The sequence below is a fragment of the Callithrix jacchus genome, chromosome 21 (assembly GCF_049354715.1).
Source record: "Callithrix jacchus isolate 240 chromosome 21, calJac240_pri, whole genome shotgun sequence".
In the NCBI taxonomy this organism is placed as follows: Eukaryota; Metazoa; Chordata; class Mammalia; order Primates; family Cebidae; genus Callithrix; species Callithrix jacchus.
Window position 1 is genome coordinate 4,773,471 of NC_133522.1, and position 144,179 is coordinate 4,917,649.

General features: G+C 39.1%; 2 long non-coding RNA genes across 2 annotated transcripts; both read right to left on the reverse strand.

Moving 5' to 3' along the window:
- Positions 1-7,233: 7,233 nt before the first annotated feature.
- LOC128930342 (uncharacterized) lies at positions 7,234-12,731 on the reverse strand. The gene is made up of 3 exons (XR_008478301.2): positions 12,620-12,731; positions 11,382-11,547; positions 7,234-10,359 (listed from the first exon to the last, which is right to left on the reverse strand). It is a non-coding gene; the product is annotated as an uncharacterized LOC128930342 (long non-coding RNA).
- Positions 12,732-29,467: 16,736 nt separating this feature from the next.
- LOC144580691 (uncharacterized) lies at positions 29,468-84,938 on the reverse strand. Its single transcript, XR_013530686.1, has 2 exons — positions 84,754-84,938; positions 29,468-30,433 (listed from the first exon to the last, which is right to left on the reverse strand). It is a non-coding gene; the product is annotated as an uncharacterized LOC144580691 (long non-coding RNA).
- Between the last annotated feature and the right edge of the window lie 59,241 nt (positions 84,939-144,179).

Sequence of the window (144,179 nt, forward strand, 5' to 3'; positions counted from 1 at the left end):
TCTCTGAGTGGGCGTTGTTTTTGTTGAGGCTGAAGTTATTTCTTCCTGTTTTTAAGTTTTCTTACTAACCATCAGGTCCCTATGCTGTAGGCCTGCTTGAGATCCACTCCAGACCCTGCTTGCCTGGGAATCATCCGTGGGGCTGCAGAACAGTAAGAGTTGCTGCCAGTTTCTTCTTCTGTTGTCTTTGTCCCAGAAGGGTGCCCGCCAGTTGTCAGTCTAAGCTTTCCTTTACAAGGTGTCTCTTTAGATATACAGGGGTCAGAGAGCTGCTTGAGGAGACAGTCTGTCACTTATAGGAGCTCAAGTGCTGAGCTGGGGACTCCATTTTTCCATTCAGAATTTCTGGGCAGGTATGTTTAAGTCTGCTGCAGTGAAACTCAAAAAAGCCATTTTCCCCAGGAGCTCTGTCCTGGAAAGGTGGGGCTTTATTCATAAGTTCCTGATGTTCTGCTGCCTTTTTTCAGTGATGCCTTGCCCAGCAAGGTGGTAGTCTAGCCGCAGTCTGCCAGCAGAGGCATTACTGAGCTGCTGTGCGCTCTGCCCAGCTGCTGTGTGAACCTCCTGTTAGCGCTCTCTCAGTAATGGTGGTCTGTCTTGGAAATGGCAAACTGCCTTGGTAATGGTGGACTGCCTCGGTAGTGATGGAGTGCCTTGGTAATGGCTGACGCCCTTCCCCCAACCAGGCTGGACTGTCCTGGGTCCAGCTGTGTTTGCTGCAAAGCTCTCAGCTCAGAACATTACAGATTGCTGGTCTTTGTTGGGGGTGGGACCTGCTGAGCCAGATCACCTGGTTCCCTGTTTCAGGCCCCTTTTTTCAATAGAATGGGTGGCTCTGTATCCTAGGCTTCAACCTGTTGAAACAGTGGCCTGAATTTGTGCGAGATTTCGTGTGGAGATCCACAGCACAAGCTGAAATAGCCATGCTGGAAACTTGTGGCGCTTTTCAGCCCGGGACTCTCCCGGTCTGTGGGCAGTAAAAACTCGACTGGAAAAGTGGTGGTCACTCACCCTCTGTGTTCTTCTTGCTGGAAACTGCACTCCAGAGCTGTTCCTATCTGGCTATCTTGGATCTCTCTGACATTTAAGTATTTTAGTTTATCTTTAGTTGATTTTTGTGTATGGTGTTGGGAAGGGGTTCCGTTTTAATCTTCTGCATATGGCTAGCCAGTTTTCCTAGCACCATTTATTGAATAAGGGATTCCTTTTCCCATTTTTTGTTTTTGTCAGGTTCCAAAAGATCAGATAGTTGTAGGTGTGCAGTCTTATTTTGGGGTTCTCTTTTCTGTCCCATTTGTCTATATGTCTGTTTGTATACAGTACCATGTGGTTTTGGTCACTGTAGCTTTGTAATATAGTTTGAGGTTAGGTGGCATGATGCCTCCAACTTTGTTCTTTTTGTTTCGGAATTCCTTGGCTATTAGGGCTTGTTTTTGGTTACATATAAATTTTCAAATAGATTTTTCTAGTTCTTTGAAGAATCTCAATGGTAGTTTTAATAGAAGTAGAATTAAATCTATAAAGTGCTTTGGGCAGTATGGCCATTTTTACAACATTGATTCTTCTTATCTATGATCTTGGAATGCTTTTCCATTTGTTTGTGTCGTTTCTGATTTCTTTTAGCAGTATTTTATAGTTATCTTTGTGGAGATCTTTCACTGCCCTAGTTAGCTGTATTCTCAGATATTTTATTCTTTTTGTGGCAATTGTGAATGAGAGTATATTTCTAATTTGGCTCCTGGCTTGCCCCGTTGTTGGTATATAGGAAAGCTAGTGATTTTTTGCACATTGGTTTCCTATCTGAGACTTTGCTGAAGTTGGATATCAGCTTAAGAAGGTTTTGAGCTGAGACTATGGGGTATTTCTAGATATAGGATCATGTCATCTTAAAACAGAATTGGTTTGAGTTTCTCTCTTTCTAAATAGAAGCTCTTATTTCTTTATCTTGCTTGATTGCCCTGGCCAGGATTTCCAGTATTGTGTTACATAGGAGCAGTGAGAGAGGGCATCCTTGTCTTGTGCCAGTTTTCAAGGGGAATGCTTCCAACTTTTGCTCAGTCAGTATAATACTGGCTGTGGATTCGTCATAGATGTTTCTTAGTATATTGAGGTATGTTCTTTCAAAATCTAGTTTATTGAGGTTTTTAACATGAATAGATATTGAATTTCTCTGCATCTACTGAGATGATCATGTGGTTTTTGTCGTTTTCTCTGTTTATGTGATGAATCACATTTATTAATTTGGGTATGTTGAACCAATCTTGCAACCCAGGAATAGAGCCTACTTGATCGTGCTAGTTAAGCTTTTTGATGTGCTGCTTGATTCAGTTTAACAGTATTTTGTTGAGAATATTTGCATTGATGTTCATCAAATATATTGGCCTAAGGGTTTTTTTGTTTGTTTTTCTTTTTCCTTTGTTGTATTTCTGCCAGGTTTTGGTTTCAGGATGAATCTGGCCAAATAGAATGAGTTAGGAAGGAGTCTCATCCTTAAATTTTTTTTGAATAGTTTCAGTAGGAATGACCCCAGCTCTTCTTTGTACGTCTGGTAGTATTCATCTGTGAATCAGTCTAGTCTTGGCCTATTTTTGTTTTTGCTGGTAGGCTATTTATTATTGCCTCAATTTAAGAACTCATTATTGGTTTGTTCAGAGATTCGATTTCTTCCAGGTTCAGTCTTGAGAAGGTGTATGTGCCCTGGCATTCATTTATTTCTTTTTGATCTTCTAGTTTATGCACATAGTGGTAATCATAATATTCTCTGATGGTTGTTTACATTTCTGTGGGGTCTGTGGTAATATCCTTCTTGTTGTTTCTGATTCTGTTTATTTCAATCCTCTCTCTTTTCTTCTTTGTTAGTCTATCTAGTGATCTATCTATGTTATCAATTTTTTCAAAACACTGGACCCTGGATTTGTTGAGCTTTTGAATTGTTTCATGTGTCTCTATCTCCTTCAATTAAGCCATGATTTGGGTTATTTCTTGTTCTTCTGCCAGCCTTGGAGTTTATTTGCATTTGGTTCTCTAGTTCTTTTAATTGTGATGTTAGGTTGCTAATTTGAGATCTTTCTATTTTTAATGTGGGCATTTTTAATGTGTTTTCTTAGCACACTCCCATGTGCTCCCAGGGAAAGTAAAGCAAAACCTGCTTATGCAGACATAGTGGATAAGTTTTATTTAACACTGACTTAACTGTGTCCCAGAGACTCTGCTGAGTTGAAGCTTTTTCTCATTCGTTTCCAAGAATTCTGCCTTAATTTACTTATTTATCCAAAAGTCATTCACGAGCATGTTATTTAATTTCCATGTAATTGTAGTACTTTGAGTGAATCTTTTAGTCTAGAATTCTAGTTTCATTGTTCTGTGTTTCCAATGGCTGTTTGCTATGATTTCAATTCTTTTGTATTTCCCGGGGAGTGTTTTACTTTTGATTATATGATCTATTTTAGAGTATGTGCTATGTGGTGATGAGACCGTACATTCTGTTGTTTGTGGGTGGAGAATTCTGTAGATATCTATGAGATCAATTTCATCCAGTGCTCAATTAAGGTCCTGAATATCTTTGTAATTTTTGTCTCAGTAACCTGTCTAATATTGTCAGTGGGGTGCTAAAATCTCCCACTAATTTTGAAGGTCTATATGAACCTGCTATATGAATCTAAATGCTCCTGTTTGGGTGCATATATATTTAGGATGATTAGATCTTCTTGTTGAATTGAATCATTTATGATTACATAATGCCCTTCTTTGCCATTTATCATTTTTGTTGGTTTAAAGTCGTTTTGTCAGAAACTAGGATAGCAACCTCTGATTTTTTTGTTTTCCATATTCTTAGTAGATTTTTCTCCATCTTTTTATTTTAAGTGTATGTGCATTGCATGTGAGACAGGTCTCTTGAAGACAGCCTACCAATGGATCTTTGTTCTTTATCCAGTTGCCACTCTGTATATTTTAACTGGGGCATCTAGCCCATTTACATTTAAGCTAAGTGTTGATATGTGTGGATTTGATCCTGTCATCATATTAGCTGGTTAATGTGAAGACTTGTTTATGTGGTTGGTTTATAGGTCACTGGTCTGTGTACTTCATTGTGTTTCTGTAGTGACTGGTAATGGTCTTTTGTTTCCATAGTTAGTGCTTCCTTCAGGAGTTCTTGTAAAGTAGATCTCCTTACAAGGTAAGATCTTGTAAGGTAGATATGAATTCCCTCAACATTTGTTTGTCTAAAAAGGATTTTATTTCTCATTTACTTATGAAGTTTAGTGTGTCTAGGTATGAAATACTGGTATGGAATTTCTTTTCTTTGAGAACGTTGAATACTGGCTCCCACTCTCTTCTGGCTTCCGGGGTTTTGGCCAGGAAGTTCACTGTTCGTCTGAAGGGTTTCCTCATGGAGGTGACCTGACCTTTCTCTCTAACTACTCATAACATTTTTTCTTTCATTTCGACCTTGGAGAATCTGATGATTATGTGTTTGGGGGATGATCTTCATAAAGAATCTGACCACGTTCTCTCCATTTCCTGAATTTAAATGTTGGCCTCTCTAGCTAGGTCATAGAAGTTCTCATGAATGATATTCTAAAATATTCTTTCCAAATTGGTTCCATTCTCCCTATCTCTTTCACATACACCAATCAGTCATAAATTGAATCTCCACATCATCTCATACTTCAGAGAGGTTTTATTCCTTCTTTTCCATTCTTTTTCTCTATCCTTGTCTGCCATTTTTATTTCAGAAAGTTTTAAAGCTTTGCAATTCTTTCCTCTGCTTGATCTACTGTGCTGATACCTCTGTTTGCTTTGTGAAAATCTTGTAGTATGTTTTTCGGCTCTATCAGGTCAGTTCCATTCTTCTCTATTCTTCAGCTCTATCAGGTCAGTTCCATTCTTCTCTATTCTCCAGCTCTATCAGGTCAGTTCCATTCTTCTCTATTCTTCAGCTCTATCAGGTCAGTTCCATTCTTCTCTATTCTCCAGCTCTATCAGGTCAGTTCCATTCTTCTCTATTCTCCAGCTCTATCAGGTCAGTTCCATTCTTCTCTATTCTCCAGCTCTATCAGGTCAGTTCCTTCTTCTCTATACTGGCTACTTTGTTTGTCAGGTTCTGCATTGTTTTGTTAATATCATGATTTTACTTTTCTTCCATTGGGTTCCAACATACCCCTGTCACTCAGTGATCTTTATTTTTGTCCATAATCTGAAATCTCCTCTGTCATTTTAGCCATCTCAGCTTCAGCCTGCTCTGAACCCTTGCTGGGGAGGTGGTGAGGTTATCTGGAGAAAAGAAGGCACTCAGGCTTTTTGAGCTTCCAGTGTTTTCATCTGACTCTTTCTCATCTTTGTGGGCTTATCCATTTTTAATCTTAGAGGCTGCTAACCTTTAGATGGGTGTCTTTTCCTTTCATCCCATTTGATGACCTTGAGGGTTTCATTGTGGTATGACATGAATTCAGCCAGCTGGTTTTGTTTCTGGGAGATTTTAGAGGGCCAACACTCAGTTCCCAATTCCTGGACTTTGTGCTCTAACTCTGGGATATTTGTACCAGGCCCTGACTTCGTTCTCTGGCTCTCAGAGGTTTAGGGTTCCCTGTGCTGGGGGAGCTGTTGTGTGGCAGCCTCAACAGCACACTAGCATATTCAGGGCTGTCTGCCTTCTTGCAGGCATTCACCAAAGTGGGAGTGCCAAGGCAGCTGGGGGTGGTGAGCATGGGGACCCTGCTGAAGACTATGTGTGTTGTTGCACTGGAGTGGTCTTGGCTTTGGGTGGGGTGCTGGCTGGTACAGGTCTGAGTGCCTTCTCTGTGCTCTGCAAGCTGAGGTGATACCTCAGAGAGTGGGAGGATCCCCTGTTCTCTGCACAGTGTTAGCTGGTGGAGAGAGGCTTGCTGGTTTTGTGCCTGCCAAGGCTCCATCAGGAATGGCCTTTGGTTGGGTGGGGGCAGCACACTCCCATGTGCTCCCAGGGCAAGTAAAGCAAAACCCACTTATGCAGACATGAGCCGGTAAAGTGATGTGGAGAGCTGTTGTGGGCTCTGAGGAAGCTGCAGTATGGGGAAGAACATGCAGGCTGGTGCACAGCGCTAGGGGCCACCTCACTAGAGATATCCGCCTGCCAGCCACTGTCCACTGGCACAGAAGCTATAATGTAGGCCCCCGGGGCACCAGAGACTGCCCTGTAAGCAAGCAGGGTCAGGCCGTGCCCCAGAAGAGCCCAGCAGACCAAGGAATGCTCAGGCTGGACCAGCCCTGTCTGATGTACAAGACCACCCTGCAGAGATCAGGTCCAGCAGTTCCCTAAGGCTAAAGTCTCTTATGAGAGCAAGTTGAGCCTAAGAGCATGGCTGTCCCTAGCCATGATTCAGTGCAGATACTCGTGCACCCCTCTGGGCTCCACATTGGCAGCTTGCTGCCCCACCACTTCTCCAAGCAGCAGTCCTTGCCACCTCAAGTGTCTATGGTGGTAGAGGTGTTCACCCCTGCTGGGAATCCAGACTCCCTGGTGAGAGCAGGTTGTTCCTTATCAGTTCAACTAACCCCTTACTCTAGAGCTATTGTGGTTCAAAAATGAGTCCCAGTGCACTGTATCCCTTTTGGGATTCCAGGCTTCCTGTTCAGCCCAGCTCTGAAGCCCTCCTCCCACTCTCCTGCCTTCCCTCTGAAGATCTGTAAAAAGCAGCCAGTTGTCTCATTCCCTCCGTGGGAGCTGTTTCACTTGCCTGCATCTAGTTGGCCATCATGCCATCCCTTCCCAAAAGATCATTCTTTGCTGGCTTTTTAAAGTTTAGAGAGGCAGGAGAAGACCGCAATTTCTGTCAGTTCTTTCTAGGCGTTTAGCAGGTCCTGGTGTCTTAGCCATTGATCCACCAATACCTGCTAGTCACAGGGCCAGGGAGGCTGGGTTTTAGGATAAGAGGACACAGAGAAGTCACTGAAGAAATGTCGACTGGAAAATTTCACCCACCTTTCCTTCAGATCAGTTTTTTCCTACAATCTGAAATAATACACATAAATTACTGGAGTCTTTCACTGCTTTTGGAAATGCCAAGTACAGATGTGTTAGTGATAGCAACACTTCAAACTCAGGTAGGTCAAAGCCTTCCAAAGTGTAACAACTCTGAAAGAGCTTCGGACTAGGTGTTAAGAGAAGTGACATTGTAAAGAGAAAGAAAAATGGCTTATAGTTAGCATAAGACACCTAAAGACAGAGACAGCCTTTAAGAAAGTTCAACGTGAGAGTGGGTAGGAAAGGGAATTTAATAAAATTTTTAAGTACAGATCAAATAACCACTGTGCTTGGGAACTGCGTAAGAAATTAGCATATGGAAAGAAAGTAATTTGTGATATTACAGAGGGCTTTATAGTCTGGTAGGAAAAGACAGCAAAGGAAAGAATAAATTACGTTTTTAAAATAGGATAGCTAATTTCAGCTAGTTCCAATCCCTGTACCTACTTACATTTAATGTTTGGCTGTGAACGTGGGAGAGAAAACTTTACAATGCATGGAGTCAAAGAGCAGCAAGTTAGAAGGGGAATGCGAGAACACACTGCTTTCATTGCCAGCCACGCGCTATTTTCAATAAAGATGATGTATGACTAACCTGGAATCAATACGAATACAGATAAAACCTATTCTTTTCACTTGGTAATTCTATGCCTGATTCATCCTTGCTGAATATTTATCATTTGAATGCAGAATACTGTTTTTGCCAGCGCTCAGTGTCCAAACAGTAAACACAGACATTGTCTCCCTCACTATTTCTCTCCTATTCTTGCTGTTCCTTTTCCAGACTACAATAAATGAATCACAAAAACCCACCTCACAGTTCACGAAACATGGAAAAGGAAGCATAAATCCCCAAGATACCATTGCTAACAATCTCTAAAAGAAGCAAATGGCCCATGGATCCTTTAAATGTTTCGAGTACTGCAGCTGAATGAATATGAGTCACACACTAAATGGGATCATTTGGAAGGATGAATGAGTTTTAAGGTGAAAGGGGTTTCTTGTCCAAGGTTGGCAGACAGAGGTACGCAAATATCCTTGCATTCTACGTTTTGCAATATTAAGATAGTTGTGAATGTGTCACAGTTCATTTCAGCATGAGCCCCCAGTGAATTACAAAATGAAATCCTCCAAATCAACCCTCTCCTCGAGGATCATGAAGCAAATTGACTGTACTGGTGTTCTCAGTAGAGCCAGAGGGTTTTTTTTTTTAATACTTATTTTAGTAGCAGAGTTGGAGGCAAGAGAGATATAATACTGAAGTAGTAAATACCGTAAATACCATAGGTCAATATTATGCACTGTAAATTATTTTTCTTGGACAAGGATAGAGCCAGATCTTCTGCTGTCCCTGATAATTCTCTCTTTATAGCTAATGTGTAAACAATCTCCAGGTCCTGTATCTATTGCACCTCCAGATTGTCTTTGAAACACATCTGCTTACCTCCTTCACTGTTGTCACAACTGTGCTTCATTGGACCAGCCTCTGGGTCTTGAAATATTATATCAGACACATAATTGAATTTCTTATCTCAAGACCTGCTCCTTCTTAAATCTTTCCCCCACATATCAGCATAACAACACATTTGCTCTCTGATTATGTCATTCCACAGTTCAAAACTCTTTCAGGGTTTCCTATTGTTTTGTAGAAACTCCACACTCCTAAACATGACATTTAAAAAGCCCCTCATGACTACGAACTACTCTATTATTGTAGCAGAGGACAACGATGGAAATAGATAGAATATTTAAGGAGATCACCTATCCAGGAGCATACTATACTGAAGCGAGAGGAAAATCAACCCTCAAATCACGCCACACACACTTTGCAATGCACGACATAATTTGGATCATAGGTGGGTTTCCCTTTTGTATTCTTCGGTTCATGGCTGGAAAAGGAGTCCAGGGGCAGTGTTGGGACTTGGGATGTCTGTGTTATGTGACACACGAAGATAAGTGACGGTCTTGAAGTCCTAACTTCCACTATATTAGAAACTATAGTGGAAACTTGTGTGCAAAGATTTGAAACTTAAAAAGAAATACCAAGTTCCCAAAATTCAATAAAATCTATGTATTAATTTAAAATAAACAAAGAAACAAATAAAAGCCCTTCACATCTGAATCTGACTTACTCTTCAAACCCATGTCCACGATGTCACCCATCTTGCACTGTATGCTACTCACTCCCAAATAACTACCGCTTCTTAATTTATTCCTCCCATCCTTCTACCTTTGACCAGCCCTATTTTGCCCTATTCCATACCAATCTTTCAAAATGTTCCGATGTAGAATGTATTTAGTCTGAAAGATTTCTCAGAGTATGCAAGGCTTGGTAAGGTAACTCTACTATATGACTTGAAGGCACCAGGTACTTCCCTCACCGTAGCGTTTATTAGGCCACGTTGTTACTGTATGGAGATCTTCTACAGAGCAAGGTCGACATCCGTCTTGTTCCCCGTGACATGCCCTTTTAGCACTGAGTGCCTGGATTCAGACATTTTGTTGAATTGAGTGGGTGAGGCAAACTGCAATGGAAAAACTCTGAATCCTTGGCCTTTAAGGCAGACTTGCAGAGAAGAAAAACAGAAGGCAGTAATGGTAATATCTAATACCCCTGTCTGAAGCATTGACTCCTACCCGTATTTGAAGCCTGTAGACACAGTTCAAAATATTCACCTGTGACGTCTTCTTTGACACTGAAACTCAAGGTAATATTTTCTTCCTCTGAAGCATGATTATTCAGTTTCTCTAGGATCATCTCAAGTCATGTCAGGCCATTCATGAAAAATCTATTTGGTCAATCAATAAAAAATGAAAGTCATCTTAATTAAGTTACATGCCTTTGTTTTTATCTGAGCCTTAACTAACAAGTCTGTGTCTCTCTGATTGGTCTCCTGCCCTCTCACAAAAATGCAATGTATTTCGTGAAAAATGTAAATTTATTGTAGAAGTCAGTTGGTGGTTTTCAATCATAACCACACGTTTGAATTAGGTAGGAATCTCTAAGCACTGTCCCAAACCAAGTAAATTTAAATTCTTGTATTAGTCCATTTTTACACTGCTATAAAGAACTAGCTGAGGCCAGGAGCAGTGGTTAATGCCTGTAATCCCAGAACTTTGGGAGGCCGAGGCAGGCGGACCACGAGGTCAGGAGATCGAGACCATCCTGATGAACATGATGAAACCCCGTCTCTATTAAAATACAAAAAAATTAACTGGGCATGGTGGTGCATGCCTGTAGTCTCAGCTACTTGGGAGGCTGAGGCAGGAGAATTGCTTGATCCTGGGAGGCGGAGACTGCAGTGAGCCGAGATTGTGCCATTGCACTCCAGCCTGGCAACAGAGTGAGACTTCATCTAAAAAATAAAAATAAAAATGAAAGAACTACCTGAGACTGGGTAATTTATAAAGAAAAGAGGTTTAATTGGCTCACAGCTCCACATGGCTACAGAGGCCTCAGGAAACTTACCATTAAGGCAGAAGGTGAAGGGATAGCAGAGCTCATCTTACTTGGCAGCAGGAAAGAGAGAGGGCAAGCGAGGAACTGTCACACACTTTTAAATCAACAGATTTAAGCACCAGGGGGATGGTGCTAAATCATTAGAAACTGTCTCCATCATCCAATCACCTTTCACCAGGCCCCACCTTCAGCATGTGAGAACTACAATTTGACATGAGATTTGGGTGGAGACATGGAGCCAAATCACAACCATCCTTGAGTACAGGGTCCACACTTGTGCATGTTTTCAAAAGCTTTCCAAGAGTTTTATAAAGGCTTCAAACCATTGCTTTAGGTGAGGGTTCAGTACACTTTTTCTATAAAGGGTCAAGTAGTAAATATTTCAGCCTTTATAGGTCATATGGTGTCTCTCACAACAACTGAACTCCACTGTTAAAACCTGGGTATGTGTAGACACTAGATAAATAAATGGTAGCAGTTGTGACCAATAAAATGTTACTTGTAACAACATGCCAGGGACAGATTGGACACACAAGTCATAGCTTGTCAACCTCTGAACCGGATAATTCTATAACCTCTTCTGAGCCAAATGACTTTATTCGCATTGTTTTATTTTCCATTTTATTGTGAAAGAACACATGATTATTTCACCAAAACAGTTGATTTGCCAAAAACAAGACTTACTGGAATTTGACAAAAAGCTTTCAGAATGTGATTCAGAATTTTCATAACATCTTTCTCTCAAAGCAACCAAACACTCTATTTAGTTACAACAAGTATGGACTGGGAAGTAACATTAAAAGGAATACCCATGCTCTCCCCTTTATTTATGTATTCCAAAGGACAACAGCAAAACACAGCTGTTGCTGAGATGGAGATGGCAATGAAATCTCAAGCAGAACTGAAACAGCCCATTACCTGCAAAATCATGTCCACAAAGGCGTCTCAGAAGACTGATTGCAGCAAAGCCAATGGACTGTAAGCTACATTGTTGCATTCCAGCACAGGTTCATAAAGTTTTATAATGCAGGTGAAGAAAAACATGAAAAATGCTGAAGATGAGAGATACAGAAATTCCATTCCCCTAAAAGTTAAAAAGGAATTTGAGACGGATTTCTACGACTGAGATTTAAATGATTTAAACAGCTAAAGATTTGCACAGGTATCAAAAAGGTTAATCCAAGTCAACCATGATGTGAAATAACCACTTTGTATGATTATTTTGATAATAACTGGTTTTCAATTTAAAAGTTTACAGTAACACACAATGAGAGCAGATTTTCTCTGATTTCTTTCTGCAAGGATGAAAGCAAAAATTACTCCACTATCATTAATCAGGACTGGAAACCATTAACATTTTGATATGAACGTTTTGTGAAAGCAAGTGACTGCTAAGCTTTAAGAGAAGCAACCTTAAGACAATGTATAGCCAAGAGTGGACTACGACAACTGGGTTACTTCAGAACACGTATCTCTGCACTTGACCCCAGTTCTGGGAGATTGTCTAATGATTTCCAGTGATTATTCTACATCAGAATTTTAGTTTCACTGCTTTAGAGACGTCATGCTACTGTGCAAAGAAATTCATCAGCCCAAAAACTTGAATTCGAAGTCATTCTCTGCTATTAACTGCCTGACGGAACTTGGACAAGTCACTTAAATTTCTAGGTCCCTTAACAACTCTAAAGCTCAAATAATTCTATCCTACAATTGCATGAGAAATAAATAGACCTGTATTTATACCAGAGACAAATTGTTTTTGCTAAGATCTATGAGTGACAAGCGGGAGAATGAAAAAGACAGTTAACTTGTCTTTGGTTAACACTACTATTTTGTTTTTCATTTGAAGAGGTTAACAAAGGAATTTTGCTTACCCTGTTTTTTCTCTCAAGCCACAGAATATAGGTAAACTGGTAAGTGTAATCTTACAAAATACATAGGCTAGTATTTGCAAAGGCATACCACCTAAAGTTAAACTCCTTTGTGGCTCAATCACAGCATAAAGTTCCAATGAGGAAATTTCAATTAAAAAAGCTAACAATAATTTAAAAGCAGTTTGAATATGTGTTGGTCTCAGAAAGTAAATGAATACATGTAGTGTTTCATGAAATCCTTATTCTTCTATTTATATCAAATCTATGTTAAGTGATACTTACCACCTGCTATGCCTATGCTCTCAACTGCAAGGTCTCTTCTCACCAATTACCTGATTCTTTATTCAAAACAGTTGCTGCCGCAGATACAACAAGAAATGAATACTTCTTCCTTAAAAGAAGGGAGGATGTGAGAAGAAATATTAAAAATTTGATATCTTCTTGATCCAAGGACAGTATCATAATTTAGTTCTTACAGTGGATGATTGCTGACTATTAAATCAGGTTTGAAGTAGATTACATTTGTAATTTTAAGGCATACTCAACCCATTATTTCTTTAATTACTAGACTAAGATATTATTCATTTATCATTCCCTAGTTTAGAAAGTGAGTACATAGGAATTACTCAACTTTCTTCTCACAACTTACTGTTTTTTTTATTATTTCCACATTATCGATGTTTATAAATGTGCATTCAGTTCTTTAACCATAATTTTCATTTTTACTTGGCATCATTGCTGAACTCCTATGATTGAGCTCTGGATTTCATTGCCAAAGACATCGGGTATATTCTTTCGATCAATATAGATCTTTCTTAAATTGTACAACCCTGGTGATATAAAACAACAGGAGTGAAACCTAAAGACACTTTATAGAACTACAAAAAGTGCTCCATAAATATATAATTATCATTTGTCAGTTAAAAATAAAATATATTTATTAAAATTTCTGAAGAGAGCCAACGGCAGGTAATAAATGCGCATCTAACCAGAAAGTTCCCTGCCTTTCTACCCCGGAAACTGCTACCAATGTAAAGGAGGTGGGGAGGAGGTAAGAGAAGGCCAGTGAGTGCAGTAACTCAGTGGGTTATAGGGAAGATCACAAATTTGTAAACGTGGAGGGAAAAAAAGTGACACAATGAATTAAATAAAATTGAGGATGACGTTGGATCACTTAAGAGTAATGTTGGAGGTTAGTAGGAAGTTAGGACACGCATCCAAAATTGTGGAGAAAATGATTTTCAATTTAGAATATTCCCTCTAGTCAAACTATAAATCAAGAATTTAAGGAAAATAAAAACATTTTCACATAAACAAAGAGTATTGAGTCACGGCCAAATGCTACAGTAACATATAAGTCAGGAAAGCATTAGTCAGACTCTTGAACGCTGACATGACCCCTTCTACCAAGCTAATGGAATAAAAAGCAGCAAGCACACGGTTGTAGTGTTGAGGACCTTGAGGTGTATGTACTATGTCCAGGCTGCATTGACCACAAAACTCTGAGCAGAATCTGGGCTGTAAACACTTACACATATATACCTCATATATAAATCCCATATATTTTCTAATATTGTTCTCTAGTTTGGTATAAATCCAAGTAAAGTAATTTGAGCTAAATCCAAGTGATCTTTCTCTCTAACTTTCAACCTAGATGAACCCCATAAACTGACTTAGTTCAAAGGTTCTCAAAATGTTGATCTTTTTAAGAAAGCTAAAAACGTGCGCCAGAAAAATAAAAAAAGTAAACCAGAAACTGGAAGAAATGATTCACAAAAAAAGAATATCTAACAGAGGAGAGAAGCTAAGGAAAATGCCAGGATAATATTTGTGCACTAGTCCTAGAGATTAAACACTGCAGATTAGAGCGAATGGATAGAGATGTGGAAGAGGAGATTTCTCTTTTTTTTTTTGTTTTATTTTTTTAGCTTCAGGCAATTCTCCTGCCTCAACCTCCTGAGTAGCTTGGATTACAGGCACGCGCCACTGTGCCCAGCTAATTTTTTCTATTTTTAGTAGAGACTGGGTTTCACCATGTTGACCAGGATGGTCTCGATCTCTTGACCTCGTGATCCACCCGCCTCGGCCTCCTAAAGTGCTGGGATTACAGGCTTGAGCCACCGCACCCAGCCAAGATTTCTAGGAAAATAAAATAAAACTGAAATATTATTTACTATTACGCTGTTTTGGAATAGGATTATTGGTATTCAGTAGATTGTGCTAGAAAATTTTGGGGAAGTTGATTATAGGTCTGTATAAAAAGCAAATTAAAAAATGAAGCAATTATTAATCAAAAGATAAACAAACAGGTGAACGGAACCAGCCTAATCACTGCAGAGGTAATGAGCTCTCAACTATCTATAAAGTAGAAAGAGATACTCCCTAAACTTGATATTTTTGGGAATTCCATACACATATAAAACAAATACTTAAGTAAATGGAAGTTACTGCTGAAATGTTGAAAATAGTACCTTTGGGTATTGAATTGGCAGAGCAGGGAGGCAGAAAGGCAGGAGATTGCTGTTTTTCCACGTAAGAACTTGAAACAATTTAATGGTTCAACTATGTTCACGATATTTTTATTTAAATATCTTAATTTTAAACGATGTATGTAAGATAATGTTTGTGGAAGTGTTTCTTAAACTTCAAAACGCTTGTCTTGGCCAAGATTCTCCGGAAAGCAGAGCCTGAAGCCAAGGTAAAAGAGAAAACGCTCGATTTGGGGGCGTGGAAGCAAGAACAGGGGGTGAAAAGGAGTTGAAGCAACAAAATACGTGGCTGATGTGATGTAACCCACCGTTCATCAGGAGCCACAAGCAGGCGGAAGGGGACCTGCGCTCAGAACCTGGAATATCCAAATGACCGCAAGGAGAAAATCTGAAAGTAAAAGCTTGTCCTGCCTTTTCCTCCTTCCCTCCCTGTTTCATTCACCATATCTCTTGCTCCTAGTGCCGAACTTCACACTTTCAACTAGACTGCTTGGACTCCAGCTGCTGTTTCATGCCCTGTTTTCTGGGGCTAATAATCTCACCAAAATATGGAAAGGAAAGAAAGAAAAATAAAGAATAGCTCATCAAATATACAAGCTACAGTTCAAGCCAGAGGTTATAGAAGTGGTCCAGCAAAATGGGAGTTACTGGTGCCAAGGCTTTGTTGAGAGACAAGTTTCTATGAACATCCTAAATTCCTGCATATTCTAGGCCTTTGAGCAAAGGATATGTTTGACTATGGAAGCTAGCGATGGTGTATTCCTCTAGAAAGATTTAGAGACATTCCACAATAGAAAAGATGACAGCCTTTCCTACCCCACTGCCACCCAGAGACATTTGCCTCACATTCCAGAGGACTAAATCTAGAAATACCGTCCTCTGCTATGCTAGAGATTCACTTATATTCTAAGATAATCTCTCTACAGACAACCCCAGTGAGAGTTTGGGGTTCTTCTGTGATGCGACACGTTGCACAGGTGGATAAATCTCTGGCATTCATCATCTCACCCCATGAGAACTGGAACGTGAGAGGCTGTGGCAAGTTACTGCTCTGGCTGCTGCTTTTTGCCGTAAGCAAAAACTGATTTCTCTGACCTAGAAATCTTAAAATATTATGTTCTTGAGTGCTGTGTGAGAGTGTGTGTGTGTGTGTGTGTGTGTGTGAGAGAGAGAGAGAGAGAGAGAGAGACTGCAGACTCACTTGTTACTTTGCAAACAGAGTAAAATAACAGACCCTTTACACCCTTTTTCTTACTTTTAAGTGGGCCTTGCCCCTCCCATTTAACAGAAACGTTTCTATTCCGACCCCTTTTCCTCATGTAGAAACCCTACTTAACTAAAAGCTAACTATAGGTCTTACTGTTGCTGACAGCTGATCAATATTTTCACAAGAAGTAGACATCTCTAAGACTCTGATAATTGAACAAACAGTGATGTCCCCAGAGAGATGTAATGGAACCAACATAGGCTTTTTAAGTTAGGTGTTCATAGATTTGAAATGTATCTCCAGCGTGCAATAGCTGTGTAACCCTGAATGCTTTACTTAACTTTTCTGAGCTTCAACGACCTAAAGAGTAAAAACATATTATAGAATGATGAAAAAGATTTAAGGATATAAATGTGGAACCACTGGCAGAGTACCAGGCAATCAGTCTTTAAAAATGTTAATTCCTGACCAGGCGTGGTGGCTCACGCCTGTAATCCTAGCAATTTGGGAGGCCGAGGTGGGTGGATCACCTGAGGTCAGGAGTTCAAAACCAGCCTGGCCATCATGGCGAACCCCCATCTTTTAATATGAAAAGAATTTTTATTTAAAATAAAAATAAAATAAAATGTTAATTCCTTTTTCTTCAAAGATTACTGTCGAGTTTTAAAGAAACAATTTTTGTAGTCCCTAAATACTTTAGTATTTTAAGTTCATACTCACATATACATTAGAACACAAAGCTTCAAGGTGATTCATTTAGTAAATACATTCTTAGTCTTAAGACTGTCATTTATGATCATTTAAATAAATATAGAGTTTATTTGACAGTTGTTTTATGTTTGTGGTTTTTTGGGGAGTTTTGGAATTTCGGTTTTTGTTCTCTTTTGCAAACAGGGTAACCCAGATTTAAAAGAAGCATAATGCTTTGGGAGAGGAAGATATATATTAATGTAGATGGCTTTTCTAATATTATTTATTTAAAATATAGAAAATTCTTCATGATAACATAATCAGAATTTAAGGTAGTATTCACAGAAACAACTTTCTATGTACCATAAATTCAACCCCCTTCTGCTTTCTGATTCTATCCCACCTGTTTCTTAGAGGAGGAAAAATCATCAGTTAAAAATATGCAAATTAAAAATAGAAAATGCTTTCAAAACTGTGTGTATGAATGTTTTAATATGGCATAGCATTGATAGATTTTTCAATTTATAAATGCATTATTTTATATACTATAAATGAAAAGTGTATAATAACCATCAACTCATACTCTTTTTCACCTTAAGTACATATTATTTTAATTCCTTTAAAATTACATTATTTTCAAGGAATAATAGTATAGATGGAAATTTTCCATGGTACCCTAGGAAAGATGGATGAGCAAACCTTTTCAAAAACTATCAAGCAATCAGAATTACAGTAAATAAAATTCTTGGAAATATTTAGTTTCTGAATTAAAGCTCCAAATAAGAATTTCTTTAAATAAATTCTTTATTATTATTCTCTGATTCTTTATTATTACTGTATAATAATTTGGGAACGTATTAATAACTGTGATTTTTGTTATTATGTTTGTTAAAGAAACAATTACCCAATATAAACTCAAGAGAGTTCCCAGCATTGTCTTGACATCATTATAGATTGGGAAAAAAATAAAATAATTCTTTATTTCCAGAAAACAATAAAGCTTTCTCATCAATTCAAACCTATCAATGATGTAATTCTGTAAAGAATTTTTTCACTAAAATTTATTATCTGGAGGGAAAGTAATGATGTTTATGAACCACATTGGCTACGGAAACGTATGTTTCATTAGAAATCAATTTTCTCTTCTTTTTTTTTTTTTTTTTTTTTGAGACGGAGTTTCACGCTTGTTACCCAGGCTGGAGTGCAATGGCGCGATCTCGGCTCACGGCAACCTCCGCCTCCTGGGTTCAGGCAATTCTCCTGCCTCAGACTCCTGAGTAGCTGGAATTACAGGCACGCGCCACTATGCCCAGCTAATTTTTGGTATATTTTTTAGTAGAGACAGGGTTTCACCATGTTGACCAGGATGGTCTCGATCTCTTGACCTTGTGATCCACCCGCCTCGGCCTCCCAAAGTGCTGGGATTACAGGCTTGAGCCACCGCGCCCGGCCAATTTTCTCTTCTTTAGTATCTGTGGTTATAGATCAGCAAAACAAGTGTCAGCAAATTGGAAGCCACTCTGCAAAGCATGTTCTGTACCTCAGCATTACACCTGCTTCCTCACTGTTCAAGGATCTTCTGTCATGGGGAAGCAAACTTCTAGGATAACTTCAAAAAATGTGTTTGACACTTTATAGATCTTTGGGGAAAATTATAAAGTACCTTTATGTGACTTTCTGGTAGAAATCTTTCATTATAACTAGAAATAATGACAGTCTTTTCTTCAATCTAATGATGTTACATTTTATGAGATTTCAAGTCAATGGAATTATCTTTGATGCCAGATGTTACTTATGAAGCAATGAGTGATCTGTCTTAATCACAGATTAGTCATCTATGAAAGTGTGATGTCTTTCCAATGATGTTCTCTATAATGAGAACTAAGACCCAAAAATAAATGTAATCTATGACAAATAGCCCTCCTGGATCAGAAACTACTTCCACTAATACTTGAAAGAAAAGGGAGAGAGAACCACAGCAGGAATACATGGGTTGTAATGCATCTGACTCTTATCTGAGGCAGAAAGCAGGTATATCACACCCTCCCTGACAGATGGATTCCTGAACACTTGTGTTTAAAGTAAGTAAAACCTTTAATTCCACAATTTTACACAAAATCAAGCAACTCGTATTAAAAGTTTTTTGTCTCCTTCAAAGTGCTAAATTCTCTCCCATTTACTAAATTTAATTTAAATATTTTTAACCCAAAATATTGAAGGGGCAAAAAAGTAGCAGAGTCGCAGAATGACAAGCAGCCCCCTATTTAAGAGGAATTGGGATCTAAACCTATTGTGCATCAATGATTTGGATTCATTAATATGTTTCTTTAATCACATTCCGAGCTGGCTCACAAAAGGTTAATTGCCAAGTCAGGCATTGCCTTTTGCTTATCTTTTGGCAGGGCCTGGGAAGCGGGGGAGTGGGAGATTATTTTATCACCTACATTTCTAAAACATATTCATTTCACTACTTTTAGAATACTTTTCCCACGTTGGCTTCTCTCCTTCTATAATAAAATATTTTATGTCGGGTAACAATTGAAAAATACTTTTGATCCAGAAAAATTGCCAGTTAGTTACACAGAAGGTGAACACAAGATCACATTAGAGAAGATCTTTTTGATTCTTAAACACATAATTAGCCCCTGTGTTAAGCAGTCAATTATACAAGCTGCTACTTCCCCAGAGGAAGTTAAAACAAGAGGCCGCGCGGCCTGGCAAAGTCTGCATCTTGGACAATCGTGGTTCAGATTAGGTGTGTGAGGGGAGAGTGGGTAAATTCACATGGGTGTCAAGGAGACGTTAATGAAAACAGGGCTTACATCTCTAACCCCAACTTCCAATTTAATAGGTGTCGATATATTGAGATGGTCTCAAGGAGAACTGCTACAGGAAGAAAAGACTAGGAAAGAGACAAATGAAAAGCAACCGAAGTAAAGGGCGAATCGGGACCAGAAATCCAGGCTCAGGGCTAAGACCGAGCAAGGTCGCTTCCATCCCGCAGATAAACTGAAGACCGAGCAAGGTCGCTTCCACCCCGCGGATAAACTGAAGACCGAGCAAGGTCGCTTCCACCCCGCGGATAAACGGAAGACAGAGCAAGGTCGCTTCCATCCCGCGGATAAACTGAAGACCGAGCAAGGTCGCTTCCACCCCGCGGATAAACTGAAGACTGACCGAGCAAGGTCGCTTCCACCCCGCGGATAAACTGAAGACCGAGCAAGGTCGCTTCCACCCCGCGGATAAACGGAAGACAGAGCAAGGTCGCTTCCACCCCGCGGATAAACTGAAGACCGAGCAAGGTCGCTTCCACCCCGCGGATAAACTGAAGACCGAGCAAGGTCGCTTCCACCCCGCGGATAAACGGAAGACAGAGCAAGGTCGCTTCCATCCCGCGGATAAACTGAAGACCGAGCAAGGTCGCTTCCACCCCGCGGATAAACTGAAGACTGACCGAGCAAGGTCGCTTCCACCCCGCGGATAAACTGAAGACCGAGCAAGGTCGCTTCCACCCCGCGGATAAACGGAAGACAGAGCAAGGTCGCTTCCACCCCGCGGATAAACTGAAGACCGAGCAAGGTCGCTTCCACCCCGCGGATAAACTGAAGACCGAGCAAGGTCGCTTCCATCCCGCGGACAAACTGAAGACCGAGCAAGGTCGCTTCCACCCCGCGGATAAACGGAAGACAGAGCAAGGTCGCTTCCACCCCGCGGATAAACTGAAGACAGAGCAAGGTCGCTTCCACCCCGCGGATAAACGGAAGACAGAGCAAGGTCGCTTCCACCCCGCGGATAAACTGAAGACAGAGCAAGGTCGCTTCCACCCCGCGGATAAACGGAAGACAGAGCAAGGTCGCTTCCACCCCGCGGATAAACTGAAGACAGAGCAAGGTCGCTTCCACCCCGCGGATAAACGGAAGACAGAGCAAGGTCGCTTCCACCCCGCGGATAAACTGAAGACAGAGCAAGGTCGCTTCCATCCTGCAGATAAACTGAAGACTGACCGAGCAAGGTCGCTTCCATCCCGCGGATAAACTGAAGACAGACCGAGCAAGGTCGCTTCCATCCCGCGGATAAACTGAAGACAGAGCAAGGTCGCTTCCATCCTGCAGATAAACTGAAGACTGACCAAGCAAGGTCGCTTCCATCCCGCGGATAAACTGAAGACAGACCGAGCAAGGTCGCTTCCATCCCACGGATAAACTGAAGACAGAGCAAGGTCGCTTCCATCCTGGAGATAAACTGAAGACTGACCGAGCAAGGTCGCTTCCATCCCGCGGATAAACTGAAGACAGAGCAAGGTCGCTTCCATCCTGCAGATAAACTGAAGACTGACCGAGCAAGGTCGCTTCCATCCCGCGGATAAACTGAAGACAGACCGAGCAAGGTCGCTTCCATCCCGCGGATAAACTGAAGACTGACCGAGCAAGGTCGCTTCCATCCCGCGGATAAACTGAAGACTGACCGAGCAAGGTCGCTTCCATCCCGCGGATAAACTGAAGACAGAGCAAGGTCGCTTCCATCCCGCGGATAAACTGGTCAGTTTTTAAAAACAGTATATGAGTTCAAGGTATTAATAAAAGTGCATAATTTTCAACAGTGTGGCCCTACGGGGGCCTCTGCAGAGATTTGAACCGGCAAGTTTTTCATCCCAGCATGCACAAAGTTGTGTTTATCAATGATGCTTAAGTTTCAATTATGTAAAAAGCAAAGGGCTACTACTTGGCACTTGAAAGCAAAGGGCCACTCGGCTTTTGGGAAAATATCTCCATTAATGTATAAAAAGAAAGAATATGCAAAAACAACATAATAGAAATATGAGGTATGGCTTAAAAGCTCTGACATCTGTGCAATTAGAACACAAAGAGCTATATTTCAAAGATTAGACTAAATCTTTTCAAAAATTACAAAAGATACTAAGCTTTAGATTTAAATAATTAACATTAAATCCATTTTTGACACAAAATATTTTACATTTTCAAGACAAAATTATTTTTAAAACTGTGTTTCTGTAGTAATAAAATCATTAATCTCTCTTGTATGTACATTGCATATATTAACTCAATGATCACAATAACTCAAAAAATAGGTATTCTTCATATTCTGATTTTAAGTTGGAAAACTGTGGCTCAGAGAACTTAATATTCTGCAGTCCCAAATCCAGTATATGGCAAAATCAAGATTCAAACACTGGTGTCTAAGTCTAGAGTCCAGCTTCTAACCACTATGCCACCATAACAAGAATTGCAGAGAAGGCATTTGACAAAATTCAACAGCCCTTTATGCTAAAAACCCTCAATAAACTCGGTATCGATGGAACGTATCTCAAAGTAATAAAAGCTATTTATGACAAACCAACAGCCAATATCATACTGAATGGGCAAAAACTGGAAGCATTCCCTTTGAAATCTGGCACTAGACAAGGATGCCCTCTCTTACCACTCCTATTCAATATAGTACTGGAAGTTCTAGCCAGAGCAATCAGGCAAGAAAAAGAAATAAAGGGTATTCAAATAGGAAAGGTGGAAGCCAAATTGTCTCTATTTGCAGACGACATGATAGTATACCTAGAAGACCCCATTGCCTCAGCCCAAAAACTCCTGAAACTGATAAGCAACTTCAGCAAAGTCTCAGGATATAAAATCAATGTGCAAAAATCACAAGCATTCGTCTACACCAATAACAGACTTAAAGAAAGCCAAATCAAGAGCGAACTGCCATTCACAATTGCTACAAAAAGAATAAAATACCTTGGAATACAACTCACAAGGAACGTAAGGGACCTCTTCAAGGAGAACTACAAACCACTGCTCAACGAAATCAGAGAGGACACAAACAGATGGAGAAACATTCCATGTTCATGGTTGGGAAGAATTAATATCGTGAAAATGGCTATACTGCCCAAAGTAATTTACAGAATCAACGCTATCCCCATCAAGCTACCATCGACTTTCTTCACAGAACTGGAAAAAACCACCATGAACTTCATATGGAACCAAAAGAGAGGCCGCATAGCCAAGTCAATTCTAAGCAAAAAGAACACAGCGGGGGGCATCACACTACCGGATCTCAAACTATACTACAAGGCTACAGTTATCAAAACAGCATGGTACTGGTACCAAAACAGAGATATAGACCAATGGAGCAAAACAGAGGCACCGGAGGCAACACAACATACATACAACTATACAATCTTTGATAAACCTGACAAAAGCAAGCAATGGGGCAAGGATTCCATGTTTAACAAATGGTGTTGGGAAAACTGGCTAGCCATGTGCAGAAAGCAGAAACTGGACCCCTTCCTGACACCTTACACTAAAATTAACTCCAGATGGATTAAAGACTTAAACATAAGACCCGGCACCATAAAAACCCTAGAAGGAAATCTAGGCAAAACTATCCAGGACATAGGAGTAGGCAAGGACTTCATGAACAAAACACCAAAAGCATTGGCAACAAAAGCCAAAATAGACAAATGGGACCTAATGAAACTCCACAGCTTCTGCACGGCAAAAAAAAACAGTCACTAGAGTGGCTCGGCAACCAACAGAATGGGAAAAAATTTTCGCAGTTTACCCATCTGACAAAGGGCTGATATCCAGAATTTACAAAGAACTCAAACAGATTTACAGGAAAAAAACAAACAAGCCCATTCAAAAGTGGGCAAAGGATATGAACAGACACTTTAAGAAAGAAGACATATATGAGGCCAACAATCATATGAAAAAATGCTCATCGTCACTGGTCATCAGAGAGATGCAAACCAAAACCACATTGAGATACCATCTCACGCCAGTTAGAATGGCGATCATTAAAAAATCTGGAGACAACAGATGCTGGAGAGGATGTGGAGAAAAAGGAACACTTTTACACTGTTGGTGGGAGTGTAAATTAGTTCAACCATTGTGGAAGACAGTGTGGCGATTCCTCAAGGCCTTAGAAATAGAAATTCCATTTGACCCAGCAATCCCATTACTGGGTATATATCCAAAAGTCTGTAAATCGTTCTACTATAAGGACACATGTACACGAATGTTCATTGCAGCACAGTTTACAATAGCAAAGACCTGGAATCAACCCAAATGCCCATTGATAATAGACTGGATTGGAAAAATGTGGCACATATACACCATGGAATATTATGCAGCAATCAGAAATGATGAGTTTGTGTCATTTGTAGGGACATGGATGAATCTGGAGAACATCATCCTCAACAAACTGACACAAGAACAGAAAATGAAGCACCGCATATTCTCACTCATAGGTGGGTGATGAAAAATGAGAACACATGGACACAGAAAGGGGAGTACTAAACAGTGGGGTCTATTGGGGGGAAAAGGGGAGGGCCAGTGGGAGGGGGAGGTAGGGAGGGATAGCCTGGGGAGAAATGCCAAATGTGGATGAAGGGGAGAAGAAAAGCAAAGCACACTACCATGTGTGTACCTACGCAACTGTCTTGCATGCTCTGCTCATGTACCCCAAAACCTAAAATCCAATAAAAATTAAAAAAAAAAAAGAAAAAAAAGAAAATGTTAAGCCAAGGAATTTAAAGTCTGAAGCAAATCTACACAAGTACCTCTACCTTAAAATATTATGGTAAAATGCTCAAAAGATTAAATACAGAAAACGGTAATTTCTTGAAAAAAAATTCTACACTGCAGGCGCCAAGAAGCACAAACACCCACAAACTGAGTGGTCAGCTTTGCCTGACACCGTCAGCTGCCACAGCATCTTTTAAACAAAATCTTTCTTATTACGTAAGCCAGTTTGAGTTGATCTACCTCTCTCAAAAGTGAAAATACATAGAATAGAGAGAAACTTTCTCTTTTTTTTTTTCTTAGCAGAGTCCAGAAGTAAGCTTTAATGTTCAAGTGGACTCATATAGATATTTAGTATATGACAAAGGAAAACTTTTCAAATTAGAGAGGAAAACTCCAATAATTTAAACAAATGAGTTTGGAACAACTGACTAAACATATTGGAAACAAAATAAGGCCATACCACTCCTTTCTTTAGATAGCTCAATGATTTGATACATTTGTTTTAAGAGTCAAGTTTAAGCACTAGAGAAAAGAAACTTTCTCTTTTTTAAAAAAAATACGTTTATTATCGCTTCAGGGATACATGTACAGATTTGTTATACAGGTAAATGGATTGTCACAGAGATTGGGTATACAGATTATTTTGTTTCCCAGGTGCAATAAGTATAGTGCCTGATAGGTAGCTTTTTGATTGTTTTTCTCCTCCCACCCTCCCACCTTCAAGGAATTCCCAGAATCTATCGTTCCCTTCTTTGTGCCCATGGGTACTCAATGTTTAGCCCACACTTATAAATGAGAATATGCAGCACCTGGTTTTCTATTTCTAAGTTTGCTTAGGATAATGGCCTCCAGATCCACCCACGTTGTTACAAAAAAAACATGATCTCATTCTTTCTTATAGCTAGGTAGTATTTCATGTTGGGTATGTACCCCATTTCCTTTATCCTGTCTACCATGGGTGAGAATTTAGGTTGATTCCATGTCTTTGCCATTGTGAATAGTGCGGCAATGAACATACAAGTGCATGTATTTTTCTAATGGGATGATTGATATTCCTTTGTATGTATACCAAAAAATGGGACTGCTGGGTCGAACAGTTGTTCTGTTTTAAGTTCTTTGAGAAATTACTTAACTGCTTTGCACAGTGGCCGAACTAATTTACATATCCACCAGCAGTGTGTAAGTGTTCCCTTCTCTCCGCAGCCTTGCCAGCATCTGTTGATTTTTCATTTTCTAATAATGGATGTTCTGACTTAGATGAGATGGTATCTCACTGTGGTTTTGATTTGCATTTCTCTAATGATTAGTGATGTTGAGTTTTTTAAATTATTATCATTATGCTTGGCTGCATGTATGACTTCTTTAGAAAAATGTCCGATCATGTTCTTTGCTACTTTTTAATGAGGTTGTTTGCTGTTTGCTTGCTGATTTGTTTAAGTTTCTTACAGATTCTGGATATTAGACCTTTGTTGAATACACAGCTTGCAAAATTTCTCTCCTTCTGTAGGTTGTTTACTTTGTTGATAGTTTTCTTTGCTGTGCAAAAACTCTTTAGTTTAATTGGGTCCCGTTTGTCAACTTTGTTTATATTGCAATCAATTTCTGCATCTTTGCCATAATATCTTTGCCAGGGCTTATGTCCAGAATGGTATTTCCTAGGTTTCTTTTGGGGTTTTATAGTTTTAAATCTTAGACTTAAGTCTTTCATTCACCTTGAATTGATTTTTGTACGTGATGAAAGGAAAGAGTCCAGTTTCAATCTTCTGCATACGGCTAACCAGTTATCCAAGCACCATTTATTGAATAAGGAATCTTTCTCTGTTATTTATTTTTGTCAACCTTGTTGAAGATCAGATGGTTGTAGGTGTGTGGCTTTATTTCTGAGTTCTCTAACCTGTTCTGTTAGTCCATCTGTCTGCTTTTGTACTAGTAGCATGCTGTGTGGGTTACTGCTGTCAGCCTGATGGTTCCCTTTGTACATAGCTTGCTCCTAATTGTAGCTGGGAGGTGTGCTGTCAGCCTGATGGTTCCCTCTGTACATAGCTTGCTCCTAATTTTAGCCGCTTTTTATATACTTTTTTCTTTCACATTGAACGTGGGGAATCTAATGACTACGTGTCTTAATAATGGTCATCTTGTGTAGTATCTTGACGGGTTTCTCTGCATTTCTTAAATTTGTATGTTGGCCTCTCTAGGTAAGTTGGGAAAGTTTTCATGAACAATATCCTCCAATGTTTTCCAAGTTACTTTCTTCCTCTCTCTCTCTCTTTCAGAGAGGCCAATGAGTCACAGATTTCGTCTCTTTACATAATTTCATATTTCTTTGAAATTTTGTTCATTCTTTGTCTTCTTTTATCTTTACTTTTGTCTGATTCAGTTGATTCAAAGTACCAGTCTTTGAACTCTGAAATTCTTTCCTCAGGCTGATCTATTCTGCTGTCAATTCTACCAACTCTATTATCAAATGATGTAGTGAGTTGTGAGCTCTATCAGTTCAGTTGGTGCTTTCTTACAATGCATATTTTGTTTTACATTTTTTACATTATTTTACTGGATTCCTTAGACTCCTTAGGTTGGGTTTCAATTCTCTCTTGAGTCTCAATGATCTTAATTTCTGTCTGGATTCTGAATCATATGTATGTTATTTCAGCCATTTCAACCTTGTAAATAGCCATTGCTGGTTACCTAGAACGGTTTTTGGAGGTGAGAAGGTGCTGTGGCTCTTTGAGTTGCCAGAGTTCTTGCACTTGTGCTGTCTTATCTGTGCGGGCTGATTATCCTTCAATCTTTGAAGTTGCTGTCTTTTGGATAAGATTTGGGTTTGTTTTTGGCTTTTATTTTGGATTCCCTCGAGAGTTTAACTGTGGTGTAAGGTGGATTCAATCCACTGGATTTATCCTGGAAGATCTCGGTGGGAGAAAGAAGGATCATCACTTCTAAACTGTGTTCTCTAGCCCTGAGGGGCTGGTACTGGTTTCCTGGCTTTTTTCTTTAGCCCCTTGGGGTTAGACACCCACAGTACTGGATGCAGACCAGTGTTTCCCATCCCTTGGCAACAACCCTCTAAAGTGGGGTACCAGCCACAGACGTTCTTGAGGATGATGGCAGCAGGACCTCCATCTGCACACACATCAATAAGAGTGATGGTGCAGTTGGGTGCCCACACATTGGCAGGGCCAGGGCACCAGTGGGGGCAGTAGCTGGCCTTCATGCATTGTCAGAAAAGAAGCAGCAGTGTCCATGTCTGCACACATTGCCCAGCAGCAATGGGGCAGCAGGGTGCATGTGCACATGACAGGAGATGAGGGGAGAGGAAGTCTGCTCATGCACATGTGCCAGCAATGTGGTTCATGGGGAGGAGCTGGGCTCATGAACAAAGGAGTGGGATGAGGTTCAGTCATGGGAAGCTGCAAGTGGGTGGTTGCACATCGGTGGAACTCTACAATGGTTGGCTATGGTCTGCTAGGTATGGTCTTCCAGTGAAGGAGCTATAATCACGGGCCCCAGGAAGCACCCTAGCTGGGCAACCAAGGCAGAGCTGTAAGTGGAGGTGGAAAGGCTGGGGCCCTAGGAGAGACCAGCAGACAGGGGGATGCTCAGATCAGACTGCTCCCATCCCTCAGGCAAGACTGCCCTTCTCTGTCAAGGTCTGCCAGTCACCAAAGTCCAAGGGCACCTAGAAAGCATGGCTAGCCTTGGTGAATAGGCATTCCTGGCCATGCTCCACTGCAGCCCTCCCAATGTAAAACCTTCTGATCTCCTCACAAGCTACAGTCCTGCCCCTGCTGCCTCTCCAAACTTCTCTCCCTGCCATCCCAAGTGTCGTAGGGCTTGTGGCGTCTCTTGCAGCTAGGATTCTAGAAGTCCCTTGTGAAAGCAGGCCACTCCTGGCCTGTTAACTCCTCCATTCCCCAGGTGCCACATTGAGGGGGGTGCCAAGGACAAGTCCTGGTTCTCAGCATCCCCATACATAGTCCCAACTTCCACCCTGTTTATCCCAGGTGGATATCTGTGTCCTTTTTCTGTCCGCTCTCAATGCCTTTCCTCTGAATATTTTCTCAGAGTGTGCCAGTTTTCTCCATGGCCTGGACTCTTGGTGGGAGATTTTCTTCCTGTCTGCCTCTAGTCAGCCATCTTGTTTCCAAATCCTGGAGGAAGAACTTTGAAGAAACCTCTTTAAATCTTTGGATCATTTTTTCTTCACCACTAAATTGAAGAATATATAACAGCAATAATAATAACAGAATAATAATAGTCTCCAATTACCAGAGACTTACAACATGTTACAACATGCCAATCAATTTACAAACATTACTTTGTTTAATGCAGAAAACATATTCAAACCAGAAATCAGCTGAGGGAACCATGATCACTGGCTAGAGTGAGTTTTCTGACTGGTGATGTATCTAGTGGACAGGTCTAGAGTCAGGCTAATGTAACCCAACTTAGAGTGGTTAAAGCAACAGAACTTCATTAAATTAATCTCTATTCACACAAAAAATAATTTGATAATTCCAAAGCACCAAAATGTCAAATTCAATAGTAATAGTTGAACTCTGTTAGGTATTTACTTGTAACACTGGAAACTTTGCTAAAGCACTTCACATATTTCCTCTCATTTAATCCTTGCAACAACTGTGTAAGGTGGGTGTTTTCATCCATATTTTATAGATTCAAAAGCTGAAGCTCAGAAATATTAAGCAGTTTCTCTAGTAACTGTAGATAGAGATACAACCAGATTTATCACCATAGATGTAATCTTTTTCTAATTTAGGAGATTAGATTATATTAGAGCTCAACTTAGCTTCTATAACACAGATAAATAAATAAAACTGATTAACAAGATCAAAGTTTATTTCTTACTCACATATAATCCAAGGCTAGAAGGAGGCCTCTACCCTCCTCAGCTCACCATTTTATCTTTAGGTCCACGAAGTCCGTTCTTAGTCTCAACATTTCCCAGACAAAGAGAAGGGAGTGCCTTCTTTTAAGGCACAACTCGGAATTTGCACATACATATACATAACACATTAACGTGGAAGAGCAATTACTAAAACATGATGAGCATATTTCATTTTTCAGTAGACAAGACCATGCATATCCAAGCATATGAATAAGCTTTCTGCTCTGTGGAGTGGAAGGAGGAAGTGCATGATGTCTTTCTGCATGGTTTATTACTGAAAAATGTGCTACGGGGGTAATATTTTTCTTTTGTAGTGTACACTGGAAAACATGTACTGAAATTAATCTTAACAGAACAGCACTTCTGTGTCTAATAAGGAAAAACACCAACCACTCTATGATGAAAACAAGTAAATAAAACAAATAAAAACAGGTTACACCTGAATGCCAATCCTGCAAATCGTCATCTCCAGAGTCTAGCTGGTAGTCAGTAATACGCATCTATATTATTGATTTGGTATTGAAGAACACTGTGAAATCTTTCAGTGAAATCATGTTTCATCTAGTGAATATATACATCTCTCAGCGTGCTGGTGAAAAAATTGGCAATAAATGGGTGCCTAGTTTTCCCCCGTGAAGTATGCTGTCAGTAAAAGGGGAAGGTGTTCACCAATTTAAAATAGGGAGTGAGATGAAAAATATTACTTCATGACACCGATATTGCCAGGAAAGATCACGTGAATGATCACATGCAGCTTGTTTCAGGAGAACGTCTCGGGAATACATTTAGGATCTTGCAAGCCTAAGGCTATCATTTCAGCATCAAAATATTGTAACTTTTATCATTGAAGACAAAAGTATAACCAAAGTATTAATATGCAGTTACTGAGAGTTTTTGCTAGCATTTGAATGTTTTCTCATTTTTGGAGAAAAAATAGGTTTAAAAATATTTATCACTGGACAGATTTACAAACAGCATCAAAATGCTGCAATAGAACAGACATTTCAGAGTTGAAAGTAAGTACAGAGTGAATTAGGAGTTAATGAATCTGGAGTCTGGAAGAAACTGCCTCATTGACTTAGAAGGAAGCTTGATTCGGATATCCACAGTGATATACAATGAAAGCCATGTCCAAAGTCTTATTGTGAAAGATTTTCTACTTTAGTTAAAAACAGATTGAAAATCTTGGCTGTGGAAGACCGAGGCAGGAGGATCACTTGAAGCCAGGAGTACTAGACCAGTCTGGTCAACGTTGCAAGACTTCACCTATACAAAAAAAAAAAAAAAATTAATTAGCTGAGCACAGTGGCACGTGTCTATAGTACCAGCTACTCGGTGCACTGAGGCAGAATACCCTAAGCCTAGGTGTTTAAAGTTGCAGGGATCTGTGACTGTACCTTTGCACTCCTGTCTGGTCAAAATGAGACCAAGACCTTGTCTCTCCAAAAAAAAAAAAAAAAAAAAAAGGAAGAAAAAATTTGGCTGGATGAGGATTATAATTTATGATTCAAGGTATCAAGTTTAATATTGATAAATTGGTGAAAGATTACAAATGACATTCTTCTCCTCACAAATATGGAGCTGGTATAATTGCTGATTTAAAATATTATTGCAAACATTTTTAAACATAGTTTGAAATTGACGGTTTACATGTATGTTGAACGTCACTAAGAGTTGCACAGATTCTAAAAGTTGCTGAAAACTATTTCATATTTTATAGCAACTATTCCCAGAACAATGTTTGGCAAGACTTACAGGATGAAGGAAACTTCTGTTAATATTTAGTATTTACCTCAACATCTAAACAAGCAGAAATTACAGAAGAGCAAAAAGAGAAAAGCCAGACAATGAATTTCAGAACAGTACAAATTTGAATGTAATTTTAATTGATTCCTGAATCGTCAACTCAATAGACAGAAGCATCCGTTTTAATCAGGCGTATTTGAATAGTACACCACTCTAATATCAGTTTTTGAATTTGAGATTCCTCGTTATATGAACTATCTTATTTTCTCTATTGACATTTACACTATTTTTATTGATCTTTTTATTGATTCTCTAGCCTGTTATATATCCTCTCAATAGTGAATTAAGACAGTAATAATTGAACTGCGCTCATTTTAATATGCATAAGTTTTCCTTTATTATCATACCCAGAACCATGTCATACAGATAATTAAACTAGTTTAGCAGAATGTATTTCATATAAAACTAGGATATATTCTACTGTTTGGTTTTTTTTGTTTGTTTTTTGTTTTTGTTTTTGTTTTTAGAGACGGAGTTTCGCTCTTGTTACCCAGGCTGGAGTGCAATGGCACGATCTCGGCTCACCACAATCTCCGCCTCCTATGTTCAGGCAATTCTCCTGCCTCAGCCTCCTGAGTAGCTGGGATTACAGGCACACACCACCATGCCCAGCTAATTTTTTTTTTTTTTTTTTTTTTTTTTGTATTTTTAGTAGAGACGGGGTTTCACCATGTTGACCAGGATGGTCTCGATCTCTTGACCTCGTGATCCACCCTCCTCGGCCTCCCAAAGTGCTGGGATTACAGGCTTGAGCCACCGTGCCCGGCTTCTACTGTTTTGAAAAAAAATTTACTATTTTTTTCATTTATGTGATAATGCTGATAACATTTGTTCATTTTCATATTCATAGTATTTTTTTTAATACTTTCTGGACCCACTTAACAATCAGAAAAATAGCAAAAGAATCCGCATCCTCTTTGACTTCCTCTACCGGATGTTCCCTATTTTAAAAACAGACATGTAGCAGAAATCTAAGGCTGCAAAACAAGATGAATTGAGCAGAAGAAGATCATTAGAAAGAACAATGTGGCACTCATCATTTTGTGCTGTCACAACACCATCTGTGTTGCACCAGACCAGAGTAACTTTGACATGACAAATAAACCTCTTAGGGGAAATGGGGATTCTATTAATTGTTCCACTGTCTGGCCGAACACTAGTGATATACTCTCCCCTAATGCAGCCCCATACACAATTGTGATTATTGAATTAACAATAGCAATGAGTTATGATTTTCAAAATCACATTTATTTCCCCTGGATGAAAAATAAGACTTAAAGTATTGTAGTCTCACCAGGGTGGTATAAATATATTTATGCAGTCATGTAATTATATTTATACCTCACCTGGGGGACTGACTCCAGAAATAAATACTGTTTTCTTCCCCTTGCTAATAAATATTGTTCAATAAAACTATATCATGTGTCCTCATGGCAGTCATTTTCCTCAACTGCAAAAAAATGGTGAGGAGGGTATTCGTTCAAATAATTGTTGACCTACCAACTGATCTTTTCCTGACAGCTAACGTTTATTGCAAGTTTATACATTCTAGCTGCCATGTTAACTGCCTATGTGTGTCATCTTATTTAAGCCTCACAACAATCCTATGAGACTTTTATTTAGCCAAATTTCTAGATCAGCAGTTAGCAAACATTTTGGGGAAAGAGCCAAATAACAGATACTTCAGGCTTTGCTAGCCAAACAGTCAGTCTCTGCCGCAGCTACTCAAGTGCTAGTATAGCTCCAAAGCTTCATATGCAATCCATAACCGAGTCAGTGTGACTGTATTACAGTAAAATTTGTTTAAAAGATAGCATACTTGATTTTGCCCGTGGGCCACTGTTTGCTTACTGCTCTTCTGGATTATGAAATTGAGGTTTAGTAAGGTTAGATGACTTGCCCAAGTCACGAAGTAGTGAGGCAAAAATTTAAAAACAAACTAACTACAGGTCTGAGCTACTAACCACGATATTGTACCTCCTTTAGTCTTCTTTAATCTTTCGCAGCAGAAAGATTGAGAAAATGTAAAACTTTTAATGTCTTAACAGCTAGCACTGGGATTTCTCTTAGAGAGAAAATGTGTTTTCTGTAAAGACATCTTGCTAATTCACCTGCGGAACGTTGAGAATGTAAAAGCAGTTATCAGCAGGCCTCAGGATAAAAGGAAAGATGTGAACAGAAATTTCCAGGTGCAGGAAGACAGAGTAGAGAGAAGAGAAAATCGCCGCATGTGTGATGGGTGATGATAGCCTGAGTTACAGACAAAAGTCAACAGACACAAATGATTTTTTTAATAAAAGGAGAAGGTTGGGAGTTTCTAACATTCTGTTACTTAGCCTACAAGTAATAAAAAGCTTACAAAATGTAGAAAGATGTTTCTCACACGATCTAAATCAAAAGTAGGATAATCACCGGGTGTGCGGTAGTCACGGTTCCAGCTCCGCCCCTCTGATCTTGCCTCAGCTCTCCCCTTCTCTGTGTTGACTGGAAAAGACTTTCTCCACGGCAGCAAGATGACAGCTACTGAAGCAGCAGCCTGCTTGTCCATGTACAGTGAAGAAGAGGAGAAAACCATCCTGTTTCCTAACAATGGGGATATTTCTGCTTATTAATAATTAGTCCCCCCAAGTCCCAAGTGCCTGGAGTTTAACTATGAATTCCTAAACCATTCTCTGGAAAGGAGGATGGATTTCCCAACACTGACCTAAACTACACAGGCCCTGTCCCTACAAATGTGGGCATTTCGTTTGAGTCATGTGGGCTGTGGGCAGGGGCATGGCAATCTGAACAAAAATGGGATGATTTTGGGAACACAGAGGAAAGACTATAGATAAGCAAACTATTCATCTTTAATTCACATGATGAAATCTTTACATAGCTCTGGAGTAAGACCGACTTTTAAAAAAATGAACGAACAAAACAATGACCTGGGTTTGCATTAGCATGGAGAGCATGGAGTTTACCTCTGTTGCAGAAACTATCACGTTAAATCATCACATAAAACATGCATGTTTCAACATATGTCAGGCAATGTGACAGATCCAGGGTCGAAATAAAAATTTTTAGTCACTTGCAGGAGACAGAACACAGACATTTTGAAACAATCTAGTAGCAGATTAATAGTGACATGTCTGGGATGCAATGGATATACTCAAGACTGGAGGGATCAGAGAAACCTTACAGAATCCATGGTTTTGCTTTCTTTTGTTGTTTTTATGAGTAGAAATTAAGCCTATAGGACATATAATCACAATATGTATACAAATATACTCAACAACAAAATATGTTTCTTTCAAAAATACAGACATGGCTAAGTATATTTCTCAATACTGCCTGAAAGGCATTATGTTAGGCGCCAGTAAAATCTAGAAGCAATACGTTCATGAACTCCACATAAATATACAGACACACATATGTAATCACCTCTAACATTTAGCACTCTAGAGAGCTCGTGTACTTACATTCATTGACATTCCCTTGCAGATCCAGAAATCAAGCTTAGATATTAGAGGTGAAACTATATGGGGAACGTAGAAACAGAATTTTGATTTGTGCCAAGGAAACACTTTTTAAGAATTGGGCAATATCCCTTCAATGTGTAATTTATTTTGAAATGGGAACATATTTTATCTACAGGGTATTCATTTTCTTAATAATGAATCTGCCGTAACTGGCTAAGAAGACAGCTTGTGCTTGCACTTAAGAGAAAGCACTCGTGGTTATAGGTAGGTGAACACAGTGGAAGGAAAATCACTTAACCTACTCAGTGAAGAGCTTTAGAAGGAATACATTAATGTGTAAAAGAAAGAAGACCCAAAGCATAAATTCTTCTAACTTATCTTTTCCCTAGATAAAAATTATAGTTCCATGACTTTCAAGCATACATTAAAAATTCAACAATATGGTTTTGTTCTTGGAATAATTTTAAGATGAGGTTTAACAGGTACAGCACTACTGATATTTCAGAGTGGAAATAATTCTTTGTTTTGGGCTGCCCTATGTATTGTAGAATATTAAACAGCATCCCTACCTTCTACCCGCTAGACGCCAGTAGCACTTTCTAGTCATGACAATAAAAAAAAAGTCTCCTAACACTGCCAAACATCCCCTATGGGGCAAAATTTCTCCTGGTCGAGAACTATTTTTTTAAAGAATAATTTTAATATTAGTCTACAGCATATAACAATTAAATTTCTATTATTAGTTTTCAATATATAATCATTTGTGAAAATAACGAGCAAGCTGCTTCTGAAGGAAAATTATGAATTATGTTTAAAATCAGTAGAAATTACTGCAACAGCTGAAGGGTCATAAGAATCAAGGTCAAGAGAGATGAAAATCATTTCACAATGATTTCAAAATTGATCATAGCATATAAAGATATCACTTCCGGCCTTGAACTTATGATCCACGCCAAAAAAGAAAGGGGGCTTGAGTCATCCAATAAATGGAAAATAAATGGTTAAAGAAACAGTTTCAACCAGGAAAAAACAAGGCAAAGTTTAGGATTTCGCAGCAATTGAAAAGTGGAAGTTACTGGAGGATTCGAAAGGCAGAGGTCGAAGAACAGTGATTCTTAGGAATTGAAAGCTCAGTAACTGCCAGAGCCATTCTCTTTCTACCCGTTTCTTAATCCTCTTGGGGACCCAGATAATAAAGAAAAACAGAAACCAGCCTGGCTTTAAGAATCCTAGAAGAAGCCAGGCGTGGTGGCTCATGCCTGTAATCCCAGCACTTTAGGAAGCGGAGGCAATGGATCACGAAGTCAAGAGATCGAGACCATCCTGGTCAACATGGTGAAACCCCGTCTCTACTAAAAATACAAAAATTAGCTGGGCATGGTGGCGCGTGCCTGTAATCCCAGCTACTCAGGAGGCTGAGGCAGGAGAATTGCGTGAACCCAGGAGGCGGAGGTTGCGGTGAGCCAAGATCGCGCCATTGCACTCCAGCCTGGGTAACAGGAGCGAAACTCCGTCTCAAAAAAAAAAAAAAAAAAAAAAGAATCCTAGAAGATTTTTAAACTATCTTGTAAGGAAATATTAGATAGTGTCTTATTTCTTCCTCAGCATCAATCAAATATTTTTCACATACGAATTAATGCATACATATTTTCATGCTTATTAACATATTATCTTTCAGTCTGGCTTCCCATTTAAGATGCCTAAGATGTTGTCTGCCACATAGTAGGCACAGATGGATTTTTAAAATAAAGGACTGAATATTGGATAAATGATTTCTATTTCTTCTATCACTGTAACAACCAACATTCCTTAAGAACAACTTTTATCAAGGAAGTCCTTCTTTCAACCTTGCTATCTTTTTTGACATTCCATGACGTTTCATACTTCCCAAAACTGATCCAGATTCCAAAACCTTCAACTTTTCATGACTTAGTATCTGCAATCTCACTTTTACTGCCCTGGTATTCACAAAACAACCAACAGCATAAGTTAGAGAAGAAAAAGATAGTCTTATCTGGAGAAGCCAATATCAATATAGTAGAGAGAAAAATACAAGATATGACATATAGTATTGTAAAGCACTTACCTAAGAAATAAAAGAATGGTGGTACATTTATTCAAAATAATCCAGCCTTGAGTAATTAAGTCTCCATATACTCTTCTGGCTTGGTTACAGAGAAAGCCCAAAACAGCTTTCATGTTTTAAGTGCTAGACAACAATGGAATTCTTTTTTTTGTTTGTTTTCTGAGACGGAGTTTCGCTCTTGTTACCCAGGCTGGAGTGCAATGGCGCGATCTCGGCTCACCGCAACCTCCGCCTTCTGGGTTCAGGCAATTCTCCTGCCTCAGCCTCCCGAGCAGCTGGGATTACAGGCACTCGCCTGTAATTCACCATGTTGACCAAGATGGTCTCAATCTGTTGGCCTCGTGATCCACCCGCCTCGGCCTCCCAAAGTGCTGGGATTACAGGCTTGAGCCACGCTCCCGGCCAACAATGGAATTCTTTACCACCCTCTTCATATTTTAGAGCTCAACATGCTTAAATGTTAGGATTATCTGGCATCAGGTCTCTAAACAAAATAGTAACTAATATTTAGAACCTATGGATCTCACAGATCCTGACGTGAAGTTACAGCAGGAAGTCAAAGCCAAATATACCATCAAAGGGGCGGAAATACAAATTCATTTTCATGTTCCTATATGACATAAAGAGCAACCAGTAGTTTCCAATCCTGCCTCCATGTTATAATCAGCCGTCGAGCTTAATAAAGCACTGTCCAGATGCTATTCTGTGAAATATAGATTTAATTGCTCTGCATTGGGGTCAGAGATTCAATACTTTTTAAAAGCCCACAATTATTAGCTTGTTAGTTTTTGGCAAAAACCACAATTACTTTTGCATCAACCTAATAATTCCAATATGTAAACATTGAAATAGAGGCATAATTAAAAGCCAAGCAATAAGGCTGGGCACAGTGGTTAGCACTTTGGGAGGCTGAGGCAGGTGGACTGCTTGAGACCTGGAGTTCAACACCTGCCTGAACAACATGGAAAAACCCCATCTCTAAAAAATATATATATACAAAAATTAGCCAGGAGTGGTGCTGTGTGCCTGTAGTAGTCCCAGCTACTCGGGAGCCTAATGGGGAGGATCATCTGAGTCCAGGGAGGTTGAGACTACAGTGAGCCGTGTCTCAAAAGAAAAAAAAACCCTAAGCAGTGAGAGAGAAATAGAAGTTAGTGATTAATGTCATCGCCTTATATTTTTAGTATTTGTTAGTGTAGTTAATTAGGTATATTTTATTCAGAAAATATGAAGTGACCTCTGCCAGTATACATCAGCGTCTGACAGTGCAGGCTCGTGGGTTCAAAGTTTCCTTACTGCATACCAACATGAATGAAAATATGTTCTCTTTCCTCTCACTAAAATCTTTGTCAGCACTGTCAAAATTTTGACACATTTTCCAATATTTAAAGATAAAACATCTTATTGCGTGAAGTAACACAGTCCTTTCGGTGATAAGATTCTCCACCTCTGAAGTTCGTAGCACAAAAAAAAAGTGGAGAAGAAAGTGGCCAATCCCATTATAAAGCAGTAGTCTAGGCATTCACATCACTACAAAGCGATGATGACATGAAATTATCAATAGATTTCTCAAGACAACTGAGAACTTACAAGGAAATAATTGTCTTCTGTGTGAATTTGCTCATATCAGTATATCTGAAAAACACATCGTTTTTGATTCCAAGAACAACACTGATTGAGTATCTAACCAAGTGGGATTTCATCAAAGCAACTGCATAAAATTGCGAAGGGCGACTGTCGGGGTCCGGCACGTCTGCCGGGGGCGGCTACCGACCTGCGGGAGTCCCCGAGACCACCAACGTAGACGTCTCCTTCAACCTGAGGGAGAGAGTGCACGGAAGTGAAAGAAAAATAGAAAAGTGGAGTCTGGAGGTCTGCGTAAATTATGGTTAAAACGCAGCAAATTTATTCTTGTGGGTTACAGCTTTTATACCTTTTTTCTTGTTTACATTTACTTTATCTCAGCAGAAAAGGGGTAGACAGAAAGGAAATAGAAACTCCATAAAAAACGGTTATCAGGGGCTTGTGATAACCGCTCACAGAGTAGTTTAAGGGGGCTTGTGATAGTAGTTTACAAAGCAGTGTGTTTTTTAAAGACATACAGTGCAAACAAACACTGGCGCCTTTAAGGTGGCTGGTTAAACCTGTTTTCCATCAGGAGATAGATCAAAGGCTTAGCTCCAGGGAAAATATGGGCAGGGGTCTCTTGTCCCTGTTTGGCATCTCAATTGCAGCAAGTTTATTGCTTACACAGAGACTGATAGGGACATGAAAGCAGACAGCACAATGTCTTCATAAACCGCAGACCTTTGCTTTGCATTCTGTTTATGCTTTCAGTGACTCAGCCCCTGGCCTTTGTCTCAGCTCAACAGCCCTCGGGATGGGGGTTGCAGATAGGTCCAGCAGCCAACATGGGGCGAGTCACGCTGCTGTCTCAGGCCATTGGCGCAAACACCGCACTGGCGACATCAGGTGCAGGTGTTTTGAAGAGCAATAGTCAAAGGAAGCTTCCCGTAAAGTACACCTACAGGAAACATACAGATGAGATACCAGTTTACACATGTGCAAGAAATGCAGTAAATCTCCAAATGTGCAATAAAGTGACAGGAAGCTGCTTTTTTTAAGTTAAATTGAAAGCATCATGCTCAAGGACAAAGAGAATGAGACAACAGTGGCACCGTGTTGGGAGCTGCTAAGCAGTTTGAGAGTCCTGCAAGCTAAATCTACGATGAGTTGGGGCGTCAAGTTTGAGGCACTGGAGGCACTGGTTACCTGTGAGCTGCTGGAAGAGATAAAAGCAGGTTATTGCTCCTCCTCAACCCCAGTAACGGACAGAAGTTTTACTCTTTAGAGAGATTGTTACAGAGAGACCCAAACACGACCACCGATAGCACACTATCTTCACATCCCAATGTGCTTAATGCAGGAATGCCTCCCTCCAAGATTTTCTTGATAGAACAACCGGATAAAAACTACCCTTTCTTCAAGTTGAGAAATTGAAAGGATGTAACCCAGGAAATGTTAGGAACTGTGTATTCTGCCAGATAAAGAAATCTAAGCATGTGAATTGATTAACCAATAAAGAAGCCACAGTAAGAATTGGAAACAGATAATCTCATCAGCATGACTTAAGTGTTAGGAAATCAGGAAGTGACTGTTTTGCTCCACATTGATCTCAGAGTTTGGTACATACTCCAGCAAGTCCTCAACAGAAGTTTCGTAAATGAACACATCAAGTCTCTGATTTCAATTGTTAAGATCCTAGATTCCCTGCTTCCTATAGCTCTCCCAGGAGAAAAATGTATATATATTTATTTTTTTAGAACAAAAATATACTATTTTATATAGATTTTAAATATATATATTTTTATACTCTTAGAACAAAATATATATATATTTAAAATATATATATATCATACTCTTAGAACAAAATATATGTATATTTAAAATATATATATATTATACTCTTCGAACAAAACATATATATATTTGTCAGCAAATATATATATTTATATTTATATTTTATAGAACAAAAATATACTCTTTTTAATATATTTTTTAAAATTTATATATTTTATACTCAGAACAAAATAGATATATATATTTGTCAGCAAAAAATATATATGCTATACATAAAATTATAAATATATATATATGAAAGTATAAAAAGCATACTTTTTATACTTTCATATATATATATTTATAACTTATGTATGGTGTATATATATCTATATTTTTGTTGACATTAGTTTAAATTTTGTCTTAATTTAAACTAATGTCAATTCATTTTAGTTGGCATTTAGAAATAATTTAATAAATACAAAAACAACACCAAAAGAGGAAGGAAAAAGTTATAAGCCTTCAAATGTGGAAGTAGCTTGTTCAAGTTGGACTAGAAGACGGTGAAGACCCTTCTATCCAATGCTGGACAAATAATTGTTTGAAGCCAGGGAAGCAGTTTATTAAGCAATTGATAGTCTTTAATACGTGCCGGCCTAAACTCAGTCTTCAATGGGAGAAAAATATTAGAGCACTGGAATGCTGCCTTTGTTTCCCAGGATTAGGTAAGTTTCTATAGGAAAGATACGAGCTTTAATACAGGTTTGTCCCTCTGAAAAGAGAAAGGCTACTACAAACACAAAAGCTTTGTAAAAGACACATTTTCTACCTATGGCCCTTAAGCAGTGATCTTCTAAACACTGTATTTAATGCATAAAAGAGAATTGCAGAAGTTCTCTACCTTACATGGACATCTGTGTTTGCAAAGGTCAGAAAGAAGCACTTCACTAGCTAAGACTGGGACCCCAAAAGAACCGATACAACGGGGTAGTCTGCTGGATCAGGCTGCTCTTGAACATTTCTTTTGTTGTTGTTCTGAACTCCCTGTCTGGCAAAGGTGTTAACTTTTCTCTAAAAGTATCATCATAGAAAACGCAGGCTCCAGGCTTTGAGCATTTACGAAGCTCTGCCTTACCACTCTGGCTGTTGCTTTATTCTGATTTGGACAGTGGCTTAAACCAGAGGCACTGAACTGAGGCCTGATACACTGAGGGGATGTGGGACCTGTTGCTAAGAAACAGAAACTGCAGCGATTCATAAACAAAGATCCCAACTTCACAATTTTTAATTTCATTTATTACTAAAGGATTCCCATCAAATGAAACTTAGACACAAAACTCAAGAAAGTGAGAGGAAGAAAAAGACAATGAGAGAAGAACTAGAAGGAAGAGGAGGAAGATGACAGAAAAAAGGAAGGAGGGAAGGAAGAAAGGGAGGGAGGGAGGAAGGGAGGGAGGGAGGGAGGGAGGGAGGGAGGGAGGGAGGGAGGGAGGGAGGGAAGAAAGATGTATTGAAAAAGAAATCTGAGGCATGGTAAACAATGGTGCATTATTATTTAACTGCAGAGGCAATCTGCACGGTGATGACAGAATTTTCCTCCAGAGATAGACCATCTTGCAGTTGGTGAAACCTCATAAATACCCCTGCAGATATGTCTATAAAGAACCTTCGGAAATTGAATTTTTTCAAAATTCTATTTGGGCATAACCAGGACACAAAAATTTCTGCCCAAATAAATCATACCACTTTCAGGAAGGTGAGTAAATATGTGGGTACTCCTCATTGTCCCAGCCTACCTTGAGAATAATGAAATGCAAATCAAAACCACATTGTGATACCGTCTCACGCCAGTTAGAATGGCAATCATTAAAAAATCTGGAGACAACAGATGCTGGAGACCATGTGGAGAAATAGCAACACTTTTACACTGTTGGTGGGAGTGTAAATTAGTTCAGTCATTTGGAAAACAGTGTGACGATTCCTCAAGGACCTAGAAAAAGAAATTCCATTTGACCCAGCAATCCCATTACTGGGTATATACCCAAAGGATTATAAATTGTTCTGTTATAAGGACACATGCACACATATGTTCATTGCAGCACTGTTTACAATAGCAAAGACCTGGAACCAACCCAAATGCCCATCCATGATAGACTGGACAAGGAATATGTGGCACATATATGTCATGGAATACTATGCAGCCATAAAAAAAATTAGTTCTTGTCCTTTGTAGGGACATGGATGAATCTAGAAACCATCATTCTCAGCAAACTGACACAAGAAGAGAAAATCAAACACGGCATGTTCTCACTCATAGGGAGATGTTGAACAATGAGAGCACATGGACACAGGGAGGGGAACATCACACACTGGGGTCTGTTTGGGGGATAGGGGAGGGCCAGCAGGGGGTGGGGAGGTTGGGGAGGGATAACATGGGGAGAAATGCCAGATATAGGTGACGGGGGGATGGAGGCAGCAAACCACATTGCCATGTATGTACCTATTCAACAATCCTGCATGATCTGCACTTGTAACCCAGAACCTAAAGTACATTAAAAAAAAAGAGAAAAAAAAAGAAATCAATGTGTTAAAAAGATACCTGCACTTCCATTTTTATTACAGCATTATTCGCAATAATCAAGATACAGAACTGATTAAAATGTTCATTAGTAGAAGAATGGATAGTGCATCTATACACAATGGAATACTATCCAGCCTTAAAAAGAGGGATATCTTATCATTTATGATGACATGAATGAACCTGGGTGACATGATGCTAATTGAAATATACCAGGCACAGAAAGACACATGCAACATAACTTCACTTACAGGTAAAATCTAAAAAAGTCCAACTCATAGAAGTAGAGAGTACAGGCCGGGTGCGGTGGCTCAAGCCTGTAATCCCAGCACTTTGGGAGGCCGAGGCGGGTGGATCATGAGGTCAAGAGATCGAGACCATCCTGGTCAACATGGTGAAACCCCGTCTCTACTAAAAATACAAAAATTAGCTGGGCATGGTGGCGCGTGCCTGTAATCCCAGCTACTCAGGAGGCTGAGGTGGGAGAATTGCCTGTACCCAGGAGGCGGAGATTGTGGTGAGCCGAGATCGCGCCATTGCACTCCAGCCTGGGTAACAAGAGCAAAACTCCGTCTCAAAAAAAAAAAAAAAAAGTTAAAAAAAAAGTAGAGAGTACAATAATGGCTACCAGAGGCTGGGTAGGCCAGAAGGAAAAGAATGTGGAGTTGCTGATTATGATTAAACTGTACAAAGTTTTAGGTAAACAAGAGGAATTGATTTTAAGATCTATTGTTCAGCAGGGTGACTACAGTAACTGATAGTGTATTATGTATTTCAGAATAACTAAAAGAGAGTATTTCAAATGTCTCATCTTAAAAATGATGGGTAAGCAAGCTGATGGTTATGTTAGTCGATTTAATCAATCGACATTGCATACATATATCAAAACATCTAGTTATATCCCATAAATATGAGCAATATATCAATCAAAAATAATATGAATAAAAATAGCAATTTATTAGAATTAATTTAGAACAATAACAAAAAATTATACACATGAAAAAATAGATGTAGGTGCTTCACATTCACATAGTGTAGTTTTGCAAACATTTCACATTTGTGCTACCTATAACCACCTCCCTCCCCTCAGCGACTAGAACTTTATCTTTCTCATTTAACTGCCAAATATCGTGGCCTATCTTTCTGGCTACAGACACAAATACCTAATCCACACATGACTGATCTCGGCACCTCGTCCTTCTAGTCCAGAGATTATTCCTAATGCTCACATGGCTGTAACTAGTCCAATAAGAGACTTTCCTCAGTATTTTTCTATGTAAAGATTTTGGGGAAAATTCATTTTTTCTGTTGTTCTTTGGAGCAATGTTTCCATATAGAAGAATCTAAAAGACTGGAGTTATGACAACTAAGATTGCAAGAAATGATCTTGCCAACACTGAGTCTCACAGTTCCAGTGCCCAAGAGCTGCCAAGCAGCCCTCCCTTCCTTTGTAAGTTACATTGTTTTTCTTTCAAGTAATTGTTTCTTTCCTTGAGTTAGATTTCTGTCCATTATTACTCAAAGTATCTTGATGATTACAACATCTCATGGTTATGGCTTTCTACAGAACACTAATTGAACAATTTCAATGTAAATGTTTTCAAATTTTTCCCAGGTGTAAATATCCTATAATTCCAGTGGATCTAAAATTCTATAATTGTAGTAGTCTCATCTTTGAGCAGCATCAAGCAGAATTAGCAAAGCGTTTAAAGGAAACCAGACAATATTTATATATTCTGGATGCTGTCATGCAACATGCCCCACCAATTCAGTTTTCTACAAACTCTGAAGCTGTAATCGCCGGGCTCCTGTCATTATAATTGAGCTCATAGAATAAAGTTCATAGGGGTGAACATAACATCGTGGCTCAGACCAACTTCTGCTTCCCAGATCGGCCTATGTACAGTATAAGTAAAATTGAATTAAGCAATAAAATAAAAAACTTAAATAAAATGCAGCATCCCCTCTAAAACTACATGCTCTTGTGTTGCCATTTAATTTCCTGAAAAACCACCAAACTACAGTGAAAGGAGAAGCAATAGAAACTCTCCTCTGGTCTCGAACACATACAACCAAGAAGTATATCCTCGCATTTCTGTTTCAAAAACTGTAATTCTGACAGCCTTGCAAACACACCGTACCTCAGTGGTTAATCAAAAGGTAGAAATAGGGAGGAGGTTATACAAACTACAGGTGAAAAGATTGATGTATGTCAGAGAACTATGAAATCTCATGATCAGCTACCATCATCCTCCTATTCACAAAGACAGAAGAAAATCAACTCACATGCTATTCAGTTTCAAATAGCAATCTTCCACTATTATTTAAAATTTGCTTGGAAATGGCCTGAAAGTAAGTACCTAGCTATTTCTACATGTTCCTTTTTATGTGTGTGCAAGAGAAGGAGACAAAAGGGAACATTTAAAAGCCAGTGATTAGCTACGATTCAGGGAAGTATGTCTACGTCAGATGCTTCATGGAGAGACATGTGAGGAATGGGAAATAAAAAACCATGATTAGCAAGGCAAGTGGAAGAAAAAAAATAAAAAGAGAAAGGAGGAAAAAGAAATAGAACAAATTAAATATATTCCAATGTTGAAGAAAGAGAAACTTCCTTTTATAACCCCATGCCCTGCTACTTTTGTCATGGGTGACAACAAAATACATGTGCTTTTATAAAAATACATATCTCATGTGTAAAACAAACAATATTAGATTAGAAATAACCTTGCTACCTGAATAGTCTGAGAATGATAGTAAGTTATCTGCAAGATCTATAGGTAAAATTATAATTCAACAAAGCACATTCAGAAGAAAATATGAAAATAAAGCCACATATGAATCAACATTGCTATTTCTTCTAAATTTATCCAACAAATTACTTCAAGAAATAACATGGTTTCAACTCTTCCTGAAATGCGAATTACAATACTTTAATATAATGCTGGTAAGCATCTTTACCAGATATGGCTCTGGAGTTCAATATGAGCTGAAATGTTCAAGATGTATTTCTTTTAAACTAATAATATATGTTTTATGAATCATAACAGAACAAAGTTGCCCAGGGAATTTTTTAGAATACAAAGTTAAACCCCTTGTAGCCACAATGTTCTTTTAATTTAAGAATAAAAGTGAAGATTACAGAGATAATTAAAAATAATATAGTGAAGTCACTGTGTAATGCCTTATAATTTTTCTGAATCATTCACATAAAATTGAATTTGCATTAAATTATATAATCTTTTAATTAATCAATAAATGTTGCTAAATAGCTGGGAATATAAAATTCACAGCTACTCAGTTCTTCTCCTTTGAATCAACCATATTCAAGTAAAGTTCAAACAGACTATGAGATAGGTTTTATTTAATCAAACACTGGTTTAGGCAAGCTTATTTTTGGCTTGTGCGTTGTTGTTTTGGGGAAATATTGTGAAGGAATGTAACTGAAGCAAAATCTGTAGGCCACCCTAAAGAGAATTTTTATTGGTATTCTTAAATCTGAAAGCATGAAACATATTGTACATACATTGAATGAATTAAAATTCTTTGATTAATTAAAATGTCTTCACGCTGCAACTATTAGACTGGAAGAGACCTTGTGGTTCTAAAACTAGTCTTCAAGGTGAAGGATACAAAGATAATTACGGTGGTTACTATACAGCAGCTTCCCAATGGATATTCTTCACCTTTCTTGTAATCTCAGTGTTGTTCCATGTTATGGACTGAACCGTGTGCCATCAAAATGTGCATGTTGAAGCCCTAACCCACAATGTGACTATTTGAACACAGGACTTTTAAGAAAGTGATTATTATTAAATGATGCCTTTGGGTGGGGCCCTAATCTGAGAGGACTGGTATCCTTAGAACAAGAGGAAAAGACCTAGCGACTGGTCTCCTTCCACGTGCACACAGAGGGAAGACCACATTAGGGCAAAGCAACATGGCATTTGCCTGCAACCAGAAAGAGGGGCCTCACTGAAACCGACGCCGATGGCACCTAGATCTTGGATTTTTGGCATCCAGAACTGTGAGAAAATACATTTTTGTCGTTTAAGCCACCCAGTCTGTGGCATTGTGTTATGGCAGCCTGAGAAAACTAATACACTCTTCGTCTTCCATTTCTGGCTTACTTAGTCAACATTAAGCATATTTTGACACTTATTATTCTTATGTATCTGTCATCCTGTTTATCTGACAAATCATTATCTATTTCCACTGCATGCTAGGAATTGTTTTGGTTCCAAAGTTGTTATCCAAAAGATTCTGAAATCAGATGCTCTTTCTCCAAGAACATAGATATTAGTCCCAGCCTGCCTTCTTTCAATTGCTTTCCCTTCAGCTCTTTCACCACCAAAGTTAAGGGCTTATCAATGGCCACCCTGCATCCAAATGAGACATAAGTGTTACCTTTCCCCACTCCTGGTCCTCTGTTAAGAAGGAAAAGACAACAACATTTTTGCAAGTGCTATACTAGGTGTTATACATATTTTATTTTATGTAGCAATATAGAGAGGATAAATCTTCAAGAATTGTAGTTGCAGATTATTCTATAGGATTATAATTCAAATACCAGTAATAAAAAAGTTTTAAATTTGGAACTTTGGCTTCAAAAGATAAATTTATAGCATCTCAGCAATAATGGTTTCCACCTCTGTAACCTCCACAAGGACTGTCATGTTTCTTTTTATTCCATCTTGTCTGAGCTGCAACTTGACTTGTCCAATGTGTAACATAAAATTGAGATATTAACAGAACCCGGTAGCACAACCTATATAGAACAGAGATGTATATCGAAATATAGCAGTGCCTCAAGTAACTACATAGAGCATTTAGACACACTTATCCTCTACACAATGAAAAAATAACTTTTTAGTAGCCTTCCTGCATTTTAACTTTTATGACCTGCCGTTTTCTCCCGAATCAGTAAATGATTACTGATTCGGGTAGCATAGTGGCAACCTTGAAATCTATCACATAAGTAAATTTTGATTTTCTATGTTTAATTTTATAAAAACTTGGGTACACTGAATCCCATGGGCATATGACCATGATTTTTTTAATATATAGCAAATATAAATCTTTCATCTGCATAACTCAGTAACCTGAATAGGTTATACATGAGACAAATCTTCAGTTTGTAGGACAGTATTTATAGCAAGAAATAGAAATATCACCAAGTTAGCACATTCTCAGTATATATCTATCAACAAGTTTAATTTGGACTCCCAAAATACTCATCCCAGGGTATAAATGCCAAGCAATACTTTAGGTTTTGCCAAATTTCTAGAACTCTCAAAATTTCACAGCAAGCTCTGAATTCCACTGAGTGATATTTTTCTTCCTCTTAAGTTGTTTGGTTTGCAAAGGAAATGACATTCTCCAACATATTTCAACTTAAATTAGTGTTTTCTGCTATGAAAACATAATTTCACATCTTGGAGAAACTCAACATGGCTGACTCTGAATGGCTGTTATGGAAGCAGTAGCCATTCGTGAGGCCCTTTGCAAGGATGTGCTTGGACCAGAGGGCAAAACTGAAAGAAATCTGTGGGAGCCTAATAGAATTCACATGACATGATCAGCCCTTAAATAATTAAATCTACTTAAACTTGTAAGATTTTTTTCAGTTGGTCTACCAAAAGATTGGGCTGGTAGAAAGAATACCATGCATTAATTTTTAATAGTTCGCATGTGATATTTGTTTGACTTCCCCAAAATATTTTTATATTAAAAAGAGAAAAACAACAGTTCTATTTTTTAAGACCTGGAGGCATGTAATTCTTTTCAAAAAGTGTTTGTTTGTTGATTGATCATGCCATGCCTTTGTTGTAAATAGTAGCTATATTAGTTAGCTCTGTATGATGTTAAAAAAGAAACTACCATAGACTGGGTGGCTGGCCAAAACCATAGATCCTTGTTTTTCATAGTTCTGGAAGCTAGAGCCCAAGATCAAAGTCTGGCAGGACTCTCTTCCCGGTTTGTAGACGTCCACAGAGGGTGGACATCTGTACACTGTCTGTATCTTCACATGGTGAAGACAGAAAGTGAACTCTCTGGTATGTCCTCTTTAAAATAAATAAATATATACACACACACACACATATATATTTGTATAAATGTATGTGATACAAGTATATATATGTACACACAAACACACATATATTTGTATAAATGTATGTAGTACGAGTGTAATTTTGTTACATGCACAGACTGTATTGTGGGGAAGTCAGGGTTTTGAGAGTATCAATCACCCAGATAATGGACATTGCACCCGTTAAGTAATTTCTAATTATCCATCCCTATCCCACTCCCTCCCTCATTCTTCTGAGTGTTCATTGTCTGCTGTCCCACACTCCACATCCATGTGTACACATTATTAAGCTCCCATACGTAAGTGAGAAGATGAAGTGTTTTTTTCTCTATGTTTGAATTGTTTCATTTAAGACCATGGACTCCAGTTCCATCCATCTTGCTACAAAAAAAAAAAAAAAAAAACCACACTATTTTATTCCTTTTTATGACTAAATAGTTTTCTCTTCTTATAAAGACGCTAATTCTATTGGATCAGGGCCCACCTTATGAACTCATTTAACCTTAATTACCTCACCATTGTCTTCAAATACAGTCATATTGAGAGTTGAGCTTTCGGTATGTGAATCTGGGGGCATGCAAGCCTTCAGTCCGTAACAGCCATGTTCCACCCAGAAAGCCCAAGGTCTCTGCGATAGTGGGTTTAATATGGCTAAGCTGACAGCTGGCAAGTTACCTCACAGACAATGGCCCAACTAGAAAGTTCTCGTACTTTCCCAATAAGTCAAAGAAGCACACACTACTAGCTAATAGTTAAAATTATAGAAAATTTTGTGCTCTGCTTTGCAGCGATAGGAAAACCATGCAGCACAGCATCAAGAAAAATCCTTTACAGAAAAACCTATAAACAAATGACACGTTGAACATTTCAGTATATTAATTTTTTCAGGCTATTCATGTTCCATACTGGATTATCTTAGATAGGTTCACAAAAATTATCTACAAAAGAAGCAAATCAAAAAGCGAATATGTTCTGAGCCTCTGTTGTGTGAAACCATTACCAGCCATTTAAAGAGGGCTCTTCCACAAGATCTATATGGCTATTTCTAATAGTTTTAGCATCAATAAACACCGTACATCCAAAGCGCTGTGTAACGACCATGCTGTTGCACATGAGGCTTTCCCACAGAGCCCTTTATTGCTGATATAAAATGAAAGGGATGTTGCCGCCAGTGAGGAGATGGACCCACAAGCAGCAATGCACACTACACACAAAAGCAACGCAATTCTCTTCCTAAACATTCGCTTAAAACTGTAATCATTCATCTCCTCTGCTTCTTTTTTGCCAAAGTGAAAAGGAGCAAAAGGAAAGAAGCAATGTTTGTTTCTATATGCTATTACCCACAGCTAGCTCCATGAGAAAAAAAGCATGGTTGGACTTTACCTGTGCTCAGGTGAAGTTTCTCTGCAGCACAGAAAGGACACCTGTTTCTTCAGTCCCGGACCTACTATCAGCTAACGATATGACCTTGGGTTAGTCATTTGGCAGTTCCCTCTCCAGTGAACTCTGAGTGAAAAAAACGTCACCCACCTCTTTCAGTTGTGGTATGCTTTGGTTTTTTAAATGTGTTTTCAGCCCACATAAGGTGCAATGATATCAGCTGATAGAATTGACTACCCTGCCATATGACCAGATACATTGTAACAATGAGTCAAAAAGTTTAGTATATGCTTGTAACTGTTGACTTACAGTTCTCTTAAGAGGGAAAATAGAAAGAGTGTCCAATAAGGGATAAAATTATTTTTCTCTGGGTTTATGTGAATAAGAATGTAGGTACTCAGTCTGCCAGGTTCTCAATGTGCTGACTATCGCAAGGGATTGCCTGGGCATTTTGTTGCCTCGGGTACACAAAGCCTGCTCAGCTCGTGTTGTCAGAAAGTGCCACCCAAATGTTTTGGAGACCCCAGGGTTTTCTTACACAAGCACAGTAGAAGTACACGCTCCAAGACTGAGTTTATGTCCAAGATCCTATTTTCTCTCCTTTATAACCCAGCTCTAAGAATGAGCTTTTATAAATGTTTATTTGTCCCTTTTTGAAACAGCTAAAAACTGGAAGGTTGGTACTATATGAAAATTATATTCCATGAAACAAAATGTTTTTCCCTAAGCCCCCAGATTTCTCACACGCCACATTTTTCAAACTTATTATTCTCGATATTTGCTTTTCACTTTCTAAATGTATCCTCTGGTAAGATGTGGCATTTTGTCCTTGAGAAGTGAGTGCAAGTTACTATATTTTCCTTCTTGGCCACCTCATGAGACAGGCAGTGAAATGCCAAGAGTAATGTAAACTGTACAGGAAAACACCATGACGTACTACACCTAGAAATATCTCGGCTTAATAGGTGTTGTGCCATTAACGGTGAATTTTATGGAGGGAAGGAGATGTAAATCTGTCATGTAGACAAAGATTTACGGTAATACCCACTTCAGTGCATGATTTTCATCACAGTTAGGACCGTCAGGCAACTTGTGTGTTTTCTTGAGTCTCTTAAGTTATGAAGGCCTTCTCCTATTAATCCAAGGTTGGGCTCTTGACCTTCCTGGGGTTGATGCTGTTGATGTGGTTTGCAACTCTTCCCTTCTGTTACCACGGATGTGATTTCCATCAGTGAGGCGGAGTTTTAATTAAGTAGCATTTGTTGAAAACACTAGTTGGAGCAATTCAATGTAATACTAGTTTTCTACAAACAATGCATTTTGGGTGGTTGTAGAGTGTTGTATATTTGGAAGCAGTTCTAGATAGAAAGATACACAAAGAATATTATTGTGAGAAATAATTTAAACTGTATTTTTATATCTTTATTTCACAGGTGTGACAAAACTTCGAATAACAATTTTGTTAGCTATTGTGAAGTCACTGGGATGCAAATCATCTTTACAATGAGCTCCTCATGGACTTGGGGAATACCACCGTACTAGGAAAATCACAGCTAAAACAAATGACCTCTTTTTATTTTTAATAAAGCACAAAACACTTTAACAGGAAAGGTACATATACTCTTTAGCTTTTGCTGTTTTGGTTATAAATTGTTAACTGAACATGCTAGAGAAGAAAATAATTTTTAATCTCATACGCCACCCCTATCTTTCCATGTATTTGGACACTAGAAAATGTACACAAAAATAATTTGGGATATGATCACAGCATATAATTATATAATATGCATTAAATACATATGCTAAAATAGCTTTAAGTGGGACTTCCAGGCCATTGTCTACACTGAAGTCCTAACTTTGTGACCTTACAAAGGCCATTCATTAGACAATTTTATTTTGAAATTTAAGGTAAAATTCTAGGACGTATTTGATGTGCATGTGTGTATTCCAGATTAGACATGAGGCAGTAATGAAATGTCAAACTGACAGCCACAGTCAGAGCTGCCGGACCTGGGATTAGGTGCTTTCCAGAGGACATAAGCTTCACCAGGGTCAGGGCTCTGAAGATTACTCATTAACTGATACTCTTCCAGTAGCAAAAACATTACTGACTTTCTTCCTAGCAAAAATCCATAGACAGAATCATGAACTGAAATTAAGCCAAAAAAGTGATTTTGCAGAGGTAAATGGCCCCAGATTATTTTCATTTTCTCTGCATCAAAGCTACAATACCTACCATGTTTGTAATGTACAGTATTCTAGTAAATAAGGAAGGCACGCAAGCTGCAGCAGTGTACAGAATAGCACCCGCGAGTCGCAAAAGAGCGCGATTCACAAAGACCAAAGGAGGGTTGATGGGACTTTGAGCAAGGAGACAGTTACAGAAGGGTGCAAACAGAAAGACATCCCTACCCTTCAGCTCAGACACAGAGACATGAGGGTGGAAAGTGTCAACCAGTCACTACTCAAGTGCTTTATTTTTGCTTTTAAAATTTATTTATTATTTACATGATGTAATATTATGACCATAAAACATCGTCCTCTGTGCAAGATTCTAGATAAACAGTCTCAGCGGTGGAAAGTTGGTTGAAATGTTCTAAACACTAATACACACAGTACCGTATAAACCAATTAAAATATTCCAAAGGCCACCATTTAGTCCCTGCAGAAGTCAGCATAAAGGTCACAGTGTTTTCAGAGTTGAGCAACGTGCACGAAAATATTTTATCTCATTTAATTTTAACTGTTGAGTTGTATTAAACCTTACAATTATTTCACAAATAATAGATGACACACACATTACAACTGAAGAAGATATAGTATTAACAGGGAAATTTAGCATCTCAATCTTCAGTTTTCACTATTCAATCCAATGAAGGACAACATGTTGTTCACATTTACCTGTAGGTTTTAACTCCAAACTTTGGAATTTGGCACGAAGCATTTTGGTCCCAGTATCTGTCACATACAAATTTGTTTAAGGACTTTTATGATGAACAGCAAAGAGCAGGGACAAGATGAAAACATTTGCTTATTGCAGTAGCCATTCTGATCATTTAGATCCATAATAAAAGTTAATCATTCTTCTTTTACTCTGTGTATATAGTTTCTGTTTTAACTACCAGTTATTTAAATTACTATACATTCAATGAAAAGAAAAAAATATGTGTTTATGGCTTACTTATGTATTAAATTTAATTCACACTTAAATGGAAATAAAAGTAGTACAAAGAGACATAAATGTGTTCTAAATCTATAGTTCAACAAGAAGCACCAAGAGAAAAAGATGTCATGTTTAAATTGCTAGAAAACGCAATTTGCTACACGGTCTTTTAGAAATATAATATATTTGCATTTTAGACTTTTTGAAAAGTTATGCTGTGAGGAAACCTATTTCATGCAGTCTAACTGGCAATTCATTTAACCATAAAACTCCAACCCTTGTAAAAATCTATCATCAAGACATTTTGTGTGTGTGTGTTTATAACTTCCTCAGGGTCTGTTCACCCTCCTAACCAAAGTGATCTGTGTTTTGTATCACTCTGTACTTGCCCGAATTATTAAACTCTATTTTTACTACTCATGTAATTACTTAGACTAGGGGTCAGCAAACTACAACCATCAGGCCAATCCAGTCCATGGCCAGTTGTGTAAATAAAGTTTTCTTGGAACACCATCATGTTTATTTATTTACATATTGTCTATCACAGCTTCCACCCTACAATGGCAGAGATAAGCAGTTGCAACAGAGAACTGATGGCCAGCAGAGCTTAAAATATTTACTCTCTAGCCCTTCAACAAAATCTTTGCTGACTCCTGAAGACAGTTATAGAAAGTTTCTTGACTGTCCATACCTACAAGCAAAATCTTTCTTTTTCTTCCAACTTTTGTTTTAGATTAAGAGCGTACTTGTGCAGATTTGTTACATGGGTAAAATATGTGTCACTGAGGTTTGGTGTACAAAGTATTTCATCATCCAAGTAGTCAGCATAGATCCAACAGGTGGTTTTTAAATCATCACCCTCCTCCCACCCACCTATCAAATAAGCCCTGGTTGCTATTGTTTCTTCTTTTGTGTTCATGTGTACTTAACATTTAGGTCCCACTTATAAGAAAGAACACACAGTATTTGGTTTTGTGTTCCTGCATTAATTCACTTAGGATAACCGCCTCCAGTTGCATCCACCTTGCTGCAAAGCACATGATTTCATTCTTTTTGTGGTTGCACAGTATTCCATGATGTATATGTAACAAATATTATTGATCTAGTCCACCACTGGTTGGCATCTGGGTTGATTCCATGTCTTTGCTATTTTTTAAAGAAGTACTACAATGAACATATGTGCATATTTATCTCTCTAGTGGAACAATTCGTATTTCTTTCAGTGTGTACCCAAAAGTGAGATTGCTGAGTTGAATGGTAGCTCTGTTTCAAGTTTTTTGAGTAATCTCCAGATTGCTTTCTACACTGGCTGAACTAGTTTACAACCCCAGAAACAGTGTATAAGTGTTCCCTTTTCTCCACAGCATTGCCAGGCATCTGTTGTTTTCTTACTTTTTAATAATGGACATTCTGACTCATCTGAGATGGCATCTCATTGGTTTTAATTTGCATTTCTCTAATGATTACAGATGTTGAGCATTTTTAATATGCTTGTTGGCTGCATGTATGCCTTCTTTTGAGAAGTGTCTGCTCATGCCCTTTGCACATTTTTCAATGGGGTTGCTAGGTTTTCACTTGTTGATTAAGTTCTTTATAGATTCTGGATATGAGACCTTTAGTGGCTACATAGTTTGCAAAAATTTCTCCCATTCTGAACGTTGTTTTCTCTACTCCTAGTTTCTTTTGCTGTGCAGAAGCTCTTTTGTCTAATCAGATTCCACCTGTCAATTTTTGTTTTCATTACAATTGCTTTTGGAGTCTTCATGAAATCTTTGCCAAGGTCTATGCCCTGAATGGTATTTTCTAGGTTTTCCTGTAGGATTTTTAAAGTTATAGGTTTTACATTTCAGTCTTTAATCTGTCTTAATTTGTTATATGGTGAAAGGAAGGGGTCTGGTTTCAATGTTCTGCACATGGCTAGCCAGTTATCCCAGCACCATTTGTTGAATAGAAGGCCTTATTATCGTCAACTTTGTTGAAGAACAGATGGTTGTCTGTGTGTAGCTTAATTTCTAGGTTCTCCAACCCATTCCATTGGTCCATGTATCTATTTTTGTACCAGTACCAGGCTGTTTTTGTTACTGTAGCCTTTTAGTATAGTTTGAAGTCAGGCAATGTGATGACTCTGGCATTGTTCTTTTTGCTAACTAAGGATTGCTTCAGCTATTTGGGCTCTTTTTTGGTTCCATATGGATTTTAGAATACTTTCTCTAATCCTGTGAAAAAAGAAATTAGTATTTTGATAGGAATAGCGTTGATTCTATAAATTTCTTTGGGGAGTATGATCATTTTAACAATTTTAATTCTTCCTATCCATGAGCATGGAATGTTTTTCCGTTTGTTGGTATTGTCTCTGATCTCTTTCAGTGGCGTTTTTTAATCCTTATTGCGGAGATCTTTCACCTCCTGGTTAGCTGTATTCCTAGGTATTTTACTCTTCTCATAGCTACTGTGAATGGGATTGCATTCTTGATTTGGCTCTCAGCTTGAACGTTCTTTTTTTTTTGAGATAGAGTTTCACTCTTTTACCCAGGCTGAAGTGAAGTGGCACAATCTGGGCTCACTGCAACCTCTGCCCTCCAGGTTCAAGCAATTCTCCTTCCTCAGCCTCCCAAGTAGCTGGAATTATAGGTGCCTGCCACCAGGCCTGGCTAATTTTTGTACTTTTAGTACAGATGGGGTTTCACCATGTTGGCCATGCTGGTCTTGAACTCCCAACCTCAGTTGATCCACTTGCCTCAGCCTTCCAAAGTGCTAGGATTACAGGCGTGAGCCATTGTTCCCAACCAGGACATTCTTAGTGTATAAAAATGCTACTGATTTTTGTACATGAATTTTGTACCCTAAAACTTTATTGAAATTGTTTATTAGTTCTAGGAGCCTTAGGGTAGAGACTATGGGGTTTTCCAGGTGTGGAATTTTATCATCTGTGAAGCGAGATAATTTGACTTTTTCTGTTCCTGTTTAAATGCTTTTTATTTCTCTCTCTTACATGATTCCTCCGACTAAGACTTTCAGTACTATGCTGAACAGGAGTAGTGAGAGTGGGCATCCTTGTCTTGTTCTGGTTCTCAGGAAGAATGCTTCCAAATACTTTTGCTCATTGAGTGTGATGTTGGCTGTGGATTTGTTATAGATGACTTATTATTTTGAGGTTCTTTTGATTCCTAGTTTTTTGAGAATTCTTAGCTGAAGGAATCTTGAATTTTGTCAAAAGCCGTTACTTCACCGCTTTGGTTTTTAGTTCTGTTTATGTGACAAATCACATTTATTGATTTTTGTATGTTGAACAAACCTTGCATCGCAGGAATAAAGCCTACTTGATCATGGTAAATTAGCTTTTTGATGTGCTGCTAGATTTGATTTTCTCTTGTTTTGTTGAGCATTGTTTTGTCTATATTTTTCAGCGACATTGGCCTGATGTTTTCCTTTTTTGTTGTGTCTCTACCAAGTTTTGGTGTCTGAATAATGCTGATTTTACAGGATGAGTTGTAGAGGACTTTTTTTGAAATACGTTCAGTATTTCAGGACTGTGTAGGGAGACAGCCCCCATATCACCCATGGGTACCACGAGTTTGGTGGCAACAGAGGAATAAGGAAAAGACAGATTAAGAATGCAAAATGTGGGACCGGGGGAGCATCACTTGTACTGGAGGTAGTGAAGGACCTGAGCTCTGGTTTCTACAGTATGTATTGGTTACAATCACTTCGATCTATAGGGTAGGAATGGAGTGATGGTGGGGAGAGGGTGACATGATGGTGGGGTGAACCAGTGAGCCAGAACAAAAGCAGTGAGCTAGAACTGGTGTGTCATTCTAAAGATTGATCACAGTGGCAGTTTGGGAGTTTCACAAAACAAGAACATGTGGTGTCTGTAGCCTATTATCTATGTGCAGCTGCTGGAACGCAGGTCTTACAAGGCGCCTACAAGTCTGGTTATGTCTTAGTGCTACGAAGGGGTTTTACATCCTTGAGCACAATGTTTATGGTAAGAGAGCCGAGGTCACCTGCACGGGAACATGAGTCACGGAGAAGTTTGCCTCCCCAGAGGCCTCCTGCAGTTTGTCATGGTTTGCTGTTTCTAGTTTATAGGCTACTCATAACCAATTGATGTAGGCACTCTGTAAGTCCTTTCTCCTTTGCTGCTTCCCCCAACAGATTGGTAGCAACTCTTATTTACATGTCTTCTAAAATTTGGCTGTAAATCTGTGTGATCCAGGGCTTTTACTGGTTGGTAAGCTTTTTTTTTATTACTGCTTCAATTTCAGAACTCCTTGTTACTATGTTTGGTTATTTAATTGCTTTCTGGTTCAATCTTGAGAGGTTGTATGTTTCTAGGAATTTATTTCTTGTAGGTTTTCTAGCTTGTGTGCATAGAAGTGTCCGTAATAGTTTCAGTGAGTTTCTTGCATTTTTGTAGGGTTGGTATGATATTTTCTTTGTAATTTTTCATTGTGTTTATTTGAATATTTTCTCTTTTTTTCTTTTTCTTTTCTTGTTTGGAGAGGGTTTCATTCCCATCACCCATGCTGGAGTGCAATGGTACGATCTTGGCTCACTGCAACCTCCGACTCTTGGGATTAAGCAACTCTGCCTCATCCTCCCAAGTAGCTGGGACTACAAGCACATACCATCAAACCCAGCTAATTTTTGTACTTTTTGTAGAGACAGCATTTCACCATGTTGCTCAGGCTGGTCTAGAACTCCTGAGCTCAAGTAATCCACCCACCTTGCCCCCAGAGTGCTGGGATCACAGGTGTGAGTCACCGACCCAGCCTCTTTTTTTCTTTGTTAGTCTACCAATCTTATTTATTCTTTCAAAAAACACATTTCTCATATTGTTAGTATTTTGTACAGTTTTTGTGTCTCAATTTCCATCAATTCACCTCTGATTTTGATTATTTTTTGTCTTCTGCTAGCTTTAGGGTTGGTTTGTCTTTATTTTTTAGTTCCTTTAGCTGTGATGTTACATTGTTAATTTGAGATCTTTCTAACTTTTTGATGTGAGTGTTTAGCATTATAAACTTTCCTCTTAACACTACTTTAGCTGTATCCCAGAGACTCTGGCATGTTGTATCTCTGTCCTCATTCATTTCAAAGAATTTCTTGATTTCTGCCTTAATTTCATTATTTGCCCAGAAGTCATTCAAGAACAAGTTATTTAATTCAAGAGCAAGTCATCAGGAGAATCTGATGACGGTGTGTCTTGGATATGTTCATCTTGTATATTATCACACTTGTAGTTGTATGGTTTTTAGAAATCTTCTTAGTATTGATTTCTATTTCCATTGCACTGTGATCCAAGAGAAGTTGGTATGATTTGAGTTTTTTTTAATTTGTTATGAATTGCTTTATCACTAAGCATGTGGTTCATCTTAGAATATGTGCATGTGCAGATGAGGAGAATTTATATTTTGTTGCTGGATAGAGTGTTCTGTAGATGTCTGTTAGGTCCACTTGGTCAAGCGTTGAGTTTAGATTCTGAATATCTTTGTGGGTTTTCTGCCTTAATGATCTCTCTAACACTGTCCATGTGGTGTTGCAATCTTCCAGGTGTGCTTATCTATGACTACTGGTAGTAATGTTGTGTGGATTTCTAAGTTTCTTCATAGGTCTCTGAGAATTTGTTTTATGAATTTGGGTGCTTCAGTATTGACTGCATATGCATTTAACATACTTAAGTCTTCTTGTTGAATTGAACCCTTTATTATTGTGTAATGCCCTTCTTTGTCCTTTTTAATTATTGTAGGTTTAGTTTGTTTTATCTGAAATTGGAATAGCAACCCTGGCTCTTTCTTCTCTGTTTGCCTGATAGATCTTTTTTATTCCTTAACTCTGAGCCTATGGACCTCGTGAAGACAGCCTACAGATGGGTCTTGCTTCTTTATCCAACTTGCCACTCTGTGCCTTTTAATTGGAGCATTATCTAATTTACATTCCAGGTTAATGTTGGTATGTGAGGATTTTATCATGACACTGTGTTGTCAGCTGGTTGTAATGAAGACTTGATTGTATAGTTTATTGTGTCAGTAGGCTATGTACTTAAGTGTGCTTTTGTGGTGTCTGGTAATAATTCCTGTTTTCATGTTTAGCACTCCCTTAAGAACCTCTTGTAAGGCAGGGCTGCTGGCAATAATTTGCATTAGCATTTTCTTATCTGAAAAAGATCTTTATTTCTCCTTTGTATATGAAGCTTAACCTGGCTGAATATGAAATTCTTGGTTAGAATTTCTTTTCTTTTAAGATGCTCACCATAGGTCCCTGGGCTGTAAGGTTTCTGCTGAGAAGTCCACTGTTAGTCTGATGGGATTCCTTTTGTACATGACCTGCACCTTCTCTCAAGTTGTCTTTATTACTTTTCCTTTCATTTTGACCTTGAAGAATCTGATGACTGTATATCTTGCTTGTGTTCATCTGTTATATTTTCTTAATAGGATTCTTTGAATTTCCTGAACTTTCATGTCAACCTCTCCAGCAAGTTTGGGGAAATTTTCATGGACAATATACTCAAATAGGTTTACCAAGTTGCTTACTTTCTCTCTTTCTGGGACCCAAATGCATTGTAGGTTTAGTCTCTTTATATAATACCATAATTCTTGGAGGTTTTGATCCTTTTTTACTTCTTTTTTCTTTATTTTTGTCTGATTGAGTTGATTCAATAAACCAGTCTTCAAGCTCTGAGATTCCTTTCTCAACTTGACCTATGCTGCTGTTGATGCTTCTGATTGTATTATGAAATTCTTGTAGTGAGTTTTTCAGCTTTAGAAGATCAGTTCGGCTCTTTTTAAAGTGCTTTTTTTTATGTCTTTCAGTTCTTATGTAATTTTACTGGTTTTCTTAGATTCCCTAGATTGGGTTGGGTTTCTCCTGAATCTTGATGATCTTTGTTGTCGTCCAGATTCTGAATTCTATTTCTGTCATTTCAGCCATTTCAAGCTGGTTAAGAGCAATTGCTGGGGAACTATTGCAGTTATTTGGTGGTAAGAAGACATTCTAGCTTTTAGAGTTGAAGAGTTCTTGTGTTTGTTTCTGTGTGAGCTATGTTCTTCTGATATATAAAATAAAAAAGCTATGTTTTAAATTGCTGTCGTTTGGGTGGGGCTTTTTGATTTTATATTCTTAAATTCAAATTGTCCCTATTTGCAGATGACATGATCGCATATATAGAAGACCCCATCATCTCAGTCCAAAACCTCCTTAAGCTGATAGGCAACTTCAGCAAAGTGTCAGGATGGAAAATCAATGTGCCAGTCTTGATGATCTGGTCCGTCCACGGGAGAAGCTCTTCCTTTCCATGTCTAGCCAGCCATCTTGCCTCCAAATCTGAATGGTATTTTTCAGTGTTTGCATATTTAACCCCTTGAATAGCATTTCTTTATGCCTAATCTTTTTGATTTTTTGAGACAGAGTCTAGCTGTGTCACCCAGACTGGAGTACAGTGGCATAATGGCAGCTCACTGCAACTCATGTCCCCGGTTCAAGTGATTCATTTGCCTCATCCCTCCAAGAGGCTGGTATTACAGGCGCCCAGCACCATGCCTGGCTAATTTTTGTCTTTTTAGTAGAGATGGAGTTTCACCACGTTGGCCAGGCTGGTCTGGAACTCTTGACCTCAAGTGATCTGCCCACTTCAGCCTTCCAAAGTGCTGGGATTACAGGCGTGAGCTGCTGCGCCCAGCCTGTGCTAATCACTTTTAAGAATATATGTGATATTTTAATACTTGCATATAATGTGTAATGATTAAATCAGGTAGTTAGAGTATCTGTCACCTCAACCATTTATTTATTTCTTTGTGTTGGGAGAATCCCAAATCCTCTTTTCTTGCTATTTGAAATCTACAATAAATTATTGTTAACTGTGTCACCTTGCTGTGCTATGGAGCACTAGAAATGATTCCTTTCACGTAGCTGTATTTTTGTACCCATTAATCAACCTCTCTTCATCCACTTCTCCCTCCTTCCTTTTCCATCCTCTGGTAACCACACTGTTCTGCTTTCCACCTTCATGTGATCAATGGCTTTAGCTCCCACATATAAGTGAGAACATTATGCTATTCCTTTTCCTGCAATTGTGGGATGCCCCTAATGGTTTATGTATCTTTATTATCCCCACACGTTTTCAGGAAGGCCCAACTGAAATACAGTATCTTAAACTCCTTCTTAAATTGGTCCTCTTCTTTCTCTAATACATATATAAGATTGTACCTGTCTGGCTATCCTTTTTCCTTTTACTTCCACTTTGATTTCTGGTCCAGACCAGATATCTGGTCTACAAGCAGACCTAAACATCTATTGTTTGAATAAAGCCTATTCATGTTCACTTTCTTCAGTCTAACAGTGGTTAACAGCGTGGACCTGGAAGCCAGACCCCTCATCCTGCAGCTCTACAATTTACTATCCACATTGCCTTGAACCAATTGCTTAACTTCCCTGCGCCTCAACTTATGCAGCTATAAAATACAAACAATAATACCCTGTCTGTCATGTACAGTTACTGTAAAGGTGAAATGACTTAATGAGTCTAGAATGCTTAGAACAAGACCTGACGCAGAGTAGGCACTCCATTAGGATTGGCTATATTTATTGTAATCTTAGGTGGAGGTGTTCTATCAGAATAACTCCTTACCCAGTCAATATAGTCCCACCACGCCCGTTCCATATATCTCATCTTTACTGTACCTTCCCTTGGAACGTTTGTTCTCAAAGTGTGTTATCTGAAACAGCAGCATCAGCTTCACCTGGAACTTAATACAAATGTCAATCTTGGGACTCATCCCAGACCTACTAATTATAAACGCTGGGGCTGGGACCAACCAAACTGTTTTAACCAACCCTCCACATAACTCTGTGCATAGTCAAGTTTTCAAACCACTGCCTTGGATTCCTAATTCAGTAAATCTCTGGACTATGTGAGCAAGCAGCAGCCCTGGCTGTAGCAATTTTATCACCTTGAAAAATAGGCATTTTTAATCTTATGTTTCTTTTCCTGGTCCTTCATTTTCAAGTCTGTTCAGATTCTCTGAAACCACTTGGTTGACTTTATATGCTTCTCTGAGGCAGCTTCCCAATTACACATTCACACTTGGATCCCACTTTGGAAATCAACGTTTGATTGGTCTAGGTGTGCCTTGACCATCACAATTTTTTAAATGCAAGTAAGGTTGAGAGAACTGATCTATATATTCTTGTTCAGGCACTAGTGATTCTAAATTTCTTTTTCTAGATCTTAATATGAGAACAGTATTTCCCAACCTCCCTTGATGATTTTAATTGTTTAGGTCCTTGAAAAAAAATACAAATTCCAAGGCCTCATTTCAATTCCAGTAACTCAGAATCTTCAGAGAAAGCCCCAGGAAGTGGTATTTTTAACAAGTACCTTAGGTGATTCTTTTCATTATGGAAATTTAGAGAAGAGTAATACATAAAATATAAATAAATATGTGTGATTCTTGTCACTTTTTATTAAGGGACAAGAATATTATCTAGATTAGTGCACTGAACCCAGAATTACACCTCTTAGTTTTCCATTATTTTTATATTTTTCTCATTAATTGTAATGTCATAAATCAAAATATTATTGTATTTAGAGTTTCAAGGGACCAAAGTGTGTGACACAGACTTATGTTTTAAAATGACAAGGCAACATCAGGGCAATTTTCAGAAAGAACGAAACCTAGATTCTTTGCTGATTTTGAAAGATGATTACTTTCTTGCTCACAGTGTAAACCAAGTTTACCGTTTCATGTGAAAAACTGTCACTGATATTAATCCGAAAAACAATTTACATTAAAATGAGCATTTATTTTAAACAAAATAAAACTTCATATAGAGATTATAATTTTATTGGTTATATGATAATTAAATACCAATTAATTATTACAAAGCTAGCATTTGTGAAGTTACATAATTATTTGGCAAGGAAGATTATGAAATCTAAATTAAAACACTAAGAAATTTAATTTGTCAAAATTACCATAAAACTTGCGCAATGTCTCTTTGGAATTAATGAGACAGAACTCTGTGTGGTAGTCCCATTACAGAGTAACTTTATGTATTTCTAATGTAATAAACATGCTTTTGTCAATTAAATACACAGCTTTTAGTATTTAGCTGGTAACAGTTATCTTGCTAAGTGACAAGAAATATATTCATTAGGTTATGTGATTTATTATCATAAAACTTATTCTGCATGGTAAATGTTCAAAATAGCTGAACTTATTTCACCACATTTAGGACTCATTCAGAGAATAGAGCTCCTATGTTTCGCTTGAAACTTTAATCTTAATTGAGATCATTTGGCTTAGGAAAAATGCATCTGTAGCCAAGCTTAAAGATCACGGCTACCTAAGGAATATCAGATATTCTCCTTTTGAATTATTCAATAACTATGACTGTTTCAATCTGTACACATTTTCAACACAGGGAGGGTTTTAAACCGTCGATCTGTTCTAGCAGTCAACTACTAAAGCACAATAAATAGCCCATAATAGTAATTTATGAAAACTGCTTCATGTGGAATCCAAAGCATAAATGAGTTACATAAATATATTGTTATGTGCTTTAACTTTACTGATGTATAATAGTTTAAATATCTGGGAGATACATGTAATATTTAATAAATATCTATGCACACGTAATGGTCAAATCAGGGTAACTGGGCTATCACCTCAAACATTTATCTTTTTTTATTGGAAATATTCAATTATATTTTTGTAGCTATTTTGAAAATGCATTAAATTATTATTAACTGTATTCTTTCTACTGTTTTATCAAATACTAGGACTTTAAATAGAATATTTGTTTATGTTTTTGTTTTCGTCGTTGTTGTTTGAGACACAGTTTCTCTCCCACTATCCAAGGTTGTGCAGTGGTGTGATCTCAACTCACTGCAACCTCCACCTTCTGGGCTCAAGTGATTCTCTTGCCTCAGCCTCCCCAGTAGCTGCGACCACGGGCTCAAGCCACTATGTCCAGCTATTTTTGTGTGTGTATTTTTTTTTTTTTATAGAAACAGCTGGGATTTGCTATGTTACCCAGGCTGGTCACGAACTCCTGAGCTCAAGCGATCCACCTGCTTCGGCCTCCAAAGTGCTGAAATTACAGCTGTCAGCCACATTTTGCATAAATAAAATAGTTTTAAACTAAAGAGAAAAAACACAGGATAGCACTTGTTAATACAGCGTGGAAGGGCCCGTGTAATCACTGGGAAATCCGCCTCGCGTGGCTTCCTAGTTCTGTTCCCATATTGTTTCCACCAAACTGCTTCAAACCTTCCCCCACCGTCTTCCAAACCAATGCTTGCCTTCCCACCCAAACTCACTCTTCTACACCCTACTCTCCTTCTCTATTCAATGTAACAGCTAATCTCACTGACGACACAGCAGGAACTAAGGCCTGTGTGTTTGCTGAAGTGGAGCTTCTCACATTCTCATGTGCTTAGGAACCACCCGCCGATCTTGTCAAAATGCAAATTCTGATTCTATAGATGAGTGAATCTGTAATTTTGCAGTTCTATTATGCTCCTGAAAGACTCTAGAATTCTGCTTGCCCACAGTTTACACTGGGAATGCAAAGAGGCTGCTATAGTTTGATTTGTTTGACCCCTCAAATCTCATGTTGAAATTTGATCCCCAGTGTCGGAGGTGGTACAAAGGGGAGGTGTTTGGGTCCTGAAGGTGAACCCATCATGAATGCTTGGTGCTGTTCTCATGGTAATCAGTGAGTCCGCACTGTAGCTCTATTAGTTCCTCCGTCCCTTTGAGATCTGGCTGTTAAAAAGAGCCTGACATTTCCCCCAAGCGAAATGGGGAATGCTTCCCCTCTTGCTCTCTTGCCATGAGATCTCTACACACACCAACTCCCCTTCACCATTCACTGTCTGTGGAAACAGACTAAAAGCCGGAACAAAAGCAGATGCTGGCACCGTGCCTCTTGTACAACCTAAAGAACTGTGAGACAAATAAACCTCTTTTCCTATAAGCTACTCTGTCTCAAGTATTCCTTTATAACAACACAAATGGACTAAGGCAGAGGCTAAAAAATAGCTTTTTTCAAATTAGAGTGATCTCTTTCCCATCTGGTCCAAGGTCTCAGTGCTTCAGAAAAATGAAGATTGCTCAGCTTAATTCTAAACCCACTGAATTTGAATCTCTGCAGGCTGATTCCAGGAATCTGTCACTTTAATGGTCCCTACAGGTGATTCCTGTATACCCCAAAAGCTAAATTACAGGTTCATCTTCAACCCCATTCCCAGGTCTTTCATCTCATAGCTATGTGTTTTGAGAGTTATCTTCTACAGATAATATTCTAATCCAAAGGAACAAACCAAATGGTGGAGGCAGTAAAATAAAATGACAAGTTAGGTAAGAAATCGTTCTGGAAGAGTATGGCATTCAATCAATGATGCCATGTGTCCTTTTTCCAAACAAAAAAAAGCAGCCCCTTTATTTTCTTTGATGTAGGGGACTTCAAAGATTACAGAAGGATTTCTGGTAAATAAAGTTCTCTGTGCTACTAGCAATGGTGAGAGTGTTTTCCAGAGCACGTGAGTCTGAGCTATCTCACTGTTTCCAACTTGCCAATCTTCTCTTTCTGACATTGCCTCCATTACCATTACTTGGCACTACATGGCGGATGCTAAGTCATTGCTGGCAATTACATGCTTCAGTAGAAACGTAGATCCAGCATGCTCAGGAGTGCATGAACGCTGTCATGAAAATTTAAAAATAGAATCTCAAGCCTGTGGCCTCTCAAAAGCTCTCCGTGTAGCTTTCAACATCAGTGTTTCAAAAGAAGTGAACATACCCAAACTGAGCAGCATTCTTCTGAAAATGTGAAAATTAAATGTAACCAGGTGATTTTGTGCAAAATCACCAAAAAATCCATAAATGAAACAACTCCCTGAAAGAATAGCCACTGAAATGCTTCCAAACATATATAGACTTCATACGGAGTTTACCCTGCCCAAGTACTTCCAAACATATATAGACTTTATACGGAGTTTACCCTGCCCAAATACTTCCAAACATATATAGACTTTATACGGAGTTTACCCTGCCCAAGTACTTCCAAACATATATAGACTTTATACGGAGTTTACCCTGCCCAAGTACTTCCAAACATACATAGACTTTATACGGAGTTTACCCTGCCCAAGTACTTCCAAACATATATAGACTTTATACGGAGTTTACCCTGCCCATGTGCTTCCAAACATACATAGACTTTATACGGAGTTTACTCTGCCCAAATACTTCCAAACATATATAGACTTTATACAGAATTTACCCTGCCCTTACACTGCCACCCTTCTTCCCACAGGGAAGTCACTGCTAATACCAATGTTGTTCACTTCCACAGCTTAGAAGTTTGCTGTTTTATAGATAGGTATGTTGAATATATTCAGATATTTCTGAGGAAGTGATATTCTGAGTAGTATTTTTTGACATTACTTTGTGTTCTGCAGATGAACTCAATTTTTAGTATGGTATGTTTTGTTGCTCAAAGCAGAATCCAACAGTAAGTCAAGATTTTATAAATTCTACACACAATTTAAAACTTTGACATTTGTAGAAATGTGTTAAGGATTCATGTCAAATTTGGTTTATTCTAAATCACTCTGCCTAACCCTAGAGAAAAATCACATAGAGAAAGAAATCTTTGATATCAGGGAGTAGAAATAGTCACACTGTGTCAATATAAATACATAGACAGAAAAAATGAAAGAACGTAAGGAAGAAAAGATTTAAAAAAGAAAAAGAATCTAAAATAGAACTCTGGTACGTTAAAAACTAGAACAACAAATTTTCTTAATATATTTGATCATATAAATACCTCTTTGACTTCTACTTATCTCAACTATATGCTTCCTTTTATAAGTGAAATGCTTTCTTATTGTCTGTCAAAAAATAAAAATTCAATTTAGTTTTCAAATACATAGGAAAAACTAGTAAAAAGCATTGTAAGATGCAAAATTAGGCAATGTGGAGAATGAAATTATACAGAAGAAAATTTATTCTTGAGATGATACAGTGTCAGGATAGGACAAGATTGTTAATAAGATAACCCTACAAATATGTATATTAATGATCAGGATGTAAGTGATATAGGAGGATTCAGAGGTGTGACTTCACATAGGTAGGGGAGATCAAGGACTGCTTCCTGAAGTAAATGCTTTTTGAACAGGACCCTGATGCTTGATGAATGAGACTCTGATGCTTGATTAATAGGACCCTGATATTTGCATAAGATTTTGAAAGAATGAATTTGAAAATGAAAACCAAGCAGAAACCACAATAAAAAGGCAAAGGTTGGAGAGGAGAGGATGTGTTTGGCTGTATTGTGGATTTGAGTTTCTTTTGGGTTCCTGGAAAGAGGAAGTTGACATGTTGCTAATGACATGGTAGGAAGCCATATTGCAGAAGCACTTGAGTAAGCAGAAGACCCTTTTTATACATCAGTGGAAAATATTATAATGCTTTGAACAATTTAAAGATAAATGCACAATTAATCTTTAAATGTGGGGCATTTAATTGAAGAGAAGACTTGTTACGATATTGGAATGAAGGGCTGTCTTGGAGAAAAAGACAAAGACAAAGAAAAGAAAGAATGAGAAGTATAGACACTGAGGAGAAAGAAACCATAGAACTTCATAACGGGTTATATGGAAAGTTTAGCAGAGAGATAAGCATGAGATGCAGTAGAGGAACCTCAAAACTAACTCTAGGGATTACAGTTTAATTAAAAATATAATGTTTCTCCAAACCGACACAAAATTCAAAAGTAATATATATACATAAATATTTTTCATTTCAATTCAAATATAAAACATTTTGCCTCACATGATCACTTGCTCTGCTTTGCTCATCGAAATAATGGTTTTAATTATCTATTTCTTTAGCTAACATATATGTCGTCTTTTTAAGTTAATATAGATGAATTGAATTATATTGTAAAGCACACACATAAACTGAACATGAAGATAGCTTCTGCACTGGCAGATCGCGCCTGACTGATGGAGCGCCCCAGTGAGGTGGCCCCAGTGGTGAGGTGGTCTCTCCTGGTGTGCACCAGATCACCCGTTGCCTCCCAGCACACATCGCTCTGCTGCTGATTGTCTGAACAGGTGGGTTTTGCTTACCTAGCCCAACAGTGCACACAAGTGAAGTCCAGCCATACCTCCACTGCTGTGACCATCACTGCAGACTGAGTCTTGATAGGCACAGAGCCAGCAAATTCTGACTTTCCTAGCGACCTGCCCTTGCACTAACACTGCATGGAGAATAGCAGACCCTCTCCCTCTTTGAACAATCACTCCTGCTTGCAGGGAACAGAGAAGACCCAAGTCAGCCAGCACCTGAGCCAATACCACCTCTAGCATGACTATGCACAGTCTCCAGAAGGTGCTCCCTCATCATGCCTGTACAGCTTCCTCACCTCTGCCTTCCAGTGGGCAGAATACCCATGCTTCTCATCACCACATGTCACATACTCTAAAACTGATCACGTAATAGAAAGTAAAACACTCCCCAGAAAATCCAAAATAACTAAAATTATAACAAACAATCGCTCGGAGCACAGCACAATCAAATTAGGAATCAAGACTAAGAAAGTCACTAAAAATTATACAATTACATGAAAATTGAATAACCTGCTCCTGAATGACTTTGGGGTAAATAATTAAAATGCAGGCAGAAATCGAGAAGTTATTTAAACTACTAAGGACAATGATACAACATACGATAATCTCTGGGACACATCTAAGGCAGTATTAAGAACAAAATTTGGCCTAGGTAGGCAGATCATCTGAGGTCAGGAGTTCGAGACCAGCCTGGCCAACATTGTGAAAACCTGTCTCTACTAAAAATACAAAGATTAGCTGGGCATGGTGGCACATGACTGTAATTTCAACTACTCAGAAGGCTGAGGCAGGAGAACTGCTTGCACCCAGGAGGCGGAGGTTGCAGTGAGCCGAGATCACGCCACTGCACTCCAGCCTGGTACCTGGCAACAGAGCAATACTATGTCTAAAAAAAAAAAAAGAACAAAATTTATAGCACTAAATGCCCACATTAAAAAGTTAGAACGACCTCAAGTTGACAACCTAACCACACCACTAAAATAACTAGAGAAATAAGAGCAAACAAAACTAAAGACAAAAACCGCCTGATTCCTCAACAGATGCAGATAAAAGTTTTCAATAAGAAACAGATCCCTGCCTAGCAGAAGACAAGAAATAACCAAAATCAGAGCTAAACTGAAGGAAATCAAGACACAGAAAAACTATTCAAGAGATCAGTGTATTCAGGAACTGCTTTTGTTGAAAAAATTAATAAAATAGACTAATAGCTAGACTAATAAATAGCAAGAAACACAATCAGAAAAGACAAGGGGAATATTACCACTGACTGCACATGAATGCAAACTACCATCACAGAGTATTGTGAACACCTCTCTGCTCACAAACTAGAAAATCTAGGAAAAGTGGACAATAAGCACCCTCCCAAGACTAAGCCAGGAAGAAACTGAATTCCTGAACAGACCGGTAACAAGCTCTAACATTGAATCAGTAATAAACAGCATATCAACCAAAACACCCCAAGACCAGACGGATTCACAGCTGAATTCTACCAGATGTACAATTAAGAATTGACCATTCCTGCTTAAACTACTTGAAAAAAAATTGAGTGAGAATTATTCTAACTCATTCTATGAGTCCAGAATCATCCTAATACCAAAACCTGGCAGAGATACAACAAAACAAGAAAACCTCAGGCCAATATCCTTGATGAACTTTCATGCAAAAATCCCAAACAAAATACCAGCAAACTGAATTCAGGTGCACATCAAAGAGCTTCTCTAAAATCAAGTACACTTTATTTCTGGGATGCAAGGTCCAGCATATTTCTGGTCCAACATATGCAAATCAATCAATGTGATTCAGCGCATAAACAGAACTAAAGCAAAAACCACCTGATTACTCAATAGATTACTCAATAGATGCAGATAAAAGCTTTCAATAATATTTAACATCCTTTCATGCTAAAAACTCTCAATAAACTAGGTATTGAAGAGACATGTCTCAAAATACTGAGAGCCATCTGTGATAAATCACAGTCAACATCATACTGAATCGACAAAAGCTGGAAGAATTCCCCTTGAAAACACGTGAAGGAGAAAGATGAACTCTTTTCCCCTTCCTATTTAACATGGCTTTGAAACTCCTGGCCAGGGCAATCAGGCAAGAACAATAATAAAGGGCATTGAAATAGAAAAAGAGAAAGCAAAACTATCCGTAGAAAGGTGACATGAACCTATATCTAGAAAATCCCATAGTCTCAGCCCAAAAGCTTCTTAAGCTGAAAAGCAACTTCAGCAAAGTCTCAGGATACAAAACCAATGAAAAAGTCACAAGCATTTCTATACACCAACAAAAGACAAAAAGAGCCAAATCATGAATAAACTCTCATTCACAATTACTCCGAAGAGAACAAAATACCTAGGAAGACAGCAAGAACCTCTACAAGGGGAACTACAAACCATTGCTCAAGGAAATTGGAGAAGACACAAACAAATAGAAAAATATTTCATACTCGTGGAGAGGAAGAATCGACATCATGAGAATGGCCACGTTGCTCACAGTAATGTATAGATTCATTGCTATTTCCATTAAACTGCCATGGAAATTCTCCACAGAATTAGAAAAAACTTTAAAATTCATATGGTACAAAAAAGAAGCCCTAATAGCCAAGGCAATCCTAAGCAAAAAGAACAAAGCTGGAGGCATCACCCTGCCGGACATGAAACCATACACCAGGCTACAGTAACCAAAACCACGTGATTCTGGTACAAACAGACACACAGACCAATCAGACAGAATAAATAACCCAGAAGGAAGGCCACACACCCCCACATATCTGATCTCTGACAATTCTAATAAAAACAAGCAATGGGGAAAATACTCCCCATTTAATAAATGCTGCTGGAAAAACTGGCTAGCCATATGCAGAAAACTGAAACTGGACCCCTTTTTAACACTTAACACAAAAATTACCTCAGGATGGATTAAAGACAAATGTAAAACCCGAAGCTATAAAAACCCCAGAAGAAAATGCAGGTGATATCATTTAGGACGCAGGCATGGGCAGAGATTCTATGACGCAACTGCCAAACGCAATTGCAACAAAAGCAAAAAATGACAAATGGGATCTAATTAAACTAAAGAGCTTTGGCACAGCAAAAGAAACTACCATCAGAATGAACAGACAACCTACAGAATGAGAGAGCATTTTTTTAATCTAGCCTTCTGACACAGGTCTAATATCCAGAATCTGCAAAGGAATTTCAATACATTTAGAGGAAAAAAACAATTTCATTAAAATGTGGGCAAAGGGCATTAACATATACTTCTCAAAAGAAGACATTTATGTAGCCAACAAACATATTTAAAAAAACAAGCTCAACATCACTGATTAGAGAAATGCAAATCAACATCACAATGGGATACCATCCCATGCCAGTCAGAATGACAATTATTAAAAAGTAAAGACACAACAGACACAGGCAGGACTGTGGAGAAATAGGAACACTTTTACATTGTTGGTGAGAATATAAATTACTTCAACCATTGTGGAAGACAGTGTGGCGATTCCTGAAGGACTGAGAACCAGCAATGTCATTTGACCCAGCAATCTCATTACTGGGTATATACCCAAAGGAGTATAAATCATTGTATTATAAAGATACATGCGCCAGTATGTTCACTGCAGCACTATTCACAAAAGCAAAGACCTGGGATCAATCCAAATGCTCATCAACGATAGACTAATAAAGAAAATATGGTACATATACACCATGGAGCACTATGCAGCCATATAAAGGAACGAGATCATGTCCTTTGCTGAGACGTGGATGGAGCTGGAAGCCATTATCCTCAGCAAACTAATGCAGGAACAGAAAACCAAACAGCACATGTTCTCTCTTATAAGTGGGAGCTGAAAATGAGAACACCATGGACACAGCGAGCGGGAAAACACACACCAGGGCCTTTTGGGTTTGGGGGTGGAGGAGGAAGAGCATCAGGATAAACAGCTAATGCATTCAGGGCCTAGGTGAGGGGTTGATAGGTGCAGCAAACCACCGTGGCATATGTTTACCTATGTAACAAACCTATATGCCCTGTGCCTGTATCCCCAAATTTAAAATAAAATACAACGTTTATATTGGCAGGGGGAAGAACCTTTTCTACGTGACTATCTTTTCTTCGTGTGTTCTTAAAGGTCATTTGTAATAAAGATTCTGATTCCATTTTAAATAAATAAATAATTTAATTGATAAAACACCTCTAAGTAAAATAATTGGCTTTAAGAAATACAAGAAGGCCAGGCGCAGTGGCTCACGCCTGTAATCTCAGCACTTAAGGAGGCCGAGGCGAGCAGATCTCAGGGTCAGGAGCTGGAGACCATCCTGGCTAAGGCAGTGAAACCCTGTCTCTACTGAAAATACAAAAAATTAGCTGGGCATAGTGGAACGCACCTGTAGTCCCAGCTACTCAGGAGGCTGAAGCAGGAGAATCGTTTGAACCCAAAAGGCGGGGGTTGCAGTGAGCCGAGATCGCACCACTGCACTGCAGCCTGGGTGACCGAGTGAGACTCCATCTCAAAAAAAAAAAACAAGAAAAACAAGTACTGTTTTTCTTTATGGAAGAAAAAAAATAAGGGATTTGATTTTTTTCTTAGCCAAGAGTGTTTGTTTTCCATGCTGTATAACAAATCATTACGAAGAGGTTCAGAATTACGCAAATGTGTTATGGCACAGATTTGATGAATCTGGACACTGGTTAATTGTATCATTGTCTCAGGGTCTAAGGGAGTGAAAGCAAAGTGCTGCCCGGGACTATGCTCTCGGCTGAGACTCAGGGTCATCTTTCAAGCTCACTGGTTATTGGCCAGATTTTTTCCTTCCACCTATAAAACTATATTTATAAAGACATTTAAACAATATTTATAAAGATATTTAAAACGATATTTATAGAGCAGCATCTATAAAGATTGCTGCTCTATTGCTGGCTGTCAGCCATGTGTCGTTCTAGCTTCTAAAAGCCACCTCCTGTTCCTTCTGCAGTGCCCTCTTCACACAATGGCAGAAGAAGAGAACAATTCTTCTTAACAGTTCTTAAGGCCAAGAAGAGACCATCACTGCTGCTTCAAGTCTCTCCGTCGTCAGGAAGACCTCAGGCTCTTCTGATGGCTTGACAGTTAAGGTCAAGCCTACCCAGGATAGTTTCCATGTCACCTTGTTTGCAGTGTTAACTCTACCAGCAACATAGCAATATTCCCTCACCTTTGTCATCTCATGGAACCTAAACACGGGAGTGACATTCATTCTATTACCACGGGAGGAGAGTGGCTAGTACAGGACATGTACTCCAGGGTATGGGAAATTTCGAGGATCGTATCAGAATTCTGCCTACCACATCGATAAAGAGATTGCCCTGAATTTAATGCCTTGCCTTTCAATCCTAAAGGGAGATTTCTTCGCTAGTCACTCAGTATGTGGGTTCTCTCAAATGAAGAATAACAGAAGGCCGGGCTCAGTGGCTCACACCTGTAATCCCAGCACTTTGGGAGGCCGAGGCGGGTGGATCACAAGGTCAAGAGATCGAGACCATCCTGGTCAACATGGTGAAATCCCGGATAAATCATTCAATGAATAGGTCTTTTCTTGTATGCAATGTGTACTGGAAATTATAATACTTGCAAAAAAAAAATATTACAGTATCTTCCTTAGCAAATTTATAAGATAATTAGATTCAAAAACTATCTAAACATGGTAGAATACAGCACCATAATCAATTAACTGTGTCTTCTATGGGCATAGAAAAAGATGGTCATGGACGTGCAAACAAAATTAAGAAATATTTGCCATACATATTCAGGAAAAACAAGTATTAGGATAAATTGGATTCAAGAGAAGAGTGGCAACTACCAGTTACTGAATTCTCAAGTCATCACAGCCCGTACAGTGGATGTTCTACGTAGATTATTATGGATCTTCTCACCTTCCTTGCAAGGTAAGTATCTATATCACTTTTTTAGAATCTTATAATAGGAAGAGACAGAAAGGTTAATAAACTTACCCAGGGACACAGAAGTGTGTGAATGAGCTGCAGTGTGTCCTCAGATTTAGCTGACCTCAAAGCCAGGTCATTTTCTCATATGTCATATTGTCCCTAGCAGAAAGCTGTGTCAGGAAGGAATCTAATGCCATGTGTCTCCACAGCACTGGGGAGCACACGCCAAAGCCTGGTGGCTCAAAAACACTTCCTGTTTTTGTTTTTTTTTCAGTTTCACAAAAACAGAAATAGTAATGCCCAGTATCCAGCATGTGATGAGATAATGTGCTTTAAACTAGTTTATTCTCATAACAATTCTTAGTAATAGATCTTTTAGATCTTATCAATAAAAATTTTTCCAGCAAAAATCTCATGGCCGATTTAATTCTTGGATTTGGTCATTTCTTCTAGTTAAAAACAAAAGACCCCAGCTAATAATGCTCTACATACAGACTGTGCAGCTCCTTAGTTTCTCAGGCTGCTTCCTGGTTTCAACTTGTACAAATCTGAACCAGTCTTCCCAAAAAAATAAATCATTGTTCCAGTGGGAAAGAGTCAGACTACTTCGGTAGCATGCGGATGAGTATGGGGAACCATTCTACAGCTTTTGTGTTATTATATATTGATCTAATTGCTGTTTCCTCTAGTGTTTCTCTCCTTCCCCATTGAGAAGCTAAAGTGAGAGACTTGTGCTTGCATGTCCAGAGCCAGAAACATATTACGATCACAGCCCTACGAGGCAGCGCTGGGAACCAAACTGTGAAATTGTGTTTCCTCCAGTGGAGTGTGAACAGCACTATGTTCTTCTAGTTTCAAATGGATGAAACCACACAGTCGCAGCAAATAGTTAGAAAATCCTGAACGTTGATTTTGTGTGTCTGCATTTATTTTAGCAGCGTTCAAGAGAAAACTAATCAGAGAGGAAAGTTTATTAAAATAAACATTTCCTTGGTTAAACAATGTTTGAGCTAACATTTGCTTTACATTGGTGTTTGACGTGTATTTTAACCAGTCTTTTAATTTTTTATTTCCTGAAGAATGCGTTTTGACAGAGAATATGAGGAAAGGAAGATCAGCAGAATGATATAATAATGATTTTATAATAGCTAGGAAACAGATTTAGACACATTCTGTAGCAAATTTTACATTCCAAAGACCATATCTATATTGTAGAGAAAGCTTATGCAAATTAGTATTTAAAATAATACTAACACCAGAAAAGAGTATGTGAATAATCAGAATTAAAGTTAGTAAAATAATGTTTATACATATTTGTATATTTATAAATGTTCAGTTCTGCCAGTTATCAAAAGAACACATTGAAATAAGAGTAATGTGGCTTTGTAATTCCATAAAAATAAGAATATTTGATAATCAAGCAGACACTGTCATATCAAACTAATAAAAGTGATGAAAAATAATCACTAATAAAACAAACTGACAAAATCGGAAGGTGCCTATTGGAAAAATATTTTTTTCTTGTGTTTCAAGATGTGTAAAATGATAATAACCTTGATCCCAATTACCCTACTTTTGCTAGAAAGATAGAGAAAATCATCCTAAACGAGGGAAAGTTAATATGCATGGAAACGTTTACTGCAGCATATCTAAAGCCCTTAAAATTGTGAGGATTATATAACAACCTGGAGTACTGTTTATAAACAAAGAGAAAAAGTAACAATTATATCTGACTGCTAATTGTAACAACACAAAAATCAGACCTAGATAAGAATTCTATGGTGGAAAAACTATGAAAGCTTTTTAATTTGTTATGTGTTAGACTGTGGATCATTTTAATATATTTTATTTTGATTTCAGTAAATGTTACAATTTGTCTAGCAAAAATAATTTCTTTAAAGCAAACATTTTTAGCAAGAAAACTAACAAAAGCACTAGTAGTGCTCCAGTATCCGGTCCGTCATTCTTCCATTTCAGTTGGGCATAGGGCCACCAGAAGGAAGATGACAGTAGTAAACCTCCTGGGCAGCCAGGTATGGGCCTGTGACTAAATCCTGGCCAATGTGCGTGAGTCTCAGCGCAATGCAGCAGCTCTCTAGACACCTCCCTCAAGAGGTGGCTGTCACAGGGCCATCTCCCTACTTGTGTGTTCCTTCCTGTTACCTAGGCTGTAGAAGCCAACTTGGACATGGGCAACTTCCTGGAATTGGCAAAGCAGTGTGAACTGAAAGCAGTCTGGGACCCTTCCAGACAGCACTGAGCAGAGTCATACTCCCAGAGTGAGCGACAAACTCGAACTTGCAGCCGTATCTCAGCCTCCTAAAGGCAGAAGGGTGACCCCAAATGCCAGTGTGTTGCAATCTTTAAACCAGAATAAGATTTTGTTTTAGTAGCTGAGATCAAGGAAGGGAAAACAATGTGAGGTCACTCTGGCACAAAAAAGTTGCCAAAATTGACCCTAGGGGAATGAAATTAGTTGACAAGATCTAGGCATGCTAGTGCTACGACGTCAAGCATTCTCAGCGGGGGTCATGTTGCCACAAACACATAACAGTTGCTTGTTAGAGGATGAAAAATCTGTGGCTATTACAGAGGTTTATACCTCTTCAACAGGACACCATAGGTAAAGGGACATTCAATATATCTAGGGCATTGACATTTTATTGGGAACAAGTGCTAGTGTTTATAAAGAGGCTCTGAAATGTTTCCTTAGGGGCGTAATAATTAAAAAAGAAAAAGAAAAAGAAAGAAACACTGCTTTTTCTCTCAGAAACCCTACTCAGTTTGAAACGTCCTCTCCCGGCTGTTCTACCAAACATGTCCTACGTATTCTTTTAGACTCTGTAGTTTCCCTATTAACCACTACTTGTCACATTGTTTTATTAGTGATGATTTATTTTTATGTCTCTCCCACTAGATTTTTAGCTGATTATAGGAAAAAGATTATGACTTTCAGTTCTGAATTCATAACACATTGCTTGGAATATATTAACAGCACAAGAAATGCGAATGGCTGAATGCGAACCCCAGGGGCGTTTTTTCACTGAAGTCTACACCTCTGGCAATTCCCACATCTTAGCAATGGACACAATTGTCCCTCTGCTTGAGTGGCAGCAAACTGGGACAGCACGTGTGGCTCTCACCTCATTGAGAACACATGGCCTTCTTCAAACAGTAAGTGGAACAAATCGGTAAAATAATCCCGTCCAGCTGCAGTAACATCCTCCTACTCCTTATTTTTATCAGGTTAGGTTTCTTGGGGAAAAAAAGTAAAAGATTTAACCTTGTTTATTTGCATTGATACTTAGCATTTTCCCTTTTAGTTTCAAACGCTAAGTTGACTTGACATCCGAAATAGTTTTCACAATAGAGCAGAGTTTGATATTTGGAATTTACGCAAAAAGCCACTGCTAAAGAGAATCTAAGCTTTTCCAGTGTCCAGGAAGTTTCACAAACATCAATTATGAACTGAAATCTGTTTGCTAGGTTTATCAGTGTGGCTCAACCATGCAGAATAATTTAAACAAGTTACTAAGCACCACCTACTGCATGTGACGTATTATGCAAGATCTATGGGGGATACGGAGTGAAGTATAGTTCTTTTCCTCAAAACTTTTACATTCTATTTGAGAAACTATCATGGCAGGTAATATAGTTTAAGTGCTATAAAGAATGTATGTCAAATTCCATTTGACCCAGCTATCCCATTACTGGGTATATATCTGAAGGATTATAAATTGTTCTATTATAAAGACACATGCACAGGTATGTTCATTGCGGCACTGTTTACAATAGCAAAGACCTGGAACCAACCTAAATGCCCATCCATGATAGACTGGACAAGGAAAATGTGGCACATATACACCATGGAATACTGTACAGCCATAAAAAATGATGAGTTTGTGTCCTTTATAGGGACATGGATGAATCTGGAAACCATCATTCTCAGCAAACTGACACAAGAACAGAAAAATCAAACACCGCATGTTCTCAGTCACAGGCAGGTGTTGAACAACGAGAACACATGGACACAGGGATGGGAGCATCACACACTGGGGTCTGTTGGGAGGGACTAGGGGAGGGACAGTGTGGGGGGTAGAGAGTTACAGAGAGATAACATGGGGAGAAATGCCAGATACAGGTGACAGGGATGGAGGCAGCAAACCACATTGTCATGTATGTACCTATGCAACAATCCGACGTGTTCTGCACATGCACCCCAGAACCTAAAGTTCAATACAATATATTTTTTTTTAAACTGAATATATGTATGGATGTTTGGGAATTTGGAAAATATAAAATTCATATACATGAGATGTTATGGATAGGCTGACTGTGAGATGCCTTTGGTTTATAATGAATGGAGATGTATTGTATGAAAACTGCAAGGTACTGCAGACAGGGAACAGCACAGAATGGAAGGACAGTGACTGACCTGCATTTGATTTGTATGCACTTTAAGTATGAGAAGCACTTGGGTAGAGTACTTGTTGAAACGTGAAAGAAAAAGCAATGGCAATGCAGTGTGAAGCCATCTCCCAGAAAAAACTACGTTTTGGTGAAAACTGTTGTAAATCAGTAGGGACCACGGGAAGCCTTTGAGCCTGTGATCTGAGGCTATGTTTTCAGCAGATTAACATCACATGTGATTACAGGGCAATTTGCTAAGACTTTCCAAAGTAGGGAAACTAACAGGTAACTCTTTTGGAGGTCTATAAAGAGTTAATGAAGACATAAATTAAGATTTAAAAGAGTATTGCAAGACTGAGGGTAAACGAGTAAACATTTCAGTAGTGAAATCTGTCAAGACTTGAGAATTAGTCTGTTACAACAACATACCTTTGACTAAGTAATTCGTAAACAACAAAAATCTATTGCTCACAGTTCTGGAGGCCAGGAAGTCCAGCATTAAGGTGCCGGCAGGTTTCATGTCTGGTGAGGCCCTATTTTCATAGATGGCACTTTTTATGTATCCTCACACGGTAAAATCCAGCTCCTCAGTTTTCTTTTATAAGGGCACTAATCCCATTTGTAAGGAATCAACCCTCATGAAATAATCACCTCGTAAGACAATCACCTTGGAGATTAGGTTACAACAGATGAATTTCGGGGGACGTAAACATTCAGACCATGGAAATAACTCTTTGAAGGTCAGCATAAGGAATTGATATAAGGAAAAAATATGCCTGGTGTTGAGCCTGAGCAACTAAAGAGAAGTCGCTGAGAGAAATGTGGCATTGCGCAGAAAGCGGAGAATAAGGAGGGCGAGTGAACTGCAGGGTGCTGAGCAGACAGTGAGTCCTGAAATAGCCATATTGAACTTGCTATACCAGCTGCGACATGGAAAAAGCCCCGTCAAACTGCACTCCTCAACCATACCTTGGCTTTCTGTTGAAACTGTTCTCTGTAACCGTAAATGTGACAGGCAAGCGGTCCAGACCCACGCCGTCTAGCAAGCAGTCCAGACTCTCGCCGTCTAGGCCCCTGTGACTAAGGTCTGTAATTTCCACCCTACCCAGGCAGTGTGTAAACTAACACATATCTTGACTTCTGTAAACCACATAAGTAACAATAGGAATATCCAAAGTCCCCTGGCCCTCAGAATGTCTGGAGCCCCTCACCCTCATCTCAGCCCCGGAGGCGTTTTATGGAATGTCTGAAGCCCCTCACCCCCATCCCCCACCCTCACCCCCAAGGTGATTTACTGGCATAAAAGGTCTTGACACCCTCCTTTTGGGGCCACGGGTTGGAGAGACACAAGTCCTCCATGGCCGCTGGCAATAAGGACCCTGCAGTTTGGCATACTTTTGTCTTGGTATTGACTTTCTGTGCTCACTCCAGTACAACACCAGCAAACATCCAAGTGAAGGTAATTAACAGGCAGTATCAGTAGCTGGAAAAATACTGAAGCTGAAAGTGTAGCACTTGAAATCATGTAAACAGAGATGATTGAAGTTGGGAAAATATGAGACAAAACAGAGTATGGGGATAGACATTAAAAGAAATAAGGAAAACACTTGGAATTTGCTAAATTTAAGTTAAAAGCAAAATAGGAGGGACCAAAGGGGACAGAACAAAAGGTCCCACAGGATGTTTGGGGAAAACCATGGCAGCATATGCCATCAAGATGAGAAAAGACCACCTTTCCAAGAGACAGTCTATGAGCACAGCAAGGGTGCTGAGACAGCAGGAAGAAGGATGATATTTTCTTATGATTAAAATAATTTTGGTAATCAAGTGCTCATTACTATTTTAATTAAAGCTCTCTCTAAACTCTGTTTTTCAAGTGTTTCTAAGTACATACAATATTAGTAGTGCCAAGCAAACATGAGTATATTATAGAATAAATATCAGTGTAACGATATTAAAATAAGTTTCAATTTATTTAGCATCATATTCGTGCTTCTAGAAAACCACTTATGCAAACAGCAATATGTATTTTCTGCATACAACTTTAGAGGATTTGTATTGGTAACTTAGTCCTTTTGGAGCCATTATTAAACCAGGGAATTGTTTTCATTGTTGTCCCAAGAATTCCAATGTAAACTAATCTACAACCCGAGGAGAGATACGAAAAAATATCAGCTGTGAACTTGCTGTGTGAACATTGAAAGGACGTAACTTCACTAATCTCACTTTTCTCTTTCTTCGTATAAACTGTAGGTGCTGAATAAATCTCCAATGCACCTTCTTGACTTTCTATACATGCTAATATATTCCTGAAATACCTTTTAACTAATTAGCTTGTTTAATATATAATGCTGGATCTGATAAAAGGAATGAAAACAGGAAGATAAAAAAGAAGACTAGGAAGAACTGCAGGCCTCCCATACACAGAAAGAAAGTTCTATTAGGTTCAGAAAAGAAGCTTCAGTTATATGATAAGATATAGAAAATGTAACATTGGATGCTCAGCCATGCTCTTTTGCTCCAGGGACTGACAGATTAAAATAGCAAGGACTGTTGTTTTAAGAAAAATATTAAGCTCTAAAACTGAGCTCTTCTACCAGGGAATATCCTGCAAAGATTAACAAGAGACTATTGGATCTCAGCCACTGTTAAAAATTGGTACCTAATCCTTTAAAAAAAAAAATACACACAGCTCTTTCGAGATCCCCTTGCTCCTAAGAGGCGGGGGTAAAAAGTCAGGTACTTACGAGTCTCTTAAATGAATCTCTGCCAGGAAGATGAATCGTGATCCACCCGCCTCGGCCTCCCAAAGTGCTGGGATTACAGGCGTGAGCCACCGCGCCCGGCCGCTTCATGTTTTTTCTAATGCAGATGTTAGTATAGTGCAGATTTTGTGGCTATAGTGCCATATTTCTGTCTGCTTACATTTTGAGGTTCAAAGAAATACTTTATGACCTATTTTCATTATAAATATTAACTCCATGGATTTTTTATTTTTGTTTTCCATCTGTCACTACATTCCTGGAATTTCCTAGGACATACTACTTTTCAATATAGATATAAGTACAGCTATAGCTACAGATCTAGCTACAGATGAAAAGTTGAATTTCAGGTGTAGGTAAAAATACGGATACAGCTACAGATACAGAAACAGACATAAATAGAAATGAGCATGCATTAATGAAATGACTAGTAGAATAAGCATTGAAATATATATTGTTGGTGGTGAAATTTTGAGTGATTTTTTTGTTTGTTTGTTTGATAATAGTGTTTTTTGTTTTCTTTTTATTTTTGAGACAGAGTCTTGCTCTGTCACCAGGCGCCAGGCTGGAGTGCAGTGGCGCGACCTCGGCTCACTGCAACCTCTGCCTCCCGGGTTCAAGCAATTCTCCTGCCTCAGCCTCCCGAGTAGCTGGGACTACAGACACGCGCCACTATGCCCAGCTATTTTTTTTTTTTTTGTATTTTTAGTAGGACAGGGTTTCACCATGTTGGCCAGGATGGTCTGGATCTCTTGTCCTCATGATCCTCCCGCCTCGGCCTCCTAAAGTGCTGGGAGTACAGGCGTGAGCCACCACGTGCAACCTGCTATTTTAAGGCACATAATAAAAACAAAAACCAAAGCTGGCACATACAGGTCTATGAGAATAACTTTAGCTGCTCAGGGACGTACGGCAATGGCCGCTTTCAAGGTTCCATCAGCATCTGAATCCCAGTCACATCAAATTCAACTGTCTCCCTCAGTTCAACTAGTTGTACTTTTATTTCCCTTAGAGTAAAGAAACGAGCTCACTCTTTATTTCCTCCCAACCCTGTGGTTCTTGGTATAAATTCTGTTTGGAGTGAGAATATTCAAGACCAACTTCTGCCATTCCATTACAAGCCTCTTATGTCTCAACAGTGTCTGGCTTTTAGTATTCAAACATTCTCAGCTTTCAGATGAATATCCCGAATTGAATATTACAAAAGCCTACTTAGGAGCTATAAAGTCAAGAATCTGACTCTCTTTGGAGTTTATTTTGTTGCTGTTGTTGATGTTGTTTTTCCCGCTAAGGCAATAGATCTCACATTTATTCCTAGTTTAATCATGAACGGTGCACAGTTAAAAGACAATTATCATGAAGGAAAACTAAAGTAGACAGTACTTCAAAATGTTATCCATTTTCATTTCTATGCACAAGCCATTTTCTCTGGATGATAGCATTTATCCTTGTTTACAATGTTGACTGTAACTCTTTTGTGAAAATTAGTAAGTTAATTATGGATTAAAAAATTAACAATTTGGTTATTATCAGACCTCTTTATAGTCATTCAGAGTCCTCATTACAGTATCTTTATACTTGTTGTCAATTAAATTTGGCTGTTTTTGCTCTGAAAAAGCAACTGAGAGAAGTAACAGTTACTGCTAAAATAAAGCTTGCATTTTAAGGTTCTCTCTTTTCTACTGACTTTTTGAAAGGAATTGTAGAGCATAAAATCCCCTGAACAAAATGTCCCTTTTTCCTCTTTAAGTTCTCCCATCCTCCTCATCCCTACTCCAGTTTTCCTATAGGTTTAACCATGTACGATTACTGGTATGGAAGATTAGATCTGTAATGAGAAGGGGATGTTCTGTAATTCTCAGCTGAAGAGTCAGCAAGTGCAATGACACCTTTTTCTCAGGGGTACTGCCCGTAGTGCCTCAAGGGCCACATTATCCCAAGTCTTTCGGAAACTGACATAGTTGAGAAAACCTCCATCCTAATCTTGCTCTGAAATTAGGTTTTAATAAATGTGTTCTCTTCTTCATGTCCTCCCTTTAGCAAGTTAAATTTCTGATTGATTTAGCTAATGACGGATAATAAAAACCACAGTTCCTCAAATGCTACTCCTTCCCAGTGGAGTGGTCTTTGAAGAAAGCTCTGATGATAAAGTTGCTTTTTAAATGATCCAAAGAGTTTATAGATAAAATGTATTTCCATACCATGGAAGAGAATAACAAGGTTAATGAAAAGATAGTAGGCTCAAAATGGAGTCACTCATGATAAAGTTTCATATTACTTATCTGAGAACTAAAATGTTTATTTGTATGAATCAGACCTTCTTAGAAATTAGGAAAAAGATGAGAGCCAAATTCCCAAACAGGGTGGTTTTCAAAGAAAAAATAATGGGAGATTCACAGCAACCAAACAAAATAGGATGGGTAAATCTGAGCAGGCATTACAGGGAAGTCCCCTCGGCTTTAACCCCCACAAGGAAAGCGCCTGAGGACAACCAATCCACTTTCCATCCTGTTCTGCTTGTTTTTATTTGTTTTGTTTTACTGCTAAATCTGCCTTTCAAAGCCAATCTTTCAGCCACTCCTGGCAGAGCTGCTTCTACTCTGTGGACTGAATACTGCCTGGTTCACGAATTGCTAATAAAAGCCAATTACAGCTTAAAAACTCAATTTATCAAAATTTTGTTCTTGACAATAATGATACTCGTTTAGTAATTTACAATACTTTTACATACATATGTCACTTGCTTTTTGATTCTATATTTTACGAAATAAGTATTTACTGAATATTTATCACATGTCTGGCACTAAGTTGGTCATAGTGGGTACAATGAAGTGTAAGAGAGTACCCAACAACCCAGTGGAGATGGAGGCATTGCCATTGCTGTTTAAAGAAGAGAGAAACAGTCTCAGAAAGATTAAGCAATTTTCCAAGGTCACTAATAGGGAAATCGATAGCTGAATCTAGTATTCCCTCAGTGAGAATATGATTTTGTATCACCCACTAATACTTCCATTAGATCATTTACATTAATAATGTGTATATATATTTATATTTTCCTTGGTCATCATAAAACAAAAAGTAATACTTCTGGCTACAGAAAAAATAAATCAGCTTTATTTGAAACCAGATTTTCATGCAGATTTGCGTCTCCAGCATAAAAACATTTTACACTGCAATCGATGAACACAAAATTCAGATTCTAAATTGTCAAGCTTCTGTCTGTGTAGAGTTCAGGTATTTGCGACGCAAGGTAGTTGAGGGAAGAGAGAATTTTATCCCTGAACTGGATTTGTTAAGCCAGACTCTTCCAGGGCTTATTGCCTATTCAATGACTCGCTAGCCTATCAGTCTACTGTAGAAATAAAAGCTGCATTTACTTTTCTTTCTTTAATCTCGACATTCTTAATTGCCATATTGACAAAAAAGAAACAGTTGTTTACCTTCCAAATTCTCTGGAGCACCAGCCAAATTAATCCTTTTAAGCCATGTTTCTTCAGCTCCAGAAACAAGTAGAATGCAAAGTAGCAAGAGGCTCCCTTAGCAGGCAGCAGACACAAGTTGCCAAGATATTAAGCTTCACTGAGAGACCCCTGAGGGCATTTACTTCTCACTTTGGAACAGCCCTGAGCTCAGGGAGGGGGTGTGTGCACAAATAGAGCTAGGGGAGGGAGTAGGCCAGCTAGGCAACTCCCTGTGCTGTCAGTCTGCAAGGGAAAGCCCAGTAAACGCTGCTGATTGCCTCCCCTTACGCCATTTCCCCTTCTTTCTTGATAACAGATGCCAGCTACGGTCTCAACCACCATTTGTTTAGTCTGAGTGATGAATCAGGATCGGTTTGAACTGAACTTGATATCTCATTTCCTTTGAAAGATGCTTTTATTCCTATACTCCTTGCGGCTACAGGTGGCTATTTGACCCCAATTCTGAAAAACACTATGAAAGCGAGAAAATGTCAGAATAGATCTGGCTGACACCACCCCTTCTTCCCCCTTGTTTGGGACACTGCTGTGATGCTGTACCCACAACCCAGAGGCGGGAAGACAGCCATTCCAGAGGAAGTGAGACCTAAATATAGTGTAGAAATGATCAGGTGAAAGAGGATGGAGAACAGGACTCCAAGAAGAAAAGGGCTCTACATAAAACCCAGGCAAGAAACAATACGGAAACAGAGCCTTTAATAGGACCATGATAAAGTGTGAGGCTACGCGTAGAAAGAAACAAATCAGAGAAATAGGCAATGATTAGATTATGCAGGACATTCTGAGCCACAGGAAGGGATTTTTATTTTAAAGTAAAAGCAAATGAGAACTATTGAAAGCTTTTACTCAAGGTGAGAGAATTAAATTAACACCTTAGAAGAAGAATGCATGGTGTATCCGAAGTGCAGGTTCCGTCTCCGCCTTTCAGGGTAACGCTTTGCTCTGGGGGCAGAATGCAGGGGCTTTTAAAGGGGAACTGGCCATGAATGGCATGCAGGGGAGGAAGCAGGCAGACGCGGGGCCCATGTGACCCACTTTGGTGCCTTATCTGCCAGGTGGTCCAGCTGGCATCATCATAGGTAGTGGCAGGTTTTAAAGCGGCCATTATCTGAGATACTCTCCAGGTGGGAGAGAGTTCCATCAGGAGCATACTTTAGGATGCAAATTGACTAATGTCAATTGAGAGAATCTCCTGGGGAGACAGAGTTTCATCTCTGGAACTTCTAAGTCAGACTATAATTAGGTAAGCTGTCCATGTGGGCAGTGCCTGGTGAAGAGAAAGTAAAGGTTATAATTGCATTTCTAAAGAGCTAAGAAAGAAGTGGAAAACAGGAAAGAACAAGGAAAGAGAGAAGAACAAATTCATTTAAAAAATAAGACTCTCTCTTAGAAAAATGAGGGTACTCAGTTACAGTAGGATTTTAATAGAGACGGGAAACATGAAAATTACAGTTGTAATAATTTCAGTGAGAGATTATGTGGGCAGAGGAAGGCTACTGACACTGGTACTATTGAGAAGTGAGTGGAATGTGGATATTTAGAAGGCAGAGCAAGCAGGAGCTCATGAGTGAATGAATACAGCGGGAAAGCGCAGAAGTCAGGAGTACCTCCCAATTTCTGGTTCTGGCAGCTGTCAGGTGCAATGCCAGTCACGGAAAGCGGAAAGACAGAGGGAAGAGTAGGCTTGAAGGGCATCTCTGAGGTGTTCGTGAGTCCTCCAAGGGGAGATGAAAGGCAGAGTCAGGAGTGAGATTGGAACTAACCCAAACAACAGAGGCCAGAAGACGTTCAATGCCCTTTCCAACAGCAGAGATAAATCCGGTGTGTCCGAAACAGATGCGTGCAGGAACCCTGACGTAGCCCATCATTTCAGGTAACAAATCTGAAACTTCACTGAGCATAAGACTCGCTCAGAGAAAACTTGCTGCAGGGTATGTTTCTGGGTTCCTCACCAAGATACTGCACTTTAAGGGGCCTGCCCTCCGGCTGATTCAAAAGTTGCATTTATACAAATCGGAATCCTATGATGATTGTTATTCATGTAGAAGGGAAAGACAAGCACGGGTGTCGGGGCAGAGCTCAAAGAGACAGGAAGAGAATCAAGAACACTGAGCTCTAAGGAAGGAGTGGGAATTACCTTGTTTTTTTACTCTACGCTTTTCAGAAAGTAGAGAAGACCGACGGTGCCAAATTTAGGAGGAGCTGTGCTAAATTTTACTTTAGTTTCTCAAGCAAGACTGAGAATACCATCAGTTCAGAAGAGAAGTCACCAGATAGAAGAGATACATGTTTTCTTGTCTGTTTTTTTGACATTTAGTTGCAATTCACGAGTAACTATAGAATATTTAAGCCCACTTTCTCAAATGTCCTATGTGTATGATGTTTTCTTATAAATTGTTTTTAAGTTCTGTTGATAATACTTAAAGTCCTTTTAATTATAAAAATATTATAAATATCAAAACTAAAAGATTTACGATTAATATTATAGACAAGTAGCAACAAATTACATAATCCATTGTTGAGAAAAGGATAAATTGACAAACAAACATGCAGAGTGGCTATTAAACAAGTTTCTGTTTGTTTGTTTTCAGAATCACGTAACAGGGACGTCAGGACAAATGGATTATACATTTTTATTTTAATAGATATTGTCAGATTACTTTTCAGAATGGTTGTGGCCAGCCTTTGTGCTCCCACTGACAGGACTTGAATTTCCCCATATACTTGGCACTCCTCAACCTTATCAATCTTCTAATTTTTCCCAATATGATAGCTGAAAAAATATTTCTTAATTGGTGCTTTAATTTTCATTTCTTTGATGATCAGAAAGATTTCTATATTTCTATTGGCAATATGTATTTTCTTTCAATAGACTTCCTCGTAATCATGGGTTTTTTTAAAGTTTATTTTATTTTATTTTGGATTCTGGGGTCCCTGTGCAGAATGTGCAGGTTTGTTACATAGGCGGACATCTGCCATGGTGCTTTGCTGCACATACTAACGCATCACCTGGGTATTAAGCCCCATACACATTAGTCGTCCTGATGCTCTCCCTCCTTCACCTTCCCCACAGGTCCCCGTGTGTGTGTCCCTTTCTGTGCCTGTGTCCATGCATTTTTATTGTCCTGCTCCCACTTATGAGCGAGAACATGCAGTGTTTGGTTTTCTGTTCCTGTGTTAGATTGCTGAGCATGCTGGCTTCCAATTTCATTTCACCCATGTCCCTGCAGAGGACATGATCTCGTTCCCTTTTATGGCCTCACAGTATTCCATGGTGTGTATGTGCCCATTTTCTTTATTCAGTCTATCCTTGATGGGCATTTGGGTTGGTTCCAAGTCTTTGCTATTGTGAATAGTGCTACAATAAACACACATGCACATGTACCTTTATAACAGAATGATTTATATCCCTCTGGGTATATTCCCAGTAATGGGAATGCTGATCAAATGGTATTTCTGGTTCTAAATCCTTGAGGAATAGCTACGCTGCCCTCTGCAGAGGTTGATCTGATTTACATTCCCACCACCAGTGTAAAAGCGTTCCTATTTTTCCACAGTCTCACTGCCGTGTATTGTTTCTGACTTTTTACTAATCGCTATTCTGAGTGCTGAGATGGTATCTCATTGTGGTTTGATGTACATTTCTCTAATAATCAGTGATGTTGAGCTTTTTTCATATGTTTGTTGACCACATAAATGTCTCCTTTTGAGAAGTGTCTGTGCGTGTCCTTTGCCTACTTTTTGATGAGGTTGTTTGGATTTTTTCTTCTTGTAAATTTGTTTAAATTCCTTGTAAATTCTAGATATTAGGCCTTTCTCAGATGAGTAGATTGAAAGAATTTTCTCTCATTCTGTACGTTGCCTGCTCACCCTGATGGTAGTTGCTTTTGCTGTGCAGAAGCTCTTTAGTTTTACTAGATCCTGTTCATCCATATTAGCTTCTGTTGCAATTGCTGTTGGTGATTTCATCATAAAATCTTTGCCCATACCTATTTCCCGAATGATATTGCCTAGATTTTCTGCTGGATTTTTTATGCTTTTGGGTTTTATGTTTGAGTTAATTTTTTTTTAAATTTTTTATTGCATTTTACGTTTTGGGGTACATGAGCAGAACATGCAAGACAGTTGTGTAGGTACACACATGGTAGTGTGTTTTGCTTCCTTTCTCCCCTTCACCCACATTTGGCATTTCTCCCCAGGCTATCCCTCCCCACCTCCCCCTCCCACTGGCCCTCCCCTTTTCCCCCCAATAGACCCCAGTGTTTAGTACTCCCCTCCCTGTGTCCATGTGTTCTCATTTTTCATCACCCGCCTATGAGTGAGAATACGCAGTGTTTCATTTTCTGTTCTTGTGTCAGTTTGCTGAGGATGACGTTCTCCAGATTCATCCATGTCCCTACAAACGACACAAACTCATCATTTCTGATTGCTGCATAATATTCCATGGTGTATATGTGCCACATTTTTCCAATCCAGTTTTTTGTTGATCTTTTCAAAAAACCAGCTCTTGGATTTATTGATTTTTTGAAGGGTTTTTCGTGTCTCTATCTCCTTCAGTTCAGCTCTGATCTTAGTTATTTCTTGTCTTCTGCTGGGTTTTGAGTTTTTTTGATCTTGCTCCTCTAGCTCTTTCAATTTTGACGATAGGGTGCCAATTTTGGATCTCTCCATTCTCCTCATATGGGCACTTATTGCTATATACTTTCCTCTAGAGACTGCTTTAAATGTGTCCCAGAGATTCTGGCACGTTGTGTCTTCGTTCTCATTGGTTTCGAAGAACTTCTTTATTTCTGCCTTCATTTCATTGTTTACCCAGTCAACGTTCAAGAGCCAGTTGTTCAGTTTCCATGAAGCTGTGCAGTTCTGGGTTGGTTTCTGAATTCTGAGTTCTAACTTGATTGCACTGTGGTCTGAGAGGCTGTTTGTTATGATTTCAGTTGTTTTGCATTTGCTGAGCAGTGCTTTACGTCCAATTATGTGGTCAATTTTAGAGTAGGTGTGATGTGGTGCTGAGAAGAATGTATATTCTGTGGATTTGGGGTGGAGAGTTCTGTAAATGTCTATCAGGTTTGCTTGCTCCAGGTCTGAGTTCAAGCTCTGGATATCCTTGTTGATTTTCTGTCTGGTTGATCTGTCTAATATTGACAGTGGAGTCTTAAAGTCTCCCACTATTATTGTGTGGGAGTCTAAGTCTCTTTGTAAGTCATTAAGAACTTGCCTTATATATCTGGGTGCTCCTGCATTGGGCCCATATATGTTTAGGATCGTTAGCTCTTCTTGTTGTATCGATCCTTTTACCATTATGTAATGGCCTTCTTTGTCTCTTTTGATCTTTGTTGCTTTAAAGTCTATTTTATCAGAGATGAGAATTGCAACTCCTGCTTTTTTTTGCTTTCCATTAGCTTGGTAAATCTTCCTCCATCCCTTCATTTTCAGCCTTTGTGTATCCTTGCCTGTGAGATGGGTTTCCTGGATACAGCACACTGATGGGTTTTGGCTTTTTATCCAATTTGCCAGTCTGTGTCTTTTGATTGGTGCATTTAGTCCATTTACATTTAGGGTTAATATTGTTATGCGTGAATTTGATACTGCCATTTTGATGCTAAGTGGCTGTTTTGCCTGTTAGTTGTTGTAGATTCTTCATTATGTTGATGCTCTTTAGCATTTAGTGTGATTTTGGAATGGCTGGTGCTGGTTGTTCCTTTCTATGTGTAGTGCCTCTTTCAGGAGCTCTTGTAAAGTAGGCCTGGTGGTGACAAAATCTCAGAGTACTTGCTTGTTTGCAAAGGATTTTATTTTTCCTTCACTTCTGAAGCTCAGTTTGGCTGGATATGAAATTCTGGGTTGAAAGTTCTTTTCTTTAAGAATGTTGAATATTGGCCCCCACTCTCTTCTGGCTTGTAGTGTTTCTGCCGAGCGATCTGCTGTGAGTCTGATGGGCTTCCCTTTGTGGGTGACCCGACCTTTCTCTCTGGCTGCCCTTAGTATTTTCTCCTTTATTTCAACCCTGTTGAATCTGACGATTATGTGCCTTGGAGTTGCTCTTCTTGCAGAAATATTGTGGTGTTCTCTGTATTTCCTGCATTTGAGTGTTGGCCTGTCTTGCTAGGTGGGGGAAGTTTTCCTGGATGATGTCCTGAAGAGTATTCTCCAGCTTGGATTCATTCTCTTCATCCCCTTCTGGTACACCTGTCAAACGTAGGTTAGGTCTTTTCACATAGTCCCACATTTCTTGGAGACGTTGTTCATTCCTTTTTGTGCTTTTTTCTCTGATCTTGGTTTCTCATTTTATTTCATTGAGTTGATCTTCAACTTCAGATATTCTTTCTTCTGCTTGGTCAATTCAGCTATTGAAACTTGTGCATGCTTCGCGAAGTTCTCGTATTGTGGTTTTCAGCTCCTTTAATTCATTCATATTCCTCTCTAAGTTATCCATTCTTGTTATCATTTCCTCAAATCTTTTTTCATATCTTTTTTCAAGGTTCTTAGTTTCTTTGCATTGATTTAATACATGTTCTTTTAGCTCACCAAAGTTTCTCATTATCCACCTTCTGAAGTCTAATTCCGTCATTTCATCACAGTCATTCTCCGTCCAGCTTTGTTCCCTTGCTGGTGAGGAGTTTTGGTCCTTTCTAGGAAGCAAGGTGTTCTGGTTTCGGGTGTTTTCTGAGTTAATTTTTATATAATGTGTAAGTAAGAAGTCAAGTTTCAGTTTTCTGAATATGGCTAGCCAATTTTCCCATCACCGTTTAGGTTATTTAATGAGTTTTGATTGAGAGAAAGATATACTTTAAATGTGTCTTTTGGTTATAAAACAAAAACATTATTCTTTTTATAAGGGGAAAATATCCAAGGCCATATGAGGATCACAAAATCAAAATCTAATTTCAATATACTTCCTGTTCATAAGGTGAAATTCCTGAACTAGAGCATTAAGATTCTATCTCTTATTAAATGGGGGGGGGGAAGGAAGAGCTATGTGGAAGATTATGAGACTTTCTACTTCAAAATAATTGAGAAAATGCATAGAATGTCACTAAGCAAATTTTTAAGAAACAAAACTTTCTGGTCTCTCTCCTGTGGCTTATGGATGAAACAATGTGGGCAACAATGCATGAAAAGGTGACAGAAGGGAGTTGTGGAATATAGTCTATTTCTTCTGAAGATTAAATAAGTCAAGAATATGTAAGTGATATTTAAATGACAGAACCTGAAAAAGTAAGATCATAGAGCCCCTGCATGCAGTCAAGCCGAATGCTACTAGTTCCTGTGATTTTCATGCTGCCACCAAGGAAGGGAGGGTGGAAGGGAGGCAAGAGGGAGGGAAGGAAGGAGGGAAAGAGTGAGGACGTATTTTCCTGCTAGATTGTCAGATAGTCTAGAAGCTGTGCAATTGCTTTTTTTCCACTACAGAAAATCTAAATTATGAATCCAATTCTCTTTGAAAAGACATTGTACCAATTTATCTTTCTATTTCACAGCATAGGCAAGGCAATTTGTTGGCCACAAGTGTTCTAATTATTCCACCATACTGTATAGCTCCAATAAGAAACAGATTTTAATGTCATTCAGTTTGATAATCAAGTTGAGTACCTTGTTCTTACATTCTATTTCCAGTTAGTGTTGCTATCATTTCTGAACCTCTATTACAGCAGATACCCTTTGGGAAACTTTATTTTTAATGCCACCCCACAAGAAACTTCCATTATTTGTCTGAGAAACAGTAGAAGGTTATCATGACTTGACATCCTCCTTGATAACCTCCTTGACATCCTTCCTTGATAACCAGGAAGGTCATCATCCTGTATCATGACCCTCACGTAACGGGGTCATTCAGATCAGAATGACATTACAACAGCAATTGTGCTGGTCTCTCCCTTGTTCCAGTCATTATCTTTGGTCATTCAATTTAAATGCATCATTTACTTTGACAGCAAATTGTATGACAGAATAAAAGAGACCTTAGGGGTGAAAAAAACATCCCTAAGTAAAACTGATTTAACATCAAATAACTTCAAGGTTAACTCTGCACAATCAGCGGCTACCTTGCCCTATCTCCGTTACCAAGAAGAATGCTGTCGTAGCTAAACCGGGCCCTTTAACCTTGAGGGTTAGAGAAACGAAGGTCTTTAAGACACATGTATAGAAAACTCAGCAATTATAAAACAAAATCAACCCTAAATGGTTTGCAGAAAAATGGATTTCAAACACAGGAAGTAGAGTCAAGTAGTGGTTAGGGTTTTAAATGTATTCTTAGGAGCACAGGCTTTAAAGTTCTACAAGCTTGTGCTTAAATCTGGTTTTGCTGTGTACAAGCTATATAATCTTGAGGTGGGGAAATGATGAAATTCACTAGTACAACTTCCCTCCCCTGTAATATTGAGATCGTAATATCTATTCACGGAGTTATTTGGGGGGACAGAGTAAAATTAAAAGCTCTACTTAACACTGAAAATAACAAATGACAGAAGGTAGTTTTTATATATGGTACAGTTGTTACCTAACTAGCAAGAGAAATGATAACCTCTAAATAATTTTAAGTTTTCAGTTGAAGATTAAGTTTAAAGAATAAGTGTTACTTCCATATTTCTTCCCAGTTGTCTTATAAATCCAGATGTCTTCAATTAACATAAAATCATAAGTTTTTATGTATTTCCACTTCCTCTCCTTTAAAATCGGAGTATGTAATGCGAATTTGATAAAATAAAGCAAAATACCACAAATATACATGTGATTTCTTACAAATTGACCGGCTGTGTTGCCATGAATCTACAGCTTAAATTCTAAAAGCATGCAACTAAATACTGCAGCCCTAGTTCTTTCATTAGGAATGTACTTCTTGCATTAATAACCCATTGCTTTCAAAATGCCAGACACAACACATCCATAACTATCAAACACTCACAGTTCCATGTAAACAAATGAGACGTTTCCACTGCCTTGTGGAGAACAAGGGAGGACAGCCCAGAATGACACTGGACATCGATAAAACACAAGACATCGAGAGAGGCTGGTACTTTGGCGAGCATGGAAATAAGGTTGCCAACAGACATTAAGAAAGAGAACATATATGAAAGAAAGAGAATGTGCGTGTGTGTGTCTGTGTGTGTGTATGTGTTTGTCTGTGTGTGTGTGTGTGCGCACGCGTGTGTGTGCGTGCACGCGTATGCTATTTTACAGTTTTGCCTCGAGGTATCATGAGCTTGGGCTGTAGTAAAATCTGTAGTAAAAACTTGCTGTAAAATATTGTATTCACATAGGTGTGAGTATATCTGGGCTGAGTCTGTTGGCGGCCAAGAGGTGGCCCAACATCTGAGATTCTACATAACTGAGGAAGCCCCATGGAGCCTTTTAGGAACATATGGCAGGCTTGGCATCATCTGCAATTTCTTGCTAATCCTAATTTTTGTCTAATCTAATTAAATTTAGTGGATCCGATAATTCAAGGGTCTCTTTGCGGTTAACTCACTCATTTTCAGGTGATAGCTCTATTCTTCAAATTCCTCTGTTTCTCCCTAGGCTACTTTCTAACATGTTGTATTACAAGAGTGGGCAAACTTTTTCTAGAAACACTCAGATACTGTATTTTAGTCTTGATTGGCCATATGGTCTCTATTGCAACTACTCAGCTCTGCCGTCGCAGCAGGAAAGCATCATAGCTAACGTGTAAATGAATGCGTGTGGCTATGATTTAATACAACGTTGTTTACGGAACTTCATATATAATTTGATTTTCATACAATATTCAAGTGTTATGAAATATTTTGTTTTTCAATCACTTAAAAATGTAAAAAAAAAAAATTCACACAGTTTAGTTTCTAAGACAAAAAAGAGGCAGGCCCTCTTCAGCTATGGACTACAATGTGCTGACCCCTGGGTATATCCTGTTCTTGGTGTGGATATTTGAATGATCTTGGGACCTGCAAGAGGAACAATCTGTAGCGTCAGGCTAATCTTTGGGTGTGTTAGCTGGTGATCATTCAGCCAGAGTTAGCCTATTTATTGTGTAGTTACACTCTGTGATCCAAAATTTCTCAGCTTGGTCCATCCCATTACCCTTCCAAGCCAGTGCAGCTTCCTCTGCTCCCTGCTTCTGTAGACCCATCTGGGTCTCTGCCACACCTTCCTTCTCATCTTCATTCTCAGGTTGTTCCCACCATGCCAGTGTCCTTAAACCAATGTCCATGTCCAATGTCCATGTACTATGGAATCGAAGAAAACATACAGATGTAAATAAGATCCACTCTCCCTCGGACCAAACCAGTGGTTCTCTTAATGGTGCTTGTCTGCTGCTGCGTGTTGGCCAGACAAGCTCTGAAACATCGATTTCCTACTGGAGAACCAAATGCTGAGCAAGGCTGCAGGCCCTCTGCCTTAGTTTTCTATCTACATGTGCAATGAACTTCCTCCTCACTCTGGGGCTTTGAAACATTAGAAAGTAAACTACAAATTCTATTGGAGTATTCCCCATCAGCATATTCTCCTCTCTTCAGGGAGGGAATTGTCATTTCCCATTCCTTGATGCCGAAATAATGGAAAGCTTGCAGAGAAAAATCAGTTAACTGATAAGCAAATACTTTAGTAAGTATTAAAATTACTACACTCTTCGTCTATAGGCTGTATTGCTTTTTGGAGCTATAACCTGAAAATGAGTGAGGCAGTATACAGGATTTTCATGGGTAGAAATGAGGAGGTTAAAAATTCTAGCGAAAGAGAACGTTGTAACCAAAGAAGAAAGCAAACATAAGATTGTCTGCAGACACATTGCTTTCACTCAAAAGCTTAATGCTTATTCTGTGATTTGGTTCAGAAACTGTTCTAGGATTAAGAAACCATTTACAGTGAGGCAAAATAACCCTTATGCTACTTACCCACAGGACTTGTTACAGATAGCATTGTGATCAGAAAAGTACTTTATCTTGTACTCTGGGTTGAAAATATTTTATACTTTTATTCTATGCAAACATATTACAGAAGAAACTTAATAATGGATTTCTTTTTCATCTGCAGGATGATGGATGAGAAATACTAGATTTGGTACTGAGAAAGAATAGAATACACACTAAACATTTTGTTAATGAAATAGTTTTATTTCATATGATCATAAATTATTAAATAAAATAGAAAAGAATCTGCTGATAGTTTGGTAAATACTTATTTACTTACTCCATGACCATTCAGCAAATCTTTCTCTAGGACTTACCGTATGCCAACTCCTATTGTAGGACCAGATGTGATACAGTGAACATGACACTGACAAGCACCATACGGACAATAAGCCTAATAAACAGGTAAAATACATGACATGTAAATAAGGGAAGTGTGCTAAAAAAGGGATTATGCAAACAGGAAAGAGCTTTGTGAAATGTAAACTTAGGTACTGAAATTTTAGATAGAATAGACAGAAAAGTCCTTACAAAAATATGGCTTTGGCTGGGTGTGGTGGCTTACACCTGTAATCCTAGCACTTTGGGAGGCTGAGGTGGAAGGATCACTTGAGCCAAGGAGTTTGAGACCAGCCTGGGCAACATAGTGACTCCATCTCTACAAAAAATAAAAAATCAGTTGGGCACGTCTATAGCCCTAGCTGTAGCCCCAGCTGCTTGGAAGCTGAGGCTGGAGGATCGCTTGAGCTCAGGAGATCAAGGCTACAGTGAGCAGTGATCAAGCCACTGCAGCTCACTCTGGGTTACAGAGTAAGACCTTGTCTCAAACAAACAATACAAATAAACAAACGAACAAACAAACCCCCACAAAACTTTGGAATAAAAACCTGAAGAAAGTGAGGAAAGGATTCATATTCATCCCAATAGAATAGAGAAGAACATGCGATTGGATGTTCTTTGAGATCACAAGTCGAGTCCTTGTCTTGAGAGTATGTTGGACAGGTTGGAGAAACAGTGAGAAGACAGAGGTCCTCAGAGGAAGAAATGAGGGTTGAGAGGTGATGGCAGGCCAGATCACACGCAGAGAGGTTATAGTGTGGATTTTGACTTTACTCTGAGTTTTAAAGCTCTGGAAATAATTGTCCAGAGGAGAGACCTGGTCTGATTATAATTTAAAAAGATCACTCTGGCCCCTGTGTTAATAACAGACTTGTCTTAATCCCTCAGGCTGCTATGACAAAATACCATAGACTAAGTGGCTTACAAACAACAGAAATTAATTTTTACTATTCTGGTGGCTGCGAAGTTCAAGATCAAGTACACACCAGAAGATTCAGATTCTAGTGAGAACTCGCTCTCTGGTTCACAGATAACACCTTCTTCCTGTTTCCTCACATGGTGAAAGGGGCAAACAAGCTTCCCTTGAGTCTCTTTTATAAAGACACTGATAAAAAGCAGATTCACTCTTGTGAGGCCTCACCTACTAATACCATCACCTCTGGGTAAGAATTTCAACATGTGCATGTTGTGGGGACATAAACTTGAGTCCATTGCAAGGCTACAGAAGGGCAATGTTAAAAACAGAGGTCAGGCCGGGCGCGGTGGCTCACACCTGTAATCCTAGCACTTTGGGAGGCCAAGGTGGTCGGATCACAAGGTCAAGAGATCAGGACCATCCTGGACAACATGGTGAAACCCTGTCTCTAAGAAAAATACAAAAATTAGCTGGGCGTAGTGGCACACCTATAGTCCCAGCTACTCAGGAGGCTGAGGCAGGAATTGCTTGAACCCGGGAGGCAGAGGTTGCAGTGAGCAGAGATCGTGCCACTGCACTCCAGCCTGGTGCCTGGCAACAGAGTGTGACTCTGTCTCAAAAAAAAAAAAAAAAGAGGTCATTTAGGAGGCAACCCATGATGGTGGCTTAGACCTGGGTGATGGCAGTAGATGTAACAAGAATGGTCAGTTCCTGGGTATAATTAAAGGTACAACTGCTGGATTTCCCTGAAGACTTGGATGTGAGAAAATCAGTATCCAGGAGGACGGCAGGGATTTAGGCCTGGGGTACCAGGAGTAGGAAACTCACTGACTGAGATGGGAACAGACTGATAAAGCCATTGGCTTTGGGGAGAATATAGAGCTCAAGTTTCAACATGTTAAGTCTAAAAGCTTAGAGTTCTTCAACAGGTTAAGTTTCAAAAACATTTCAACATGTTAAGTTTTATCAGACACTTAGATACAGAGGTCACACAGGCAGTTGGAGTTAAGAGAGAAGTGTGGACCAGATGTGTATATAAACATGTGAGTCGTTAGTGTACAGAAGAATTTTACAGCCTAACGATTGAGTAAGATCAAGGAAGGAGAAGTCAGCAAAGAGATTGCGTAGGAGACAAATAGGAGGAAGACTAGATGAATAGAGTGTTTAGAAACCAAGCGAAGACAGAACTTCAACAAGTAGCAGTAACAGCTGTTGAGACAGGTTCTCTATGCACTCAACTCATGATGACTTACGGCTGGCTTCTCTGTCATGCCTTCTTTGTATTAGCTGATGTTCACCAGTTGTTTATGTCAGATGATTCATTGAATGAGTAAAAGTACTTGAATACCAGAGCTAATAATAATATATGATTGGTTACCAAGAGAACTCACTAGTAGGAATGTTTTGGATTAAGCTATTCCATACAATTGAACAAATACATATTAAGTTCCTACTATTTTTAAGATGCCTGGAAATCAGAAAAGAGATGTAACCACTGTCCAGGAAGAATTCACCGTCTAATAAGATTGATTTAAGCTGGCACACAAACAACTTAAATATAAATTAATGTGGCTTAACTGTTTCCTCCAAAACCAACGTTGAAATTTAATTGCCATTGTGATGGTGTTGAAAGGTAAAACATTTAGGGGGTGATTAGATCATGAAACCTCTGCCCTCATAAATGGATTAATGCCATTATCTCAGAAGTTTGCCCCCTTTGCCTCTATCTGTTTCAAGTACGTTGCCTCGCTAGACCTCTCTCACCATGTGATGTCTTTCACTGTCTTATGAAACAGAAAGAAAGCCCTTACCAGGTGCAGCCCCTTGATTTTGGACTTCCCAGTCCCTAAAACCATAAGTCAAATAAGTCTCTTTATAAATTACTAAGTATGTGGTATTCTGTTACAGCAGCAGAAAATGGGCTAAGACATAAACTGTAATCTGTATAAATACCATTTCACAAAACTCTGGGGGCAAAAAGTGTTCATGTGTTTGTTTTCCTATATCTCAACTTAATATTGTATTTTTGGTTCCCATTTAATCAAAATAAAGTCTTAAGTAAAGATAATCACATTTGTTCCAGGGGTTTTGTCATAAGTCTAGGGTTCTTAGGTGATGTCTGAATATGAGGGAATCAGGAGGTGGTATTGTTTTCATTCAAGAGCTTTTCCTGCTGAGTATGTGGTATTCTGTTATCTCTGAGATAAACATGTTGGGATCCAATACTCAGTTACTGACCAATGTAGGCTGACTTCAAGTTTTCCCTTGCTCCCTCCTGCAGGAACTCCCCAGGTGTGGTACTCTCTCTCTGTCTGTCTCTCTGTCTCTCTCTCTCTCTGTCTGTCTCTCTCTCTCTCTGTCTCTTTCTCTCTCTCTGTCTCTCTTCCTCTGTCTCTCTCTCTCTCTGTCTCCTTTTCTCTGTGTGTCTCTCTCTCTGTCTCTTTCTCTCTCTCTCTGTCTCTCTCTCTGTCTCCTTTTCTCTGTGTCTCTCTCTGTCTCTTTCTGTCTGTCTGTCTTTCTCTCTTTCTCTGTCTCTCTGTCTCTCTCTCTCTGTGTCTCTCTCTGTCTCCTTTTCTCTGCATCTCTCTCTCTGTCTCTTTCTCTCTTTCTGTCTGTCTGTCTCTCTCTCTCTCTCTCTGATGTTTTCAGCCTCTCAGAGGGACAGCAAACAACCAGCTGCTTTCTCTTGCCACTGTAAGTTATCAGAAATTCTGTGAGGCTGCTCTAGGCTCTCTCATTTCAGACATGACACTGAAGCCTTCCTTTTGCTCTCACATGATACTGGGAACTAGGGAAGGTCTGGTCTTGGGATTTTCTTAACTATTCACTGGGAAGGAGAGAATAGATTTTGCTTTCAGATCTGGGACCTGTCTCTGCCTCTCCCGTTCTCCATCAAGTATGGAGGGGCGGAACACCGCAGCTCTGCCATACATGAACGTTCTTGCTTAGCTTCTGGTTACTTCTTTCTTCTCAGTCCAGGCAAATTTTACTGTGTAACTAAGAATGGGAAAACTGATTCTCTCTGACCATGTGTTTTCCTAACACTACTGTTTATTTTAACTTTAAGCTTTACAAATTCCAAAGGCCTTTCTCCCAACTAGGAGTTTTAAAAGTCTTTTCAAACAGCTTTTCAAAAGTTGGGTTTTTTCCCCTTTCTCTCTGTTTCTGAACCTGGTTATATTTATTCCATGGAACATAAATGTGGAATATATTAGCAACCTTCTCTAAAAGAAATATTATAAAGAACAACAGTTCATATCTCAAAGTATTATCCTACTACATTTCTCCTACTACTAGTAAACACTTGCATTCTTTAACAACAACTCTTATTTCAAAGCTCGCTCCATGCTAAAAAGGTAAAGATTTAGTTGAATTTGTTTCTACATAATCCTAACTTCTACATGCAAACAGTCATGGGCACTGTCTGAGTCTTTCTTGTGCTGCAATAACAAAATATTACAGACTATTTAATTTATAATAAACAGAAATTTATTTCTCATAGTTCCAGAGCCTGAGAAGTCTAAGATCAAAGTGTCAGCATCTGGTGAGGAACTTCTTGCTGTGTCATAACCTAAGAGAAGGACAAACAGAGGGTGAGAGAGAGAAAAGGGGGACACAATTGTACTTTTATAAAGATTATATTTCTGTAATAATGAGCCCACTTCCATGATAACAGCATGAATCCTTTCGTTAAGGCAGAGGTTTCATAGCCTAATCACCTTTTAAAAGTCCAATCATTTAATACTGTTACAATGGCAATTAAATCTCAACATGAGTTTGGAATGGGTCTTTACTCACTGTCTCAGGTGTCTCTCCATCCTCACAAACAATTTTATTTCCTTCCATCTCCAGGAGCTGAGCCATGGGTATAGGTAGAGCTTCTTTATTCTCCTATCACCATAGTTACCTGTATCTAGTCCCTAAGAAACCTCACACATTCTGGTACAATGATGGTTCCCAGTTGTTTTACCTAAAGTCATCAGTGACATAAACTGACTCCCTACCAGTCTCTACCCATGAGCTGCATCCAGCAACTGAACATCAGCTATCTGGCTCAAAAAGGAAAATAAATTCTGTCCAGTTTCCTACAGGACCCTAGTGATTCAGTGACTGTTCGACTCTGACTTCCTCCTGCGACTCCTCAAGACCAGCTTAGATTCCACATAACCAGTGGTGAGCAGGTCACACACACAGTCCACCTGAAGATTGGTTTTCTTATGGGAAAGGCAAAAAGAAGACAAATGATGTGTGTGAAGCTTTTAAATACTTTCCTTAAAATGTCTCCCCTGGGTTCTACTCTTCCACAGTTACTGAAGATTAAAGGGTTTCCATAATTCGATAGCGTAAATCATATGATATGTTGAAATAATTCCTTTAAAATGTTATTCCTATAGTTCATATGCTAGGTTTTCAGTTTCTTAACTGTTTTCTCTTTTACTAAAAAAAAAAAAAAAAAAAGCATGGTAGCTGAGAGTTAAACTGGAGTAAAATAGCTAAAATACTTTTATACTTTAAAATAGTATAATAGTATTAATAGTATAATAGTGTAATAGTAAAATAGTATACCTTAAAATCTGTTTATGCTAAAAATGTCTCCTGAAAGGCCATATTGATATTTATTTTATATGTCTAATTTTTTTTAATTCTGGGTTATGGAATTTGAGAAGTCTTTGATTCTAATTAATCAGAATTTTCTTTCATTTATTCCTGGAAACCCATAAAGAGTTATTAGCTGTCAGCAGCTTTAATGCCAGTTTATTAGAGGCCCTGACTCAGTGCCTGCTGGTAGTTATTGTGAAGGCTGAAAGGTTAACAAGAATGGGCTGCTACCAACCGCCTTGCCAGGTGTTTCTCCCTGCAGTTAATGGACTTGAGCCAATTGAAATTATTCCTCTAGAACAAGTCGCAGACACTCAATCTTCCCATAGACACATTGCTAGGGAGAAAAAAACAGCTGGGATTTGTATTGCTGCTTTTCACCATTGTCAAATTTGGAACAAGTAAAACAAACTATAGTTAATCTATTTGTAAATGAAGGCTTGACAACTTTAAAAAGAAAGAAAGAAATCTTTTAAAACAATGTGCACGTATAGCATGTTTCATTCAAATAATAACAGTCCCTTCAATAAAACAATGTCTCGTAAAACCTTTCCACATTTTTCTTTTGTGGCATGGTGGTTAAGGACTAGATAAGTATTAACATGTCTAAGTTCTTTTAATTGCTGGGTTTATAAATCTGAACAGCTGTAATGAAATAATCAGAAACAACCAGATGGAATTGGAGCCAGTCACCATGGGTATTGGAGAGGTGCATGCTGCTTAGGGAGACTGAATACGTACTGATCCAATCTAAAACAGAGCAGATGGCAAAGCAAACAGGTAAGCATTTGCTTTATCTTCCAGATATTGTGGTTCACTGATTACCACTATTTATTTTGGGAACTTCAGAACATCTGTAAAAATCAGATGAAAGACAGAGGTGACTGCAAAAGACTTGAATAACATGTAGAATTATAGAGCTTCCTCATTGTCAGATGAAGACAGAGGGATTCTCACCACTTGCCAATCTTTGGGAATCAAATAGAATTTTAGGCAGAAACGTGAAATTAACTGCTTAGCTACAGAAAATACAAAGAAGGGAAATGCTTTAATTGCATAAAATCCAAAATTAGCTAAGTGGGACTAAGAGTAAGAGGAATGGAAATGGACCAGATAGAGTAGACGTGGAAATTAGTCATGCCCACCCTAACATTAATGTGCTCATCTGATGCCAACATCTTAGTTTCTAAATAGTGTTCTCCCCATAAAGGAACTTGGAGAAATGGCTGAGGGCAAGAAAAATCACTGATGAATCTAAATGTTCTTATAATGTCAGAAAACAAGAAAGTCCTCAATAATTAATGGGGACATAACAAAAAGGCATAAGGACAAGATCCAGCTGACCAAATTTGAGACAATTTGAGCATTAACAACAAAAAAAAGAAAAAATCATAACATATTGCATTTTAAGTCAACAAAATGTAGAGGGGGTAGCAGGGGAAAAAAAACCCTTTAAAAACATGTGTCAGCTACTTTAAGTAGAAGAAATGATAAAATTAGAAAATCACTATTTTGCAAACAATTTCAGAATTTATTTTGGCAACAATCACCAAATATTGCTTTAAAACATGGAGTAAAATGACCTCCACATTATCAGCATTTCACTCAACTGATCATCATGGATTATGAAGGAAAAAAGGGAAATTTTGCAATATTGGCAGCATCTTAGCCCAGGGATCAAAGTAAGCATCACCAATAATGGGACAAAGTACCGTGATGTACCTCCTGACATGGCACAAGGGGAAGCCACAAAGTACCATGAGGTACCTCCTGACATGGCACTACGGGAAGCCACAAAGTGCCGTGAGGTACCTCCTGACATGGCACAACGAGAAGCCACAAAGTACTGTGAGGTACCTCCTGACATGGCACAAGGGGAAGCCACAAAGTACCATGAGGTACCTCCTGACATGGCACAACGGGAAGCCACAAAGTACCGTGAGGTACATCCTGACATGGCACAACGGGAAGCCACAAAGTACCGTGAGGTACCTCCTGACATGGCACAAGGGGAAGCCACAAAGTACCATGAGGTACCTCCTGACATGGCACAACGGGAAGCCACGATACCACCCGGCTGTCATATTCCTCCCGCAGAAAAGTTAACATGATGTGCTCCAAATTCTGGAACATTTTCCAGAACAGTTTACCTGAATTTGTCAAAACTGTCAAGATATGAAAGAACAAACCAAGGAACAAGCTAAAGCAGAGAGATGGTTAAAGATTGAAGCAAACTAAGAAGACGTGATAACTGAATGCAAATTGTGGTCCCTGGTTAGATTCTAAAGAGTAAAAATACTAAACACCACATTCACACAACTTACAGGGGAAACACATGAAAAGCTGGAGAACTTTGAATAGAGCTGTATATTGAATATTATTAACAGTCAGTCTCTTACATGTGAAAACAAATGTTCCTGTGGAAGGACGGTGCTGTTCCTGTAAGGCGTGTGCTGAAGAATTTAGGGTAAAATAGCACGATGTCTGCAACTTATTTTCAAATGTTTTAGGGAATAAAAGGGCAGCGGGGTGCAGAGGGGGGACGTAACAGTAAGTCCGAAGGCCCTGTGGAGGTAGTCGGCATGGAATGGAGCAGAATCTGCAAAATGACATGGCTGGCTGAAGTGGAGTGAGGACAAAAACTATGGAACCAGGGCCCGCTTTGGCCTATGTGGTGCCTTTGTAATACTGTTTAAAGGTTTGCCACAGGTGAATGTGGAATTGTGAAATGCTTTGGCCTATGTGGTGCCTTTGTAATACTGTTTAAAGGTTTGCCACAAGTGAATGTGGAATTGTGCAACGCTTTGGCCTATGTGGTGCCTTTGTAATACTGTTTAAAGGTTTGCCACAGGTGAATGTGGAATTGTGCAATGAAAAAGGTGTCTCTTCTCCAGAGGCGTTTGTGCATTTGCTCAGTTGCCCTCAGTTTGGCACCTTCTACAGACACAAACTGCACATTCAAATGCAATGATCCCCAGTAGAATGCGAAAAGAAAAAAGAGACAGAAAATGTCAATTCGGACGTTTCACAGAGATGAGTCTCATCTGCGTGTTCATCGTCCAATGCTCTAGCAGGGAGAATAACGCAAGAGTGTGCACAGGAAACGGATTCCTTGCAGTTAGTCTGTATGCAAACATTTCTCCCCATGAACATTATCTACCATAGCTCTTTAGTTCAACATTTTTGCCTACCAGTCTCTCAATGAGTATTAGCCTGAAATGCAAATGTTACACTGAGTACTTTAAAAAGATACTACATTTCTAGTAAAATATTTAAAATATCATGAAATTAATGAGAACGACCTTGGAGATTACTTGAATCACAGGAATAATCACTAAAAAGTAGGAAATGGACAAGTCTAGACATTTAACAGTTGAAGATGAGACGCCGTCAAGGGGTAGTAATACTATTGACAATTTTAAGAAAAATAATCTGAGTATCAAGAATTTAGAGAATGTTTAGGAAAACTGAGGAATAATTTTGCGAAGTTAAGGGGAAAATTCTTTGAACAATTTTTTGTTCATTCTAATAATTGGATTACAGCCAAATATAAATTATATTAAATATAAGAAAAAATAAACTTACTTTCATGTCCAAAGATAACCAGATTTTTAATAGCATTTACTTGTGAAAGTTTAGTCTTCTTTTAAATTTAATTAACTTTAATTAACTGTTCTAAAGTACCAATTATTCTCCTATTGGACCCTCTATTCTCTTATTCTTGTTCATCGGACCTAATTCCACAATTCCAAAAATGGATCAATTTGCCACTACCCAGTGTAGTCTCCTCCCACAAGGATATGCTGTTTCTCTTGCCCTCAAGGAACTTAGAAATGGCAAATACAGAAATATTTATAGTAAAACTAAAACTTGGTTTATCTTGAACTTGGTGTTATAAGAGAAGCAGAAGTATTAAGGGATTCAGAAGAAGAACAGACCATCTTTATTTGGAGTTACTTCAAAGGAGGTTGCATCTTAGAAGAATAAGTATTTCTACAAGCAGAGTTAAGGAACTGACAATATAGGGAGTATTCAGGAATAAGTATAATCCATTTTGGTCTCGTATAATGTACGTAGAGGAGAAGGTAGACTTAAGGCTCAGAACCATATTGGGGATAGAACTTGGAAGCCATGAATACCAACCTAAGGTGTTTGGAATTAGACAATGAGAAACGGTATGGTAATGAGTCTTGCATTCATTTTCTTCAAAGAATTTGATATTGTATACTAAGGTTTTGTAAATTCATTTTTTCCATTTCTCAAAGCGAAAGCAATTTAATTTTTATAGCCATTATTTTTATTGCTTACTCTAAAGAAAAAATATATAATCTCATTATTTGTAAAACCTGGGAGCACTGGTCCCAAATCCTTGTAAAAGACACACTGTTGAATTGGGACCATGACCCAATTTCCTAAGGACAAATTGCTGTGACAGTAGGTTCTGAAGTTGTTCTTCCACAAGCAAGCAGAGAAGATGACTGCCTCTTGAAAGTGTGATCCCTGGTGCCCAGGTGAACGTGTGTTTCTGCTCAGTCAGCTCAGGGCTTTGAATCCATGCCCCTTAACTAGTGTATTTGTCAAGAGGATGTGGATGAAACCGAAGTTGGCACAAACACATTTTCGATAGAAAAAAATGACGTGGGACATGGATGATCCATGTACTAATAGTCGATAATGCAAATCATTAAAATCAGACTCTGTAATATAAGCAAGTATCTGCCTGGCAATGCTTTAATATCATTGGAGACAAATAAGGAAATGAAATTATTCTAAATGACTCAAGAACGAGCACTTCCTCTGTATTTTATCATTGGTTCATATCTTCATTCATCAAACATTTATTGGAGCACCAGCTAAGTAAAAGGCATTGCAATGAATTAAGAAGCAATGGCCATAATGACTCCCACTTCCTCATCAGAAAATTACTATAATTGAATGTCATTTGATAATTTTAAAATTAAAGCTCAATCTCTAGCAATGCTATTATATGTTGAGCCTCTGGATTCCGGTGAGTTTTCCACTGATAAGCTGTGCAATCATTGACAAGTTATGTATCTCTCTGGGAATCATTTGTTCATCCATGAAATATAAAAAACAAGAGCACGTATTCTATAAGGTTGCTGAGAATATTAAGTGAAGTTAGGCTAATAAAATATTTTGAGTCTAGTACTTCACAGTAACTCAGTAAATGTTAGTTATGACCACTATTCATAATTATTATCATTAGACTAAAGAAGCCACACCATCATTGAAAGTATTATCATCAGAATCTCAGAGTGAAGTTCTGTGTGTTTGAATTAGTCTGAAAAACACAAAGGTCAATATCTATGTGTCTTATAGTAAAAAAGGAAAGAACTGTTACATTGCAATATAATGTCATGCATTTATAGCTTCAAGGTACAGAAAGGAACAGTTGTTAAATGAAGGGAACCAGAGGGACTCAGAATACCTACTCACCTCCTCTTTGGGATTAGTGTTGCATTGAGGCACTTTTCCTGATCAATAGAGGGGACAGGTCACCCATAAGGACTGACCAAGTGAATAACAATCAGATCAACTGACAGACATCTTGAGATATAAGGTTATTCAGATGTTTAGGCTGGATACCTATGGTAGAGAATTGATTTTGTAAACTCATCATAGTTGTGCTGGCAATAAAAATCTTATTCGTGCATTTGTTTCTTTTTTCCCTTTGTAAGTTGTGGTCAGCTATTGTATGTGCTCTTTTTTCCTGGGTATTTGATGCCCTCAGGGCAAATGTGTTTATTCTGTGCAGTGGAATATGTTGAAACTTTTCTCTCTGAAACCTTTTATGAATGTCTTTAAAGGAGTTTAGGACTTCAAAGAATCTTTAAATAAAGTCAACTTACAGGCTGGGCATAGAGGCTCATGCCTGTGATCCCAGCACTTTGGGAGGCCAAGGTGGGAGGATCCATTGAGCCCAGGAGTACACGACCAGCCTGGGCAACATAGTGAGACCCCATCTCTCAAAAAAAATAATGAGCAAAGTATGGTGGCGGGAGGATGACTTGAATGTGGGGGGTTGAGACTGCAGTGAGTGTGATTGTGCCACTGCCCTCTGGCCTGGATGACAGAGTGAGATCTTATCTTTAAATAAATAAATAAAGTCCATTTATACAGGAGCAAACACTATTTTTGTCCCTTCACCTACACAGAGTGATCATTCTAGACATCCTGATAAGCATATACAACTGTTGTCTCATCGTCAGCAGAGACAATGTCTCATACTTGACTTTTCTCGTTTCTGTGTAGCTGTTAGTACTGGAATGTTCTAACACACCAAAGAGAATAATCAGCTTTGTCCTTTTGAGAAATATTGAGGTGCTGGGGGATTTTTATGTGTTTGTTTTTTTTTTCCTATTTTCTTATTTGCATTTAAAAAGCTTTAAATGAAGAATATATAACACTGTATATAGAAGTAGAACAAGTCATTTTGTCATGACTTCCTCTGTTTAGCTGCCTTCTATATGCTCAAACCTACTCCACATTATCAGTAAGGTAGAGTTCCCATGCCAGACTTCCCTGGAGTTACATACAACCGTTTTCCTTCTCCCGAGACCATTTGCCTGGGGTTTTATCCTGACATACGTAGCACTTACCTGGGGAAACATAAGTGGACACTTCCAGCACCTCCATGGTTACACTTTGTATACTTCTAGAATTATCATGGTAAGATGGCAGGTCAGACAACACTCCTAAGTATAGATGAAAAGCGAAAAACTTCATAATTGGAAATAAATTGCTTGTATTTAGACAAAACCTAGATACTAACTCCAGCTTCAAAATTTTAGCTGAGTAGATTTGGAAAAGTTAGCCAACTTCTTTAGACTCCATTTATCCATCTATAAAATGGGGCTGCTAAAACCTCAGAGGGTTGTAGTTGTAAGGATAACTGTGGTAATCTGTCTCTAAATGTGTTAGCTTTTGCGATCCCTGACATTCAGTGAGCATGCACTCACTGGTGGCTGTTATTCTAGAGCGTTCTTCATTGTTTCATGTTTCAGTTAAAAGGCAGACCTTCAAGTTGGTCAGACCTAGGTTCAAAGAATATTAGGTATAAAATCTTTGTAAGAGACTTCATCTTCCTGTATCTCAGTTTATTTATTTTCTCGAAGGGTATTTTGGGGAATAAAAAAATAGTGACCACGAAGTGCCTAATATACAGCCTGGAAGTTAATAGTTACTCTGCGAGTGGCAGTTTCTTTACCCATTTCCATTAATACATACCCTAGCTTCTGAGTAAAGGTGGCCTAAATATAACAAGAATCAAACAAAATAATACTGTTGACTAGCCAAAACCCACATACATTTTTAGATGCACTACTCTCCATTACCTATCCACCCTAGAAAGCCACTTGGACAACATGGGGGCTGGTTCTGGCTAATGAGACATTCACACATGTGTGCTGGGGTTTTCTAGAAAGGGTTTTGCTTTTCCTGATAAAAGGGACAGAAGAGGTTAACACCATTCCCTTCCTCCTTCTTCCTGCCTTGACCGAGGTCATAATTTCTGGACCTCCAGCAGCCATCTTGAAACCATGAAAGAAAGGCCAATATCATTTCAGGGACAGCAACCTTGGCATGATTAAACAGATAAACCAACGCCAGCAACTGCTTATTAAGTCTTTCTTCTTAGCCAAGGTAACAACTATTTAGTTGGGAGAGTCAAATGTTGATAGAGTTTTCTGTTACTTTTTAAGTGGTGTACTCTGATAGATAGTAAACCTTTTGGTCTATAAATTAACCCCAAGAAACCAAAAGAAAATACAACCCACGCTCCTGCTGAGGATTTGAATTTGATTTTTGATTTTGCTTCTGGCCAGATGCTTCCTTATTCTGTATCTTAATATCTCTAAGAATTATAAAATAAAGTGACATGTGTAAGTAACCTTTTATTTAGTCATTCCTCCTAACTCTGATACTTAATGAATTGTATTGTTCCTGTATACAAACATGAGAAAGAGTGGAGCTAGATACATGCCCTGTAGATGACACTGAATCTTGGAATGAACTTTTGAGGTAGCTTCTATTACCATCCCCATTTTACAGACGAGAAAACAGAAGAATCAAGAGGCCCAAATGTTCGTCGTTTGTAAGAGGTGATCCCAGGCAATCTGGGTCTACGTCGTATTCTTTGAGCCACATCTTATCAGTAATGTAATAACCTACCCTGGGCTAGCATAACTGACTCCATTTTAGTGGTAAACGCCAAGCTGGCTTCCCCCGCCTTACCACAGCCCCTTTGGGTGCATAACTGGGTCACGCTGCACTTAGAGGCATTGAAGCTACTGTTCTTACCGCTTGTAACCATTGTAACCATGTCCTGCTTGGCATGCCTCCCCCCCCTGCTACTGTAAGAAAAACGTTTCCCTTTGATCATTATGTAGAAGGAACCTGACCGCCCCCCTTCTTGGACCACCTGTGCCCGCAGCCCCTTCCTCTAACCTGCTTTCCTGCTTCTGTAAAATTCCGCTTTAGCTACTCCCTCCCCTTCCTAAATCAAGGTACAAAAGATCATCAGGCCCCTTCCTCGGGACCAAGAGAATTCTGAGCATCAGCCGTCCCTCGGTCGCCGGCAAATCAATAAAGGACTCTTAACTTGGAACTCAGAGCGTGGCACGTTCCTTCTGACTCGCTGGGTTACAACAGTAAAATGAGATGCTTCAACCAGATGGCTTCTAAATTTTCTTTCACCTCAGATTTTGTACTTTCAGAATATTATCCCCCAAATTTCACCTAGTCCTGCTGTCCCCGCCCAGTACCATACTCATAATTCCCGTGAAGCTCCGCAAGTGGGAGACAGTATAACATAGAGTGGTTTGGAGAACATTGCCTTGGTTTCAAACCCGTCTTAGCCACTTTCACTACCTGTGTGACCGTGGGAAAATTACTTAACTTCTGTAAGCCGAGTGCCCTCATTTGTGAAGCTGTATACCGTACCACATAGACAGTAATTCGATCGAAGGATTTCAAAACATTACCCATATAAAGTACTTAATGCACAGGGCTTAGTGAATAATGCTCAACAAATGTTAGTCATCTTTTTCTGGTTGTTGCTGTCATGTTTACCTCTGAAAACTCAATTTCCAACAAGGTGGTGAAGATCATCCTGTGACCTTAAATCTATTGTCCTGAGAAAACTATCACTAACGTTTGGTAAATTTTATTAATCTGTATTTATAATATCATAATATTAAGTGTTTTTCTCTCTGTTCATGTTTTTCCTTCTCAGAAATAAAGAAATATATCAATTTAAAATCCACTTTCATCTTACTACGCCTTTAGCAAAAGAAAACAATATCCAAAATGATACTAAAAAAGCAACTTTCTTTGGTGATACCTACCAATAACTAGATATGTGATAGGCTGGTAAAAACAGGGCCATTTCACATCAAAGATTACATTTAAAAACTGGATCCATCCAATTATCAGATTCTGATAACACATATCTCAAGGTAGTTAAGGAATTGACTAACGCAATTACTGAGCCACTAAATAACATTTATGGTTCTTGGAGGACATGGTGCCTCTGATGGTAATAACTCATTACCTTTCTTTCAGAATGATAAAGGGCAGTTCTAAAAGTAATAAGCCAATCATTTTGACCAGTGGATTGCCAATCATGTGCCTTAATTTTTTCCTCACTTATTCACATTCCTCTTTTAACTTTCATTAAATTATACACACACACACACACACACACACACACACACACACTGAGTATCCCTAATCCAAAAACTAGATATCTGAAATGTTCCAAAATCAAGAACTTTTTGAGTGCAGACATGACACCACAAGTGGAAAATTCCATGCCTGACCTCATGTGACGAGTCGCAGTCAAAATGCAAACACACAACAAAGTTTGTTCAGCATCCCTAAGGGAAAAAAGACCTTCCCAGCCCTCTTCAGCTGTGATATATCTTTTCTGTGCACGCACAGATTCCCTTCCACAAGCACACCCACAAAGGTTAAAACAAACGGCACATGTGCATGTGGGACGTGCCAACAGCAGCTTCCCCAGCGTGCCCAGCAGGAGGCCAACATCTCCGTGCAATACTGAGTGTTTCTTTGCTTATTCTCTGTTCTGTGGTGTAAAAGTATTATTGGAAATTTCAAAAAGACCTGTAGATACCTCTTTGGGTAACAGTGATAAGAAAAAGAGGAAGCCCAGAAAGTCAAGCTGTGGAAGAAACTAGACACTGGTGTGAGTGTGAAATATGTTACAGAAGGGCACAGCGTCAGAATAACTAGCCTAAATCACCTGAAGAAACAGAAGGATACGTTGTTGAAGTTCTATGCTAAAAATGATGAACAGAAGTTAATAAAAAATAGGAAAACACCACATGGAGCTAAAAATGGAGATCTTGACTGTGTATTGGAAGAACTGATCTAGCAGCTTCTCAACACAAGCCACTTAATGGTATGCTGACCATGACACAGCCAAGATCACCATGAACGGAAAATGGAAAGAAATGCAACTATTCAACAGTCTGGCTGCAGACATTTTTAAAAGCACAGACCATTACATTTTTTAAGATTTGTGGTAATAATGCATTTGCTGATCATAGGGAAATTCAGTTAAGAAATTCACTAACAAATTTACCAAGATCATCACTGACAAAAAGTTGATTCCAAAACCAGTCTGTAATTCTGATTTAGAAAATCAATGTTTGGCATTATTGCCCAAGAAAGACACTGACTGAAGCTAATGAGGTACCCCTGCAGAAATTAAGGATCCGAAGAACAGAATAACGGTATTGATAGGTGCTAATGCAGCAGGTGACAGGCAGAAGCTGTGTCCTCACAGTTCCCAAGGAGTGAATATCTTACCAGTCCATTGTTATGCTAACAAAAGAGCATGGATCACCAGAGGCATCTTTTCTGACTGTTTTGCAAATATTTTGTACCAGTGACTCCTGCTCACTGCAGAGAAGCTGGACTAGGTGATGATTGCAAGATTTTATTTCTTAACTTGTCCTCCATCTGAAATGCTCATCAAAAATAATGTTTATTCCATATACTTCCCCACAAAAGTAACTTCACTAATTCAGCTCTGTGACCAATGAAGTGTAAATATAAAAACGTTTTTTTCAACAGCATGTTAGCAGCAGTGAACAGAGGCACAGGTGCAGGAGGTTTTCCAAACGAGTTTTGCATAAAGAATGTGATGTATGCTTCTGACAATGCTTAGAATACAGTCACTAAAGACATAACACATGCCCAGAACAACCGCTTCCCTGCCACTATATTCAGTGGTGATGATGAACAAGATGGTGACTTCGAAGGATTCCATATGTTAAATTAAAAAACATAATGTGGGCTGGGCGCGGTGGCTCAAGCCTGTAATCCCAGCACTTTGGGAGGCCGAGGAGGGTGGATCACGAGGTCAAGAGATCGAGACCATCCCGGTCAACATGGTGAAACCCCGTCTCTACTAAAAATACAAAAAATTAGCTGGGCATGGTGGCATGTGCCTGTAATCCCAGCTACTCAGGAGGCTGAGGCAGGAGAATTGCCTGAACCCAGGAGGCGGAGGTTGTGGTGAGCCGAGATCGTGCCATTGCACTCCAGCCTGGGTAACAGGAGTGAAACTCCGTCTCAAAAAAAAAAAAAAAAAAAAAAAAAAAAACAACATAACGTGTGACCTCCTTACATAGAGAAAAAAATCTACTTTGACTCCATCAGTAAGCTGGAAGAAGCGAATCTTGAAGAATTTTTTAACAGAGATATTGAGGTTCCTATTGTTCATTCATTGACTAATGGTGAAATAGCCAAAACGGTTCCAAATCAAAGGGACCTTAATAATAGTGATGATGAAGATAACATGGTTAACAGGGCAAAAAATGTGCCTCCAGGCGATATGTTGAACGCCCATGACGGCTGATTGAAGGACTGTATATTCTTAACACAACAAGAAATTATGTCCATTTAAAAAAAAATCAAAGAGAGACTTCTAATAAAAAAAATCAGACCTCACCACTGTTAATGACATGAATGCCTCCTCATCCCTGGAATATCCACTTCCTGGTCTTTTAACTTTTCTGATGTTTCTTCTCACATTAAAAAAATAAAATATGATATCCGGTAATCTTTTAATGAAAATGCGGCATCATATCAGCTGTTTAACAGCTGATATGGGTATTCTGGAGATGCTACGTGCTGCTTCGTTGCCTTGAACATATTATTTTTTCATTGTATTAATGGTATGTCATATTTTTCACTGTTAAGTACGTATGTGTTAAATGTAAGACAAGGATTGCTTATCAGTCATATGTAAATTCAGAGTCAGGAATGAGTGGCTACCAAACAACCAGATCATTCACGTGAGTGCCTTCGATAGTGACACTTGGGTTTCTGATGGTTGGATGTATGCAAACTTCGTTTTATACACAAAATTATTTAAAATATTTTATATAATTGCCTTCAGGCTATTTGATAAGGTTTATATAAAACATAAATAAATTTTGCATTGTGTACCATCCACAGGTTATCTCATTACGTACATGCGAATATTCCAAAATCTGAAAACACTCAAAATCTGAAACACTCTGGTCACAATCATTTCAGATAAGAAATACTCAGTCTTTGTGTGTGAGTGTGTGTGTGTGTGTGTGTACAAAATGATTGAGTATACTTTAATATATATCTAGATCTCAAAGTATATATATATATACACACACATGGACACACACTTTAATATACATTTAAACTTTGAAATATGCACGTTTACACTAAGGATACTCAATCGTGTGTGTGTGTGCACGCGCGTGTGTGTGTACTTTGTTTTTAAAAAAGGTTTTAAAAGCTCAAAAGCAAAAAGTGAATAAACACAATTTTGAATTATTATGACTGAAAAGACACAAGAAGAAAATCACCAAATGGTTTAAAATCAATAAAAATATATGTTTTTTTATTTTCAAGGCCTTTGACTCACAACCGTCTGTCAAATGAGAGTGAGTACTATAGGATGCTGCAATACTGAAAATGGGGCTTTAATCCCTGCTCTTTAAATCTCCTATTCAGAGTCTTACTGCTTAGCTAATATTGAAATCCACAAAGTACAAAGTTGGGATTTATCTAGTTAATGAGAATGAGCTAATGGGCATTCACACCATGATCTCCAGCCTACAGAGCGTACCTACCACAGAGCTGTCCAAGGACACTAACGACCCTTCACCAACGTATTTTTAAACGCCTAATTAAGAGAGTTTCTATCTCCTCTGGACAGGTATGTTTAGAGGAGTATCTGAACAGTTTATAATATTAAATGAACTCGACAGTGCTGTCTCCCCAGACCTTTTAGCTCCTTCTATAGTATGCCATGGAAGTTGCAGTATTCCTACCTTCTTGCTGGTAGGCCACCAATGACTCGTCTATAATTAGCCAACCTAATTGATTGGATCATTTGTAGGTGCATAAGCCAGCACATTAAACTCTGTGGGTCTTTTTGGGCATGTCAATCATTTTACCAAACATTGTCCAATCAAACAACGTTTTTCACCCTCCTTGGTCTAACACCTATAGAATCCAATCTTATACACATTCCTGATTTCTGCTAATACAAACGGGGTGGTTCTACAAGCCTTTGGGCATGCAACCTATATTTTCTCCAGAGCAGACCTTGAATGTCTCCATATGTGCCATGTTCAGATCCAACTTGCATTATGAGCATCAGTCATGAAGGATACTGATGGTGGGTAACAAAGAGAATTGGCATTTCTTTGTGAGACAGTTCACACCAATAACAGTCATTAAACATTTCATTCAAGGGGATTCTTATTCACTCATATGAGGTTGGGAGGTAAGATTCTTTTATCCCAGGAGATTAAGCTCTGAATTGATGCCGTAACTCTGCAGCCCTTACCATCAGGTCCTAGGCTTGGTTTTCAGCCATATTTGTCCTGTGTCTACAGGAAATGAGAGGCTTCCTCAAAGATGCCCTTGAACATTTCTGAGTTCCTCGTTGTGTTCTGGATCGCATCCTCATTACCTAGAACTAGTCCCTTTTACCACGTATAATCTCTAGGGCCTATGGAAACAGCCAGGTGATCCACACTCATTATAACCAATATTATTAATATAGAACCAAACGCCACAGCACTGGATTTTCCAGACCCTCACCTTCTAACTGCTCTTTAGCCTTTGCCACACAAGTGAAAATTTGAGTAATTATAAAAATCTCCGTAAGTTATGGATTACTAGTGTACTATTTCTACTTCTGAGAAGACTATGTGTTCCTCAAATGTGTGGAGCTATTCAATTCAGGAAATTATTTTTAGGTCACTCCTACCACCAGATACTTTATTAATCAAGTTCCTTTCTGAAAAAAGATTACACATACAATCTGGCTAATTTGGGAAAAGTTTAATAAAAGACTACTTAAGAAGAAGTGGGCATGAAGTGAAAGGAAAACATAAATGAAGATTCCGCAACTCCAGCGCTAGCAGCAGCTGGAAACTGTTATTGTCCCTGGTCTAAAGGAGAGCGAGCAGCACAAGATGTGGAGTTACTAGTTGTCCACCCAAAAGAAGCTAGGACAACCAACTGGAGAAAGGGAATCAAGTGGGGAATGCCCTGAAATCGCTCTACTCTTAGATTTCTGGATCCACAGATGCAAATCAAAATTGTTCATCCTACATGGTCTTAGTAGGGAAAACATTTCCACTGGAACTTTGAAGCCAAAAATTACAAATTTAGATATCATTCTAGATGTAATGCAAAAACACTTTAAGTTTATAAGCTGGAAAATAACGTTAGACTCAGTTGATGATTGAAACACAATTCTCTGGCCGTTCTGAAGAAGATAGATTGGAAAGAGTAAAGACAGAAAATAAGAAGATGAATTCAGAAGTTATCAGTGGCTCAGGTAAGAGGTAAGTGGCTCAGGTAAAAGGCTTATAGAAATCGGGCAGCAAAGGTGGATGTCAAAGGCATGGACTGAGGTACATTTTGGAAGTAAAATTAAGAGGACTTAGTGCCAAATACACTATAAAAAATGCGGTGAAAAAATATGTCAAATGTGAATCCCAGTTTTCTGAACTCACTGACAAGCTACTGGGTGGTATCATTTCCCGAGATTTGTTCAATATTAGCTAGGTGAGAATTAAGTGTGAGAAAAATCCCTGAAGGAGGAGGGAAAAAATTGTAGTGTGTAAAGAGTCACACAAGCTGCATAGTTTTCTAGGAACAAAACACATTTTCTTACAGTCTATTTCAGCATTTTAGACTCTAACCACAAATGGAAAAGTCAGCTTTATGGCTCTCTTCTGTCACTGGTAAATGGGAGCTTTCAGCAATGTCTGCTCACCTCTGTGAGATAAATGGGATTAGTAACTGAAGGCAATAAAGTTATCTGTGACAAGCGAATTGAATATTGATTTTATTCTATTTTCCTCTGGTAACTTTTTAAGAAATATTCATAAGAAGTGAGGTTTGAAGCCTAATCAATTAAAAATAACAACAGAATCAACTATTGTTAACTACCCATTCCCAGTATTTCCAGCTTCTGCATTTATTCGGCTATAGATTATATATCCTCCATTCGTCAAAATTCTATTAACTCTTTCTTCCAGAATTGTGCACTCCACAGACACTCCAAGGGATGAAATAGAATTTAACTCCAATGTCTGCCTTGTGTTTGTCCCAAAATATCTGAATAACTTAATAGCTGTCCTAGTAGGGAGCTAGTCAAACCTGTAATGAGAGAATCTTGAAAGACTTCTTGGGGGAGCTTTTTCCTCTTTCATGCTAATAAAAGTGGCTCATACTGTCATACTGGGCAGTATGGCAAAACCCTGTCTCTACAAAACATACAAAAATAAGCCAGGCAGAGTGGAGTGCTTCTGTAGTCCCAGCTACTCAGGAGGCTGAGGTGGGAGGATTGTTTGAACCCAGCGGGGGTCAAGGCTGCAGTGAGCTGTGATTGTACCACTGCACTCTATCCTAGGTGAGAGAGGAAAACCCTGTCTCAAAAAAAAAAATTACACTGGGATATTAGAGGAGATTACTGACTGACCCTCAAGCCCCACCATCCAGCTACTTTCTATAGAGGTTCCTTCTGGTATCCACAAGTAGGTAATTTTGTAGGGACTTTTTCAGGGCCTTTAGCAGAGAATCTGAGCAATTGTAGTGCCAACTGGAACGGGTCTTAGTTCAGGTTGACAATGGTTTCTCTCAGTGAAGCCCAGAAACAATGCGCACAGCATATTGTAGCAGCTACAATAAGCCACTCCACTAAAGAAGAACACTGCCCTGAACTTCTTGGCAAAAATGTCCAGAAAATACATAACATGATCACTTTTTTGCTTCCTTAGGGGTTAGAAGGATATAGGACAGTTTAAGTCCCTCTATCGAAAGTTTCAATACTAAACAGTCTATGATGCTTTGACAGCTAACCCCACCAAAAGCCATCACGTGACAATGGAGCTAAGGGCTGGTTCTTTGGAATTGATGGCCGTGATTTTCTCATGTGATCTGAAATACTGGCAACCACTGAATGGGACAGGAGTCGGTGCCATTCCCTAGAGGCCGACCAATGAAGACACTCTTTGTGGGGTTCTGACTAGTACCTCAAATCAGAGCCTCTTTCAGGGTATGTGAGACACAAACTGGAATTCAGACAATAAAGTAGACAAGCCACTGAGTCAGCTGTTGTTGGTAACAGCATAGAGGTAGGCAGAATCACAATAGATGTGACAGAAAGCCATTAGTCAAAAGCAGGACAGTCTTCTAGAGCTGTCTTGGGGCCATACAACTATTATTATGGACTGAAAAAGTATCTTTATCCAGAATATTAGTCCAGAAACCCGAGGGTCTGGTTTCTATTCTTTCTTATTTCCAGTACGTCTTTCCTATGAATTATTAGCCAAAATTTTCCAAGCATATCTGAGTTTCTGACACCTAAGTCCTTCACATAAATCCTCATTTCGATCATTATTTTGGAAAACTTATCAAAAATCTCTTTAAATGTAGTAAGTGGCACATTACTTTTGAAGCAGAATGTCTTGAATACAAATTATGGCTTTTCTATTTACTTGTATGACTTTCTTTAAGTGATTTAACCTCTCTGATCTTCAGGTTTCTTTTTATTATTATTATTGAGACGGAGTCTTGCTCTGCTACCGGGCTGGAGTGCAGTGGCGCAATCTCGGCTCACTGCAACCTCCGCCTCCGTACCTGGGACCACAGGCGTGTGCCACCACGCCCAGCTAGTTTTTTTTTTTTTTTCTGTTTTTAGTAGAGACAGGGATTCACCATGTTGGCCAGGATGGTCTTGATCTTTTGACCTCATGATCTGCCGTCCTCGGACTCCCAAAGTGCTGGGATTACAGGCCTGAGCCACTGCGCCCGGCCGATCTTCAGGTTTCTTATCTATAAACTGGAAACGAGATCAGTGTCATAATTAATTGTAAGTTTAAATAAAGTGTTGGATTTATAGTATTTAACAGCAGATAATTAATTGTCCATCATAGAATATAATATTGCAGAAAATTATATTTTCTAAAGATGAATGGACTATAAATAGAATATTTTCTAAAAATGACTAGAATGTGAACATTATATGTAAAGTTTCATAGCACATTGTCTTCTTACGGTTCTTATAGTTGGTATTCCTCTATCAAGACGTTGATTCTATTTTACTTCCCCTTGAAACTGAGTAAAATTTTTGTAACTGCCTCAACCCGAAGAATGTAATAGTGACAATACTTGACTTCTTCCAAGGTCATAGACTGGAATGAAAGAGGCTTAATAGAAAATAAAATAAAATAACAAAGATCATAGAAGTTACTATGGCTTCTGCCTATTTTTTACTCTCTTAAAACTCTCTCCCTTTGAACCCAGACACCATGTCGTGGGAGAGCCCAGGACACTTGGAGAGCCCGTGTGTAGGTGTTGGCTGTGGTCTGAACGTCTACATCCCTCAAAGGTGTGTGTGATGAGATCTAACCCTCAATGCGTTCCTATTAAGAGGTGGGGCCTTTGGGAGATGCCCAGGTTATGAGGGTAGAACCCATAAAACAAAATGGGATTTGTTTCCTTATAAAAGATGCCTGAAGGAGCTTCTTTACCCCTTCTGCCATGTGAGGGCACAGTAACAGGTGTTGTCTATGTGGCAGAGAACCAACCCACATCAGTCTCTGAATCTGCTGATGATTGACCTTGGACTTCCTAGCCTCCAAAACTGTGAGCAATGCCTTTCTAATGCTTATAAATAACCCGATCTAAGGTATTTTTCATGACTGTCCAAAGGGTCTAAAGCACTGTTCCAGCTGAAAGTGCTGAAGCCTTAGTTCCAGCCCCCATTAACCACCAGATAACTGAGCGGACGAGTCCTCACATCACACCACCTCTCAGCCTCGGAGTCTTCCAGTTGAGACCCCAGACATCACAAAGCAGAGAAAAGTCATCTCTACTAGGCCCTTTCCAAATTCCTTATCCAGAGAATCCATAAGCATAATAAATGGTTGTTTTATACCATTAAATACTGGAGTTTTATATTGCACAGCACGGTAACCAGAATTCTTGATAAATGGTCATTCTTATGACATCATAACCTCTCAAATATAATGGGGTAATATTATAATTACCAATAAATTCATTAACATTATCATACTCATCACCATTACTAAATAACAGTATTTCATAGGTGTCCTAAATATTTCCTCTTGGAAAATACAAAGTCAAGGGGAAAGCATTCTCAATTTATTTAAAGGTTCTCTAAAACTTCACTTTCCTGTAGCACATATTCCTCGAAATGAATAATGCCTACAGTGTTTATAATGTGCTCTTGCCACTGAAGGCCTGAGTCAGGAGAAACTTCCAGAAGTGTTTGACAAGCCGTATGTGTTTGTGTTTATTTTAATTATGCTGAAAAATCAAGAGAATTGAAATAGAGTGCTGTGAAGACAAGCATTTTTTGCAAGTTCCCAGACACAATGCATGTTTAATGTGCCCAGCTTCTTATACCAGCTATAGGAAAAAAAATGACCTACACAAGCCCTTTCAATAGGAGGTTGATGCTTTTGGGATGGTAATTGGCAGCAAGATAATTTGCTCTTGTTTATTTGTAGTGAACTTATAGAATTGTTTTTAAAAAGTAAACCTTTCACTCTTAGTAGAAACTGTACATAGTACTTACTATTGTCATACGGGAACCAGGGAGTGACAGACACTGGTAATGTGGGTGGCTGCCCAGCTGGAACTCGGCAGTTCCTGGGGTTAATGAGCTTTTTATGATTATATTTTGTCCTTCCATCTCCTACCCTCACTTATCTCTAATTTCCGCCTTCTTGCTGAAACTTGTAAAGGCAAAACATCTTTTGAAATATGTGAACTAGCCCTATGTCTTTGACAGAAAAATGCCAGTGTCAGAAAAAAGAAGGATAAAAAACATCAGTAAAACTAGAAACTATGGGAGTTTCTTTATGCCTTGAATTACACAATATATGCAGTTCTTAGGAGTTGAGTATAACTTGAACTTTGATAAATTATACTTTAGATATACTATTAGTGTTCTAAAAAATATTGTTAAATCTCTAAGTCTATTTATTTTGTAAATGCAAATGTTCAAATATTATGATTTAAGATAAATAATGCCTAGACTTGAAAATATTATATACAAATTTAATTAGAGATAAATAGAGTTGCAATGCAAAACATAAAATAAAACCACAGAAGTATTATATTTCAATATAAAAATAGCAATCTGATTTTGATATTTTTTAATCATAAAAAACTAAGAAATTTTTAAACTTCAAGTCAAAACAATGAGTTTTAAAAAAATCTAACCATTTGTCAGTCACTGAAATGGGGAAACCAAAATGCTCATATACAATATTATACATTGTTTTTAAAAGTGTAAGTGGGTACCACCATTTTGAAGGGCAATTTTGTAATATCTACCAAAAAATGTATGATGGCTCATATCATTTGACTCAACAGTTTCATTTATAAAACTGAGATATTCCCACAAGTGAGTGAAGGTACATGCATAAGATATTCATCATAAAAATGTAATAGAGAAAACTTAAGAAAATACCAACAACAGATGATTGGTTATACATACATACATATACATACACACATACACACATTTGCATGTATATATGTATATATATGTGTGTATGTGTATATATATATATATCAAACGAATATAGTCCTAAGAACTATATATGTACAGCTCTTCTGAGATGATTACAAGGCAAGCAAATGGTCTTTCACTGTGTTAACATGTCAGGATCAAGAACTTTACTACCTTGTTAAACACACACACACACACACACACACATATATATATATACACACACATATGTATATGTGTATATATATCTAATGGTGATACATACATATGTATGTATATATCTAATGGTGATGTATATACATATATATCCCATAATATATATCCCATAGATATATATCACATATATACACACATATAGGTATATATATAAAATGGTGATATATACATATATTTTATACATGTATGTACATATATGCATGTATATATGTATATATATCACCATTAGAATACACATATATGCATGTATATATACATACATTAGAAAAAATAAAGTTAATCTGTACAAACAACTATGCTTAAATAGTATGTAATTAAAAATGCAAGTTACAAATTAGTATTTATACCATGACTTAATTTTTTATAAACTGATATTTTAAAATATATATACAAAATGAAAACTGTGCACTGTTTAAAAACAGTTATCTCTAGGGATGAGTTATAGGAACTTTATTGTCTTTAATACATGCTTCTATAATGATCAAACTTTTATATCATGAATAAGTGCTATTTCCTAATTAAACATTTGGAAATGTGAGCTGGGCACAGTGGCTCACATATGTAATCCCAGCACTGTGGGAGGCCAAGGTGGGAGGATGACTTGAGGTCAGGAGTTCGAAACCAGCCTGGCCAGTATGGCTAAACCCCGTCTCTACTAAAAACACAAAAACTAGCCGGGCATGGTGGCACATGCCTATAATCCCAGCTACTCGGGAGGCCGAGACAGGAGAATTGCTTGAACCCGGGAGGCAAAGATTGCAGTGAGCCGCGATCACACCAGTGAACTCCAGTCTGGGTGACAGAGCAAGACTCCATCTTAGAAAAATAAAAACTGAAAATGCAATAAATTGCAATAAGAAAGAAATAAAACTTAACAGAAGTCAATCGTACCTATTTATGTCCAACCTACAGAACACATCCATTTAAAATTCCAAAGGCTCCACTGGCCTTAAGAGTTGCAGGTAATAACCTTGTCCCTGATAAGAACTTGTTATATTAGGGTTGAATCCATATGTGATGTAGATATATGATCTTCAGCAGAACTCTGTCTTGTACTTCATAGCTATGAATATATAAGTGAAAGGAAAAAAACTAAAACAAGGATACTTTTTGAAAGTATGTTAAAACAGTCTCTAATACAGATTCCATGGGCTCAGATGCTTGGCACTTAGAACAAATCTTTTCCTTGACAACTCTAAAAATAAAAGGATTGACTAATCAAATTCACAATATTTAAAAATTTAAATTACTTCAGAGGGAAGCTTTCTGAGCATATTTAAATAATTCATTCACAGATAAAGTAAATTTTAATGAAACAAGAACTTCAAAATTTTGTAAATGTACTCTGCATACATTCAGCGCTCAGAACTTGCCTAGTTTGGCCTCCTTGCTTGTTTGTGTTTTTTTTGTTTTGTTTTGTTTTTGTTTTTTTTTTTGAGACGGAGTTTCGCTCTTGTTACCCAGGCTGGAGTGCAATGGCGTGATCTCGGCTCACCGCAACCTCCGCCTCCTGGGTTCAGGCAATTCTCCTGCCTCAGCCTCCTGAGTAGCTGGGATTACAGGCACGCGCCACCATTCCCAGCTAATTTTTTGTATTTTTAGTAGAGATGGGGTTTCACTATGTTGACCAGGATGGTCTCGATCTGTTGACCTCATGATCCACCCTCCTCGGCCTCCCAAAGTGCTGGGATTACAGGCATGAGCCATCACGCCCGCCTTGTGTTTTTTAAGAGCACTGATCATTCAAACACTGCTTCTAAAGGCAGGTCCCAGTTTTATGTGGTTTATACAATTTAAAGAGCTCTCTCTGAGAATGAGTATAAAAAGGCACGTGTCTGTGAAAACGCATTGCTAGAGTCCCTCGCTGCAGCGCTGTAACCTTCGTGGGAAGCCTGCCTGTCTCTGTCTCTCATTTTATCATCAAGGAAAACTCGTTTTCCTCTGCCTTGATTGTAGTTGGACCCTCTTTGAAGAATTTAGAATGCTTTCGGTTTCCAACCGAACTTAATGCACTTTCCAGACTTTTCTTTCTCCCCAGCGAAGGGTCCTTGGCCTTCTTTCAGCAGCCTATCCAACCCCTTTCCACTTCGTACTTTGGAGAACAAAGACAACAATTGACTTTTCCTCATAAAGATTTGTTCTTATGACTGCAGGGATTTTTATCGCAGCATCATTTTCTCCCAATTTTATAAAATGAGGATCATAAGGAAAGAGTTCTATTCATTCTCTCCCAAGGAGGAGCAGGTTCAGGTTTTTCTGAGATGATTACAAGGCAGGCAAATAGCCTTCCACCGTGTTAACACGTCAGGACCGAGAACTTTACTGCTTTGTTCAAATACTGCTGGTAATCAGGATACAAAAATGGAACAGATTTATATTTCCTCCTGAGTGACTAAAAGTGGCAGTAGACTATGCACAATAATCACACAAATAATCCGAAACACGAAGAAGGGTATAAAATCAAGAGAATACAAAGACAATACAACCAGATTACTGCTTGCAAATTGCCTTCAGATGCCAGTTGCAATATCATAAAAAACATAAATATAAACAACAAAGAATGCAGCCACGTAAGAAACTGTCAGAAAAGTAACGGCAAATATCGCCGACAATCCCTTTCGTTTGAATATAAATTATTATGACACTTAAGTAAGAGAACTACATACAATGAATTTTGGATACTCAAATCCATTAAAAATGCATATAAACTCTTTTTCATTATCCAGAATTTTCCTGTAAGACAGCTTTCATGGGAAGTCTGGCTGCATATTTCCAATGACTTCGCGTCTCACCTGGCAATAAGGAGATACACTCACTCATTTTAAACCATTTATCCCAGACTAACAACGAGCTGACACACTGTTTGTGCTGGAAAGGTTGACATGGAAAGAGCTTTATTCAATATTTGTTTTTATTATTATCTTCACGCCGTCTTACTAAATAGATGACTTATGAATATGGTAATGAATAATTTGGACTCACAGTTTGGTTTGTTAAACAAAGCCTCAGAATCTACCTCAGGGGAACCTCTTACTTGAGTCTTAGCTTAAAACATTCCTGGCCGAGTGCGGTGGCTCACGCCTGTAATCCCAGCACTTTGGGAGGCCCAGGTGGGTGGATCACGAGGTGAAGAGTTCGAGACCATCCTGGTCAACATGGTGAAACCCCGTCTCTACTAAAAATACAAAAAATTAGCTGGACACGGTGGCGCGTGCCTGTGATCCCAGCTACTCAGGAGGCTGAGGCAGGAGAATTGCCTGAACCCAGGAGGCGGAGGTTGCGGTGAGCCGAGATCACCCCATTGCACTCCAGCCTGGGTAACAAGAGCGAAACTCCGTCTCAAAAAAAAAAAAAAATTTCTGTCACTTTGTGTTAGACTCCCAAGTTATCTCCCAGGCCCCGAACTGAAACCTCATCAAACGCTTTGTCATCCTCTGGAGAGGCAAAGAGGCTACCTGCTGAGAAATCAGCTGTAAACAGTTGACCAAATTATTGCTGCCTGGTAATACTCTATCGTGATTCATGATCTTAGGACTTACGTTTTTAAGATAGCATCTGAACTTACATGTCAGCCCAAATCTAAAAATCCAGAGAAAAAACATAATGTATATCATCTACTTCCTAGGAAAAAATAAATAACAAAAAATAGAAATAAATACAGCCTCTGTCACTCTAAAAATGCACTTAAAAGCCCGAATGCATATTCCCCAGCATATACATAGGAGCCATTTGGGTCCATCTGCTGCAAAGACACAGTGACCTGTCCCTGGAGTAACCCAACAGGAATAATAAACTAATTGCTATTTCAAACCAGAGACCACTAACCATCCCTTCTTACTTCCTTTCCTCTCTTAAATCAATATCTGGATTCCATCAAGAATTCTATAAATTCTAGTCTTTTACATGTAGTGTTAATTTATAGTTTGGTTCCTCCTAGTCGCTCTTTGAAACATCAAGTCTGTTTTTCTCTATGTCTTAGTCAGTTTGGGCTGCTATGACAAGGTACCATGAACTGGGCAACTTATAAACAGAAGAAATTTATTTCTCACAATTCTGGAGCCTGGGGGTCCAGGATCAATTAAGCAGCAGAGCTGGCATCTGGTGAGTCTGGTGAGGGCTTGCTCGCCCATAGCCAGCACCTTCTCACTGCGTTCTCACATGGTGGGAAGGAAAAGGCAGCTCTCTGGGGTCTCTTAAAAGAGCACTAAACCCACTCATGAAGGCTCTGCACTCAGAACCTTAACAGCCTCTCAAATGTCCCACCTCTTAATGCCATCACCATGGAGGTTAGAATTTCAACATATGAATTTTAGAGACACAAACAGTGAATTTTAGAGACACAGACATATGAATTTTAGAGACACAAACATATGAATTTTAGAAACACAAACATTCAGGCCGTAGGACTAGAATAATTATGAAAAAGAGTTCCAGGGCAGAGAGGATCTACCTCCTTGGACTCTTCCTTCTTCAGGAAGTATTTGTGAGTGCTTGTGCTCTATGCTACAATATGAGAAACTCTGTCCACCATGGTTCACACTGGATTGTGTAAGGAGGCCACATCACGTGGTGGTTGAGAGTGTAGTCTCTTCACACTGATCTCAGCTGTGGTGCATGCTGTGTTCTACTCAACAAGCTGTATTACTTCCCATACCTCAGTCTTCTCATCTGTGAAATGGGAATAATAGAACAAAAGCCAGGCTGTTATGCTGGGAGGATTAAAATGAGTTAATTCAGGTAAAATACTTAGGATAGTGACTTCGGCACTGTAAATGCTCAAGATATGCCAGCTATTGTTGTCAGAGAGAGATTTTTCCAGGAAAAGTGTGTGGCCTACGAAGTTTCTCTGCATATTCAAAAACCCCACTACATGTCCATCCCTCTCACTGTGTTATTCAAATTCTTGCCCCATTTTTCAAATGATTAAATTCACTATGTATTCCTCTCTGAATTCCCAAAACCCTTGACATCTAAAGACATCCAGTAACTAAACAGAAGCTTTAGTCTAGGTGATTTTAAATTCTTTTATTTGTTGATTCCTAGAGAAAACAATTTTTAACACAGACTTTGTCCATGCAACGTGCTAGCCATTAGAATAGTGTAGCAAAGAACTGGAAGATGGAAAGACGTTGTCTCAAGTCTCCTAATTAGGAGTAGGAGGGGCAGTAAGGAGGAAAGAAGCAGGTAAATAAATGAATAACTGCCAGTTTTCCGCATCACGTTTCTTTCAGTGTACAAATTATAACAGTGCAAGTCATTCTCCAATCTGCGTCTATTCAGTTTTGTTGTTTATGATGTTGTGGAATCCCAGTGAGTCCCGATACACTTCACGGTTTATTTCTGACGGCCACCGTTTGTCTTTGAGAGTGACAGCCTGCCCTGGCTCCTGTCCCACGAGAATCTCATGGGATTCTCTCTGAAACACGTAATTTGCTGTGGCCCGTTCTCTAATTTTCTTCACCCCCAAGCACACATAGAGGTAAAACTAAAGGGTCTAAGAAGGCATGAACCATATCCGGGTGCTTGAACCTTATTATAACTTCAGAACCTAACACAGTGCCTGGCATACAGGAGAGGGACTATAAATACCTGTCGAATGGATGAGTGACTATTTAAAAGAATTCATAAACACACACATAAAATAATAAAGAAGATTTTTTTCTCTTCTCCCCCATGTTCTAGATCCCTTGCTCCATATATTGACAATCAGTATGAGTTTTTAAAATTTCTACAATTATGCCTTCTGCCCATAAGAAAGAAAACTTTACATTTTCTGTTTCAGAAAGCACTCAAACCATTTTTTGTATGTGTTCACACTACCACAACTACAATCATCAACACAGAAGAAGACTTCTGTGACCAAACTGTGGCAGGTTTTCCCCACACACTAAGCAATGGGCACCAGCTGGGTGGCCTGCAATTTAGATCCATCACTGTCTATTCAGCACTCTGGGAGGCCAAGGCAGGCGGATCATTTGATGTCAGCAGTTCGAGACCAGCCTGGCCAACATGGTGAAATCCCATCTCTACTAAAAATACAAATAGGTCAGAAACCACAGGTTGAGGAATCAGTCCCCATGACTGTCTCCCCACACACACTGGAGTCACAAGTCCAGGCCTCCGGAATTTCTGACTAACCAGTTTCAAGTTGAGGTCCTCATAACCCCATCTTTGGGGTTTCATTTGCTGAAGCAGCTCACAAAACTCAGCAAAACACTTATGCCTATTGGTTTATTATAAAGGGTACTGCAAAGACTACAGCGGAAGACATGTATGGTGTGAGGCATGGAGGGAAGCGGGGCAGAACTTCATACCCTCCCTGGGCACACCAGCTTCCAGGAAGCCCCATGTGATGAGCTATCTGGAAGCTTCCTGAACCCAGTCTTCTCTGGCTCTTATGTAAACTTCATGACATCAGCATTCCTTCTACCAGGGTATAGGGCAGGACACCCTCTAGGTGTCCTCTAGGGAGGATCTTAAAACCTTCAATCAGGAAGGTAAGGAAGATTGAGTCCACCTTGAAGCAGGTAAGAGGAGGACAGGAGAGGATCAGAGAAATTCTGTTTCCTGAGGGCTTCTCCCGAAACCAACCACACCCAACTTTATAACAAGACTGTAACAAGGGTTATGAGAGTTATGAGCCAGGAACTGTGCATGAAAATCAATACATATAACACCACATTTTCTTATGTAATTCTAATATTAAACATCTCAGTGGCCTCATGTCTGCATAATTCAAAAGGCTCTCCAGAGCAGTCATTCCGAAAATTAAGACAGCACTCTCCTCCCCTTGTTTTGCCCAGATAAGACATGAAAATTCCATAACTTTTACTTTTATATGTAATACTTCTCTTCATGTCCCTCTCTTGTCATTGTTTATACTCATTCATTTTTGAACCTGTCTCTGTAAACTCCAATCTCCATTGCACAGTCAATTGCAATATGAGGTCTAGGCAAAATTATCCTCTGGATTTTTAGATAAGAAGTGCACCAGGTCTACACTTTAAAAATAAACAACAACAAAATTTGAGAATTGCTTGTTGTAAAAAAAAAAATCCACAGAAATATTACATTCACCTGTATTTAGATATATCTTGTGGTAAATTGCAAAAATGACACAATCCTTCACTCCACTCTAAATCCACACGCCTTGTGATTGAATTTGCACTTTCTCCTATCAAGAATGGGACCAGCCGGATGTGGTGGCTCACACCTGTAATCCCAACACTTTGGGAGGCCAGAGGTGGGTGGATCATTTGAGGTTAGCAGTTTGAGACCAGCCTGGCCAAATGGTAAAACCCCGTCTCTACTAAAAATACAAAACACTGAGCCCGGCGTGGTGGTGCATGCCTGTAGTCCTAGCCACTCAAGAGTCTGAGGCAAGAGAATCACTTGAACCCAGGAGATGGAGGTTGCAGTGAGCTGAGATCACACCACCGCACTCTAGCCTAGGCAACAGAGCAAGACTCTACCTCAAAAAAAAAAAAAAGAATGGGACCAGTCTCTCCTTCTCCTGTATTTTTACCTGCCATAGATCTGCTTTGGCCAATAGCATGCAGCAGAAGTAATGATGTGTCAATTCCAAGACTAGGCCTCAAGAGCCTTGTATACTTCCTCAGTTTCTCTTGGAATCCTAACCAGAAACCATGGGGAAAAAAAAGTCACTGGTAAGCTTGCTGGAGAATGAAGGACCACACGGAGTGGAAATGAGCCATGGCAGCAGAGGTTATTCTAGATGAGTGAGTCCCAGGCTAACCCAGCAGCTGATCACATACACATGAGTGCACCTGGCTAAGACCAGAAGAAACTTTCTGCTGAGCCAACCCAAGTTGCTGACCTCCAAAAAAACCACAAGTGTTTTGCAAAAAAAAAAAAAAAACGTTTTGTTTAAGACACTAATTTCAGGCTGGCTTGTTATGTAGCAAAAGCTAATAGACTCATGGAGGCTACCGATTGTCTACGTTCTTCAAGCAGTCTTGGATCGATTTCCTGTGAGCTAAGGAAATATATCTTTGCCGTCACTGGCCTCTTCCCTCAAGTCTGAATTGTCAGGAGGCCAAAAACTACAAGGCAAGGCCAATAGACCCAGGCTGAGAGGACGAGATTGACCGTTCTGCTCTTCTGCTATCCTGAAACCTCAGATGGTACAAAGACAGCTATTAACCATGTCTCTGTAACACGGACAACTCGTGTAATGAGTTCCGCCTGTGCTAGAAGACTCTGGCTCTCCTTTCATTGGGTGTTATTCATGGCCTGGAAGTTCACGTTTTGTCTGTCAAGCCTCAACTGCCGTGATCCAAAACCACACTGGGAGAGGCCAAGAGAGGTCTTGGAAGAAGCAGGAGCCTGTTGCCCAGGGGAAACTATGACAACTCTGTTTTCAAAAGGGGCTTTGTGAAACAGGGGCCAAACTGCTGGTGGTGTCCCCAGCACCAGACTGTGGTTCAGTGAAAGGAGAAAAAGACGTTCTCCCGACTTTGGACCAATGAGTGAGTCGATCCCAATGCCTGGAAGCAGCGACAGAACATGAGGCTGATACTGACGTCTCACGATGGAGGCAGAGACCCTGCAGGAAAGGTGGGCACCGCGGCGTTCAGCTGTGTCGGAGTCTGTAGTGAGCCCTGAGAACACCAGGAAATAACCAAGGGCAACGGTTGCAGAAGTTCAAGGATCTGGGGGTTTTGAGCAGAAAACCCTGAGTGAACAATTAAAATGCATAAAATTAAAACTTGCCTGACTTTAAATATTATGACATGTTTCATTTGGTGAATTTCTCCCAAAATAATTTTAAATATTAACAACGTCTGGAATATAGGCTGTGATGAGGTTTCTCATTTTCAGGATCAGCAACCTGCCGGCAACAGTGAGAAAAAGAGTAATTTCTTGCATCTTGAGGAAACATGAACTCTTGTCTCCATTTCTCTCAGCCGCTGCAACCCCTCCCGGCTGCCCCTGTCAGTCTCACTAATGACACTACAGTCGGTAAAGAAAGCTGGTGTCCCCCACGGTGAAAGGCTTTCTTCAGTTTTAATTGAGCCACCAGCTAGCTCGTCCGTGCTGCTTTCGAGGGAAAGCAATGGCTGAGCAGTCCTGCACGACTTGACACCCACCAGAGAGAAGGCAACCCTCACAGATGCCTAACAAATGCTCTCAACCTGAAAGAGACACGAGTGTTTTCAGTGGCCTCTGCAATCGCTTGTCAAGTTAGAGGAGGAGCGGGAGAAAAGGAGAAAGCCTGCCAGAGCACAGTCCTCCCTCCCCTGCAGTGAAAAGAATTATAACCCCTCTGTCTGAGTCCTTTTCAAGCCTAGGGTTTTACATATTGATAATATCAAAGAAAAAAGCAAAAGAAGAAGGACTGGGACTTTTTTTCCCCCTGCTTCTTTGTCGAACAGAAAATCATCAGAGAACTCCCAGATTCTGGAGGATGAAGGCATTGCCCCATGGCCTGGGGAGATTTTACTCTCTATCAATAATCACACCTAGGAGAGGTCCAGGGTCTGCCTGGGTGTCACACATGCCACTTTCAAAACATGGGTAGAAATGCTTTTTTAAAAACAGACAAATATTGGCTGCTGAAAAGATTTGGGGTTTCTCTGCTTTTGCAATACACAGTAATATGTTTTGACATTCTTCAGCACTGGGCTCCAGAGTGATTTAAAACACTATGTTCACAGATTCCTTTGGCCAGTACTGAAATGCACAAATAGGACAGACAAGCATGTATAGAAGGATTATTGCAGTTTCCAAGCAAGAAGTAGAACAGGCAAATTTAAATGTTGTCACAGTCTCCGTGGCTACAGATGCACAGAGGGTTCCTGGATTGGTTTAAGATTCAGTTGACCTACACCTTTCAAAATTCCCGAGTAGTTGATCTATACCTTTCAAAATTAGTGAGTTCACGTAGAGACAGGATAAAATGCAGACTCTCAGGCCCAGGGTAAATCAGCATTCCCATGGATGGGTTACAGTCATCACCGTTTTAAGCAAGTCCTCTAGAAGTGTCTTCCTTAAATAAGCCAGATGCAGTCTGCTGAATCTGCATCCAGAACTAGTGCCGAAGGATTCTTCAGATGCCAAGATGTTATAATTAGGAGTTTCTTTCTGTCTGTTTGTTTTGCACTTTAAAAAAATTGCTGGCCGGGTGCGGTGGCTCACACCTGTAATCCCAGCACTTTGGGAGGCCGAGGCAGGTGGATCACAAGGTCAAGAGATCGAGACCATCCTGGTCAACATGGTGAAACCCCATCTCTACTAAAAATACAAAAAATTAGCTGGGCATGGTGGCGCGTGCCTGTAATCCCAGCTACTCGGGAGGCTGAGGCAGGAGAATTGCCTGAACCCAGCAGGCGGAGGTTGCAGTGAGCCGAGATGGCGCCATTGCACTCCAGCCTGGGTAACAAGAGCGAAACTCCGTCTCATAAATAAATAAATAAATAATAAATTGCTAACATTTGCAAGACCTACGTGAGCTGGAGAAGACAGCATCTGCGCCTTCTAGAAGCTTTATAGTAGATACCTCTATAAAGTACATGAACACAAAGTAAAGCACATTTGCCCACATGTAATAATAAAACTCCCAGACACTGAAACTGAAACGAATTGGCAGTTGGTAGTGGGAAAGTAACGAACTGTGATTTTACTTTCCCTAGTGAGGGACTAAGTCCCCCCAAGAGCACTTAAGTGTCCTTTCCAAGGTAATGGGGAATGTGCTTGACAAGCTCCACCATTAAAAGATGTGGTGGACAAAAGGACACTGGCTCGTCTCAAAAGGTGGACAAACGGAGATAATCTCCAGAGAATACAGCAGTCCTTCCCATATGGGACGTAATGCAGTGCAGGGAAACACCCCACAGTGGAGTGGAATCTCAGGAAGAGTCAGAAGATTAAGATCTTGTGGCGATTCCCAGGGCAACCCAAGGGAGTATTAGAGCCTCCACCTAATTTCTACCACCCTGTAAGCTGCCCAAAGCGTTTTTAATAACAACATCTTTTAATATAAACAATTATCATTTCTCTATCTTTCAGAGTAATAAATTATCTTTAGAAAACTTTGCTATTTATATTCATCTGCGACATTAGGTAATTTTGAAAATATTTTTGCTGGACACGCGAACCAGGCTTCTTCATTCACCTTAGCACTGGCCAAGTAACGGAGCAACTGCTGCTTTTGTTCTGGTGCTGGCTTGGAAAATCTACTCATTCTCTTTGGAACTTTTTCTTGCAGCATTCAGGATTGGCCTGTGTGATTTCTATATTCATGGAGCTGAAATATTATATTTGTTATTATTCTCAAGCTATAAAATATTAGAAATATTAGAACACTGTTTTCATCAAACCAAACCCAAATCATCTTGTGCTTTTCCTTAATTTGGATGAGATTCTGCTTGTTCTGATTTGATCTCTTGAGAGGTGCTAATCTTCTGATGGAGGAAGAAAATTAATTCCGTAAATGGCCCTGTGGTGATCGGGGCATCTTGGATGCTAAGCTTTATTTATAGCATGAGTCCATTTCTCCCTTTGCACATACCACAAATTCCATCTCTGCATCTGTGCCAGCGCCTGGCAAGCACCCACACCACTCTCATTCACTGTGATCAAGTTAGAGTGTGTATCAAACCCTAAACATTGTGAATCCTAATAGAAAACTTAATCCATCTCTATTTTTATGAGTTCTGCTAATACTATAAATTTTGTTTTTAACTGATGCATGCCATCCTGTGGGGAAATTTGGTAATACTGAGCCATGGCTAACTGGCCTCTGGTCGGCTGTGATGCAATCAGCAGCAGGTAAACGTGTGTTTTACAATTCACAAGCCCTAAGATTGAGCTAAAATCAGCCCAGGATGCTCCCCACCAAAACCTCCAGCTCCCACCAGTGATAGCTACCTAAGCATTTATTGAAAGACTGCTAGCAAACTCAGTGAGGAGCCGGTTTTGTTCCACGGATGATTACATTTCGGGCTACACATATAAACCCTTGTGTCTTCACAACGTCCGCCTCAAAAGTCTGCATGACTATTTCTTTCCTTCAAAAAGTGGAAAGAAAAAAACGTGTGGTGTTATATCTCAGTGAGGTAAGAACTCAATTCTGCTTTATAACTGAGCTTGCTGCCCACCTCACCGAATGAATCAACCTGATTAGCTGTCGAGTACAGACTGCTGAGAGCCCACTGCAGAGCGGTCACCTTTACACTTAACAGCACAGGAAAATTACAATTTCAAAAAAAAAAACATTTAGTCACTTACTTTAAAATAGCAAATCCAGTCATTGTCATGAATGCTGCTTAACACAATTTCATGCCCTCTCAGCCTTGCTGAGCTGCATTTTTCTCCTCGCTGTCTTTGCACAGGGGAAGGTGAATGATTAAAGCTGGAAGCCTCACCACAGGCAGCTGCCTGTAAGCTTCTAAAAGCACCAAAGAAGTCTGTGGTCCTAGAGCTGCCACCAGAGAAATATGGCCAGTTGGGAGTGGCCCTTTAGAGTGGCCATATGTGTCCAGCAGCATTTACCCCAGGAGTCAGTGACATTAGGGCGAGAAAACCTATCTTGGAGGTTCAGTATTTGAGAAATAAATGAACAGTCGACAGATTAACAGGACAAAAGGCATATAAATACATTACACGCATGGGAGCTTCTCAGAAGAGAGAGGACCCAATAACCCAGTGAGACTTAGAAGCTTATATGCCTTCTTCCTTCTTCACAGGGGAAAGGGAAGTATGAAATGCAGGCAACTGTAGAGGAAAAATAAGTAATTTTTAGGTGGGATGAATTGGCTCAAAGAACCAACCACAGCATGGGACAGAGTCTGTCTGGGCTGTGGGTTCCTTCCTGGGATGTGTGTCATCCTCCTCTTGGTTCATGGGCTATCTGGGAACGGGATTTGCAACGACTGAACTTCTGGAGGATCCAGCCTGCAAGGTAGACAGAGCAACTTCAGAGAAAGCCCTTTCCTTCATGTGCTGCTCGCCAGACGCTCTCAGTCTGAAGTACAGAGCAGCATATTTGGGGGTATTAATTTTCTGGGCCCCAACAGTAACAAATTATACATGAGAAGTACTCCCTTGTACTAACATAGTTTGAATGTTTTTTCCATTTCCACTATTAGATTGTGAGCTACTGTAAACCAGGCAAGATCTTACAGCGTTGAATCTTAAAAAAAAAAACTGAGCAGCACCTTGTGAACATTAATTACAGTACTTAGGAACTTACTTTAAAAAGAGTGGAGAAGGAACTAAGCAAAACCTGCTCCCACTTGCTTAGGTAATAGTCCATTTAAATCACCTAACTGCACTGAAGAAAAATTATTATGCAGTTTTCAAACTTACCTGTTTCTCCCGATAACAAGGAAACATCAAAACGTGAACCAGGAAGCAGTGGAATAATTGTAAACACACAGCTTACCCAGCACGCGAGAGAAAAGAAACCGAGACAGAGTGTAACACATGGCTGCCGCTGGACCTCTGGTGCTTCACTACCTGATTGAAGCTTGGTATTACTAACACTTAGGGCTAGGAAACGTATTGTTATGAGTTGTCCTGTGTATTGCATTGTGTTGATGTAACAGTAATTGCGGGTTTTGCCATTGAATGTAATGGCAAAAACCACACTTCTGCACCAAGCTAATAGGTTATTTAGTAGCGTTTCGTGCCTCTACCTACTAAATGCCAGTAGCATCTCCCTCTAGCTGTGACAACCAAAAAACAGCTTCCTCCAGACACAGCCAAGTGTCCCCTAGAGGCCACAGTTGGCCATGTGTGAACCCTTGATTTGAAGTTGACTCGTACTTAGGATGAACTTCTCAAAAGAAGCAAAATGTGCAATAGATTTGACCTAGCATATTTTTATGTCTCTGTCATATATTATTCAGCCAATTGCTTAGAAACAGTAATTAGAATCCTGTCCTTAATGACAGGCTCTGCAGTTGACTCTACTGCTAGAGCCACTGGGACCCCACGCTTTTGCCTAGAACAGTCTTTCCCTAGATCTTTCTGAGTTTCACCCTGGTCTTTGTGATGGAATGAAGAATGTAAAGCAGAGGACTGGTCTAACCCAAGATATTGGATCCTCGATATCACAACGTCTTAAACCCATTAAAGCATTCCTGAGAACTGGGGATAACTCCACTGAGCTCAGATCTCTGACTCACCAGAAAACCTGGACTGAACTGAGCTGGAAGTCATTAGATTGAATCAGGGCATCAAGGGCTAAGAGAGACCTCTGCCCTTCGAAATTTTAAAGATCTCTGGATATTAAAAATGCAAGAAATTCCATATCAGGATAATAGAAACACATTAAAGTTGTTTATGTGATAAATAATAGAAAATTTAATTCAAACCTCATTTTGAAAAAGGGGAGAACTGGTTATCATAAACATGAAAATTCCTCAGCTCCAGCAGATGTCAGAATTGGCAGATCTATAATGATATTATTGGAGTCAAAATAAAAATGTAGAGATGACTTTCTAAATTTAACATTTTATTTGAGAAGAAATAGTTGCAATTTGGGCATGGCAGACCAGGAGGTCTGCAGTATGTCTGACCTACAAAGAGAAGATTAAGGATTTTATACAAAAGAAGAATGTCATGTGTGGTGCTGAGAGAAAGCTCATTTGTGTCACTGAAGTTTTCGGGAGCTGGTGAGATCTGACGGGTGGACGATGGCAGTGGACAAATCTAGATATAGGGTTGCAGCGAGTTATCCCAGCAGCTGTCAATCAAACTAGCCTCCCGTTACAACAGGCAGTTCTAGCAGCCGGGCTTGCATCGCACTTGTGGAGGATTATATTTCCAGAGCAATGTTATGTACCTGAGTGCTTTTCCTCTTGGTCCCTCTGATTGGGGTCAAACGTTCACATTTCTCTTCCTTTTTTTTTTTTTAAGACAGTGTGTAGCTCTTTCACCCACACTGAAGTACAGTGACACGATCATGGCTCACTGCAGGCTTGACCTCCTGGGCTCAAGTGATCCTCCTGCTTTGCTTAGCCTCCTGAATACCCAGGACTACAGGTACACGCCACCATGCCAGACTAATTTTTTATTTTAATTTTTTTGTAGAGACAGGGTCTTACTATATTCCCAGGCTTGTCTCAAACTCCCAGCCTGAAGAGATCTTGCTGCCTCGGCCTCCCAAAATTCTGGGATTCTAGATAGGAACCACTGTGTCTGGCCCATTTCTCCCTTTTGATCAAGATCTTTCTCTGCAGATATCACTAATCAACTATTTTGCAATGAAGCTGAGTTGTCCCTCCACGCAAAGATGGACCTGTCCCAATTGTCTCTGTCCCACATCAGTGAAAAAGGACAGCGATCTATGTCAGAGACACAGGCCACATTTGAGTAACAGCAGCCAGAATGGACTTCGTCCTCGGGAAAGCTCTTTCTGGAATACGGTAGCAAGCTCTGTCTTATCAGTCCCATGGGCATCAGGAATCATCTTCAGGTAATGAGCTCACATTATCCTCTTGGAAGAGTTGGCTTTACAAAGATTAGACAGGCAATAAGAACAAAGCTTTAAAAATCATGATACAAAAAATAATCAGCAACAGTACAATATATCCAGTTTGAATAACAGTTCGAAGCCATGACTTAATTATGAAAGTAACCAATGAAATTGATCAGAAAGTCCAGAAGTATCTGGTAAGAATGGTTGAAGCCAGCTAGCTTATTTTTTTATCTTGTGTAATTGTATTTCTACTTAATTAAGTTAGCTATTGCACAAATGCTAGCTTAGCTAGTAAGTAATCTAGAGCGATTTTGTTAGCTAATACTACTTTAGCAAGAAAATCTAGAGAAATTTGTTGGGTCACAATGACCTTAGCTCTAAAGTCAACTCCAGTTGTTAAGGATAAGTTTCCAGCCACTGTTTCTAACTGACTGATCCAAGGCAGAAAAGCTCAGGCAACTGAGACCCATCTGGCTGGATTTATGCCTTCCAGGAGGGTATCTCTGTTAATATTAGAGCATAAGATAATAGGTGTCAACAGTGTTCAAAGTTTGTTAACTTCACTTGAATCCAGAAATATCCTAAACCACACTGGCCTTTTTCTTTCCATTTATGAGGTGTGATGTTGCCAATGCATGTGATTGATTATCAAACCCCCCATAAATGAAAATGTATTCTGCTGGGCACAACAGGTAATCCCATGCAGACTACCTTATGTACCAATAGTTATTCATAGGGAAGTGTCAGCAATATTTATTCAAAGTCTTACTATCAAGTTATTACAATGTTGGAAACCATCAACTATTAAAGAATTTGGATCATCGATATTTTTACTAGTTTTTCAGATCTAATTTTTATATTTTTAATCTATTTTCAATGTATTTTTGACAGACTGTCGGCCCTGTTAGGGTGAAACAGGGAATCTGAACATGTGGGTCTGAAAGTCTGACTTTATAAAAAGGACCAGATGCACAATTTGAACAAACAGTTACGTTAGTAACATCGGTGAAATCTGTTACGTGGTAAATTAGAAGTTCACTTGCATCATGCACAGATCAGAGTTTTGAGTGACAAATCCAACAGCTATGTTTCCACCTTTGGCATTAGACTAGAAAACGTGCACTAGGGCATTATCTTTCCAGGAAAATGCAGGCATGTAAGAAAACACCAAAACCTTTTTTAAAATGATATACTGACCTAGTCCACAGTCCACTACAGGTATTATCTGCTTTATCTCATTGATGAAGGGAACTTAGTTTTAAATTCCCCGTTTGGGTGCTGGTTCAGTGAGAGGTAGAAATCTTTTACCATGAGAGACGTGGATCCAGGAGTCAATGCCCTTTAGTTTGGCCGCACAGGCGTTGATGGAAAGGATTGGCTATGGCCTTCCGGCGAGGGTGGAGAGAATTCTTACGTAGGTGTCTTTTCCAGTAGACCAAGTTGCCAGGCTGCAGATCTCGGTGTTTTAGGTCTTTGTTTCCTAGGAATGTGCTGTGGAAAGATGTTCTAATGATTGTCATTTATCACTTCAATAATGCCTTTACAATATTGAAGGATGTCTTCTTTCATCAAGGGTCACAAGTGGAAGGCACTAAGTGCATACGATGGCCTGTGACGATTTCAAAAGGTGAAAGTTTATGAGCCCCCCCAGAAAGTGGCCTTTAGACTTAATAATACCAACGAAAGAACTTCAGGCCAAGGAAGGTGTAGGGTTTCCATAAATCTTTCCAACTGGGTTTGTACAGTTCCATTTGTTCATCCAACTAGACCAGAAAATTGGGGATCGTAGGCACAATGGAAATGCTATGAACATACTCGCTTTATTACACACCAGGAGAACGGGATTCCCAATCATTTTGTGGTTCAAGAGGAGTTCCCTGAGATAACTTGCTGCAACTCTAGAACTAGTTTTGTGCACGTCCATCACCCACCCGTCAGAGCTCGCCAGCTTCCCAAAACTGGAATAATTTGTTGCAGAGGAATTTTGGCCATAGTTGAAGCACTGGCTTATCTACAGGAAAAAGCCTCTACCCTATGGGAGAACATGCAACCCATTAAAAGTGCATATAAATATATACCCATGGGAAGGGGCAGTTGGGTGAAATTCATTTGCCAAACTTTGAAAGGCCCATTAGGTAAACTAATGGGATTAGTACATACGGCTTTTCCTAGATTAAACTTAGGCCGGGTGGTGCAAGCCACATAGTCATGTTTTACAGCTTTTTAAATGTCTCCCCACCAATATTGTTTTTTTTAAAAGAAATTATTTGTTAATTGCCCAATGAGTCAAATGATACTCTTTGGTTAATAATGAATATTTTACTAAATTTGGAAAAACTAGTTTGATATCAGGTTTGAAACATAGTTCTTTTTTTTAGTCATCAAACCAGCAGCCAGGATCTTTCCTCTCCAGCTTCTGGCGCACATTTCATGCACCTTCGGTAATTATTTCTCAGTCATTTCTGAGGGCTCCTCTAGTGGGGCGACCACAGAGGGTTGATGAAATGAACATTTAGTGGCATCATTCTCTGCAGCAATATCAGCAATGCGGTTTCTTCCGCCTTCCATACGGTCTAACCTGGAACGTCTGCGGCCCGGTAGTAGCGCAGGCAGCTGGTAGCTGGATGGTATTCAGGAAGTCCCGTACATAGAATCCCTTTTTCATTTGATCCCTAGTAGACATGCGGAAACCCCTTTGTTTCCAGAGCGTTCCATAATCACGAGCAATCTTAAAGCCTACTGCTGTGTGTATATGTATTAGCAGATTTTCCTTTAGCAGGGAAGCAAAGCTGAGCGAGAGCATAAGTTCAGCCCGTTGGGCGGAGTGGCCATAGGTAAGGGAGCATCTTCAGTGACTTCAAGGAAAGCAGTAGCTGCATAACCTGCACATTATTTACCACTGTCGTCTTCTAAATATCATTCATCTGTAAACCGTAATCGTTCAGAATAACCTAGTGCAGTTTCTTCTGAATCTTTCTGAGGAGTCAGAAAAGTGTCCCGTAGTCATGAGGTAGGGGTGGGGGGTTCTCACCAAAAGGAGGGAGCAAAAGGGTAGCAGGGTTGAGATGATTACATTGAAAAAGAGTCATGTGAAGAGCAGCCTGTAAAAGGTGTTCACAAGAGGGCAGGGGAATGATAGAGAAATGCTGGGTGTGATGCGAATTTAGAAGAGATTCTTCACTGTGGGGAACAAAAGTGCTTAAGGGAGATTCCGTGATAATTTCTTCAGTGGGATTTAATTAGTAGGGTGGTAACTGGGACTTCTTGCAAACTCGAGGGCAATTCTCAAGCTACTAGCTCTAGCTGCTGGCTGTCATCTCCAACGGGGTGGTGCTGAAATCGGTCCTGGGATAGGATGTCCGCGGCATTTCCTTCTATTCATAAACAGAAAGGAAAAAAAGAAGCTGATAACTAGGGTGTCTAGGGCAGGGGTATTTAAAAGCCCCTTATTTAATTTTGAAATGGCAGTGTCTCCAGATGTCTTTAATGTAATGGGATCAGGTTTACAGGTTTCAAGTGGGACATGCAGGGCTCAGGCCGTCAAAGAGATATTTGGTAGCCAGTTAATGGCGGTGTCATCCCGTGAATCCGAAGAGCCCTCAAAGGCGTCATTGTGTTTGGGTTTACACAATTGTACAATATCTTGTAGCTGTTCAGGACCCAAATGCGGCTCTGCTTCTGAAATCAGATGACCCAGATATTTAACTTGGGTCTTAACTAGTTGTAGTTTTTCCTTAGAAACCATGTGACCTTTGGTGTATATTAATAAACGTACACTACCTTCCTTGCAGTCTTGCCTATGAGGAAGAACAAAGTTATAACTCATCTACATAATGTAATAAAGACAAGTTTTAGGAAACAGCCACATCTCCTAATCGGCATCCAGACCTTGGGAGAAGGAGAAAGGACTTTCGGTATATTCCTGAGGCAGAACCACCCAGGTACAGTATAGTTTTACCCAGGTGAAGGCAAACATGTATTGATGGCCTTAATCAACAGGAAGCTCAGGAAAGAACCACAGGTGTTAATTACAGTGAGAAATTTGCTATCAGTTGGTATTGGTGAGTGAAGTGTGCACATAAGATGACGGGGTATGACAATATCATTTATCCTGAACACATCTTCATCCTTGGTTGCTAGGTTTTCTCACCGGGAGAATAAGAGTATTGCAGAGACTGCTAGTACAAGGAATTACTAAACCTGGAGTCCTGTATGTTTCAGTTATGGGTTTTATGCATTGTCAGGCAGATTGACTAAAGGATTACTGTTGATATTAGGCAAGGGGGTCAATTTGGATTTTTATCAGGAGTGTAGTATAAATCCTACTGACATCTGTTGATGATACGGCCCATAAAGAGATAGGTATCTGTTCCACTAAGGATTTGGAAGGCAACAGAGGTGCCTTTGGCACATGAGACAGCATAATGAATACCTGAAACATCGTTGGAAGAGTCCCGTCTCCTGGAGGCTAAAATAAGAGGCACCATAAACTTCAAGTAATTTTATTTTGCGCCAAGTTAGAGGATTGCCATCCAGAAATGCAGAATTAACACAAACCAAGAATGTGTCCCAGAGTGGGCTACATGAGCTCAAAATTTGCACATTTTGTTATCTAGAAAATGAAAGAAGGGGGAATGAAGCAACGGTGACATTCTTACAACTAACTCTGATTAGTACCCAGTGACCTAATATATAAGACAAAGCAAATATGCAGTTAACATACATAGAGTAAGATGTTAACTAGCACATAGCTGTCCTAAGGTCTGGAGAGAGACAACTGCCTTTATCTTGTCTTTGTGCTTTATCTGATAGGAAAGGTTATAATCAGAACATGTCAGTTAAATATTTGTCAGACCCCACCCTTGTGTTTGAGATATCAACTTTAGTTTATAGGCCTAGTTTTTATTACCCGTATGTCCAAACTGTAGCCATCTTGGGTCACTTTAAAAACATATTTTTTTAAGTTTTTCTTTTTTTGACAGCCCAGTAAACTATCGAGATCATCAAATTCTAGAATTATTTCCCTCTTTTGGGAGCAGGAGATGCCAGCATGGTTTTTCTCTTTAAAAAACTCTTATCCCAGTAAATGACCTGGAGCAGACTCCACCAGTAAGGAAAGATGGCTGTTCTGTAAAAGTCCAAAGCAGGAAGTAATAGACTGGGACAGAAAGGCTATGAATGGCTTATTAGAGTCTCCTGCCCTCTGAATGTTTTATCACTCCGAGGTAGGGGCTGATGGAGGCTGATGGGTTGAACTGAGAGGGTCGCTCCTGTGTCTCTGAGAACAGTTAGAATCTTATTGCCAATTTGAAGAGTCATCTCCTCACGGTGATTAAGAGGGAGGACTGAAGAAAACCAAACACTGTTGAGTCCTCACATCCCCTTTACTGTGGGGGAGATACTGCAAGTTCATTTGAAGAAGGATGTCTAATCCATTTAAGCTTAGGATAGTTCCTATTGCAATGGTTTGACTATTTACAATAGTGACAATTACCAGAAAATAGCCCTTGTGGATTCAACTTGTACTAGTTAAGGTCTCAATTACGGGGTTTTGTTTGTTTTGTTTTTGAGACAGTGTATTGATCTTTTACCCAGGCTGAGTGTCGTGGTGCCACCATGGCTCACTCAACCTCCCAGTCTCGGGATTTTCCCACCTCAGCCTCATGGGTAGTGGGGCGACAGGCATGCCCCACCACATCCAGCTGATTTTTGTATATTGTTGGTAGAGATGGGATTTTGGGATTTTGCCATTTTTCCCAGGCTGGTTTCGACCTCTTGGGCTCAAGTGATCCAACTGTCTTGGCCTCCCAAATCGCTGGAATTACAATCATGAGTCACTGTACCCAGCCCCCAATTGTTTTTTCTGAAAGCATTCATCTGTGTAGTTGGACATTTAAAATTTTAGTGGCCTTCTTTTTATTGGTATTATATAATGTTTTAGGCTATTAATTTGCCAAATTAACAAGATCGGTGTTGATATGTTCTCCTATTTCAGGCAGGCTTGTTTTTCTGGTTGAGAAAGTTCTTAGGAGTGACCATTAGCAAACACAGAATTAAAGGTGACCCTAGTGGAGTTTGGAAAGTGAAAGGTCGAGAACAGAGACCGTAGACGGCACCTGAGAGAGAAAGATTATGGGCTTTTAAAGCCTTTTTTTTCTTCTTCTTTATTTGTCTTTGTTAATTAATATTTTGGAGCAAGAAAAAGTTTGACTCCTAATTGCATTTAGATGCCTCAATGTACGGATTAAGGTGTACATTTCATTCAGATTGCTTAGCTTTAAAGCATTCACTTTCTAGTTAATTCCTGAGACAAACCAGTTTAGGGAAGTCAGAAGAACTTCATTGTAATTCCAGGTCATCTTTAGTTCATTTGGCCCATCAAGGCAGGAAAACACACCAAAATGGACCACAATGCTTAAGTGTATATCCAGCTTCTATTGGGTGCCCAATGGGAGTTGTTTCAGCATATCTTTGAATTTGTATTTATTTATTTATTTATTTATTTATTTATTTTGAGACGGAGTTTCGCCCTTGTTACCCAGGCTGGAGTGCAATGGCGCGATCTCCGCTCACCGCAACCTCTGCCTCCTGGGTTCAGGCAATTCTCCTGCCTCAGCCTCCTGAGTAGCTGGGATTACAGGCACGTGCCACCATGCCCAGCTAATTTTTTGTATCTTTAGTAGAGATGGGGGCCTTTGAATTTTAAGAACCCATTGTAATCCAGTTTAATGACAAATATACAAAAGCCAATGAAACACAAGCTCCAGTGTACAAAAGCGAAATTAAAATGCAAGCACCAAGGGAAGGGAAAGTATATACCAGGAAGGGCAGTAAGCCTTCTCCAAATTAAGGGAAAGCCCCTCATCCAGCCCTGCAGGTCAAAAC